This window comes from Beta vulgaris, chromosome 5, assembly GCF_026745355.1.
Source record: "Beta vulgaris subsp. vulgaris cultivar EL10 chromosome 5, EL10.2, whole genome shotgun sequence".
Classification (NCBI taxonomy): Eukaryota; Viridiplantae; Streptophyta; class Magnoliopsida; order Caryophyllales; family Amaranthaceae; genus Beta; species Beta vulgaris.
The window spans coordinates 786,928-931,106 of NC_079206.1; the positions used below are offsets into that span (position 1 = coordinate 786,928).

General features: G+C 34.3%; 14 protein-coding genes across 21 annotated transcripts; 4 read left to right on the top strand and 10 right to left on the bottom strand.

Annotated features, from left to right (window-relative positions):
- Positions 1-2,782: 2,782 nt before the first annotated feature.
- On the bottom strand, positions 2,783-14,861 carry LOC104892041 (oxysterol-binding protein-related protein 2A). Of its 4 annotated transcripts, XM_010677853.4 has the most exons (11): positions 14,070-14,861; positions 11,450-11,812; positions 9,956-10,052; positions 8,445-8,863; positions 7,580-7,735; positions 6,847-7,014; positions 6,607-6,747; positions 6,027-6,257; positions 5,808-5,921; positions 3,834-4,018; positions 2,783-3,420 (listed from the first exon to the last, which is right to left on the bottom strand). In XM_010677853.4, exons 1-10 carry the CDS (start codon positions 14,523-14,525, stop codon positions 3,839-3,841), a joined length of 2,325 nt encoding a protein of 774 aa, XP_010676155.2. In that variant the 5' UTR covers positions 14,526-14,861; the 3' UTR covers positions 2,783-3,420; positions 3,834-3,838. The 4 variants fall into 4 exon arrangements, with proteins under 4 accessions (XP_010676155.2, XP_010676156.2, XP_019104932.2 ...); XM_010677854.4 differs by lacking the exons at positions 11,450-11,812; positions 14,070-14,861 and adding an exon at positions 10,340-10,505; XM_019249387.3 differs by lacking the exons at positions 11,450-11,812; positions 14,070-14,861 and adding an exon at positions 10,340-10,500 and having other exon boundaries at positions 8,445-8,733.
- Positions 14,862-32,122: 17,261 nt separating this feature from the next.
- On the bottom strand, positions 32,123-34,756 carry LOC104892043 (probable lipid phosphate phosphatase beta). Its single transcript, XM_010677859.4, has 2 exons — positions 34,162-34,756; positions 32,123-32,336 (listed from the first exon to the last, which is right to left on the bottom strand). Exons 1-2 carry the CDS (start codon positions 34,661-34,663, stop codon positions 32,323-32,325), a joined length of 516 nt encoding a protein of 171 aa, XP_010676161.1. The 5' UTR covers positions 34,664-34,756; the 3' UTR covers positions 32,123-32,322.
- A 16,672-nt stretch (positions 34,757-51,428) lies between these two features.
- Positions 51,429-53,053, top strand: LOC104892044 (hypothetical protein). Its single transcript, XM_010677861.4, has one exon. It carries the CDS (start codon positions 51,891-51,893, stop codon positions 52,752-52,754), a length of 864 nt encoding a protein of 287 aa, XP_010676163.2. The 5' UTR covers positions 51,429-51,890; the 3' UTR covers positions 52,755-53,053.
- A 5,568-nt stretch (positions 53,054-58,621) lies between these two features.
- LOC104892045 (adenine phosphoribosyltransferase 3) lies at positions 58,622-67,458 on the bottom strand. Its single transcript, XM_010677862.4, has 6 exons — positions 67,091-67,458; positions 66,722-66,832; positions 64,463-64,555; positions 63,631-63,780; positions 62,559-62,617; positions 58,622-59,047 (listed from the first exon to the last, which is right to left on the bottom strand). Exons 1-6 carry the CDS (start codon positions 67,170-67,172, stop codon positions 58,994-58,996), a joined length of 549 nt encoding a protein of 182 aa, XP_010676164.1. The 5' UTR covers positions 67,173-67,458; the 3' UTR covers positions 58,622-58,993.
- An 8,611-nt stretch (positions 67,459-76,069) lies between these two features.
- On the bottom strand, positions 76,070-76,903 carry LOC104892117 (probable WRKY transcription factor 74). The gene is made up of 2 exons (XM_010677949.2): positions 76,353-76,903; positions 76,070-76,199 (listed from the first exon to the last, which is right to left on the bottom strand). The coding sequence occupies exons 1-2, from the start codon at positions 76,901-76,903 to the stop codon at positions 76,070-76,072; spliced, it is 681 nt and encodes a 226-aa protein (XP_010676251.2).
- A 744-nt stretch (positions 76,904-77,647) lies between these two features.
- On the bottom strand, positions 77,648-83,717 carry LOC125497649 (uncharacterized). 3 transcript variants are annotated; one of them, XM_057394855.1, is made up of 5 exons: positions 83,328-83,717; positions 81,205-81,381; positions 80,804-80,947; positions 79,503-80,073; positions 77,648-79,124 (listed from the first exon to the last, which is right to left on the bottom strand). In XM_057394855.1, the coding sequence occupies exons 2-5, from the start codon at positions 81,235-81,237 to the stop codon at positions 77,965-77,967; spliced, it is 1,908 nt and encodes a 635-aa protein (XP_057250838.1). In that variant the 5' UTR covers positions 81,238-81,381; positions 83,328-83,717; the 3' UTR covers positions 77,648-77,964. The 3 variants fall into 3 exon arrangements, with proteins under 3 accessions (XP_057250838.1, XP_057250839.1, XP_057250840.1); XM_057394856.1 differs by having other exon boundaries at positions 80,804-81,050; XM_057394857.1 differs by lacking the exon at positions 80,804-80,947 and having other exon boundaries at positions 83,328-83,716.
- Positions 83,718-86,092: 2,375 nt separating this feature from the next.
- Positions 86,093-88,429, bottom strand: LOC104892046 (probable inorganic phosphate transporter 1-4). The gene is made up of 2 exons (XM_048645263.2): positions 87,653-88,429; positions 86,093-86,929 (listed from the first exon to the last, which is right to left on the bottom strand). The coding sequence occupies exons 1-2, from the start codon at positions 88,427-88,429 to the stop codon at positions 86,093-86,095; spliced, it is 1,614 nt and encodes a 537-aa protein (XP_048501220.2).
- A 2,398-nt stretch (positions 88,430-90,827) lies between these two features.
- Positions 90,828-92,330, bottom strand: LOC125497962 (MLP-like protein 28). The gene is made up of 3 exons (XM_048645700.2): positions 92,220-92,330; positions 91,372-91,384; positions 90,828-91,224 (listed from the first exon to the last, which is right to left on the bottom strand). The coding sequence occupies exons 1-3, from the start codon at positions 92,328-92,330 to the stop codon at positions 91,028-91,030; spliced, it is 321 nt and encodes a 106-aa protein (XP_048501657.1). The 3' UTR covers positions 90,828-91,027.
- A 14,483-nt stretch (positions 92,331-106,813) lies between these two features.
- On the top strand, positions 106,814-111,136 carry LOC104892047 (flavin-containing monooxygenase FMO GS-OX-like 4). Of its 2 annotated transcripts, XM_048645265.1 has the most exons (9): positions 107,067-107,206; positions 107,432-107,480; positions 108,161-108,421; positions 108,515-108,585; positions 108,693-108,845; positions 108,972-109,054; positions 109,149-109,284; positions 109,409-109,582; positions 110,750-111,136. In XM_048645265.1, exons 2-9 carry the CDS (start codon positions 107,474-107,476, stop codon positions 111,002-111,004), a joined length of 1,140 nt encoding a protein of 379 aa, XP_048501222.1. In that variant the 5' UTR covers positions 107,067-107,206; positions 107,432-107,473; the 3' UTR covers positions 111,005-111,136. The 2 variants fall into 2 exon arrangements, with proteins under 2 accessions (XP_010676166.2, XP_048501222.1); XM_010677864.4 differs by lacking the exon at positions 107,432-107,480 and having other exon boundaries at positions 106,814-107,206.
- A 3,193-nt stretch (positions 111,137-114,329) lies between these two features.
- LOC104892048 (hypothetical protein) lies at positions 114,330-116,629 on the bottom strand. The gene is made up of 5 exons (XM_010677865.4): positions 116,308-116,629; positions 115,990-116,172; positions 115,819-115,893; positions 115,486-115,626; positions 114,330-115,052 (listed from the first exon to the last, which is right to left on the bottom strand). Exons 1-5 carry the CDS (start codon positions 116,308-116,310, stop codon positions 114,714-114,716), a joined length of 741 nt encoding a protein of 246 aa, XP_010676167.2. The 5' UTR covers positions 116,311-116,629; the 3' UTR covers positions 114,330-114,713.
- A 2,778-nt stretch (positions 116,630-119,407) lies between these two features.
- On the bottom strand, positions 119,408-121,785 carry LOC104892050 (MLP-like protein 31). The gene is made up of 2 exons (XM_010677866.4): positions 121,525-121,785; positions 119,408-119,878 (listed from the first exon to the last, which is right to left on the bottom strand). Exons 1-2 carry the CDS (start codon positions 121,709-121,711, stop codon positions 119,610-119,612), a joined length of 456 nt encoding a protein of 151 aa, XP_010676168.1. The 5' UTR covers positions 121,712-121,785; the 3' UTR covers positions 119,408-119,609.
- A 4,166-nt stretch (positions 121,786-125,951) lies between these two features.
- LOC104892051 (beta-ketoacyl-[acyl-carrier-protein] synthase III, chloroplastic) lies at positions 125,952-132,720 on the top strand. The gene is made up of 8 exons (XM_010677867.3): positions 125,952-126,371; positions 128,916-129,064; positions 129,187-129,323; positions 130,223-130,328; positions 130,416-130,534; positions 131,160-131,224; positions 131,432-131,654; positions 132,039-132,720. Exons 1-8 carry the CDS (start codon positions 126,175-126,177, stop codon positions 132,258-132,260), a joined length of 1,218 nt encoding a protein of 405 aa, XP_010676169.1. The 5' UTR covers positions 125,952-126,174; the 3' UTR covers positions 132,261-132,720.
- A 683-nt stretch (positions 132,721-133,403) lies between these two features.
- Positions 133,404-136,984, bottom strand: LOC104892052 (probable xyloglucan galactosyltransferase GT19). Its single transcript, XM_010677868.4, has 2 exons — positions 135,821-136,984; positions 133,404-134,191 (listed from the first exon to the last, which is right to left on the bottom strand). The coding sequence occupies exons 1-2, from the start codon at positions 136,789-136,791 to the stop codon at positions 133,768-133,770; spliced, it is 1,395 nt and encodes a 464-aa protein (XP_010676170.1). The 5' UTR covers positions 136,792-136,984; the 3' UTR covers positions 133,404-133,767.
- Positions 136,985-138,777: 1,793 nt separating this feature from the next.
- Positions 138,778-140,374, top strand: LOC104892053 (protein INAPERTURATE POLLEN1). Of its 2 annotated transcripts, none has more exons than XM_057394858.1 (2): positions 138,778-139,821; positions 139,936-140,374. In XM_057394858.1, the coding sequence occupies exon 1, from the start codon at positions 138,967-138,969 to the stop codon at positions 139,747-139,749; it is 783 nt and encodes a 260-aa protein (XP_057250841.1). In that variant the 5' UTR covers positions 138,778-138,966; the 3' UTR covers positions 139,750-139,821; positions 139,936-140,374. The 2 variants fall into 2 exon arrangements, with proteins under 2 accessions (XP_057250841.1, XP_048501219.1); XM_048645262.2 differs by having other exon boundaries at positions 138,778-139,522.
- The last annotated feature ends 3,805 nt before the right edge of the window (positions 140,375-144,179 follow it).

Sequence of the window (144,179 nt, forward strand, 5' to 3'; positions counted from 1 at the left end):
AAATTTTTTTGAAACCAACTAAAAAAAAATTGAAACCAACTGAAAGTCGTCCGACCAAAGATTATAGTCGGACGGTCTGACACAATACCTTCTCTTAATCTTTACGTCAACAATCATCTTATAATGCATACTTAGCAAATTGCATTAAAGTTGATACTTTGACTGATACTAGTTATAAAGCATGTATGATACATAATTATATCTTATATTGCTCATCTAATATTAAAAATTAAGCAAGATGTATAAGTTGTGCTTTTGGCATAATTCAATATCTTAAATCTATTTAAAAATATTTAATAGTTTAATGGTGCAATTTAAAAGACATATATGCGAAAATATTGATGAACTCAATCTCATCCAAGTTTGTCATTCATCTTATCTACCCAAATCTCGTGCAATATATGGGTTGTGCATTAATGTTTTTATGTATATCACTTTGTATATCTCAATTTTATATGTGAATTCCTGACCTTTTAGTGTCCGTTCTTAATTATTTAAATACCCCCAACTAGCACGAAATATCGAAAAAATCAATTTGAATCTCTATTATATATAACAACACATGAGGGATACCAAAAATAAAATATAGAAAAAAAAGGCTAATTCGCAACTTTAATTAAACAAAAAAATATTAAGATCATAATATCTCTATCTTTGTTATATGTAAAGAATTTTATATGATTTTGCATGCATCGCTTATATATGAGACTAGTGTTTATAATCTTAACATATTTGATTGAAGGATATTAATGATCTAATGGTAAAACTTAACAAATCTTATTCATTTTGAATATATAAATTCGATCTCATCATTGATTAATTATCTCACTTATTCTTCGGAATAAATTCACTATATCATTGTTTATCCATGCATCCAATTAATTCTGCAATTAGATTGCTTTTCCTTTTTCTAAGTGAGTTTCCTAAATGTGTGATAATTACAACTCTACGACTTTAATTAAAAGCTGTAATGTGTGTTAAATTATATCCATCTAATAACTGCTATAACTATTACCTAATGGTATGTTTGAATAGGTGAAATACATTTCAAATTCTAGATTTGATCAATTCCATTGTTTGGATGAGTATGAATTTGAAATTCAGAATTTGTCACAAATTCAAGATTTATTGAGGAAAACCCATTAAATGAGGAAATTGAAATGATGTGATTTTTCTTGTCATTTAAAATTACTTAGCTTACTTCTCAAAACATCTATCACTCTCTCTCTCTCTCTCCCTCCCCCCTTTAAAAAGCCCCCACATTATCACTCTTTTTCTCTCCTCCACCTACTAATCTGAATTTATTAGTTTTTCCCAAATAAGAGTATTTGGAATTGGATTCAAGAATTTGAATTCCTGCATTTTAAATCAAGCAATTGAAATGAATTCATCATTCCCAAACACAACCTAAATGATTTTGTAATACAACCTAAATACACATAAACGTATAAAACGTGTTATACGAATAGCTAGCAAAATTTCTTGATCTTCATGCTAACTCTTACAAAAATCATACTCCAACTATTTTTCTTGACGTTTCCTCTTGGTTTTCCATTCATGTCAAGGACATCTGCTAAGAGCATCTCCACTCATGTCCCCAAAAAACAGGTCATTAAGGTAAAACATGCATTATTAATTATGTGAGACATGAAACAATTAAACTGCAATAAAATGAGTATATTACAGAACTACAAAGTATAATATGTTTTGTAAGAAAAGACAGATATTTCTATAATATAATTTTTATACTTCCTCGGTTTCTTATATCTCACAAAATATACCCTTTTGTTGCATTTAAAATAATTATTGCTCTAGTAATAGCTCAAATGTTATCTTTTATAAAATTCTAGTATTTTTTTGGTTGAGAAGTGAAAAAGCATATGATTCTCATAAAAAAAAAATTGTGAAAGTGGGTGATGCATAGGCGCAATTTCAACATGCAATCATTCTCATCCATAAAATGCATTACTCATATTGATGAAGTTGAATTTTGGGCTTCCTTTCAAAAAAAAAAAAAAAAAGTTGAATGTTGGGCCTTCTTCACCCTCCCTTCTTTCTTTTCACAAGTAGGACTTGGACAGAAGGCCCAACTCAGAAGAAATTAATTCATATTGTTGTGCAAAGGACTTATTATAAGGTCTGTTAATTTCACATGTGCTTGTTTGACCCAACTTTCATCCTGTGAGGCTTGTTTATACTAGCTAATTGGTTAAATTCCTTTTCATCAGAAGTAAATTTCCTTGTCTGTTTCTCGAGAAATGACTTTGAGTGTTTGGTTGAGCTTGAGCATATAAATTTCAAATTAACACAGTAATTTCTAATCACCAAGGAGGGATTAGTGATTAATTTCGTACACCAAATAGGAATTTCCATTTCCTAGGAAATTCTATTTCTATGAATTCCCTAATTCCTACATACCAAACAATTACCCAATTTGTATTCCCGTGAAATCCAAATTCTAGTAGAATTTAAGGTGAACCAAGCGACAACTTGGAGAAGATAATATACAATTAGGAGCCCTCTTCTCAGGGTTTCAATGAGATTATATTGTTGTATGACACAATGTAATCAGCTGAATATGTTGTCACTTACGCAATTCCAATGCATCAGAATGGGGGCTTCCCCTCAATTCAGGACTCTAGAGAGCGAATCCGTGCATTTTAAAGCGATCTGCGAATTATGTGACACTTTTTCGGGTGAAAAAAGTTACCATGGAAGTAAATTTCAGCACATCAAAACATCCACCATACAAGGAATATGTTGTATATAGTAAAAATAAGAGTAAGTATAGAATTTTCTTTTGATTCTTTTGGATCAATGGAGCAACATAGGATAATGTTACAAACATAACTCTGAGACATGTTTTTGGTAATTACCATCAACGATTTTTTACTCGCTAAACTAGTTTATGCTTTAATGATAAACTTCAATGCGACCTTTCTTTTCACTACATAGATATTACATGTACAGGGTTGAAGGAGGGAAAAAAAGGGGAGTAAGAAACAAAAGGGTAATACAATAAGGTACTGGAGAACTAACTAGTTGACGCTTTGATGGAGATCAAGCATGAGCTGCAGATATTTACCACAATTTCCTACAATACATTTGTGTTTTCGCCCGAAACAAAACCCTCTACATTTATTCCTCTGTAAGATACAAATAATCATCTAATCATAACAGGAAGGACTACAAACTTTACCTTTCTAAGGCTCCACAAGAAAAATTTTGATGACCTTACTGTCATTTTCTGGTTGCTGAAACCATGAAATCACCGTGCATGGCGATCTGTAAGTCGTGGGTTGAATTGAAAATCACCCATTATCGAGAAATATGGTCGCTTTGAATGGTAGCAGTAAAATCTGTTCAGTTGCTTCAGATTTTAATACCCTATGGAATACTTCCACCGAGTGTGGACAGCTTCTGGGATTCAGGGAAATCAGACAAAAATTGAGTATCAGACTGGAAATTCTCAGAACCAAACATTAGAGCTAGCAAAAGTTAAATCGACACAAATTGGACACGAAATAAGTAGGTTAGTGTTAAGCCTTTCTGACTCATTATTCAAGAGGGGGAGGCCAATTCGAACTAACTAGGTCGATAAATGGGTCGATTTATCCACTTAACTATATAGCGAAGTCTAGCATTTTAGCACAATGTAAAGGTGAGAACTAGCACATCTTCCCTCCAAAAAAAAGAAAAGGACTAAAAAGACACCAGCATATCTACTTGAATTCATTGGAAAAAGCTGGAGAGTGGAGACAAGTTAAATTATGTAAGTCAAAACTTTGATAGAGAGGAAACAAAACAAACAAAATTGCAGAAAGGGTTTGCACCTTAGTTAACTATCTTCAGTTAAGCTGTCAGGATCTTCAATAATTTCTCCAAAAATGTTTGGGCAACCATCCCAATTTCCCTGTTCTCTAGCCTCCCAATATCCGCCTTTATAATGATAAGGTCCATCTTCACCTTCTTGCTCAAACCATTGAGGTCGCCATCCATCTTCTTGTAATTTCCTTGACTGCAATGCAAGACGATGAAATTCAGCACAATTAAACTGTCTTTTCTGAATTCTATAAAACAAATAATTGGCGATAATAGAAAACAATGACATAGATACACCTTTTATTATCCAAGTCTTTAACACTTTCTAATAACAAAACCTGATTCACAGCAAATTCCACAAACAATTGAACTATACAACCCATCATCACGACCAAAATCGAAATTACCTCAATGCCATGAAAAAGGAGTTGCTTACCCCATAATAAAAGGGATAATGTTGCCATTAGGCCCTTCTAAAATAAATTATATGATCGAGAAGAGCTTAAAGCTGAAACTTGAGAAACAGATATAAAGGTGAAGAAAAGCAAAAACTTCAAACCATACAATACAACTTCTGTTCCTTAATAATTGTTCCAGTTCGACTTTTCTCAATGTATATTTAGAGTAACAAAGATTTATAATTTATACTAATAGACAACTAGTTTTTTGGCTCATGCGGAACCTTACACGTGATGTTATTTAGCTAAAAATATATTTCCTCCGTTCTCTTTTAGTTGCAACACACCCTATTTTAGGCTGTTTCAATTTAGTTGCAACATTATCTATTTAGGATATTCTTTCTATCTCTCTCCTCGTCACATGGTTCCCCCTTTTATCTCTCTCTACCTCTCTCCTTACCTAAATTAATGTTCTTCCCCTACATTGCAACTAAAACAGAACAGCGGAAGTATAAATGGAGACATTTATTTGGAGATTGCTGTGAAAAACAGATAGAGATATTTATCTTGAGAATGCATTTTAGTGGTGATGATATGGCTTGTCGTAAAATCAACTAGAATCACTCAAACAATGAAGGTAAAAATTTAAAGCAAGAGTTAGGGAACATATACAATTTGTACCAAAAGAATAATATCAAAATGAGAAAGTAAAGCCAATCTCAAGTGCAATTCTGATGAAACTTTCCTCTATTATGCCCTGGCTATTATTCAAGTATTGGGTTTTTATACATAGAAAAAAAAAAAAAAAAATTGCTAAAAATCCACATTGTAGTAAAAGGTTACCTGAATGAAAAATTCAAATGTTAGTTTCTTACGTTCTTTTATAACGAAATTTTTTGAAGGTGTTCTTAATAGACATTCATAGAATTTGAAACAGGTAGGGGAAGGAAACCAAAAGGCGCATGAGGAAATTAATGAAATGAGGAAACTCAAAAGTTTTAAGTCTTTCGAGATTCCCCTTCCTTCGATCAATGAGAGATTATGGAAGAGAAAGAAAAGTTGAAGGAGATGGGTGGTTTTTTTAGCAGCAAATGTGAACCTCTATAGTTTCAGCGATCTTAACAAGTCACAAAATAGCCAGCAAGACAGTATGGTACTCGGCTCCTAACTGAAAATATCTCCAAAAGGCTAGTTAATGGGATGCAGATAGACCATTTAAGATGCTTGGGGATATTACAGACAAGTCATTTTACTCAATACACCATAAACTAATTCAACATACATATAGAGTCTGTTATCTTCACTTATCTACGACCAATATAGAAGGAAGACAACAATATTCAAAGTTAAAACTGGAAAAGATGTACGGAGTATAGATTTACTGTGGAAGAACAACGACTCACATAAAACCCACTGAAACAGTTTTGAAAAGGAGATCAACTCATGGTAGAAGCCAATATGGAGTTGGTCATAAAAATACACAGTAATTCTCACCAAGGGAGCAATACTATCTCAAACAGCATCAAGATAACATTACGCATACCATTCAAATAAGAAGCAAAAACCATAGTTGAGGATAATGCCTACCATTCGCTGTCTTGTCTCCAGACGTAGCTTCTCAGCATTTGCCCTATCATACTCACCATTCTCTAGATGCCGCTGGTCCGGTCTAAGTCTTGAATCTGTCGGAGGAAGCTTCTCCTAATACGTGATCAAATAGCAAGAACCATAGAGCTATCAGAAACAATTAGAGAAACAGAAGAGCAGAGAATACACAAAGAGACAGGTTAATTGCATCTCATCAACCTCAAGTCCTGGCGTCAATTCATTGAGGGTGATGGCAAATGACGTTAAGTTGTATCGAGTAAGATTAGGGGTAGGCTTGGTCCTCTTCCAAATCAAGGAAGCATCATCGGATGGATTTAAAGCTTTCCGATTGTTCTTCCCATCGCCTTTGATATAGTAGATACTATCGTCCCACCTCCCGTAGACTGTTGCATATCTGCTCCCGTTGCCATCTTCAACAAAACCATGAACCTGCAGGGAAATTCGTTATAAAGATGTGAAGTGATGTGCACTACTAAGACCAATAAACAGAACTTATATCACTTAGAAGTACAGGTTTCCACACAATACATGCAAGACAGCAATGAGAAAACAAGAGCACAGCAGAATACTTCCATATTGATAATAAAAAGGTCACTAAGTCACCTTTTGGTCCAAAATCAAGGAAAATTTTCATGAAATAGACAAGTCGGTCACTTAGCCACTTACTCGTGTTCAACTTGGGAACTCAAGTCCTACTAACATAGGAAGGTCATTTCTCCCTCTATCAAACTCTTAACAATATGTTCGGAAAAGGATGGAAGAAAAAAAGATAATTTACCTGGCGCGGATTCCTATCAAGAAAAGTCTGCCCTTTAAATTTAAGTTTGCATGAGTGCTGACGATTACCACGTATGTGCATCATCCCATGATGATCACAATAGATTTTGCCAATGATAAGGTTATGGATGCTAGTTGTAACCTGAAAACAGAATTATAGGACATAGAAGTTTATGTTAAATACATGAGAAGAAAATTAAAGCGAAGTAAATCCCAGAATCATAAAGACAAAATATCACACCTTGCTCCATTGAAATCTTTCTCCATCATCGAACTCAAGAGTCAATATTCCAACCGGGTCAAGTTGAATTGTCTGTCCCCAAAATCTCGTCTTCAAGTTACTATCTGCCCAGAACTTCCACCCTCTGCCTTCACAATGGCATGCTATGAGAGTAGGGTGGTGGCTGACCTGGGAATATAACAAATGATCAAACAATTAGGGCACCAAATAGATGAAATTCAACATTCTCAAATAGCTTCCAACATTTAGCAAATCCCTTTTCAGTAGAGGAGAAGCTAAAGTGAAGATGTAATCTTGTCTTTGCTAATGCTTTCCATCTAATACATATTATATGCAATGTTACCTAATTCGCCTTCTGAATTCGCCGATTTGCCCAAAATGGGCCAAAAATGAACCAAAACGACCATAATTCGCTTTTCTCAATTCGCAATTCGCCGGGCATTTAGAGAATTAGGTAACACTGAATTTATATGTGAAGGTATTAAAATAAAATAAAAAGTCCCATCTTTTCTGGTTAGACAAACACGCTGTTATGCCCTGCCCATCTATGCTCCATTGATAATTTATTAAAGGGCAACACAAGAAATTTGATAATGTTGCAGCTTAACACTACAGGGAAGCAAACTAAAAGGACAAGTAGTTTTACAATAAGAACTCACAAACAATGACTAGATTTTAGAAAGATCAAAGACTGTTTAGCACTCCAGCTCATATCCTCCTCGCAGGTACTAACCTTCTCAGAGAAAAAACGAATTCCTTTCTCAGGAAAATCAGCTTCATAAGTTTCCCCTAGCAATGGATTAAACGGTTTACAGAGCCGGCCCTCGGTAGATGCATAACCAGAAACAGCAAAAGCTGCAACATTCGCTATTCTCATAAGACTGTTTCCCTGTAAGAAAATAAGTTATTATGGATTATGCAAAATAATAGTGCCAATTAAGCACATTCAGCAGCACAGAGTAGTCTTACATGCATGAATCACACCCATCAAAGAACATGACAGAAAGACGACAAGCATTCAATTCACCATTTATGCTCCACTTGCACAATTTAGCTATGCTGCGCAATATAGGTTTTCACAAATGTTCTAGAGCCTAGTGTTTTACAGTGCAGCTATTACCATAAACAAAAGTTCTTGACCTTATTATATACTCTGTTCACCAAAAAAATCCAAACAACCATTACGCCTGCCTATCCAGAGTGGGTACTTGGAGGGGAAGTGAAGAGGCGACCTCATAAAGCATTTGAGAAATTCTAGCTATCACGGAATGCTTGATTTATCACAATGCAAAGGCTACACAAAATGCAATAATCTGAGATCCAAGCAAGACTTAGGCTGATGGCAATACTCAGTATTATATCATGCAAGATACAAAAGTAAACATTGGTCTTTCAGACAGAACCTCCTCACACCAACACATTTCAATTTCAACTGCATCCTGGTCTGCCTTGAGTTAGTTCTAATGAGAGAAATAAGAATAAGGCAGAGCTATATACTTTCTGTTGAAAGAGGACAGAGATTATCTATAGTACATGCCATTCCCCACTTTAGGAGCCTAAATTGATGAGTAAGACAAACTGTTATATACTTCACTTACCGCTTTACCATATTCATATGCTCGGTCCAAAAGGTAGGAGTATTCCAAGTCTTCACAGCATTTCTGAAGAGATGATATAGGTTCATTGAAGTACACGGGAAGACATACTCTTGTCAGATCTTTGCCTACATTATCTTTGATCATAGACCAGAGACTGACAGGTTTTTCCTTTTCAACTGGATCAGGAAGCTTTTTACGCCTTTCAATATGTGAATATAGAGTGTCACTTGGTGCCTCCATAGACCAAACACCTTTCAGATCACCACCTTGGCCTTTGGTGTCCATACCACTGCCAATAAGATGAGATGGAGATTCAGTAAAGTAGTCCTTTGTATCATAATAGCAAGATTCCTCTCGGTCTGATGCTTCCTCCACGTCTTGTTTCTCAGTGTCATCAGATGACGCAGTGGTACTACATTCTAAACATCCGAAAGCAAACAAATATCAAAAAGTAATAATGACAATCATAGAAGTGAAAATGATTGTAGCTTATAAGAATCTCAACATCAGATTGTGATACTCTACAATTTAAATCTGAACTCTAGCCAGCAGATTAACTTGTGAGAAACCATCTGCCCCCCACCCCCCACCCCCCACCCCCCCGTAAGAAGGTATGTTAAATCACATCACATTACCACAAATAGGGATAATTAACTCAATCCCTTTGCATCAAACTAAAAATTTAGAGGAAATTAATCCTTACACCTATACAATTTTCGAAAATTAGCGAGATAATACTTGCCACAAAACTGAAACAACTTCCTCTAACAAGAGAAAACTAATGGCTGACTAGAGTCAAGAACCATATTGGCCACACTTCTATTATGCGAGTTCACAAGTCCAAACATAACCAATCACTCTACCAACCATGTGCTGTCAAGTGTTGACTTCATACAAAGTTCCACAGAAACATCGGGGGGATGGGAAGACTATGGGGCCAAACAAGACAAATTTCCAGACAGAAAGAATCCAAGAAAATGGGCAATTTCTCAACTTTCTAGAGTTAAAAAAATCTTCCACAGGACATTTAAATTTGTAACTCATGCACAACAAACAGCCATCATCTTGACTCATGCAGCTGAACCCCATTCTTGTTATTGTACAACAAACAACCACCAAACGTCCAAAGCTTAAAGTTAAGATGATAGTTAGGTAACCAGAAACAAAATGAAATGCCAAATATTAAATCATTGCACCCATCCATATTCTATTGTCAAACATAGATATTGTTTGTAAATTCTTATCAATGTAATAAAGCAAGTGGGATAGGACATACAATCTCAAGATAGTGAAAACAATTGAGCTAGTTTTCAGGAGTATAGGGGATATCTAATCATAAGCTACACCTTAACAAGCAATCCGATACTACATTACACTAGGAAAAGCTCACAAGCTAGAATATAAATTGTTGCTATTTCATTCATTGATGTGCTTTTATAATATTTTAAAAAAAAAAAAAAAAAGAAAGAGAGAGAGAAGAGTAGATAGAAGGAGCACCGTAGCATCAATACCACTATATTTAGCACGCTCTAAGCTGGAAAATTCCTTGTTTGAAAGTTGATGATCTTTATCATTGATTCCTGGGGCATCAGCATCAGTATTTGGTCCCTACATAGTAACAGAAACATTGCTATCAAAAACACAAAAAAAGATGAACTTATGAATGATGAATATGGTATATAAGTATATTCTTGCAGACTTCATCTTTCTGCTCCAACAGTCTAGCCACACTGAAACATTTTAAAGTTTAACACAAACATAAAACATTACTACTGGAGCCTGGAGATGCTATTATATTTGCCTAGATCTAGCACAATTAAGAGGATTCTACAAATACCCAATAAAAAGCTTTAATCTTCAATTAACACTTCCAACTGAAAACAAGAATAACATACCAGTTGCCACATACAAAATTTAAACACCATGAAGAAAATTGCCAACAGGGTACAGTGCTTCAAATTGGCAGTTTCAATATAAAATTACTATCATGTATCCTTTGGAGATGAAGACTAAAGAAGCAGTCAATAACAAAAATTCAAAGAAAGGGACTAATCACTGTTCACTAAAGAAGGATGTGTAGAACAGTAAAAGAGATAGATAACAACTTTAAAGTATAAAGATGTCTCCTTTTGATGTTTGGGCTTTGGGCCTCAGACCTAGATCAGATGCATTTGGAAGGTTGTGGTTGTTCCCTCATCAATCATGATCACCTGTGTCCTCTCCTCTCCCCATATATAGTATTTGTAGGGTCTTTTTTTTTTGGTGAAATACGGATGCATTAAAATAAAAAGTTGTGGCTAAAAACCTTAGTACAAATTCGTCTAGGGGGCGGGGAATTTGTAGGGTCTTTGACGCATGAAATCGTGAAAATTCAAAGAGGCAATGTGTAATTGTAATTCTTTAGAGTGAAAAAACAGTGGTTTTTACTAGTACTATAGATACTAGAGCATCCAAAGTAGTAAGTAGTAACTACACTGATCTTTCTTTCTAAGAATTGGAGACTAATAGAAATTTACCCACTTTTCTTACAAAAAACAATGCTTTTGAAGAGTAATACTTCAATTCAGAAAGCGAAACATATAATTAAGTAAACAAGGAGTAAATTACTCATTTAGGGATAGGAAATGCACTCAACATCTCCTAAACTCCTGTTGTGGTTCGAGTCCTCATTCCCCCTCCCCTGGCTGCCCTGTTATTCCAACTGAGTACTCCCTGAATTAGGGGCTCAGTCAGGAGGCTCGCCTTACCATAATGTGCGCCCACGCACACACACACACAAAGCTTGGAATGTGGTATCTGTTCTCCATACACTATTTTCACTTATAATATATATAAGCTCATGTAAGTCCTGATAAATCACACAAGTTCAAACAAGGGCTTGTAGGTTCGGGTAAGGGCTAATAAATCAAAGAGGACTACTAATCAGTTTGTCTTATATAGATACCCGGAGCAGCAATGAACACAAATCAAAACAAAGTAGAGACAATATCAATTGTAGAAATTACCTCCAACCGCCTTAATGTGTCGAGCAAATTTGATCTCTCCTCATAAAGGACTTTTAGCTTTCCTTGTAATTCTGAAAATTCTGATAGCATAATCTCCTCACAGTCCTTTACAAGAGACTCATTGACCCCGTCTTCAGCTAAACGACGCTTTAGTCTTTCAGTTGAGAAGGGAATATTGTCAGGGGAAAGAGGAGGATTATCATGCAATGGTCTTAATAAGGAGAAGAGACTTCTTGAGGATGCCAAAGCTTCTAGCCACAATCCCCTTTCACGTTTCGTATTAGTCTTCAAATGAAGGGTCTTTGTAGCTGTAAATATGTAAAACCTCCTACCGTCAGACCTGCTCTCTCGAAATGACGTGACCTGCTTAAATTTTATATACAGTCAAATTTCTGCAATCAATTGAACAATCTCAATGACACCATTATTCCTCCAGCAAGATCCATGCATCATCTAGAGTGTTACATATAGGTTGCATTCAAATGATTTCCGCTAATGCGAAATCAATCTCACAAGAGCCATATAATAGAACAGCACCACCAGCAAGAACAACACAGCAATAATCCCATCAGAATAAAAAGCAGTAAAATAACAAAGATGGAAAAATATAATTTTCGAAATCACCCCACGTCTAGAATGTCAGATGAAACAAAATTTGCATTAGGGTTACCGGGGTTAAAGTCATGCTAAATTTTTGACTTAAACACCTCTCTAGCAATAATATGTTTTTATCTGAATTGTCAATTTAGAGAATGTAGCTAGCTTAAAACAATTATTAACAAAATATACGTAGGTTAAACGCAACACGAACAAGCAAATCAACAACAAAATCAACTGCACATCTATTCAGCTAAGAGTGGTCATTGTGATAGCCTGATAGGATAACAGTTGGGTTACATATCTTCCTCAATTTAAACAACCTTTATCAAATACTACTTTCATGCTAATGAACCCTATAAATGGCTGAAACAGAAGATTTTACCAAATACTACTTTAAATTTCATGGGGGCTGCAAATTGCAATGTGTAAAAATGTGAGTAACATAATCAGATTTATAACCAAAGAGCAGGAAGAGAAAACACCCTTAGCTTTGAGATGTTCACAGAAGCATTAACATTGATTTGAAGTTCAGTTTACACCAGAATAACAGAAAGCAAGAAATCTAATCAAAACTCTAGCTATAGCACAACATTCAAGGAACAAAAAAAAAAATTCAACAACTATTTCTAGATTCTAGTGTATCTAATTAGATCTTCTTCATTTGCATATTTTGGAATAAACTAAATATAAATAATTATAATGGTGAAATGAAACCATACTATGCAAATGGTAGAACTTATCCAATCAGAAAGCCTAAAACTCCAACTTGTTGAACCATAAATCTTCAAGCTAACACCAATAAAGACCCACATTAATACTCAAGAACATACTCAAAAACAACAAAAGCTCAAAACTTTATAATATAATTGTAAAAACAAAAAAAAGGGTGTTAGTAAAATCTACTACTAATTCTTTATACTTCATAAACACCAAAATACAGCTTTTACAGATCTGCAGGTCAAAAGAAAAAAAAGAAGCCAATTTAGCTTACAACTTTTTATTCTCAGGCAGTAGAACAACAGGAGAGAAATCTAATAATCCACGCAACTTCTACTTGAAGATTTCAACACATCATTATAATAACAATAACAAAAAATATTGATTACTTCCCATTTTTTATAATTTTTGCAGACAAATTGGAACTTACTTATCTACTAAATTTTCAAAAGTGCCATAATTTTTTAACTAGGTTGGATATATTAGGAAGCAAGAAAGGCATGCAAAAATGAAATTTATAGTACTACCAATTAAAGGCCAACATATAATTAGGCCAAACAGAACAAAAATAAAAAAAAGGAAGAAAGACCAAAACTTTTTGTTGCGGGTGATAGAGATGACTGATAGATGGCATGACCCACACTAGAAACCTAGGCTTCCACCAAACTTTTTCTAGCTTTGTTATCATAGAACCATAGGTGTACACGTTTGCTCAGGTACAACTTTGATCATAATATCTCTAATTATCGAAAAAATTGAAACATTTCGATCTTTTATAAAAATATATACATTAAAATAAATTCAATGTTTACCTATTACTATTAGTCAAAAAAATTATGATTATAATGCATAGAAAAAAATAGAGAAAGTAGTAGTATCTCACATTGGCAACTTATCATTTGCGAAATTTTTACTCATCTTTCCGTTCTAAAATAAATGAAACGCTTTTTTCTTTGCGAGAGCTTATTTCAGAACAGGAAAAAGTGTAATTTTTCCTAAAATATGTCTATAATATGGTATTATATATTTATATTTGGGAAAAGCTGATATCATTCATGTCCTAGCCACCTGCTGATGTGACCCACTCCAAATTAACACCCAGTTCAAGCTAGTAAAAAGCGAAACAAAACTCAAAACAAACAAACTAAAATAATGTTCCCAAAAAATTCTTTCTACAATTATAAAACACCCCACAAAAAATTCATAAAAAAAAAAAAACACCAGAAATCAAGAACAAAGAAAAAAAAATATATTATTATTTTCTCCATCAAAAAAAAAAAAAAAAAAAAAAAAAAGTGATTACCTTGAGATGAACGACGACGTTTTTCTTAGCATCCTTCTTCCTACCACGACTATCCAAACGAATAAGCCTAGGTGACGTCAAATCACCGATAATAGTGACGTCATCGCCGGAATTTGATGAGAGAGAATTAAGATTATGATGAGAGAGAATCTTACAATAAGAAAGTAAACCATCCCCACGTAATAAAAACCACCTAGATCTCCACCCTTTACTATAATTTGTCCATTTAAACAAAGCTCCGGCGACGCTTACGTCATCTCGCCGGAAACTTACGACATTACCCTTTATGGATCCGGGCAGTGTAGAACACCTTTTCAGGCTGCCCGCTCTAGTTAGGGCAGGTTCTGGTGGGCCTGGGTCTGGGCCTGGGCCTGGGCTACTGTCGCTGCTGCTACCACCACCACCACCACCTTCTAATGATATGCAACATAAAGGATGCATATCTTCTATCCGCATGATGGGTTTGATCGTGATATGATATGATATGATATATATGTATGTATGTGTATGAAGTTTGGTTTTAAAGAATTGACATAATGTTTGTTATGTTATAATGTTGATTTTATGAGAAACTAATAAGTAATAACCCCATGATTATGATGAATGTTGTTATGTAGGAGAGAGATGAATGTTGAGGAGAAATGGGAATTAATGTGGTTTTTGGTTATTTTTGGGGGAGTTATAGGGGATCTTATTTATGCAGCAACATAAATGTTGATGAAGTCAGTCATTTTTGGAGAGAGAGAGAGAGAAAGAGGGGGCGACGAGAAAGGGGAAGTTTTGTGGGAAAGGTATATGATTCTGAATATTATTTTGTTTTAGGGGAAAGATACTCATTTTGCATCTTGCGAAAGTCATACGATATCTACAATATCAAATAGGATTGTTGGATAAAAATAAAGCGTGAAAGCGGAAAGTTACTCAGTTTTTTGTTTTTTAGAAGTTATACAATATCTACAATATAAAATAGGAGAGTGAGATGAAAATGAAGCTTAAAAGCGGAAAGCTACTCATTTTATATGTTCTTTTGAAAGTCATACAATATTTATAATATTTTTAAAAGTCATACAATATCTATAATATAAAATAGGAGTGGTTATTTTAGAAAATATAGAACAAGATTGTTGGATAAAAATGAAGAGCAAAAGCGGAAAGTTACTCGTTTTTTCATTCTTTAGAAGTTATACAATATCTACAATATAAAATAGGAGTGTTTATTTTGGAAAATATAAAATAGGATTGTTAGATAAATATAAAGCGTAATCTAATTCAATTAGATGAATTTTTATTTGGTTACTGTATCTATGATAATTGTGAATTAGATTTGACAATATAGCATTATTTCTCATTAAATCATTTATTAATATATGTAAGTTTTATTGGTTTTACTTTACATTGTGTTTAAGATTAAACTTCTTTATTTGAGTTTTTGGGAGAGAATGCAATACTAATAGTAAGTTGTATAACAATTATCGATCAGTGATGAGATGTATTTAGGGATGCTTATCAAGCGAATTAGTCACAAGCTGACTTGTGCTTGACTCAACTCGTTAATGTATCGAGTCGAGCTATTTTTTTATCGGGTTTGAATTTCTCTAGATCGACTTGTTTCGAGTCGGGTTCGAGTTTCTTGTGAACTGATTAGTTTCTTATATTATTCGCATTTGGATGAGTCCAATTGGACCCTAACCGACCCGTAAGAAGACTAGCCTAGACTGTCATATGGCATGGCTTGAACCGGCCTGGAAGCGGACAACCAAAACAGGAACTCAAGGATTGGGCCATATAGATGTGTGAGGAAACCAGTCTGATCCTAGCCCTGGATTGGATCCTGAACCGCACTCAACGCTCAAGTGACCATTAACTGTAATCAAACCTGGACCAGCTTGCCAAACTGGTCGAAGATGCATAAACATACTACATCCTCGACCTAGTTATAAAAAACACTATTGTATGTGGACAATATCGAAAATTATTTATTGTAATTACTAGTGCGTATGCAATCAAAATTTTAGAAATCAAAACGCAATTTCATTTACAAAAAACAAATTCAACCGGTGAGTCAATCTGAACCGCTGGGTCAAATCTGAACCAGCCCATTCATACCCGAGCCATGAACAATATTGAATTGAGGACGAACAGGCTCAGGTTTTGGAAAAACCCAAACACGAATCTAAACCGAACCGGGCTGGTCAGCTAACTGGTCCAATTCAGGTTCATGTCGAGCTAAACCGGCCCTAACCATCTCGAAATGCAAGTATTCATTATTTTCTTTAAAAAGTAATATTTAATTTCTAATTTGAATAAATATCAAAATAAAAAAAATCATATATAATATCTCTTTGAAGTGCATAAAATGTACGAAGTACTAACACAATCAAGGGAGAAGATCATATGAATCTATAACATATATATAGAGACCATAAAAATAGGTGCACACAGTTCACTATAGTTATATTGCTTTAATTTCAAGCATTAGTTCATGGTAACATGTGAGGAGTGTCGAGTAAACATGAACTAAATCATACGCCATGAAATTTATAAGATTTTGTACCAAACGAGATTGCTATTATTGCCTGTGGGTGACATAAGATGCAACTAGAGTATCAGTAGTAAAAGTTTTTATTCTTACAAGGTGTATTTTCAAAATTTTAGTTTATATCCTATGAATAAAAGGGTCATCTTATTTAGTTATTCCTTTCAAAATTATTAAACAGTAACTAACCAAAAAAAACTGTAGAATTATTCCACAAGAAAAGATGAAATAGCCATCATAGAATAAAAGAATTGACATAGAGTGAGTTTGACTGTTTTTAAAAGATATGGTGCCAATAATCTCGTTGCTTTTTTTTTTTACCATTTTCGAGACTTCACGACAAGAAAAATTTCCTCTAAATTGCCGTCGCATAGCGTCACTCACTCGCAGGCCAATAATCTTATTACCTATACCATCCAGAATTCATAATTAAATTTTATGGTAATAATGCAGCAAATAAATAGTTACTCCATCTTATTAAGAACCGTAGAAAGCACGGACAATATTTGCCTAGAACTTTGGGGCAAAGAATCATCGAGGGCCATGTATGCTAAAGTAGATGCATACCAATTGAGTAAAATTGAATAAATAATACTCAGATTAACCATAGACCATGAAATTCTCCCCCCAAAAGGACCCCCTTGCTTCAGCAAAAAGCTAATTACACTTTAATTAATTAATGTACTTTTAATATGAAAGAAAAGGGGGATAAAAGTAGATTATTTGTTCTTAAAACAAAGAAAAGGAGAACAAAGAAATCCTTAATTTAAGCTTGGGTTTTGTGTTAATGTGCCACATGTGGTAAAGCGGCAAACTATTTTAGTGTACTCTTTTCCTTACGTCCATGTTAAAAATAAAGAGGCCATTTTTTTAATTCATATGAGTTACGAAGGTAATATAAAAAAAGAAAGAGGGATTCGAATATGTGACCTATCATTTACGGCATCTCAATCGTCACCATTAGACAAAAAAAATATCTTTGACTACTAAAGAGGTTGGCTTAATTAATTAGGATGATAGTCGACATACTTTAATATTATATTAAATATCTAGTAATTTTTAAGTTAAATAGTTTTTAAATATGGATTTGGCCGCATTCATTACAAGGAAAGTTAGTCCACTCATAAGACTAAGGAGTTTCCACCTTAAAATTAAATCATATGACGATGAGTAGAGTAGCCCCTTTGCATTATAAAGTGAACTCACCTCTCTTATTTTATTGATGTGAGACACTTACATGTGTAGTACGCTATACATTATAACTTCAACAATAGCACACAAAATTATCTGGTTTTAATGTTTAAAAAGTTGAAACATAAATTACTAAAACATAGTGAAAGTAGAAAAAAATTAATGGATAAAGTCGGATTATTAATGTTAAATATATGAAGACATACAAAATAGAAGTAGTGTAGTATATATAGCTCGCCAAGGAACAAGGTCGTAGCTAGAAAGTAGCATACCTAGTATTATAGGTTAATGCGCTAGCTTGAGTTACAAGTAGAAGTAGACCTACCTCTAACTTCTCTAAGAAATAAGAGGCGTGATTTAATGGGTTTTTTTTTCTTACATGTAGATAGATTAAAAAACTTCATGTTGGTGACATTTACTTGCATAATTAAACTTGAAATGAATAAAATAAAATCACATTTGCTAATAATATTTAGTTTCATATTTATACAAGTAAAAAATGCTTACTTTTTGTGTGAATTATAACCTTGAAAAAACAAAAAAAAAATGGAATTATGACTAATTTACAAGTATATATATGAATAAAGCTATGTTATAAAGACATTTTTTTTTAATATATTCCAATCTGTTTTGGTGTTTCCTCCGCATATGATTGTGCTAATTACGTGTGATGTGTCGAACTAGGTCGCTATTATTTGCAAACTTCCTAGCTAGGGGTAGTTGATTGTCATAGCTAGGCTAAAAGATTATATGTACTTGTCCTAAGTTAATCTAGTTATTATAGGCAATGCCTTTTAGTATTTCACTAGTTATTAGGCCCGGGCTATGCCCCGGGTAAGAAAATTTTCATTTATTAATATTGTACTTTGATATGATATCACTAAATACAACTTGGTCTAGTGGTTAAAACTTTAGTACATGAACTTGAGGTCATGGGATCAAAACCTATACCATGCAATTTCTAATTTTTTTATTGTACATGGATTTTTACATGAACTAAAACTCCCTAGGGAGAGCGCCACGTGGCACCGTTCCTGGTTTACGCACGCCTTTTAATATATTAGTATAGATTTTCCGTGTGCTAAACCAGCACCTTCTAGTATTAAGCATTAACTTACCATAAGGATTTGAAACGATGTAGATTAAGCAAGAAATCAACAACTATAGCAAACATTATATTGCGACTACTAATACATACTCCTTTCTGTTTCGGTATGGAGTAATTGTTAGGGAGTGAACCGGCATCCTTTGTAGATGTAAGTCGGTTTGGTGTCCTGCAAAACAAAGCACGTAAACTAACCTCGGGGGTTGATCCGAGGAACTCCCCTCCGATGGTTAAATCAACAATGAGTAATAACCGGTATATCTCAAGTAGAGTATACTAATATATGTGAACGTACCTTATGACTCAGATCAAGGGGTATGTATAGGAATCGATAATGTCCTTGTTAGGATATGACTCTCCTCCTATTGGTCGGATATGACGTTATTCTCTTTCAATACTTATTTTTAGGTCCGTAGGCACATTAGATAATAACTGGATCAAGTCCACTCCCATATGAGAATAGCCCAGGTTAGGAGTACCACCAAGGTAACCTCATAAAATCGGTATGACATAGCCAACGGTCCTTTAGCAAATACATTGTCCAGGACGTACGATCTTTAGCTATTCCTTAAAATCGGTATGGAACTTAACTAGCCCCCATACACTTTCGTTTTCTTTTATCATTGTTTCTATTTAGAACATTTATGTGAGATCGAATAGGTCAAAGTAGTAAGAATATTTGAAAATTGATGGGGTAGGTTAATAAGATTAGAGTAAACTGTAAAGTCTACTTAATACTTATCCTACACACAAAAAAGCATCCAACTCCACTCATTCATGATCCAAGAAAGCAAAACGTCGGCAATCTATTGAACATTTTTCTTGTTGTCATGGGATTTAAATGTGACAGATCTGTCCCACTCAAAGGCGTGTATTAATCAGCAGAAACAAATTAAGTAAGAACTAAGAAGTAGAGGGTTTGATTTGAGTTTTTGACACTTACTTGATGATGTTGACTTACTTGTACCCCGCATTAACTTCCTCCATAAACTCCAAAGTAACATACATTATGATGGAAATAAGACTTTGTTATACTTTTATTCTTTCAATTATAAGTTTTCTCTTTTTCTTAGCTTGGTATATGCCATGCACAAAATGAGAAATTTGCATTACTCTTGATTTGAAAGGAAAAGTTTAGCACTTGTTTCCTTATGTCTTTTGTTCAATATTTTATTCCTTCTTTTTATTGATCAATACTCTTTTTTTCCCTATATTTTGCTGTAAGAAGATAATTTACAACAAAATAACTAGAAGAACTATACAACTTAGATTGTTCATTCATTATAACAACCACCATGTTAATCCTTAGAGAAAAACTATGTTAATCCCATAACTTTACTTAAGGGTACGTTTTCTTTGCTTTCAAAAATTCAATTATTAGACAAAGACTATAACTCAATTTCATATACGGGTTATTATGCCTATGTCATTTGTATGTGTAATTTTCCAATTACTTTCGACGTCATTTTGAAGTTGCATGTGGTTTTACAATACGTTAATGTCTTTTCTAAAGCATTGTATATCATATTTATATGGTGTAGATGTCATTTTTCAAAACTTCAATGTTATTTTCATGAGATGTAATTTCATAATGTATTGAGGATAATTTATATGGTGTCAGTCTCCTTTTTCCTAAGACTATATATATATATGATGTCCTTTTTCAAGTTGTGTGATTTATGTATGATGTCATTTTATAATCTGTTGTGTATCAACTTTTTAGACTTTAAAGTACGGAAGATACAAATATATAATGCTATTAATAACACAAGAATTGAATCTCACATTCATTAGATACACGATCCAAGCTCAATCGTGCTCTTCTCCAAATAAAGGGGTTAGAAAATATGTAATAATTTATTAAAATGCCACCTTTAATGTGTAAGTTCTATTGACTATCAATCTAAGAATAATAGCAAACAATAATAGAATATCAAATAATAAAGCAGGAAAGAACACACCAGAACTTTTACGTGGAAACCCAAGAACTGGGAGAAAAACCACGAATCTGCACTAGGAATCGATGAATATTCAAGAAAGATTACAAAAAGCACTCAAGAACTCTCTCTATTGCTTTTTCTCTCTCTAATATGTGTTTAAAGATGAAGAATACATTAATCTCGTAATTAGGGCACCTATTTATACCCCCACTAAGCAAAACCGGAAAAAACGCGTCCTCGATAGGTGCGGGCGCACCATCCCGTGGTGCGGGCGCACCACCCTTTGGTGCGGGCGCACCAGGCCCCAGGTGCGGGCGCACCTGAGTCTTCTGCCGTCAGCTTCGTCAGTTCTTCGTAAAACATTCATAACTTTCTCGTTTCTCACGGAATTGAGCATATGACCTATCGTTGGAAAGCTCTCGGAACAAGCTATCACCTCCACTTTGAATCACTCAAAATCATTTTAGATTGAAAGATATGCCATTCAAAGTTAGTCTTATGCCCAGTATGACGTTTTCTTTCTACGCAACCTCATCTCCACACCCATACACCTCCATGAGCTCCATATACTACCATATACCCAACAATCTCCCACTTGGAGATAGGTGAAGTGAAGAAAACTTCATACCTTCATCATCCTCTCATTCATCTCAACTCCTACACACAACTCCCACTGCAAAAGCAATCTCGAGTCGTGTCCAACATGACTCATAAGATCCATGACATACATCAAGCATCCCATGACAACATCTCCTCTACACCAAGGAAAATAACATTGAAGTTTGCACCAACTCCAATCAAAAGACATCAAAATCTACACCGACTTTGATTCTTAATAACTAACCTCCAAATCATTGCACCATCACTCCATGAACCTACACACCCTCCTACCCCGGAGGTCGGATCACCTTAGAGACAAGTACAACCAAATGAAGATCCCTTCCTCTACAACTAAAGAAGATAATCACTTCCTCTCCAACCAAAGAAGCACATTGAGAAGTCTCATCAAACTTCAATAAAACCAATTACCACCTAAGCCAAAGAAGCTTCTCATTGTTCTAAAAGCAAACTCACATTGCTCCCACTCGAACAATACACCCTTTGTTCCACTTAGGATTTCCGGCACACATCATCTGTGTGCGTCTTCACCTTGTCGCTTACCGGTCAATTTGCCACCGGGATACCGCTTCACCACGGTTCTCATCCCTTGGCCCACTATCGATAGTTTTCCGACCAAACGACACCTTACATGAAGTTCTCATCCCAATCCCGGGCCTCTTCACTGTGCTCCCCATGGTGTAAAGTGTTCCACTTCTTGTCCCACGAGCTATGATCATTGCTCCCTTGACAATCTTCCAAGAACCACCATCAAACACAACCTTGTAACCCGATGTAGCAAGTTGGGCTACCGATATCAAGCTTTTCTTCAACCTTGGGATAACTTGACATTCTTCAACTCCAACGAGCCACCATGAGTGAGTTTCACACTCACATCACCTTTCCCCATGACTTCACTGCCTTGCCATCCGCAAGGTAGACCTTTTCAAGTTTTCCGGATTTGAAATTCCGAAACAACTCCTGCATGGTGAGGAATGATGAGAAGAACCCGAATCCAAGACCCATGATCCCGAGCACCCAACCAACTCTTCCTGATCATCCATGCTTACCATAAAGCATCGGAATCGTACTCAGAAATCAAGTTAGTTGATGCATCTTCTTCATCATCACTTTCTTGAACCTTCTTCTTCCCTTTCCCATTCTCTTTCCTAGGACAATCTCTCTTTAAATGTCCTTCATTACCACACCCCCAACAAGTAACACTAGCCCTGCCTTTTGTATGCTCCAGATGATTCTCCACTCTCCTTCCTTCGAATGCTCTCACTCAAAATCAGATCACGGACAACATCATAAACCAATTTCTCTTTACCAGAGGAATTACTAACAGCAGTTACAACAGTTTCCCAAGCAGTAGGTGAAGAGGACAACAAAATTATAGCTTTCACTTCATCCTCAAAGGCAATATTAACCGAAGATAACTGACTTATTAATGAATTAAATTCATTAATATGTTCAGCAGCAGAACTACCATTATTCATCTCTAAACCAAACAAACGGCGCATCAGATATACCTTATTCATTGCAGAGGGCTTTTCATACATATCTGACAGTGCTTTGATCAATCCAGCCGTTGTTTTGATATCCTTGACATTGAACGCCACAGTCCGAGCCAATGTCAAACGTACCACCGCTAGTGCCTGTCTGTCCAGTACTTTCCATGTAGCCTCCTCCATCTCAGCAGGCTTTTCAGACAAAGGTTGATACAGATTTTTCTGATATAAGATGTCCTCTATTTGCATCTTCCAATATCCAAAATCTGTCCCATCAAACTTCTCAATTCTAATCTTTGAATCCTCCATTGTTAATTATTCTAGATCTAGACAATAATCAAACCTAGCTCTTGATACCACTTGTAAGTTCTATTGACTATCAATCTAAGAATAATAGCAAACAATAATAGAATATCAAATAATAAAGCAGGAAAGAACACACCAGAACTTTTTACGTGGAAACCCAAGAACTGGGAGAAAAACCACGAATCTGCACTAGGAATCGATGAATATTCAAGAAAGATTACAAAAAGCACTCCAAGAACTCTCTCTATTGCTTTTTCTCTCTTTAATATGTGTTTAAAGATGAAGAATACATTAATCTCGTAATTAGGGCACCTATTTATACCCCCACTAAGCAAAACCGGAAAAAACGCGTCCTCGATAGGTGCGGGCGCACCAGCCTTTGGTGCGGGCGCACCAGGCCTCAGGTGCGGGCGCACCTGAGTCTTCTGCCGTTAGCTTCGTCAGTTTTCGTAAAACAGTCATAACTTTCTCGATTCTCATCGGAATTGGACATATGACCTATCGTTGGAAAGCTCTCGGAACAAGCTATCACCTCCACTTTGAATCACATCAAAATAATTTCTAGATTGAAAGATATGCCCATTCAAAGTTCGCCTTATGCCCAATATGACGTTTTCCCTTTACGCAACCTCATCTCCATACCCATACACCTTCATGAGCTCCATATACTACCGTATACCCAACATAATGACATTGGAGACTTGGAGTACTTTAAATTTCATGATTTAGATTTTTTTTTTTATCTTCTTTTCAAAAACTCGTGATAAGATGAAATTCCTCTAAATTACCTTCGCAGAGGCTCACTTATCCAGAGGCCCTTCATGATTTAGATTACATATACAATGACATAACCTTCTACTACGATTATTCAAGAGCAAATAGTGATGGCATTACTTGTCAGCCCTTTTAAAGACAAAAACAATGTTTAGATAAACTTGATCACGTGTATTAAGACTCCAAATCACGTGGGTCGTAAAAAAGCTTTAGGCATTTTGTGTTTTTATGTATTATCATTAGTCCAAATCAAAAGTCTTCTCGTAGAAGTAATATACTCTTTTTTTTTCCCCAAAATCCCAAGTGTCATGTTTGAAATGGTATTATCAAATAAATTCCCCGACGCAGATCGTCCACAGGACCACAATTTGCAAAATGAATCATTATATCTAAATTTGTGGTAGTTTTAGTCTCTCTACCGTCAAAATCCAACTTCTCGCTTTGGTTGACATGTTATTAAGAAGCATATGTTTATTTTATTATATTTTTGAATTACTACTCTAGTTTTGTATATATATATATTATTTCGGTATGGAATAAGTGTTATGGGAGTGGACTGATATCCTTCCACTACGTAAGTCGGTTTGATGTCCTGCAAGAAAGAACACGTAAATTAATCTCACGGGGTTGATCCGAGGAACGCCCCTCCGATGCCTAAGTTAGTATAGGGTAATGGCTGGTATATCTCAAGTAGAGTATCTTAGTATGTGTATACGTACCTTATGACTAAAATCATGGGTATTTATAGGAGCCGGCAGTGTCTTGATTAAGATAGGACACTGCTCCTATTGGTTGGATACAATTTTATCCTCTCCAATACTTATGTTTAAGCCCATAGGCACATTTGAGTGAGTATTAGATCAGATCCAGGCCCATCTGAGGATGACCCAAGTTAGGAGAACACCGTTAAGATATCCCTACAAGACCGGCATGACATACTCAACGACCTTCATACGTATGAGCCGATCATAACGTGTATATATATATGCAATATCAAGTAGAATTTTATTTATTTGTCGCACTTGATTTATTGCGGATTCACTTGCAAACGATAATTATAATGACAAACACACAAAATCTTAATATTGATAGAATAGGGGTGATCTAATTGAGAAATCGTTTATCTGTTATGATCCTTTACAAAGATCATTTGCCTCCATTATATTATGTCAAGTACTATAGCCTATATGTTCTTGTAAACCCAATTTTTTCATATAAACTAAAAGTCCATCCTCCCTTGACTTCTACTAAAAGCTCCATATATGCATGATCCTAACTTTCACTACCTTAATTACATGCATATCATTTGGCCGATGTCTCATGTCTCATGTCTCATGTCTCATGACCATACTTAACAAATTCTCTCTTATCTTATATATTCTCAATATCTAATTACAATTCTAACTTGGCCTTATTATTGATATCTTTATGCCAAATTTTGTACCTTAAGGAATCCTAGACCCCATCTCAACATATACATCTTTGCTAACCCCATTTTGATAATAGATTATTCTCATGTGTCCAACAAGGTAACACCTCGGGCCATATAATAATGTCGGTCTAACAATCGTCTTCCAACTTAACCTTAATGTAGGGCATAGGCCCGATGTCACACAACGTCCTAATTGCTCCTAGATCTCAATATGAGTCCTCTTGATTGTATGTTGTGCAACACATCTTAGACAATATCTTTATACCTTTATAAAAGATTTTTTTCGCTAATTCTTCTAATAAAAAAGATCTATTGGCGACTTCTTCCTTTCTGTAACTTTAGATGGCCGCTCTAATAGAAAAGGTTAAATAGCTTCAATCAATCCGAAGTCAAGGAATTTCTATTTTTGATTGACTATTTCCTTTACGCTTATAAAATAGGACTCTATTAAACATTCATTCTTTCTTCTTTTATACTCAAATGTCCAAAAGTAAACCAACCCCCTAAAGTACTACGAAAAACACAATCAGATTTCAAGGTAGTTTTTATGATCAAGTTATCTCAAAAATAAATATATATTTTTTGTGAATTAATGAAACATATCATATATATGTTCTAGGATTAAATTGTTTATTGAAATTAAAAACCTCAATACATATGTAAAAATTAGTTCGATATAAACATCTGACATACATACTTCATGTCTTCATCTATCCCATATTAATCGACACAATTTGACCGATATGTACAACATTGTATGAGATTTATGAGTGTAGATCGAATAATGTTTTATTATATTTGGGTTTTCCATGAACGAAGTATATCAATTAATATGGGACAGATAAAAAAACATAGAGAATATGTCGTTATGTAAGCTGTTTTAGTCATCCAAAACGTCAAGCATAAGCAAAAATTCTTAGTATAAAGGGAGCTAGCTAGGCTGCTAGGGTTAGCTCGTCCACATGCATAAACCAAAGGAAAAACAAATCTAATTAGGCACAAAACGAAAGTAGTATAGTAAGAAATTACAAGTTACAATCAAGGTGCACCATCAAATCCATGTTTGAGTAGTACACAACAGTCAACAAATTAAATAAACAAGATTGTTAGGCATGTATCGCACAAATGAGGGTCACTTTTACACCACCTCCAGTTGGGAAACAACTCATTTTTGGAGGAGTAATTAAAGTCCCCACCTTACTATTAGTAAGTCATAACATACTTTTATTTTCTTTTGCTTAGGTAAACAAATTTCTTTTGGTTTGCCCCCACTATATATCATTTCAATCTAAATCAAAATAATAACTTCTTATGTCTCTCCAACCGAACATGTGCACGCCCATAACACATTTTAATACCATGTCTTTTTGATTGAAAATCTTTCTAAGTGGAATTTCTACTTGTTCAATTATGCGCATCTTTAGACCCTGTGAATGAAGTAAGGTTCTCTACTTCTCTTGATATAACCTTTTATAATTTGGGATCGAATATCATCTACAACATGTTTCTATATCATTACTTTTAGCTTGTAGTAGAAGTTGGTGAGAGGTCACTAATTTTAGACTTTAGATTGTAATCAATCCATGGACCATTAGTAGCTCGAAATATATAACGCGATTATAAAACAAGACATTTGATTGAAACTTTTCATTTCTCATCATTAGAATCAAAATATACTCCTAATTAGAGGTGTAAATGACACGAGACAATTCTCGAGCTACTCGAGATCGGCTCGATCAAAGTTCGATTCGAGAGAGCTCGACTCGAAATGTTGGCGAGTCGGATTGAGCAACTTGATACTCGACTCGAAAACTATTGACAAGCTCGAATAATACGCAATTAATATCAATAGCAAAATACCTAAATTCGACATATTTCTACCTTAGGTTGCTTTTAATTAACATAAGTCACTTGCAAGCTACTCGAAATCTACTCGACGAAAGTTCGACTCGATCAAAACTCGACTCAAGTGAGCTTGACAACTCAAGCTCGACTCGAAATGCTAACAAGTTGAGTCGAGCTAGCTCAATCGAACTCGACTAACATCATTTACACTCCTACTCCTAATGGAGTTCAGAAATCGCCCTAGCTCATATACGGTTAGTTTTTTTTTACCAAGGAGAAAAAAACTAGAAGGACGACTATCTCAAGGGCCAGCCTAAACTAGTTCATATACTAGTTAAAAGGTATGAAAATCATGTTTCCTAGAGGAATCACTAGGAACTTTTACATATGAAAAAAGAGAGAGGCAATGAATTGTCACTCCAATCACTACCACCGTCATCCAAGACCAGAAAGTCGCATTCATATTGAAGTCATCAAATCCTAATGATTCAGCCTAACCATTTCATTTTGTTCACCAAATCTTGTAGCTTATCTATCCCTTTAATTTTTCATTGGAATTTATGTCGAATAATTTGAAAATATAGCTCTAGATGCGCCTAATTTATAAATAACTGCATAACATAAAACATCCTGGTATAAGGATTCGAATCACATTCTTCTACGTACCTTTAACTTGATGTTCCATTCCATTTTTAATTTCCACGGGTTGTTAATTTTCTTCCTCTTTAAACGTAAGTGCTCGTTTGGTGTGCGTTAATATGTTACTCCCTCCGTTTCAAAATATAAGGCACACACGATATTCGAGGTCAAACTTTGACCATCAATTGCTTTCAATATATGTGGATGGAAAATTTTAAAAAATAATGTTATTATAGTCTTTTTCAAGACGAATCAAATGGTATAATTTTTAGGAAAATGATATACATAGCCCGGGCTATGTATAAGGTGCTTAAAATGGAAATAAAATATTGAATCAAGCATTTATTACCTCAGTTGATGTGAAAATGTGTCTTGAATTCTTAATTTGTTTCCATTTAAAGAAATGTATTTAATGCTTATATGTAGCCCTAAGGGCTACATATAACATTACCCTAATTTTTAAATATCATATTATGGGAGATATTTGTGGTCAGTAAATTTTCGTAAAGCGCGAATGCCTTATATTTTGAAACGGAGGGAATATAATGGTAGTAATAAAAATATAGATATCAGTTCAAAAAATATATATACATAGATAACACCTCTTTTTATCACTATTTTATAACCATTTATTACTCCCTTTGTCTCATAATATATTGCTTGTTTCTTTTTTACACGGTCTCCAAGTTAAACATTTGACCTTTGATATCTTCAATTCCTTATTAATAATAAAAAATTGATATTATAAAACTACACAATGAGACGAATCTAACAAGATTCTACATTAATATTATTATTTAAAGATGGTATGAAATGGTAACGAGAATATAAAAGAAAAACACACGTTTCGCATGATGTATCAATACACGTCATTGAGCCATGAACATGTTTTTCCAAAAAACAAAATTTTCTGATCCATATGAGCCATAAAGGTGGTACACAGTACAAAGAAGGGGAGGGGGAATTCAAACTTTTGACCTATTGTTCACATCACCTCAATCTTAACCACTAGACCAACTGGCTAAGACATCCTTGGTATGTTTTTCCAAAATTATCATTACTCCTTAATCCTTATCACTACAAAAAAAAAAAAAAAAAAAAAAGCCACAAAAGTAATCCAAACTTCCCATATTCGAGATTGGAGTAAAAATTTAATTCTACATCCTTATCATATTGGCCTAATTTCCTTCTCTTGAAAACGATTTTCTCCCAAGTGAAAATAAGTTGATTGATTATTAACTAAAGCAAAAGGAATCAAGCTTGACCAACTTTTCACTTCAATTAGCTTGATTGGAGATATATAATTATTTGTGATCTTAACTTTTTGTATAGTAGTAATCTCCAATGATTATGTAAATTTGGCACTTATAATCTCCAATAATGATGCGATAGTGGTATAGTTGACACCCTAATCATACCATAGTAGTCGTTAATCAAATCAGCAAATCTATGACCATTATTTGCCAAATCCCACACAGATTATAAAAAGCTTATTACTTTCCAAACTATTACTATTCCCTTGACTTCTTAGTTCTTACTTGTTTACATTATTACACTTCACATAGTATCAACAATGAAATTGATGTGATTTAACGTCAATAATATAACTATATAAATTGATGTGATTTAACGTCAATAATATAACTATATAAGGATACTTCACACCCAAGTAGCAACAATAAATATTACTTCCTTCGTCTTTTTTAGTTGCTACATTTACTTTTAACACACAGAAATATATGGGGACCATTACAAAATAGAGCAATAAAGCATAAAATGCTTGTCATTTTGTGTTATGAATGCAAAAATAATGGTATAAAGGTAAATAATACGTAGGTACCACATACTTTATAGAAATAATTGGCAAATGTAGCAACTACATGTCTAAATAGTAAAATATAACAACTAAAAAAATTTAGAAATTGCATAATGTAGGGTTTGATCCCAAGACCTCAAGTACATATACTAATGTCTTAACCACTAGGCTAAGCTGTATTTAGTGTTATTATTATAAAGTATTATGTTAATAAATGAATTTTTTTTCTTACCCGGAGCATAGTCCGGGCCTAATAACTAGTTCAAAATAAAAACTCGAGACATTGCTCGAACTACCTACTAATTTTAAGGTGTTTTTTTTTTTTGAAGATTTGGCTTAATGTCATAAAAAAAAAAAATTTGAAATAGGAGAGCATAAAGCAAATTCTTCTATTAATAATGAAAGGTGGCATTGAATTCAAAGTTGCTTTTAGTACTTTAAAGAAGTCATCCGTTAGCTGAAATAGTACAAGAAATGAACGGCATTAGATCTAGAAGTGACATTAAAGGATTGTTTCAGAAATGTTCTCGGGGACCAATTATGGTGCTGGAAAATAGTCCACTGCTAACATGTTCTGCTACTATAACTATATGAGACTTAAATCTTCTGTGCCAAATTTAAGACTTTTCCTTTCTTATCATCTACTACTATTACCACCATATACTAATTGCGACTGATTGCACGCTTAGCAGTTAGCACGAAGATTTCAAATGTGCTTGACTTCCACTGTTTCGTCACATAAAATACACGCAGGTTTAGAGTTTAGACTTTTAGAGGAAAACTAATTTTTGTCCCGGACCATAAGCTGCGGATGATTTAATGACGTGCATTTGAAATCTTCAAAAATAGAAATATATGTCTTTTGAGCATTGTAGTGTAATTGGTTAGTGCATTAGTATAACAAATGAGAGGTCATGTGTTTGAATCTTGAAACACATATTTTTATGGTCTAATATCTCATTTGATTGTGTGGAAGATGGGAGAGTGCATTTGACAGCATGACATTTATTTGTCTTGAGTTTTAGATGTATATATAGATTTAAAAACTTTGCATTAATTGTTTTAATAGATTAAAATATTATCTATTAGCATACATTGACTGTCGATTTTATTAATAGTCTAATGTGTGCTCATGACTCATGAACATATGTTGATCTATAGACTATAAATATAAATAGTTTTTGTGTTCTGGCAATTCCTCACATGCTTATGCTACGTTTAATAAGATCATATGGTCTTATATTTTCATAGGGTTAGCTGTATCAGGCTTGGCTTTGCTATACTTAATTAAGACGTAATTTGCCATTTGATGGTGATTTTTTTTTTTCTAAAAATATGATATAAGGTAGTTACTTAAGAAAAAACATCCTAAGATGGTCATTTGAAAAAAAAATCGAGTTTATAAGATTGTTATCTATCATTAGTCATTACATAACTTATCTCAATAATAAGATCTTATTCTCTTCAACTTTTTTTTTTTTTTTTGAATTTTTCCTTATTTTCTCTAAACTTTTTTTATATTGTCTGAACTTCTTTTATTTTTTCTAATTTTTTTTTAAACTTTTGTTAACTTTTCTAAACTATCCTTACTTCGTCTAAACTTTTCTTATTTTTTTCAACCAAAAATAAGTTGAAGAAAACCGATCTTTCATTCAAATGTCTTCAAGTTCACGGGCAATGAGCAATTAACAAGAGCAGAAGAAGTGAGGATAGGTTCAAGGTTTCAAGTAATAAACCTAGTCAACACAATAAAAAGTTTGACCAAAACATATGTAAATGACAGAGGTGGGCAGTGAGTGAGTGAGTCACATTAAATTGGGCTTTTGCAGACTGAAACAGATCTAAAGATTAACTGTGGTCCAAGGTTAGGTCCTAATCATGGGGGGCCTCAGTCTCTCAATCTCAGACTGGTCCTGAAAAGCACACACACGCTTCAACTTCAGTTTCAGTTTCAGCAGCCCAAAGCATCAATTTGTAGGTGTATCATGTGTGTATTTTTAATCAGTGTTACTCCGACACCTTCATTTACCTCAAAAATAAGATGTCGTGTCGTATCATACAGACACGATACTTTACTTGGATACTTCATTTTAAACTAAAAACTTGACTGTTTTCTACAAAAAAAGCTAAGTCGGACACTTGGACACCCGTATCAGAGTAGACACTCAATTCGTGTCCAAGTAACATAGTTTTTAATATAATTATAAGCTCAGTGTATTTGATCCAAGTTTTTTGAATCTTAAGAGTACAGTACTCCAGTCCTTACTGTTTCAGCTTCACTGTCAAATTGATTCAGAGCTCTGGATTTTTTTCATGACAGTCAATTTTTGGGGTCTCCAATCTTACTCTACACCACAATAACCCAAATAAGTATCTACAATTGAGACAAATGCATAAGCTTCCTGCTATACACAGATACACTCATCATATCCTAATGTTTTGTGGGGTTAAAGTATGTAAAGTCCCCAAAATTTACTAATAGTACATACATAGTTACATACCCATCCTACAGACTTTTGTAGCGGAGCCCGAGTAACATAGCAAACACGCATTTCATCGTCTTAGTAGGCATTATCTAGGTCAAAACCATGAAAAAGTTTCAGACAAGGTTTATATTTCAACACCTGATAATGAACTAGTGTACCAAATCACAATATTTATGGTAGAAGAAACAGTACATTCTTAAAGAAAGGTCAGTTCAGCAACCCTAATTATGCAGGTGAGATTGGCTCCTTGAAGCCGATATCAGAGTAGCATAACAATGGTTCACTTCATAATCTTAGTAACTAAACAATAAATCCTTAATGCATCCCAGTACAAAGACAGACCAGCAATTGGTCCAAGTTCACAGAAGCACAGCAATAAAAAGACACTGTGAAACATATGAAAGACATAGCTTAACTCATGAATAATGAATTGACAACAACTGGACCACCAAGCATCAACAAATAATTGTACCACCATAAACAGAACACGCTTGTGTCAAAAGCGATTGTATGTGGATTGTGAATGTCACCTAAGATATGGCCATGGTGAAGACACGAAGTCATATGATACGTCGTCCTACATTCGATGTAAAATTGTGATTCTAAATCGTAAGTTGAGTTTGTAATGCCAGTGACTACATTCTAAATTTCTAACTGTTTTACTGCAATTCTACACTGTTAACTATTCCTAATGCTTGACTAGAAACACAAGAGCTTTTCAATAATTCTCTAGCACCAGCAGACAAATCAGCACCATGAAGCTACAAACACTTGAAGCTCAAATTTCTCCATTCTCCAAAGTTTTAGAACTTTTTCCACACCAGATGACAAGCTCTATATAGTCCTAAACATATACTTCCTTCACCATTACAATCATCATCCCTTGGTTCTAAAATCTGCTCATTATCGTCCAAAACTTTACCAACTAATTCAAATGACGAGTGCATATATGCTATATGTTCCCACAACTAAATCATAATCAATTAAATTAGATCCGAGAGGACTATGAGAGCCCTCTTGTGTAACCGCTACCAAGATTCAGTCAAATAATGGTGACTCAAAAGGAGTAGCAATCGTTTTTGTGGAGTCTTGAATACTTAATGTCAATTGTACATCTAACAAAAACAAATGTCATACGAGGTACTCAAATGTAGAAATTGAACAATCATAAACAATAGAACAAATGTTTATGATTCCATTATAAAATTTCCGACTTCATACAGCCTTGATAAATAATAATAATAATAATAAGCCAAAATTGACATCAACACCCTAAACTATAGCTTGAGTACATCCAAAACCACCAACTATGACTAGTAGTGTAAACACCACCAACTACGGGATAGGATGCAGACATGCAGTTCCACCCACTTGAATATAAAAATTTTTCTTTATAAATTTTGGATTTTGAAATTTGTTCTTTATAGAACGGATCACTTGATCCCAATAAAACTTATCAAAATGTTTTTAAATCTGCTAAATTCTGGATCCGCCACTGATACGTCTTACCACCAACTACCAACAACAAAATGGGGTGGAGTCTCTACTATAAAACCCACGGTCTTCGACAACATATTAGGCTTCCGGCCTCATTTATGGTACGAAATACACCCCACTCCACAGTTAGTGATGTTTAGGCTACAATTCCTAGTTGGTAGTGTTGGGTGCACACGAGCTATAATTCAAGTGGTGAGAGGCTAATTTTGCCTAATAACAATAATGTGATTAACAGTCAAATAACTGTAATCTAAATTGAAAAGCACAAAAATCGATGAATAAAGAAGGCATTAAAAATCCCAACAAAAGCACCAAAAACAACATCCAAAACAAAATGTCGTCCCAACAAAACCCTAGAAATAGAAGTAAGCGCAGCCCAAACCCAACCCAAAACAAAAAAAACCGCAACAATCTCACCTGAATCACGACCACCAATCCAACGGTCAATAACACTCCGATGAAAAATCTTCAAATGATGAATCCCTTGATCAACGGCTGAGATAGAGAGAGAGAAAATAGAAGCAATAAAGAAGACTCTAGAAGCATGACCACTAGGAAAAGACCAATGGTCAACGGGGAGAGTGGACCCCATAACAGGATTATACATAGGACGACGACGTTTTATAAGGTGTTTGAGGATTCCGATGAATAGAATGTCGGAGATGAGACCTAAGAGGAGAGAGAGAGAGAAAGAGTAAAGAGTGGGAGAGTGGAGTGAGATTGGAGAAAGGAGGAGAGAGATTGAGAGAGGAAACCATAGACGACCATCGCCGGTGATTTCGAGGAGTTTAAGGGTGGCGCGTGGGATTATTGGTTGGAATAATGAGTGGATGTTGTGGGAAAGTGTGGTGTCTAGGGTTAATATGTGGTGGAGAATTGATGGTTGTGGTGGTGGTGGTGGTTTTTTGGGGTTAGTCATGGTGGAGATTTTGAGAGGGAGATTTCGGTTGGTTTGGAGTGAATATTTTAGGAAGTTTAGTTTAGTTTCCTCCTTTTTTTTTAGTTCTTGTTTCTATTCTGGACGTCAAATTTTACAAACTTTAATCAAATACTCTCTCCGATGATTATTAGTTTACTCTTTTGTTTTTTCATAGAGTTTTAAGGAAACGACAAATTTTACCGACTTTAATCAAATACTCCTTTCGGCCTTTATTTGTTTACCCTTTTTTTTGCAGAGAGTTTTAAGAGAAATAATATTGTGGGTCATAGAAAGAAAGAGAAATATTATTTTATTTTTTTTTTGATGGGAATTATTATTTTACATTAAAGTTGAATGTATGTGTGATGAAAAGCTAGTGGTCTTATTCCTAAAATAGAAACAAAAAAATGGGTAAACTAATAAGGGACATCCCAAAAAAATACGGGTAAACTAATAAAGAACTAAGAGAGTATTTCATTATTGTATAAAAAAAACATATTATCTTGTTAAATTTGTCTCAATATATATTAATAATATCAATTTTTTTATATTTATGAGTACGAAATAGAAAATATTGTAGATCAAAAGTATATATGGGCGATGGTGGAAGAATGAGCCTAATTGTAGTTGGAATGACATGGGTCGGATTTGGAAAGTTAAGATTCTAGTATTTGTGTAGGAATGAGCCCAATTGTTTCTGTGTGTGTGCGTCTTGGGTTTGTTTGGAGTGGGTTTTTTTTTTTTTCTATATTATGTGAATCTATGATCCAGGCTTGAAGCCCACAATGGGGATTTTGGTAGTCATTTTGATTTATGATACAAATTTTGTTATCAGGATGCTATCAAACTAAAAGAGCCCAATGGACAATGGTGATAATTGGAGTGGCTTAAGTTGCACAATTTCGAGTTCGAGAATAGGTATGGTCATGAGATAATAAGATAATGAGATGATGAAATAGATATTAAGACTATTTTTTGGGACTGAATTAATGAAAATTAAGTTGCACAATTGCCCTATCGGCTATCGCATCTGAAGCTCATACAAATAAATCCGGCCGGGGTTAGTGGATTAGACACTTTGAGAGTAAGGGTCTAAAGGGGGATGGTAAGGTAAATCCCTACTGTCAAAGTGCTCCTGGTGGACATTAAACTCCAACGTCAAGATTGGTAGGCGCAATCCTAATTACTAGGTCAAACACTCCAATGTCAAGATTGGTAGCATAATCCTAATTACTAGGTCAAACATAGCTTGGTAATTCTGGTCTAATGATACCATGGGTAAATGTCGTAAATCTAATGTTAAGGTGATAGAAGTATGCTATAATTTTATATCATGCTATACGATACTGTTGGACACATATGCTAATATCAGCTATGGTTTATCATTCCTCGTGTGCTTTTTGAAATTGAAACATTGAGGCAAATTTGAGCATATGCTCCTATAGTTCTATTTAGTTGATTGACCCAGCTGTAATATGGACTAAGATGATTTGTTATCATCCAGGCCCACATGGCCATATTTCAATGTTGGATAAGCTAAGTTATATCTAATTGGGTTAGCTCAGCCCACTCAATTTTTAAATCAGGTCCAAAAATTTTGATAGTACAAAGGATCAAATTAGGCTTAAATTATAATTTCAAACTCTCGACAAGGAATTTCGCTACCTGGAGATCGTTATAGTTACGGCCACCGTTCACCGGGCTTCGGTCGTCGGCTCCCCTGTCATCAGGTCACCAACTTCCTTAACCTTCCGGCATTGGGCAGGCGTCAGCCCCTATATATGGTCTTACGACTTTGCGGAGACCTGTATTTTTGGTAAACAGTCGTCTGGGCCTGGTCACTTCAACCCCCTTTGTGAGGGGGCACCCCTTCTCCCGAAGTTATGGGGCAATTTTGCAGAGTTCAACTTTTGTATCCCTGTTTGTGAGCCACATCTCATGAGAATTACAGTATACATAAAATGATTTTATGATTATTCATAAAATGGTGTTCCAAGTTCTAAAATGGTTTCATGATTATTCATAAAATGGTATTCCATAGTTAAAATTTGAGTAAAACATTTTTGCTTGATAATTTTTTTTGGATAAATATGGATGACATTATGAAATAAAAAATATTTAAATCTAAGATAACACATAAATTGAAATAAGATTGTATCTAACGCTATTTCCGATCTTATTTTACATCAGGCTCAAGACAAATAATCAAATATACTATTGTCATGACAAATATAACATTACAACCCATCCACAAATATTACGAAATTAAAACTTTGGACTTGGAGGACCTAGCTGAAAGAAGAGATGAAGCTCCAAATTCCAAAGCATCACTTTCCTAACAGGTATATCCAAAACTTTGGACCACTGAAAATGCTTTGATTGCGTTTCATTCACCAAGATCTGAGCAACATAATTTTAGAGACATTGACAATATACTGCAAATACAAACCCAAACTAACAAAAAAAAAGGGGACAACATCGATCAGATTCACATGATGTATGGTTTTTGTGAACAGTAGCAGTCCAAGTTATGACTTATGGTCAGTTGTACCTCTGATTCCTTTGTAAAAATATTAATTTTGGCTACATTTCTATCTTTTTGTTAGTGATTTTTGCATCACTTCACTTGTGTCTGCTATGCTATCTCTTTCATCTCACACATTATTGCCAAAAAGAGCCATTTATTGCTACCTTTCTGCTCTTTCTTCAACATCTTTATTTACCATCATGTGTTTAATGCTTTTCCATTTCATTAATTTATTACCTCCATTTTTTTTTTGAAAATAATTTTTATAATTAATCAAATTCAATAAAGTATAAAAGAAGATGATCGAAATTATGGATAATTAGGACCGTCTCATAAAATTAGGGGCCATGTGCTAAAATAAATTATAAAGATTAAATTTTTGGTGAATAGAAGAGAAGGAAGAGTTATAAATGAGAGTTTTTGGACGATAAGAGAAGCAGAAAAATACCAAATAGAAATTAATATCCTTCTATTTGTAATTAGATTTAGTTTTTTTTTTTTCTTTGAACGGACAACTAATAGAATTGGACCCTTATATTTCGGGGCCTATGCAGTTGCTCACCCTAAACATGGCCTTAGCCGTCTCTGTGAATAATCAAGTTTAATAAGAGGAAGAAAACAGATGCATGTTGTTCCGCAATAATTCTAACTATAATTTAATTTAGTAATTTTTTTTGGCTTCTCACATGATATCAAGTGAAAATAAAGTAACTTGATCAAGTGCTAAACTTGTGTTTTTTTCAACATTTTCTCTTCTTCCGTTTCTCTTACCTCTCCCCTCCTCTCCGCTCAAAAGTATCTAGCCCACTCATTCGAGCGGATTGACCTGCGAAAGATTATGAGCCGATAGAGCTCTTCATTTTACAAAAGTAAAAAGAAGAATAACATATTACGTGTATTATATCTGAGATGTATGTTTATATATTATTTAGTTAATCAGTAACCTCATACTGCCTAATTATAGTGAGACATACTAAATGTCTAAAATGTAGTTAGGTAACTAAATTTCCATGTTTTCTTAATGATGTTACAAGATCAATAATTTTATGAGCTTGGACTTCTGTTGTTGACATAAAAACATCTCTTTCCATATATTTGGAAACAAATTAAAGCATACGGGTTTGCCAGTTCTTTGTCCATAAACCCGCAAAATCTCAAAAGTTTTTTCTTTTTCTAGAGAAATTCTCTTGTTTAGGACTCATAAAACGAGAAATGGAAAATGTAACAATTAAATAGAGTCGGATAGGGTATCATAAACAACTAAACAAGGCAAAAATGAAGGAATATGTGTGAGAATCTGACTCTAATTTGTGGTAACAGGTAAAGTATTGATGAGAATAGTTAACTCCATGGCTGTCGTAGTAGTAATCGGTCAACATCAACTAAGTAAGGTCTGACACCTGACGCAGTGAGACTGAGGATAATATTACATTTATATTATATGAGCATTCTAATACTCCTCTTAAGTTTTTTGGGAATTTAGAAGTTAGAACTACATTGATTGCAGTTAGATATCGAATTCAATAATCTGTTGCAATTTGGGCATGCAGAACTAACCAAATTCGCCATAATTAATCAATCTGAAAAAGAAGCTTAATGCTTAATCTTGAAGTAAATGTCACAATTTTGTTTCTGCATTATGAAGTTTGAAGGAAGCTAAGCCATGCAACAGTTATTATGCAACTGCCCGTATAACTACTATGGCCTATGGCGTCAAATCCGATAATTCATGAAATGGGACGATGATTCTGATAAATTAGAGAGAGATGTTGTATTATCGTGTCCCATTAACTACAATTACATTACTTATATACAGAAGATAACATAAAATTAACCTAATAAATTTAACCTAATGGGTCTTGCCCGTAGATATAGACATATGGCCCAATATCCTCTAACACCCTCCCGCAATTGTAACGGCAATAAAACGAACGTTACAATTGGACAAATAACAATAAAAAAACACCACTAAAAATAAAATCGAACTCAAATTCTTCAATTCTTAAAATCTTCAAATTTTCAATTCTTTAATTCTTCAATGAACAAACCTCGTCTCAAGGTACAAGGAGAACCCATAAACCGTGTCTCACGACAAATGGAGAACCAAAACATGTCTCATAATCTGTTTTGAAACAGATCTGAAATTGAGACCAAAGAATCAATTTTGGTGAAAGTTGTGATAGAATGATCATCATCACATAAACAAAAGAACAAATTTTCGATGGAATAAACATCATCGATATTTTTAAAAAGAAACTAATCTGTTTTGAAACAGATTTGAAATGAAGATTAAATGAAACAATACCACTAAAATGGTGCTTTTTTCAGATTCATTTTGAAGAGATGAATAAAATGAAGTAATAATAACACACCTTAATAAAAATAAACGAACATCAATATTTTAATTAATCCATTAGAAGTCTCGCATGAGACAAAATAATGAAGATGAAAAAGACATAACAAATCACGCATTACTTGTACTTAGTGTTTTTTTTTTTGGAGAAAAAAAAATTATTAAGAAGATCAGAGATAAAAGCACAACAGAAGAGCACTGCGGAAATATCCTGCCGGTGGGGTTAATTAATCAACCACCACCCACCGGCGCGAGAAAGAAGAAAATAAAATAAAATTGAGAGGAACCCTAGATCTTAGGCTCCGATACCATGATAAATTAGAGAGATGTATTATTGTGCCCCCTTTAACTACAATTACATTACTTATATATAAAACATAACATAAACTTAACCTAATAAATTTAACCTAATGGGCCTTCCCCGTAGATATAGACCTATGGTCCAATATCCTCTAACAGATTCCGTTTCAATGTAATGGTCTATGTTGCTCGAACTCAAGTATTCATGTCCAACTTTGCAACTCGGCTCGGCTATTGTGTGGAAATTTTATACTAAGTGTAACTATTCCATCAATGTTCGAATATCGAGCATCCGACACGGGTACTTAAGGTGAAATGAAGAGTCTGAATTGGTCAGGATTATTGTAAATTTGCTTGTTGGACTTTGATTTATACTTCATCTCTTAAAACCTTTATAGAAATAGTTGCACCATTTGCATAGTGTTTACTATTCACATCTTATATTTTGAATGTCTATGATGATTTATATTCTAGAAAAAACAGTCATATAAGATCTTTTTAAGACTCATCTCAATGTATGTTTTTTTAGTATCAACTTTCTTATAATTTTTACTTATTGATGCAATTGACAAGCGTGAAAACAGGAAATGGTGCAACTATTTCTAAACAGAGGAAGTATTACACGTAATTACACACGAAATTCACAGTACCATAACCCTACTGGCTGCTGCAAGTCTGCAACTATAGTGAAAGTATTTATTTAAGTTTTTTACAGCTTAAGATAGATGATCAAGTACTGGACAACCAAAACCCTAAAGTTAAGGCAAAATGAACAAAAAAACTGAACCAAAAAAATACTAGTTGACAACAGTAGTAATTTGAAAGTTAAAACTTTGAGTTTGAGGTTTGAAAAGAGGTCTTAAACCCCAAAATGGTCAAAAGGGGTAAATAAAGTCGAAGGTAAAACCATAAAGTTACCAAAAAGATGAAACACCATTTGCCTTAATCTAGAAATATGCAATAACCAAAACTACAAAAGAGTTCATGGGCTATAAAGGGGGTTAAATTTCAAGCACAAATTTTGGGGGCTGGGAAAATTATAATCACGCCCAAAAAGAAACAAATGGTAAAAAGTGACCCAAAAAAAAAGACGCACTTCTAAGTTGAAGCTCAAATAGAATCTGTAAGCGTGACACCAAAGGCTGGCAAAAACCCATTAATTCGTATGTTTCATGCAATTCAACAACCTTGCCACATTCATTCAAATTTTAAACTAGATTAAACATAAGATAAGATATGGTTAATTATACTTAACAGCTAGTCTTATTTTGTTTCATGCAATCTGATGATCACTATTATTATTATTATAATCACTACGTTAAGTTTGATCCTAGTTGGCATCATAATGCTACACTATAGATACGACATAGGCTACATGTGGTAAACTATATAATATGATTTCATGCATTATGATTAGTTTTTTTTTTTAATATATATATATGTTGTCTCATATTCACACCATGAATTTCTTATTTTACTAATTTTTTAAATTATTATAAAAATTAGCACATTCATCATAAATCTGAGTATACTATGCACTTGTTTTGTTGCTTATTTAGGACGCTCCTATTTGTGTATATTTTGTTTGAATTGTTTGGAATTTAAGTGAGCAATGAGCAAAATAGCATTGAGTATTCCATGTTCATGATACACTCGAGTGTATGACGATGAAAGTCGACTTATATATAGGATATTCAGAAAATTAATGCATCTTATTTCCTTCTATTGTAATTGGTACTAACTGTTAAATCTTTTAATGGATCTGTATTCTCTCTAGATCTCAATATATGAACCACTTTCCTCTTTGTAATATTTCACATCAAATGCAACATTCTCCTATTTGATAAGTTTTTAAGCATTAAATGATTGTGTACCCTTACTTCTGATACCCAATACAATTAATCACATCGACAGTAAAGTTTAAAGGAACACTATTTGATCCTCCTTTGAGAAGTGGAGGTAGTAGGGAGGACTTGGTCTCCTCTCTAAGTTACAAATATACTCTTAACTAAAAACCAATCAAACTCATTTAAATAAATTAAAAAGATTAAATTACGCGACAATACTATTAAATTTCAAGGCAGATTTTTTTTTTCTTTCGCACACGTTGTGTGCATATAAAACCATTAACTTTATAAGTAAGGGTTAGATCAAGCTAAGAGAATTTTATTGGATATGATCATTACTAGGTCATGATTTGTAGGCGAAATATTACAAAGCCATGATTGTAGGCCAAATATCATACACTATGTGGTAAAATTTTACTTGTACTAATTTAATTCTCTTTTTTTTAAGGGAATTTTAATTTGGTCTTTTTCTTATTCCTTATATACTTACTCTTTCATTAGCTTACCCTTTATCGTCTCGCTTGGCACGATCTTGTATTAGGATATTACCACACAATAGAGAGTGTCAAAGGACCAACTCAACCAAAAGCTTAAGCTAATGGTTGAGGCCCCAGGAATAGATTTATACTCTATCATGCCCCCTCACACAAGAGCCCTTTGGGCTTGAAGTGTGGATGCAACACAAGTTGCCCTCATACTTGGTACTAAATATTCCACTAAGAAAGGAGGGGTAGATGAGATTCGAACCTGTGACCTTTTTGTCACGCTGGCTCTTGATACCATGTCAAGGGACCAACTCAACCAAAAGCTTAAGCTGATGGTTGAGGGCCCAGGAATAGATTTATACTCTATCAGAGAGATCCAATAATTACCTGACTCGATTGCCAAACAAGCACATCTACTTGTGAAGGTTCAATACGAGCATGTTCTCTTCTGTATAAAACAGCTAAACTAAATTAAACTGAACTGAAATGAAAAGAATAGAGATATGTGAGAGTAAAACTATTATCCAGAGCTGGACTGCATTGAACTTAACTAAACTCAATTGAACTAAACTGAAAATAAATTGGAAAGAACAGGTCTTACTCCTATCATTTGATTCATACCAATTGTTAAATATTCATTCATAATAGTAAGTACTCCTATTAGTGTGGGGATTTTTGGACCCAAATTGTTGCTCTAGCGGCCTCAAAAAAAAATGTTGCTCTAGCCCCCAAAAAAATCCATTGACAATTGGCAATTGTAGCAATTATAAAATATAAATTGTTTCAGAGGTATGGATTTACAACTATTTTCTGAATAAGGTCGTAAATTACAAAGTGAACTATTGAAAAGGAAAAAAAAAATCTTATGTCTCACTTATCATTTGTACTATTATCTGTGGTACTCAATTTTATCGCTTGATGTCTGTTATTCTTTACTTTATTTATTTTTTTAATATATCAATGTTTGTTTGAATTTGATGTGGACTAATAATATTAAACAGCACATATAATGGTATAAAAAAATGAGACAAAAGATTTGGACTCACTAAAAAGGTAGTAATTGACATATGATCCTAATAATTATTGTCTTGTGGTTAATCAATATTGTTTTTGGGTATATATGAATTTTGGATTAATAATTATGCTTTTAATGTTTATATAGTCGGTTTGACTAACTTAGATGATCTTTAGAAAGAATTTTCAAAATCACAAATACACTTTGAAAATCTTACCAACTAGCTAGGCTCTATTTAACTCAACTTATTTTAACTTATTTCTAAAAAGTAATTTAAGATAGCTTATATATGATAAGTAAAAAAGTTTTAATTAGTTTTAATAAGCTAAGATTAAATAAATTTCAATAAAGCTAACACTTTACAAGACAACTTCAATAAGTTTAAGCAAATTCAAATATGCTAAATAAGTTCAAATAAATTCGATAAGTTAATATAAGTTAAACAAAATCAATTTTAAATTATTTAAATTATTTAAATTAATGTCCTATATACGATAGAATTAGGATATTTTTTTAATAAGGTAAGGAAAAAACAGTAGAACGACGCCCTCCTCACAAGGAGAAGACCTAATGTATCGTTTACAATGATAGAAGTCAAAGAAGACGAATTACAATGATCTACAATAAAAACATCAAGAACTAAGTGACCAACCGACCAACGTTTGTGGCTTAATCCATCGCTTGATTAACTTCTCTAAAGATATGCTCAATGATGTTTGAGATGTACCAAGGGGATATGCCAGTAAAATAAAAATTACTTTAGCTAATAGGTCGATTTGGAGTATTTAATTATTGATCTATAGAGTGAGACAGCGCATGTCGATGATTTTGTCCCATTATGATGAAGTTTATTGATCTACGATTAGGATAATTTTCTTCTTGACCTAATTTAATGTGGTATGCAACCCCTTCCCCCAAAAAAATATTGTTATTTGCAAAATTACTGAACACAAGCCTACAACACGGCACCACAACACGACACATATAAATTAGCGAAAGAAACCATAACAATTAACACAAACACATTGTAGAACATAAACTTTGTAAAGAAAAACTGTCGTTTTACTAGCTACCTACTAGAAAACTTTGGAATTAAAATACTAAAGATTTCAGTGTTGCTTTTTAACATTTTACAGATGCTTTGCTTGCCAGTTTCCATTCTCTTTCTATTCTTCTACCCCCACATGTTGTTCATACCCAAACTTCCATAAAAAAGATTATATTCTCATAATTCTTCTTCCAATGTCATTCCATGTATATTTTGATTAACTATATGTTAAAAGAAATTTGAGAATTCTTACTTGAATTACATAAATGCCCATCTCTCATTAGCATGTGAGTAAAGTTATATACCATGGTCCATGCCAATATATTGTGAAGCCTTTTCATAAAAGAAACTAGCATTTTATGCACGCGATGCATGCGTCGATTGTTTGGGTCTGTTTTTTTATAAATTTCATTTAAATTTAATTTTAGAAGTGTTATATTTATAATTATTGTTATACAAACTAATGAAAAGTGATTAGAAATTGTATTGAACATTTAGATGTAAGGTCATATAGTCAAATTAAATTTGTAATTTTTTAAAATTAATTACCATTTTTCTCATTGTATCAAGTTACTTTGTTAATGCTTATTTAGTTTAATTCATCATTAGAATTTTGACCCCAACTTTAAATTAGAAAAGAATATATTGTAGAAAATTTAAATATCCAATTATATATTTAGCTAAGGACAAAAAAGACTTTTTAAAGGGGACATTATAGCTCCCCTTTGACTTATATAATAGAGATTTGTATAGTCGACTTTTTTAAAATGAATATAACTACGTAAAATGATGTCGTGTAGTTAATGTTGATGGTAGCTGGTTTTAGACCAGGATTATTATTGATCAACAAATTTTATTTTTTAATATATTAAAATTGATTTTAGACACCTTACTAATTACATTACAATTGAGTTTGCGCTTTCTTCTTATTTTATAATAATAACCGAGGTCTCTTACTTGAAAGAAAAGTAACCTAATTTCTTTTGTACTACTAAAAACAAAACAACAATGTTTTTCTTGCGGAAACTTTCGTTTGTAAATTGTAATAATTATGATTGAAAATCAAAGAATATGGAGTACTTATCAACAAATCATGAAATGCTTTACTTCTTACTTTTTGTAATTTCTTATCACAACTGATACTTTAAGCAAGCAAAAAGAGTTCTAAAAGACTAAAACACATTGGTGATGTTGATGCATACATCATATATATAAACATAACAAAATTTAAAGTGACCTATATGAGGCAGACAAGAATACACCACAGTACACAGCACAATCTAAGCTTGTAATTGTAGTGCTTTTACATTTTTGAGGGAAAACATACCACTCCGGCTGCGGTTCTGGCCAAGGCTAAGACCCAAGCTCTTAATTTCTATAAAGCCATGAATGATTCACAGGGTCACCACAAACACACAATCCTTCGTTTTCAGCCCCAACCGTGTACAATGATCCATACGGATGCCTCATTCCTTGGGCCTTTGCTCCCTGCTGGGCTGGGTGGGGTAATCCGAAACAGGAGGGGGGAGTGGGTTAGGGGGTTTGGTAGGAAAGTTTTTGCCCAATCCAGCTTAATGGCGGAAATCCAGAGCATCAAAATGGGCCTGCAATTTGCTCTTGATATGAACATCACCCATGTGGCCCTTTACAATGATTGCCAAGAGGCCATTCAAGCCATCAATGAAAACAGGAATATGGTTGACATGTTTACACTTGTGGTGAATATTTGCAGGGATTTGTGCAGGAGACTGAGTAACGTGAGCATCATCTATGTGCCTAGGAGGGACAATGCAGTGGCCGACAGTCTAGCCAAGGAAGCCCGTAAAAGTGATGAAGAAGTGAATGTAACTCGAACTTTTCCCCATCCCCCGAGTTATACTATTAACAACTTCGTAGCGGATTGTAATAACTTTATTTTTACAACTATCTAATTAATGCATTTCTTTGTTTACCAAAAAAAACTGTGTATAGTAATGCTACGAAAGAAACAGTGTACCAATACACTTAAAGTTGTGCTTTGATTCTAAGGAAGTACAATAGTAGTATTCGTAGTTAGTTGCAAAGGTCCAACCTCTTTGTGCTCTTTCCTGACTTTATTAGAGAGAAACAAAAAGGGTTTGCCTTAATTTAGTTTGGTACTTTACCTACCGGGTATTTAATCTAATGAGTCATGGACGGCCACAATTTTTTATGATTTCGGTTTTTTATTTCATCCCGTTTAAGGTTACGAAAGTAGGTGACTGATTTAGATTTTTGACGCAAATTACATCATGTTATTGGTTGTATCCAAGAAATAATACATTTGATATATGGCAATGTATTATTATATATAATGTTCTCATACAAGCGAACGGGTGCATGATGTATGTAAAAGTGAATGCATATCACTTGCATAGAAATATGAACAAACGAATACTAAAAAAATGCAACATTTGGGGTTGTATTTCAGATATAAATTAAATCACTAGCTATTTTTAAATTTGTGACATTATTTGTGGTGTATAAATGAGAATGTTACGCCATATAGCCCAAAGGCTTGAAAATTTTACCATACTTCCATAACTTTTCAGAAAGGCATCACATATCTTTTACTATTCAAGTCATAATAGTACTTCTGATTTAAAACCGCTCACGAAATTAGCGGCTTATTATTCATATGAGAGGCTATTAGATAATTTCGTATATTGGATTATCATTCCTTTGGGACAAACAACTGTATATAATCTATACTTTATTGACCAAAAAAGATTCTATAAACAATGAAGCTTCTCACCATGCATATATATATACATGCATGAGTAACGTAACAGCATGACTGATGACACCAAGACGAAGTCAATGGTAGTATGATACTGTACGGTTTGACAGCTGAATTTTCTGTCCATGTAATATGACGGGAACAAGAGTATAGCAAATGATGTAATGTTCTCTTCTTTTTTTGGCACAAGTACTTAATTAGTGTTAGCAAATTGCTGCTTAGATTTGTCTAAGAATCTACACTTATGACTTATGTTTATGTATCATGAAAGTGCATGAATGCGTAATGCTCAGATATGAATACGTTTCATGTATGATGAAACTAATAACATGCATACATTGATACACATACTATGTACTGTGCTGATATCATTATTTTTACAAAGGAACTACATTTATAGTAGTTCCTTTAGCTTTTGGCTAATTAGATTGGCTTTGGAACTTCATTTGATTGTAATAGTATCTGTATCAGGTAAGTATTCTACAAAGATATTTGATCGTACGTAATTGGTTGCTCTCATTTTTAATGTCTTTGCACTAGGTTATTTTTTCATTTTAGTGGTCATTGGATTGAGCATATTAAGAACTTCTAATTTTCATATTTTTAAATCTCCTAGTCAAATATTCAAATAACAAAAAATACATTCGCATGTGGTATCTTATTGTTACGTTCATCTCAATATGTAGTTTTTAAATATCAAATTTTATAGTTTTTACTAATTCAAAATAGAAGATAAATAGTTAGAGTGGTGCATCAAATTAAACACCTTGAAATTGCAAGTGTTATATGAATTATGCAACGTATTGGGGAAATTATTTATTTAATTCAATGCATATATCTTCCTCGTATGTTTCCTATACTAATGTATGCTCATTTTGATATTATACTTGAGGGAGAGGTGGTAGTTCAGTGGAATACCATCCCGAATTCCAGAATTGTCCAAAGAACGAATCCTGCGGGGTTGCGATGGTTGTGTGTGTGTGTGGGGGGGGTGATGGGGTTGGGGTTGGGTTGGGGTCGGCTGGTGGGATAGGGGTGGGTGCGGGGATGGTGGGATGGGGTGGGTTAGGGAGAGAGAAAGTTAGGGTTTACTTAGGATTAGGGTTATGGTGGAGAGGGGTGTTTAGGATTAGGTTAGGGTATTAGATTAGGGGTTAGGGTTAGATTTAGGTTAGAAGGAAATTCAGACTTTCAGAGCTTAACGCCGTTAATCATCAAGGGTCAGTGAACGTATTTTTTGAAAAGTGGAGGGTATATGGTGAATTTCAAAAGTCGAAAGAGTATATATACGGTGAAAAAAAAAATTGTCAAAGGTACAGGTGAAAAAATGGTTAATTTTATTTCATTTGTATGTAAATCATAAGTTTTAGTTATGGAGATTCAATTAATGTATAATTAGAAGTTTAGAACAAATGACTTATTTCATCCATTGAGCAGTAAGTTAAGATAACATTGCAAGAATATACTTGATATAATTATATTGGAAGCAATCTAAATTTTTTTATCTTTGTTAAACAACATAAATGAGGCAAGTCAAGACGACAAACCTGATTAATGTTATGGTCAGATGAACAATCAAAGATCGAGCCTTCGCCCTTCCCCTATGTGCAAGTAATTGCAGAACAGGGTCCTCCACTCCTCCTTTGAACAACACTACCAAATGGGCACATCACTACATTGAGGATGGCACATCCGTGACATATAATTATGATCATTTTGTTTTTATTTCAACCTCATTTAAATGTAAATTTGGAACTTACTCATATGTTTTTGTTGTTTATTTTCGACTCTCACTACGCAATTTTTTTTGCTTCCCTTTGTTTGTTGCTCTATCGAGTGAGAAATGTTCAAGTTCATAGCTAGAATATAGACACTTTAATTTGGGATTGAGACTTGAGAGGGGGAGGATACGAAAATCCCTTCTCCGGAAGTGCTTTTTTATGGAGATTGAACCCCCTAATAGGCTAATATCAGAAGGCTCCCTCAAAATATTAAGCCAAAGTTAATTTGGTATTTAAAATAACATATACTTAAGATCCGTTTTATTCAACTTATCTTATCTTATAAGATAGTTTATTATATGGGTAACATCTTATTTTATGTTATCTGATCTTATCTAATATGATATTATCTTATTTCAATCCGACTTGTGTGGACCCGGTTCACACTAAAAATAGTGTGGACCAGGTCCAGGCACGTGACCCGTTATATCACTTTATCATACACTCTATCATTTTAACATACACTATATCACTTTAACATACACTATATCACTGTAACATACACTATATCATTTTAATATAAACTATATCATTTTTAACATATACTATATCACTGTAACATACACTATATCATTTTAATATACACTAACTATATCATTTTAACATACACTATATCATATCAATATACACTATCATAAACTCACGTGATATGGATCGGGTGCACACTAATTAGTGTGCACCGGGTTCATATTAGTTTTTTTAATCTTATTTTATAAGATCTTATATTTTCGGAAATAAGTCAAACCGCCTTAATTCAATTCTTTTTCTATTTGGAACAATTTAACACTTTGGGTAGTTTCACATCTATGGTAACAATTCACTTTTAGTAAAAAAAATAATTTTATTTGAAAATATTACCCTTACATTATTTTTTAATTACTCATTTTGTCTAATAAAGTTGCTTTATTTTATAAAAGTGCAATTCTAATCATTTTTTCAAAAAAAAAAAAACCTTTTAAAAAGTACCGTGTATAACAAATCTCTTTCAATATATTACCATTTTATTACTGTTAATGGGGATTAATCACTAATAATTTAGTCACCGTTAATTGGTGTCCTTTCACCAACAAGAGTTGGCTCAAGTGCTAAGTAGCTTGATGTCGCTTAAAGGAGGTCTCGAGTTCGAGACTCACCGTATGCAGAAACTCTTGTTGCGAAACTCACCTACCAAAGCCAGGTGTGCGACTCGAGTAGTAGTCGGATGTAGTCACAGCAAAGCTCCGGCGATCCGAGTGGGCACAAAAAAAAAACTGGTTTCCTTTCTTCCCCTCGTTTCTCTCCTATTTTCTCGCTATCCCAACGGCAGTAACACTTACAACGATTGTCGTCTATTGATTAGTTTAAATATAAGGTAAAATAGTAGTATATTGAAAGAAATTTGTTATATAAGATAGTTTTTTGAAAGAAAATTTTAAAAAATGCAGTTTTTTGAAAAAAAAATTGGTTATATATATATATAAGGTAGTTTTTTAAAAAATAAAAATAAAAATTGCCTGTACTTTATTAAGGATTTATTTCTTTTCTACTCAAGTTAATGAAAGAGATACCTTTATGTTAAACTCAACCTTTTTTTACTTCCTTAAAAACTGTGTTTAAACTCATTGTTGCTATTGAAAAAGAATGAAAGAAGTAAGTAACAATTTTTCATAAAATACAACTAGCATTTATTTTAACTATATTAAGACTAGGGATGGCAATCCCTGACACGACATGAACCTGACCCGAAGTGACTGAGAGATCAAACACGAACTCGACACAAACATGAATGACACGAAGTCAACCCGATTAATTGTATTTATCATATTATGCAACTATTCCACTATTTATATCATTTTTAATACATTTGGGGGGCCAACCCGAAATCGACACGAAATCAAACACGAACACAACCCACTAACACGAATTGCCAGCCCTAATTAAGACAATTGTATTGTTTATTTCAATATACTATCTTTTTATTTGACAAATGTGTTTTCTTCACCTAGAAGTTCTTGAAGTTATATAAAGTTATCAGACCTTATTAAACTTGATTATCTCTAATTTATTAGGTTTTATTAAACCTGATTTCAACTTATTGAAACTTATTACATCTTATTGAAACTTATAAGATTTGATTAGAAACATATTAAAATCTAATTAAAACTTATCCAAATTTATCAGGCATTAAACTTATTTTTATAAAATGAAAAAAACAAATCATTGTCTATACAAATATATTAAAAGGCGTGGGTGATAACGTATACACGTCACATGACACCTCTGTTACTCTAGTAGAATTGTATAATGTGTACATAAGTCATGTAAATTAACAAAAGTAAAATTAGCTTGAAACAAGATTTGAACCGATGACATTTTACTATTGTACATGACACAATTACCATCTCAACCAACTATTAATCATGCTTTAAGCGTCTACATTATTATATTTGTACAGTTTAAATATTGAGTTTTGCTTAATATAATTTATTAGGAATGAAAAAAATACATATCAAGCTCAGAAAATCATACTAACCGCCCGACCCCAAATATAAGTTTTCTAGTTTTTATTTAGGAAAAAGCTATATGCAGCCCTAAGGGTTGTATATAAGAAGCTAAAAATGAAAATAAGTTGCATTAATTAAATATTTATTACATCAGTTGATGCAAAAAAAATTCATAAATTCACAACTTATTTCTATTTTAAATAGTGTATTTATGTCTTATATGCAACCCTAAAGACTGCATATAGCATAACTCTGTTATTATAACTCGAATGAAGTATGTTTCTTTTCTCCCTAGGGGCATATTTGTAACTTCCCTACTCAAACCAAATAATTACAAATTCCCACACCTCCTATACTCTTATTTCCCCTTTGTCTCTTCCTCTCCCTTCACTTTCCTTCCTCCTACCACCCAAAAACTCATACTTAAAACTCCACTTACCCTCCCCAAATTTTGAATTTTACATCCTCAAACAACAAATTTCAAAACCCAAAATCTCAATCATCATTATTCATCACCCACACCAAGAAAAAAAAAATGATTCAAACAACCTTAACACCCACCAAATTCACCATACTTTAACCATTCCAAAAAACAAAAAAAAAACTGAAAGCTTTACATTATCTCCATTAATGGCGGCTGGTTGGATGAAATCATTACAATGCAAATCAAAAGCAGTTGAAGATGTACACCAACCTCAACCAAAACAACTTCTTACAAGCACTAGTTGCAGAAACAGCTTTCAAAATCTCAAAGATGTTGTTGTTGTAGATAATAATCCCAAGTCCAAGCCCAACTCCAAGCCCATTACAAAACCCAGAAAAAAGCCCAGAAAGCCCGACCCATTTTCCCACCATGAACATACTTCATCATCAAATCGAGTTAAACGCAGCGTTTCAGCACCATTGAGTAAAACTCCGATTATCATTGACCCGGTATTTCCTTCGGTAACAGAGTTACAAATTGGTCATCCTTCAAGAAACGTTGTAGAGATAATATTTCATACAAGGTGGGGCCCGAAAGGGTTTTCGGGTCGGGTTGAGGTTGTTTTTAAGATTCAGAATTTGGGCCGGACTTTGGGCCGGTTCGAGGAGTATAGAGAATATATCAAGAGTCGGGTTCATATGGGTTCGGGTTCGGGTCGGTGTGTTGCGGATGGTAATGAAATGATGCGTTTTCATTGCTTGGGACCCACAAGTGTGATGATGGACGGTTGTGATGGTTTTTGTGAGAAGATCAACGGTAGTAAAGGTGCCACGTCGGTTTGTACTTATTCGGGTAGTGGTGCGGCCCATGAGAGTGCGGGTGGTGGGCTTGGGCTTCGGGCTATGGTGGTTTGTAGAGTGATAGCGGGCCGGGTTTCGAAACGAGTTGGGCTAGGGAATGGATCCACCGAGTTGGGTGAGTTTGACTCAGTGAGTACGGAGAATGGCGAGTTGTTTGTGTTTGATTCTCGTGCGGTTTTGCCTTGTTTTCTTGTCGTCTATAAACTGTAAAAATAAAAAAAAGACATGAAAAAAAATTTATCAACACAATTTTTTTTACTCATTTTTTTACTGCTACTACTTTTTTTTCTGAGTATTGTGTTGATAATTTTCTTCTTTGATTATGTGCATATTATGGGATTTTTTTTTTTTAACTTTAGCAATTAAAGGGGTTGTGTAATTGATGATTTAGAAATTTGTTAATGCTATTAATCTTCTTTGGTATTCAGATTGATATTCATTTTTTGGGAACAAATTAAAGTTGTGTAAATAGCATTTGCATAGTATTGAGCTGTTTATGTGGATTGTAACTCCATTTTTTTGTCCTATTACGAGGAATTTCCCCACTATTTTCGATAAGTGGAATAATTTTCTGTGCGAGTTTGCGTGAGTACCTCAAAGAGCAGCATTCCTTCTAGTTAAGATTTTTTCCATACCCAAGGCTCGAATCCGAGACCTTGGTTAAAATCTTAAAGAGCGAATTTTAATGGACTTCCTTTATGAACAAAAGTAAAACACCATTTGTTTAGGAAGCTTAAAGCATGCAAAGGCTTAGCAGTTAAGTCATTCTCATTGTAGGAATGGCCAATGTGTAAAGATCTTTGCATTAATTTTGATATCCACTTTTTGGAAAATTTTGTGGATTATGTTTATGTTTTCCTTGGTGCACAAATAGCTAGTATGGTGAAAACAGAATTTGATCTCAAGTTCTGATATATTATCACACGTTATGACCAAAGGTTAAAAGTATACTCACTTTGTTTAGAATTGATATGCATTTATGATATAAATTAATTGTGCAATGTGTGCAATTAAATTACTACAAATGTAACATTTCGATTTGCTTTAATATATCAAATCTGAGTAGTAATTGTTATTAATTTCATCCATTCTTTAATACCATGATAATGGCTTTGAAGAAAAATATACATTGTAGATGTGATCATGTAAAGCTATTTATTTTCTCAGTAACGAAATAGATGTTACATTATTAAAATACACGTTTTTAGGCAATTTTTTTGAAGACGGAGAGAGATAGAGAGAGAAAAAAGGGGACCTATATGATAGGAGATAGATAGAGAGATGATGCCTAAAAAAAAAGTGTTTAGAAAGTGTAATATTTATTTTGTTACGGAAGAAATATTAAAATACCAAGCAACAACAAACAAGAAAAAGTAAAGAAAACTATGTGTTTCTGACAATCTATAGTAATTTTAATTAATGAAACGTTCTCAACTAATGGAATTAAGACAATAACGGCAAAAAGACCATTGACTACTACTTACATATTCAAGTACCAAGTAATCAAGGAGCAGTACTAATATTGACAATATACCAAAATAGTGAACAGGTGCTGATCAGAGGACGAAATTAAACACATGTTTTTTTTTTTTTTGGTTCTATCACGAGAAGTTTCCCATCACAGTCTCCGACGAGTGAACTAATCTTCTACGGAAATTTGCATGGATACCTTAAAAGGACATCATGCCTCTCAGCTGGGATTTTTTCCACATAATTATTGTTGAGTGTATAAATATGTCTTCCATACTTATTAGTTATTTCTATGGGATGGTATAGTCAACGATGTTAACTGGATGATTTCATTCCGTTGATTGTGGTGATGATAGTAATATCATTGATGATGTCTGGTATAGATTTTCAGAGATCTATTGTTCATCATGTTATTTGTCAACTTTAGAATTTTGTATTCAGTATGTAGGGATATCTTTTTCTACTTTTTTTTGCATAATCATTTTGGTAAATACTCTTTTTATAAATCTGCTCATCATTCTACACCAACTAATTAAGTAATAGCTAGACAACAAACTTGATTTTTTGGTAAATTTTGGATAGTGTAGGCCGGATAAAACCTCATTGGCAACACTTTGGAGCAAGAATAGTAGAGATTTTCCTTATCCTTTTTCCTAGTAACAAAATGGCCTTGCATTGCCTATTAAGCTCGACTAGGTACTTTTTGATCACTCAAATTAATCCTCCCTATATCTTAGAGAAGGGGTTTATGTGCAACATGTTTTATAATTAAACCAACACCAGTCAGGAGATCAATGATTTAGTTCATTACTAAACAACTTAAAAACTAAACGGAATACTAACATAAATAGAAAACTATTCCGAATAATATTTGAAATCACAATAATCAAAACCAAAAGGTTGATCAATATCAATAACTTAGTTCACTACTAAACAACTTAAAAACTAAAAGCAATACTAACATGACTAGGAAACTATTCCGAGTAATATTTGAGATCATAGTTCATATATAAGATTCAATCACGACTCCAACCTCATAGTTGGATGCTAATGTTAATATAGTTCATATCTAATCTAATCTGAAATAAAATTCGAATTGTGAATCTTGAGTCCAATTCAGTCCGAATTTCTACCACGCACGTCTAACCATATCCGACCTAATTACCACCCTAGCTATTATTTTTGTTGGCGTTCTCTATAGGATGGGGAATTCATGGTCTTGACCCAATCGAATCTAGTAATTAATAAGTAATGAAGCTAAAGGGTGACCCACTCACCCACAAACAAAACTGTGGCAGCAATGTTATAAATGAAATGGGCTCAGACTCAGCGGTATATAAGCAGCAAAAGACATGCAAAAATATATATGGAGTATCAATTTGGAATATAAGTAGTCCTTATGCAAAATCTGCATGTATCTGCTTTTAATACTACATCCATGAATCATTATAAAGAGTTTCAGATCTTTTGACGATTCTTCTGTCTAATCTGATCGTGCATGAATCATTAAGGTTTACCCCTGACATATACTATGGGGACTATATTAATATTCTTGGTATCATCTGATACTTCTAGTTGTATGACCATATATTTAAATTAATCGTACCAATGCATGTTGTTTAGTTTTTTAATCCAAGTTGATTCTTAGAATGATTACTTGTCTCCTAAAAATTTTGATGTTTAAACTCGTGAGTTGAACCAAGTGGTGTTGGCGTAGTGGTTGCTCACTTTGTCTCTTAATCAATTGGTCGGGTGTTCGATCTTCAGCTTATAGGAATGAAAAGAGATTCTTGGCCAACTCTTTACCCTTAAGTGGAGCACCCGGAAAAAGGAAATTAGTCACTACTATCGACGACGCATACAAATTAACTACATTTCAAAGATGACAAAAAACATGGTGGTTGGTACTAGTGTAATAACAGTCTGCAGAATTAAGTATAGTATATATGCTTTAAAAACAGTTGGTAGCAAAACTTTGTTGTAGTGAACTTCTTGCTTACCCCACTCAATAGTCAATAATACAGGCGTTTCATAAATCATACAGTAATTCATACCTATTACCTTACCCTGAGATGCCCTGACCTTGTCTTATGTATAGTCTCCCACAGTTGATGCAATGATGCATGTATTTATCCTTAAATACAAAAATGAGTTGGTCAGAAAGTTGCCAAATTATATCTCAGCTTTGGGTAATGTAAAAACTTATAGTTTCATCGGTTTCAAATATACGCCTCAATATATACTTCCTCCATTTCGTTTAATTAAGTACAACAAATGAATATTTTATATCTCATAAAAAATATTTATTTATTGCATCTAAAATAAGACGGAGGAAGTAGTAATAATTGTGTATTTGTCTCTGCCAAAAAAAAAAAAAAATTTGTGATATAGCAGTCTCTTTAATTGGAAATAATTGTAACAATTTTATTATCATAGTGGTCAATGTATGACTTTCTAACCATTAATATCTTAATTTCTCTATTAGTAAAAAAAATGAAAAAGTTGATATCTTAGAAGTATATATTGTGATAAATATAGCATCTTTTATATTTATATGGTAGTACAATAAAACAACCAAAGTGTTCTCTCAAAAAATACTTATACGGTCAAAGTAAAGCATATGAATATTTGAGTAGTGCAAATTCAAATTGTTGCAGGTGTTTTGAGACGGTGAGAGTAGATTCATTCCATCTACATCAGAAATTGCTAAAAGGGTTATAATTACTAATCAAGGAAACGGAAAAGCTTACACTTTTTGGAAATGAAGTATGAAGTAATTTTCTTTTATCAGAAGTATGAAGTATTTTTTTGTTATCTTTCTCATGAATTAAAACAGAAGAAAAGTATAATTTCTAACATGCAAATGCAAGTATGCAACCAATAGACCTAGTAAGATATCCATCTTAAAATTGAAGAATTTACATGCACATGTATGTGACAACAAACTTTGATTGTCACACATATATTTTGTTATGTTGTAGTTGGTTGTAGGTCACAATATGACATACACCAAAGGTTAAATGATTGTTGCTTTTCTTTTTTGGGCTCAATTTCTATCTCATGGTGGAAAAAATTATAATAAAAATAAGGGGTGAAATTGATTAAAAGGAGAAAGAAGAAACAATTAGTGATGGGTACCAAAAGTCTAAAGTTATCGTTGCCAAAAAAATTAGTTAGATTGGCATCTAATTGCTTGTAAAGCTAGTTCAGCAATGGTTTGATGATTGTACATGAGTAACATCAATTGAACTTATAAAGTGATGCTTTTGGACTCATACAAAAGGTTTTCGGTTCATTTTCGGATCTCATATTTTCTCGAGTTTGTCTTGTAAGAGACCACCCATTTTTAAATTAAAATTAGGTAATGGCAAGCCCAATAGTAATTAATTTAATTTTTTTAAGTGACTAGTTTAATACATTTAGTGACTAAGTCTAGTTTATATTAAAATTAGATCGTCTTTTTTAATAATTTTTGTATTTTCTCTTAAGATTTTCTTGCTTTTATATATTTAATGTATACTCACACTCCGAAAAATATTCTCGTTATTCTAATCTCATATCATTAAGTTATTGAATTCACTAACATAAAACATTTACATCACTTGTGCAAAAATTTTGGTGTAATTCTCTCCTACTAAATTCTAAATTGAATTTTTTTTTTTTTGGGTGTAAAAGAGGGTACAAAACCCAACAAAAGGAAAAACAAAAGAACGAAAAGAATTCTAAATTGAAGTGACATAGTAATACCAAAAGGATCCTCCCACTTTCACTTTTCAAGCATGTCAATTTAAAACTCTGTACAACCATATCTCTGATTATGTATTTATAAAAAAATATAAAAAGTAATTCAACAACAAGCTCTCACATGACTATATTTCTTTTCTTACACATCAATCACAAACAACGGTCAAAGCGTAATTTGTTAATAGTGAAAATGTCAAAAAAAGAAGATCTTTCGGAACCGAACGTAGTATTAGAGAGTTGCTAAATTACCAAATATGAAAATACTTATACTTGTGCCCTGTAGTGTTTGTTGAAATCTGAGAAACTTCCTTTGGCTTACGAGGGAATAAAAAGCCCACATGGGGATGGTTTATGGTCTTTATCATTCACCTAATTTCTTGCTATTTTATTTTTCACATTATATGAATTCCCATACTTTTAAAGAATCATGAAAAACTTAAATTGGTTATGAAGGAAGATAATGGGGCGGTGTGCTCCACTGTCACCTAGTAGCAGTCAAGAACGATAATACCAACTCCTGAATTTTTTCTTTTAAAGCAATGTAATACTCCCTCCGTCTTTTTTTACATGTTACACTTTTCAAATCACGGACTCCTAAGTAATTTTTGGAGAAGAAAGAGATAAAGATATGCCCACAACGAATGGTGGGAATAAAATAAGTAATGGAGGAAGCCAAAACTCGAGAAGCAGCAATCGATATAAGGATCCCACGTGAACATGTGATAAGAGAGATAAAGAGAAGTTATTACCCAAAATAAAAGTGTAACATCTAATTAGAAACTTCCTAAAATAGAAAGTGTAACATGTAAAAAAAACGGAGGAAGTAAAAAGTAGCGGTAAAAAACCAATTAGAAGCCTAAAAATGGGATAAAAGTATAACAGGTAAATAAAAACTTGTCAAATCTCAGTTTGGTTTTGATTCCTAGCCAGATAAATCACCTACAACCCAACCATAATGCAACAAAATCACCTAGGGAGGACAAAGTTAGTCCCTGCTTAATCAGGGTGAACAATGTCCCTAGATACGCGAAGAATTTGTGTCGATCTGATGTTTGCGCGATTGCATTACAGTCAGGAAATGTTCGCCGCCATATCCAGATTCATGAGGTATCAGGAGATGGTCGGGTGAGAAAAATACGACAGCAAAGTAAACCGAATCAGTTGCAGCTGCCAAATCATTCATGTACTTGAAAATGTACAGTTTTTTGTTGCGGGATGAGAAACCAATTGCTGTACTAATGAGCTTCCACCAGTATGTACAATGGCTTCCCCTTCAAGCGTTCACGGCCCTGCATTAGTCCAGCAATTTGTTAAGACATAAGACTAGTGCATGAAAGGCAAAAGCAAATACTATCAAATTTGATATCCTTGCAGAAACTACAACCTTCTAAGGCAATCCAAGAAAAAGAAATTACATCGAAACTTCAGTAACTGTTATCAGTAGTAGAAGCTAGCCCATGTCATAAATCAAAAAGAACATGAGATGGATATAGTTTGTTCCTAAAACAGAAAACAAAAAAGGTTCAAAAAACGCAATGCGGTCTTACTTGACGCACAGGAGTCAAAAAAATTATTTACAGAAGCATAAACATCTCGGTACATTGTATAACTGTCAGTCTGTCAATATCTCCTCAAACCTAGATGATTCAATAGGCCCCATGAAAGCAAATTATGTCACGATTGATTGAATTATACTACAAGGACACAAAAGCAAAAGTTTTGGCTTTCGTGGACCAGAGGAAGTACGTTTTTTTTTCAGTGCCCAAGTCAAAAGGAATTGATTCCTTATAGGAAAAGTAAAGAGCAAACTGGTAACAAATCCTCCTTACTTTAGATCTACAGGTAGAATTTAATACCCTTAATCTTACAGTTCTGGGACAAGGGGTAAACATATCAATAAGCTCAAACGTTTACACTTTGTTTCGGTAGCAAATTAGAAGGGAAAGGAACGAAGGGAGGGAAAGAAGAAGAAAGGTGGGAAAGAAAGGAAGGTGGAGAGCTCCAATTTCTCTCCAAAACTCGCCAATCTTGGAGCAGTGGAGTTTGTTAGAGAGGAAGGGGGCCCTCCCCTAGTCCCCTTCCTTTCCCCAACCGTTTATCTAAACAAGAGAAACTTGTTCCCCTACCCTTCCCTCCCGTCCCTTTCTGTTTATTTCATCTTATTTCATTTCATTCCCAAGTGCACAGAAATTTTATTAGCAACTCCTTCAAAAACTCAAAAGCAGTCCCCATTATGCAGATGAAGATCAGACACATATATTGGTTTCATCTCCTCCTAAAGACTATCCATACTATAATTTGTTAGTTTGAGCTGCAATGATTAGACATGCAACACCAAGCTTTGGCAAGATATAGTCTAAGGTCACTATCGATCCGAACGGAGCATCAAAGTCTAATAGATCCAACGGCATATTAACAGGAAAAAGAACAAAGAGAAAAAGCACAGCATTTTTATGCTGTTCACTTAATTGCCACCGTAACAAATACTGATCGCCAGCTACATCGCCTTTACTTAGAAAAGCTTCGGAGTTTTATGGTGGTGCGAGCTTTGGCGATTTCCAACGTCAGTGCCTAGTAATTTCATAGTTTTAGTTAGGACACTTTAGGACCCATATTCATTATTGTTTCCAGTTTTGAGTATCAATGTTATTATGATGATTATAAGTATGTATAGCTTTAATTTCTCTACACAATTAATCGCATGTACTTGAAACCAACAACTGAAACCTACAATGACATGGAACAGACCCGTAAAAATTAAGTTTCATTTGATTGGATGTTGATGTGGCAACTTTCATTTTATTTCTTATAAACATAATCATTTCGGGTAGAATTATTTTCATATTCACAATTTAGGTACTTAATTTTAAATTTGTTTCATATTGGTTACTTGCTATTAGTAAACTAATATGTTGGCCCATGTAAAACCCCAATCTTATTCATCTAATTATGAAGTTGGTAAAAGATTATGAATTGAGAAAGAGTTTTTACAATTTATACAAAAGAGCATTTGGAAATCAACGTGAATCCAGGAAAAGTTTGTAATAATGATGGGAGCGTTGAAAAGTGTATCTTAGTGCTTGTTTGGTTGACATCAGAAAACATGGGATGGAGTTTTCAGGAAAGTGGAAAATTGGAAGTTTAATTTCCCACAAAATAAAGGAACTGACTACCTAGCCTCTTAGGTAAGTGGAACTTGCCATAGAAATTAATACTTTTCATACTCAACCAAACAACTTATTATATATTTCAGGAAATTAAACTTCATTGCATTGGAAATTCCAAGGAAGTGACACTTCGTACATCCTATCAAGTGACCATTTAGGCCAAAAGAACAGGTGAACTCTGAGAGGGAAACCAGGTGAGCTGAACTGGAGTGAGGTGACTCTGAGAGGGAAACCAGGTGAGCTGAACTGAAACTGTGCCCAAAAGAACAGGGCTTTAATGAACATCAAATAATCAAAAAGAAAGGAGATAACAAATAGATGTGTGAGATAATCTCTATTATATAGGCCAACTCTTGAGGAGTTTGGTATTTACCTAAAATACCTTTAATGCCCTTTTTTACATTTATAAAATATTATGTTAATATAATTGCACATGTTTTTAGAGCTTAAAGCACACATTGCGTGCATTAAAATCTGGTAGATGACTAAGGAAACCTAAAAGTAGAGATTTTAGATTCTGGAGTTTTTCCCCTTTGTTTAATCACTCAAGACATTGCGAAAAGAAGTCGAAATAGATTAATGATTTCTTTTCTAGAACAAGAAAAGGGAAAAAAGAAGAGGTTGTATTGGAAAGGGACATGTGCCCTTTGGGATTGTTGCTTTCTAAGAATCGTATAGAGTAGCATTTCCATCCCAAATTGAATGTGGATGTGCATTTATAATAGCAGATAAGCATTGGTAATTTTGTGTCAGCATATAGCCAACGGCCCAACACTAATTTCTTGCATTTGCTCATGCTGGATCTTTTAAATGGATTCCATATATTAACGAGTTCCTTGCTTTGATGTTGTTAAATTGAACCTTGTGCTACTGTTTTGAACTTATGATGCATAAAAGAATCTCTTTCTTTTGCAAAAGTCATCCTTATGAACAGGGATAATTCTGTTATCAAATGTTATGGACAAGATTCCTTTAAAATATGAGCCACATTATAGTTGTGGGACTTGACAACCTCCAAACTCTTCTTAGTTTCCACAAAAAGAATCATATTTTTGACCGAATTTTGGTCAAGTCCATGGACTTTTGATGAGTGGGCATCAAGTTAGGGTCTATCTGTAACATTGAAATTTTGCCAGGACTAGTAAACTCGTTTCTTTAGACGCATCAATAATTTGACTACATACACATACTACACATAATACATACTAAGCATGTGTCATCAAGTGTTACCTGATTTGTGGTACAGCAGTGGGTAAGGGAGCACAATTTGCTACCTAGTTATGTTAAATTAGCCCAAAAGTATGCCACTTGCATGTACCAATTTGCCTATTTCAGATTGTAGTTCACAGGGGTTTAGCAAATTAGGTAAAGTTGGTCATCGCATACACAAGCAGACAGGACACCTCTCTCCAGCCTGAACTCTCTGATTTATAAAGAAAGATTAACTAAACTCTGATAGCCAGTTTTCCATATGATAATTAGTTTCTAAAGTTTCATGGACATTCATAAAGTTCCACAGGCAGATCTTTCACCACAAAACTGGGTTATAAAGGAAGATATTATCATTTAGACCTAATTAACTATTTGCATTTTTACCATCAAATTTCTACAAACATACTAAATAAGATCTCACCTTCAGATCAGGTAGTTCAATAAGACATGCACATTCAACCACTTCTGCTCCAGCACGTTCTGTAGAACGGGGAAAAAGGGTGTCAGTATCTAGTCACTATTTGAATAATACATAACCATATAGCCAAAAATTCTGTTAGCAACATAAAACCATGTATTGACATAATGCAACAATTCCTGTTCACAATGTTCTCAAAACAATGTCGGTGTCTCTAAATCAGTAACAAATATGTACTGGTTCCATCCTTGTCCAACCAATCTATAACCCTGATTGGCCAGCAAAGATATTTGCATAAATACATACAGTTCCTGAAATATATACCTCCAAAGCTAAAATTGATTATTTGATGGATTGCTGGGATAATTTGTGGGTCTCGGGTGCAATAGCTGGTTTCAGGTGCAACGTCATCCAATTTGTGGGTCAGAGCTCACCAAGCCACCCCTCAAAAAAGAAAAGTCACTTTGTAAAATTCCGTGCAGCTGGTCACACAGAAACTTTAGTGTGGCAAACAATGTTTCAGCTTTCCTCCTAGAAATTTGAACCATCAATATAGTTGCTTCTAATCTGATCACTTGTGATAAAAATCAGAAGCAAACAAGAAAAATGAGGTGCTCCTACAGCTTCCAAGTGGACCAGGGAAAGAAGAAGCATGGTAATTATAGGCGTCTTTTTTAACTGAGCTCATAAATCATACACTCCATTCCAAATGACTCCTAGATGCATGGTAGGTCCAAAGACATCTTCAACCAAACCTTATGATATGGATCCAACTTACAAGCTATAGAAAACCTGACGCACAGCCTTTAGGCACTGGCAAGTTTGACGGCCAATAAAAGAGGCAAGCTTTTACTATAGCTACAGCCCACAATTTCAGATACACAATTGACCATTCAATTATTGGGTATCCATCCCACTATGAGTTGAAAAGGATCGCGATTTGTGTAAGTTTCAAATTGGTCAAAACTATAAAAAAAAATCATTTTCTCTCTTACTTTATTATGTGCTCTAATATCACATAATTTGGCACACCATAATAACAAGGAACCATTGAGGCAAGTAAATTTTTTCCTACCCAGCAAATTCATAGCTGCACATAGAGTGCCACCAGTAGCAACCAAATCATCCACTACTAAGGCACGTTCACCAGCTTCAACTGCTCCAACATGCATCTCCAGACAATCCCTGCCATACTCCAACACATACTCCTCCGAAATAACTTCACCTGTCAAAATAAACCAATTATCATTTCATACTACACAACAAACATGGTGCATTGGCATAAGTGCGGCTTATACGTAAGGCAAACTGTTGGCAACTTCTGGTAACCCAGTACGACTACAATTTTATATTCTCGAGTCTTTGCCAGAACTTGATAAGCATATTATTATACACAGATTACACACAAGAATAACAATTATCCTCACGTTTTATCGTTGGTATACAAGATCTTTGAAAAAGCCACTAACAAGCTATAAATCTATACTGTAATTGAGTTTCACTTTCACATAAGTTAAAGCCTTCAGTAATGGACTAGAGAAACAAACGCAGTGGTGCTACTCTCGTCAAATTATTAGATCCAAGGATATATTGAGTTTGACATACCATCATAACCTTAAATCAGGCAGATTTCCGATTCAAAGTAGCTCAGGGCATCAACACAGAGAGGGGATGTCATGAATATAAGAAAAAGCCATGAGAAAAGACTGGTTATGAGTCAGCATCATCATCCCAGTTAAAGCAGTAAGAAATTTGCATTTGCTTTATCACTCCTCTAGATCTCATGTGAGGAATCCTTAATGCTAAGGCTCATCAGCAAAAGCCATACTTTAAGACAGCAAGTTGCATAAATGCAGATGGCAAACAGAAATATAAAGCTAGCAAAAAGAACTTCTGGAAGAAGGTACCGGGCAACTTCCTTGGCTTTCTCAATGGCACAAACTTCGCACCAATGGCCAATGCAATAGGAGGACCAAAGATGAAACCTCTTGCTTCAATGCCTAGAAAAAAAAAACCTCCACATAAGCATACATAACACAACATTTTCAACTCTTAATGGAAAAGAACTGTAGATAACTGGAATAATTGTTACGAGCAAACGCAATCTACAAATTACATGGGATCACATGATGCGAAAGAGCAACATGGAGTCAAATTTTCAACTTTAGAATCTACACATTTCAGCAATCCAGAAAAAAGATTGCATGTAATATCCACAAATTTCCTTTAAAATATATCAATATAGAAGCACCCAAATTAGCTGTACTGAGCTCCTAATGCTGGATTTGTTGGCACAAGGGAAGGATTGTGACAAAATATCAGCTATAGTGACAATCTGAGTAGTAGATATGAGCATATTTCTCGCTTTATCTCTAAAATGAATGGCTTAATTATATAGTTTAAGCTTTGAATATTACGCAAATGAGAAAATTATGTGACAATAACCCAAAGACTTTAGGTCCAATCCAGAATTCATTCATCTCTTTTGTTTTCTTTACTTTACTTACCTTGCACACACTTAGAAAGAGATTAAAAAGGCTATTCAGTATTCTGCACTAATTATGACATTGCTAAAAACATTAAACAGTATCCCAAGTCAATTATCACATCGCTAAAAAGGTTAAAAAGTAGCTCTATTAATTATCACATTGCAAAGTCATACTTTATACCGAACAGGCTACGCTATTCACTGGTCACACAGCTATTAAGTTTTCTGTTTTCGCCATCTTACATTGGCTCATCTAATGGGACATCCAAATAGCAATAAGTCGATACGAAAAGATCATGAGATAATAGCAAAGAACGCCATTATTTTTATGATCAATTGACAAGATGAAAGCTGCTTCTGCAGTGGAATCCCAAATCCTAAGTACAAAATCTAACCAAGAAGATTGCAGATAGCAACAAGGTTTCTCCTGATCACAGAAAGAGCGCAATAAACAGATAAGTAAAGAAAGTGACAAAAACTTCTGTTTATGCACATGCGACAGCAATAACAAAATCATTGGCCCATACCACCTCTAAATCCAACCAAAAGATTTACAAGCATGCAAATGAACAGGGGGCACAACCAAGTGAAGGATTTGAACAACTTTCTTCAACCCCACATTGCAGGAAAAGGACGGAAATCTAAACATGACAAATCATAGACAACACATGTTAAGAAATCTCACCATCCCCCCTTCAACAGTAAAGACAAATGAGATTTCTAGGCTCTTAATGCCATTATGTATTTTCTTATGGTGAATAGCCAAAGGAATAATCACATATACCATATTCAGACAATACCTCTAATATAGGTCTCGATCAGATTACAAGCATATTTCATCATTTCAACTCAACATCAACAAGTATAACACATCAATTGTCAAGAGATTACTAACTAAAGGCAGCCAACTACATCAACGAAGCGAAGATTAATCTGTCATAGCTCGATTACTACGAGGCGGTGAAAGAATAAACTAGGCACATAAAGAACCCACTCAAACAGTAAAATTTGGACTCGCTCACACCACTTTAGAAAAGGACCAAAAGAATCAAGAACAAAATCACAAGGGTCCACCCAATATTGGATCCAACCACAAACCATAAGAAAACAATGCAAGCCGCTCATTATATTCACAGATAGTAATCGATAGCACACCCCCACTAACACAGGACAAGCCCCATGGTCAAACAAAAAATCACTCCTAAAAGCACTCTTCAAAGCCAACCAGAAACTTGAGCATACTCAACCATTTTATTATTGATTTCTCAACTTTTTCTCCTCAACTTAACCCCACCACACCACACCACACCACACCACACCACACCACACCATACCATACCATTTTCTTCAACCATGAAATGTTACCCAAAAATTAAAACTTTTGCTAGTAAAATTGTATAAAAAGATTAAACTAGTTTCCACAATATCCCTTTTATGCTTTTTAACAAAAAGGAGTCCCTACCCACCCACCATTTATCCATATTACTCCATGACAAAGAAAGTTGTCTTTTTTCCCACTTGTTACATACAACTTACAAGCAGAGAAGCACACAAAGAAGATGACTTTAATTTTAGCTATATTTGCTTCTGATATATCAAACTTAACACAATATACATTTCACTGTTAACAAAATCAAACTAAATTTGTTGGTAATTCTACGTAAGAAGTCAAATTTACCTGCAACAACAGAAATGTTCTTGCTTTTGTAGCGCTCAACGAATAAATCAATTGTATCCTTGAAAGATTTGGCGTCAAGCAGCAGGGTAGTAATGTCTTGAAACATGATACCTTTACAAAAAATAAAATTACCCAATTTTAATCAAGCAAAATTCACATAAACCCACTAATATAATTTACCTAAAAGAACCAATTTCTTACAAGAAAATAATTCTTTCCCACAAATATACACACTTTCTTGAACGAAATTCAACATGCAAGTGCGCAAGAATTAAGGGGAAAATGTAACAAAAAAAATGCAGCATTTTTTTCAAATAATAACCAGAAATCAAAAATACCCAGTTCAAAGAAGAATTAAAAAAACAATACCAGGTTTAGGGAAATTGGGAATAACACGGATTTTAGTTTTGATGTCATGAACACGAGGATCATCACCATTACAGAGCGACATTGTTTTTGGGTAGGTAAAAGAAGTGAAAGATGGTGTTTTTATTCACTTAAACACTCTTGTTTTAGTTGATTATCTTTTGATTCTTCTTCTGAAACAACTAAGAAGAAAGAGAAGGAGAGAGAAAAAAAAATGGTGGGTTTTAATGTACTTATAGAGGAGAGAGAGAGTGAGAGAAATGAAGATGGTTTAGTTGAGTACTTGAGTGAGTTTTTAGGAGGGGGTGTGGGGGGCTCACAGCTCACTGGCTACTGCACAACAAAGAAGAAGGTTGTGAGAGTGACCATAACATCTTCTAAATTTGGAAGGATCTCTCTTTTACATAGACAAGTCTTCTATGACTTTAGTAGTTTAGTCTTTAGTTAGGGCGTTTCATAACCCTTGTAATCCAAGGCGTAGATGGCGCACACGCTTGTACGTAAAATATGGTGTACAAATGTGCATGGTAATAAGCTAAATGTATATAGATGACATTTTCACATCGAAGGAGATAACATCATGGTTATCAACTCTATCAAAGACATCTGGTCCCCCCTTGGCAGATCACCCACATCATTCAGGATATTCAGACTTCTCTCCGCTCATTTTCTTCTTGGACTATTCGTCATGTCTTTCGGGAAGCAAACAAAGCAACAGATTGGATTGCCAATGTTGGACACCTCATAAATTCTAGTTTTTGTATTGAAAATTGTACTCATTTAGCTCTTCATTCCATCCTTGTAAATGATAAGATTGGAGCTCCCCTCGCACGGAGGGTCTCCTAACCTTCTTTTTCTTACCTTTCAAAAATATATATAGATAACAAGTCAAATAAACGTATGTACATCTTTGTTGGTACATGTTCATTGGTATTGGTGTTTGTGTTCATAATCTAGTATTTAATGTTTATCGTGTGTTTGATTCTCATCCTACGGACGTGTGTATGTAGTTATGTAGTAATTTGAACTTGTTATCTTGTGGTACGTTACATTGATCATTAATATGTCTAATTATTATATTAGTAAATAAATTATTGAAAATTTGATACTTAAAAATATATATATATAAATTACTTTTTAAGATGAATTTAATAAGATTACATAAGGCTATTTGTCTTTTATAGCCAAAATTGGCGGTCAAATTTATAAAATTTGACTCTTAAAAGTGCAAGTACTGTAACAATTGTAAGATAGGAGATGCACTAGGCCTTTTTTTCAGTTTTTTAAGGGATCCTTAATATCGTATGGGCCTATGAGACTCTCTAATGTGTAACAATATCAAAATCTTACATTAATAGTATTCTAAAATAAATGAAATAATAATTCTTTTCATATTAAACTACTTATATATAATGAAATTAAGTATTTTTCTATAAGGTTAATGATATTCTTATTTATTTAATTATTTTTGGTTTTTCTTCAAGTTTGGCAACGAAATTATTGGAAATAACCTATTTTAATTTGTCAAAGATAGAGAACTGAGATAGCAGTCAAATGACCAAATATCGTCAAAAGAAAAAAGAAATGGTGTGAATGTCAATAAATAATTTTACTATTCATTCTATTTCTATTCGCATCACTAAAAAGACAAGTAATGACGTACTTCAATAAATCTATTAGTCCTAAATCCTCGATCTTCCATCGATCTACTAGTCCCCAAACATCAATTCTCACATATGAAAATGTTTGCAATCCCTTTCAATACAAATTGTAGTATGAAGTAGCTTACCTAAAAACTTGATATTAGAGGTACAAAATCAAATGAAAGAAAGATTCTATGCTAATTAGAGCCTCAAGTCCATATCCAAGTTGTTTTCTACCATGTGGTCACTACTAGCTCTTTCTTTTTCCATTGGAAGAAATGCAAATGACACTTATTCAGAAAGATATGTGATTGTAACATGCAAGTTGGCAAATCTATAGCATGTAAATGGTTAGATACTAGTGTAGAAAGTGATTTCTTCTGTATTAGTTCTGAGAATATGACATACCAATATGGCTTCTCTTTTTGTAATATGGGGCATCATATATTTATTGACATATGGAGCACTACATGCATATTTTCCTTTCTTAAACCAGCTTGCCACTAGAGGCAATATGTATGGTGTTCAGCTTATATGATCCTCATTTGGGACCAAGTGCTAGAATTTTGTCAATCTTATTAATTTAGCTTTGCTTATCTTATCCTTTTCTTTGAATAAGGAAAGCAAAAAAACTAGGCTAACGTTCTATCGAGGATGTCAATCTAAAATGTCCTTTCGAACCATTTTATTGTTTTCTTTTTGTTTTTTCTTTTCCTTTTCTTATACTTGCTTCATTTATTTTAGTTGTTTCGTATTGATATTTTGATACTATTCATTTATTGTAGTTGACTATCGTTGGTTATTATTTTAAAAGGAAAAATATAGTTAAGTGAGATTTTGTTAGATTTATCTCAATATATACTTTCTAGATACCAAGTTTTTTATGACTTCTACTCATCTACAATTAGAAATATCAAAGGTCTAAATTGTGCATTGATAAAGTGTAAAGAAGAAATGGAACAACTTAAAAAATAGAAGTATTTTAAAAAATTATTTTATGTCACAACTCTCTTAGAAACATCTAATTTCAACTATTATGAAATTATGTTTCATTAAGTTTTATGTATATAGTCATTCTTCCCTTTTTCATTACTTACATTATGTGGATTGTGTAGTGCACTTAACATAAAAGAAGAGGTTATAAGATAAAGGGGGAAATTATTTAAAATAATTAAAACACATGTAAGAAGGAAGGCTTGGGTTATAGAAATTTGATATATCTTAATTTGTTTGTATGTTTACCTTGTCTAAAACTCATACCTGAATTATATGAAGTGCGGAACCTACATTTGATTCCTACATTGAAAAAAAAAGGAACACGAGGACTAATGTATAAGTCTGGTGAGCTATCCTTCTTATTATATTATTAATTGTTTTTAAGATGGAACATTGTTGGACTTGTATATAATCGGATGTTTCTCCGATATGGACTTGTCATTTGTGGGCGTATATGTCATGCATTTTTGTGGACACCATATTTTTTTGGATCTGGAAAGAGCGATCACAATTCGATTACATATGTAGGAAGACAAATTTGGGGGATGAAATTCACGAAGGAGGCAGCATTAGAGAAAATTGGTTTATGTGTTTCAACAACCCTTGCATTATGACATGAAAGCTTTTTGTAAAAAAAAAAATGTTATGCTTATACTTAACTAAGGGAGAAAGTTTGGTGTACAGTTTTGATTAGGGCCTAATTCAATCCGATCCGAACAAAATTGATTTCAGTTTTCCAATCCAAATCCAAACCAATTAGAGTTTGAATCCGATCCAATCCAATTCGATCCGAATTTTCATACACTAGATTGGATCCGATTTGAAAATTCAATTTTTTAAAACTCTAGCAGTTTTTCGACGAAATAAATTAATCACAATGACAGCCTAGTAGATTTAGAAATGAGGAATCAAGTGTTGTTAGGGTTTTAGGGGAAGGTTTGAAAAGCTACGCCTACTAAGTTATGGACTAGCTTTTTATTATATAAAAAAAACATTTAAGCACATAAACCCAACTCATATAAATAATACAATGCATATTGGATTTTTGGATCCAATTACCATCAATCCGACCCGACCCGAAAATGCATTTTTTCCAAAACTCTCAATCCGAATACAGTTTCAATCCGATTCAAATTACGGTTTTTTCACCAAGTACCCCCGAGTTTTCAAAAAATTCACCTGGTACCCTCCAAGTTTTCAAAATTCACAGGGTACCCCTAAGTTTCAAACTAATACACGAGGTACCCTTAAATGCCCTTAATGACTAACGGCCTTAACCGCCGTTAGTCATTAACCCTAATTTTTTGTTTTCAACTCTAATTAACCTCTAAACCTAACGCTAACCCTAACCCTAATCCTAACCCTAACTCTAACCTTAAACCCTAAACCTAAACCTAACCACCCTTCCCCCACCCTCCCACCACCCCTACCCCCTGTCCCACCCCCACCCCACCGCCCCAGCCCCCCTCCCTCACCCCAGCAGCCCCCCTCCCCGACCCTAGCAACCCCCACCCCCACCGCAGCCCCCCACTCCACGCAATTTTTGCAGCCCCTGAAATCTCACCCCCTCCCCCACACCCGCACCCCCACAGCACACCCCCACCCCCGCGCCACCACCCTCGTTTTCGCAGCCCCTGAAATCGCACCCCTCCCCCACCCTCGTTGCACCACCCTCCTCCAATTTCCGCGAAACAAAAAGTCCCCCCACAGCGAAAAAAAACAGAGGGAAGAAGAAGGGGTTGCGGGTGGCGCGGAGGGCGCAGGCGGTGGAGTGCGAAAATGGAAGGGAGTGGTGTTGTGGTTGGCACGGGGGGGGGGGAAGGTTGGGGGCGCGCGATGGGGGGAGGGGTGGGGGACTGCTGAAATGAACTGAGAGGGGGAGGAGGGCGGCGCGAGGGCACAAGGGTGGGGGAGGAGGGCGGTGCGAGGGTGGGGGAGGGGGCAGGGGTGGTGGGAGGGTGGGGGGTGGTGGGTTAGGGTTAGTGTTAATGTTAGGGTTTAGTGTTAGGGTTAGGGGTAGGGGTTAGGATTAGGGTTAAGATTAGGGAATTAATTAGGGTTAAAGCAGAAAATTAGGGTTAATGACTAATGGCGGTTAACGGCGTTAGTCATTAAGGGTATTTAAGGGTACCCGGTGTATTAGTTTGAAACTTAGGGGCACCCTGTGAATTTTGAAAACTTGGAGGGTACCAGGTGAATTTTTTAAAAACTCGAGAGTACTTGGTGAACAAACCGTTCAAATTATAAATTTGAATTGAATTGGATGATTAGATTTTAAATTTTGTCTGAATAACTTTTATCCTTATACTTAATACTTCTAATGCTATCATCTTCTAGTAGCAATGATCAAGTGGAGTAGCCAAATGAGAATTTTTTAGAAAAGAAGTATTGTGTGCACTCTGTGCATGTGCACAATCCGTTATCTTCTTAGTCCTAGCTATCTATAGAGTATAGACTTTGCAGCCATACAATGATAAGGTCACCACGCAAAAGATTTTGTTGAAAGTAAGAACATACTCTGAGTCAAGTAGGTTTAAACTTCAAAGTTTAAAGCTACTGAAATCTTATAAATGTTCATTTTTTAAGATAAACATCAACCACTTTTACTTTGTATAACATTATCAATTTATTATACAACATATGTTATTATTATTTATACCAAGCCATTCTCTTTATTTTATAAGTTTTGCTTGGTTTATTAAAATTATAAAATAAGGAAACAGTTCTATTAAACAAGCAAAAGGAGAGAGAGAGGGATTCGAACCATCGATAGTTCTGAACAAAAAACTCTGTCGATTTTCAAGAAAAGCCACAGCTCCATGATATTTTTTTGGTGCTCAATGAAGTAACCAAAATATAAGTATTTGAAGGAAATAAACTTCTTGTCATCAGCGCAGTTTGAGGTTGATATTTTGTCACAAGCACAATTCATTGTGTAGTTTCATGAGATTACAATAAAAATGAGTTTAGTGAGGTGACATACAATGGTTACTCACACATTTTCAATAATATGTATAGATTTACCATAATATAATTACTTATAACGTAGTAACCTTTTTTCTCATATTATTATCCGTTACAACTTATGGTTACTCCTTACATCCATTATGTTTTAATATAGTGACCTTTATTTCATAAATCGCATGTGCTTTTATTAAATCCGACCTCACTAAATTTAATGTTGATTAGGTCCATATAAATTTGTTGATAGAGGAGGTAGAAGTCAATAGCCATCAAGTGCCAACTATTACCGAAAAGAATTTTGTCAACATCTTGATGCATTTTTAATTCCGGGAATTTCGCCTTTGATACTAACAATGATTACTAGCTAGCTTATCTCCATTATATTCATCAAGTTGCAAACCATCATCAAAAAAGAAAAAAAATCAATCATATTTACTACTTATCATTTTATCTTAAAGTTCTTATATATATATGGTGAATAGTTGATATTACAAATTATGTAAAGATCATATTTTTATATGATTATTAATATCAGCTACTTACCAATTTATCAGAAAGTTCTTATATACTACAATTACATATAATATTATGAAGCATCAAGCGTTGATTTATGCGTGAATCTATCTAGACACTGATCTAATTGTAAATATTACATATGATCATAAAATGATTGATTCATAATCATTATTAATTAATACATACACCTTATAAATTTCTTATCATAACAGTTAAATAGAATCACAAATGAAAGATGTATATGAAAATCAAATTATCAACATTATTATTACTCACTATATTCATATGATAAACAATATTTATCATACTTCTATAACATTTTATTAGCATATTCAATTTTAAAAATGTTATGAATGAAAATTATTCTTGACCGTTACTAAAGAATTATTAAAAATACTTGTTAGACATGATAATATTTTTAGATAATTTTATTCCTAATACTAATCAAATACTTATTGCATCAAACCAATCACCTCTAGTATAAAAATCATTAAGAGGCAGTCTAATTTTAATATAAAAGTAGACCTAGTCATTAAATGTATTAAAGTAGTCATCGAAAGAAATTAACCTTGTCACTATTGGACTAATTTTCTTTTTAATATTGGACTTACTAGTTACCATTGCCTAATTTTAATTTTAAAGTAGGCGATCTCTTATAAGACAAACTCTTGGGACTTGGTAGATAACATGAGACTGATTGTCATTGGCTACATTCGTCCACTACACGGCTAACAACATTTGGTTTCATGGACCGCATATATATCTAGTAGATTAGTGGAAAGATTTGATTTGATTTAATTGAATATCATTATCATAATAACTAGGTTGATTATTTATGCAAATCTTGTTGATTCCTAAGTTTTTCTGGTGCAAATTGAAGTGTGTTCAATGACGTAGTTATTCACATTGATTTGTATTTCAAATCAAACTGAATTTCAAAAGATTCAAAGAGTAGTTTAATCAAAGTTTTGTCAGTGTTAGCACTTTCATGGGGTATGTACTGCTTAATGAATCTTGTCATATGGCCCATAAAAAGATTTACAAGGTGGGCTCAAATGTCATTTTCCTCAAAAATGGCCCACATATGGTTTTAACAACTGCCGGCCCATAACTTGTCACAGGAAAATACAACTTCAATATTGATCACATCCTAGTATCTCACTAGGTAATTCATAAAATAATTTAAAGTGACTGTTATCTATTTTAGTTGGTAAAGTCTTGTAGAAATAGTGAAAGTGGTATTTAAAACTTGAGATTGAATCTTTTCTATACTATTGCGCTTAATCGCTGTGTAATAAAAAAATAATGAAAACAGGAGATCAGTCCTCTATGGATCGATTGATTATCCAATTAGTGAAAAAAATTACTTTGAACCTATTAGACCTAAAATTTAAAGTGATGAGAATATTAATTAAATTTATAAATTAAAGATATTACCTTTTTGAGAGATCTCACTAAAGATTTACATGTAGTTTGTGCTTATAATATAAGTTGATGTCATATCTACATAAAAATCAAACCAAACCAAACCAAACCAAGCAAGGATTAAGGACGTGTATGCATTTTATTAGAGCATTTAATTATGCTGACTTGATTTATAACTCAAGTAACTTTATATAGTAAAACACTTTTTTTTCTTCTAAATTGTTTTATAAGTTATAAGTAGAAACAAAGAGAGTATAAAAACTTCAATCGACAATCGACTAAAAGTACATTTCTAGGTGAATAATTGAAAAAAAATAAAATCACATACATCTCATCAGAATTCATTTCACCTGAAAAGAATGAATTAATTTATTGCATAAAGAGTTGTTTTAAAATGTAATGGTTGAATATGGAAATGTGAATGTGGAGTGTACATGCTCCCCTTCGTATGTTACAATCAACATGTTTGAATCTTGCAAACATCTCTCAACTTGTTTCCTCGCAGGGCATCCTTTGCAAGTGCTGCATTTGTAGTAACTCCTATACAGTGCGTACATGATCAAAAATCAACCAATATGGTATACCTCATCCGAAAATAATAATCAAACTGTCGCAACTATTTACTATTTTAAACTAGTTTTTAGGCTCGGATATTTCCCAGATAATTATAATTTGCATTTATTAATATTTAAAGTCGTTAAATTACACTTGGTCTAGTGGTTAAAATTTTAGTATATAAACTTGAATTCTCGAGATCGTAATCCTATACTATGTAATTCCTATTTTTTTTTAATATATGTCTATTACATAGAGTAAAATGCACTTAGAAATAGTGCTACGTGGCACCTATCCTTGTTTAGAAACGTCCTTGAATATGTTGGTATGGATTGTTTACATTCATTAATACTCACATAGTCATTAAATATTTTTACTATTTAAAAAAAGTTGACAGCTTTCATTATAAAATGTAGTAATCCTTCCACCTTCAATTACTTTACCCATTCTCAATTTTAGGTGGTTCCAAAAGTGAAAAACCAAATATGTATAAGGTAATTGGAGATAGGATGGACGATAAGAGTATGTGAGTATTAATTTCGAAAGAGATAAGATACCAATTGTGCAATATAAATTTGATTCTATAATAGGAATATATGATTTGTGACTCGTACCAAGATTTTTGATGCGTCTTTTTTAATAATGCATTTCACTCTCAAATAATGATGCAACATAATAAATAATCCCATACGACCATATATGCATAATCAATAATCATAATTTTGTTTGTCAGTATGCCCATATTATATACCCCATTAAAACCTTATTGATTATCATTATTATTCTAATATATGCATTATCAATAACCTCATTCATGCTAATTAGGAAGTCACATCACGCCATCAACTAATAATGTAGCGCGTTGCATATAAGGACTTTTTTTTTACCTTGGATGAGGAGAGCCTTTGATTGGTTTCTGTCCATATTTCCTCCAGCAATAATCATCAGGTGGTATATCAGCTATTTTGTCACTAATAGCTGGAACTCTTGTTCTTCGCTTTTCTCTTCTCTTCCTGGGGGATTCATCATTTATCCTTAGACAAAATTATGATGTGCAGCGCAAATTAGATGATAGACACGAGTCTACCATCTAAATGGTGCGCTATGCAGTAATATCCAACACAAAAATATACTCAGTTGACAACAAAAGATTAAAGATGCATTACCTTTTCTTGGAGCAATGGCATGTCCTGCTAGAAGAAGCACATTTTGTACTAGCATCTTCACTAAAACTCAAAATCCCTGACATTGAACTCTGCATGGTTATCTGCTTGCTACTTGTGGTTGATCCCTCCATGCACAACACAGGATTAGAATATGATCGATTCATAACTTGAGTTTGCGCGCTTATGAAGTTAAATTCTTTGGTAGGAACAAGACGAGTGGAAGCTATTAACTGATACGAATTATTAACAGGAAGATCAAGCATTTCTTCCGGGTTTATGCCTAGGATTTTAGGCAGAGGACCTTGTTTAACCCTCTTAGAATGCATTGCTTTTATTGGTGTTGAATCTTTCAGGAAACCAAGAAATTTCTTCAACTCTTTGATTGCTTCATTGGCAATTAAACTCGAGTTTTCATTGCCTGGATCAGAAATTGAGCTGATATATTGGTGTGCATATCTTAGACCTGTTTCACCCACCTCCTTAATTTGCAATTCATTACTACTGATGTACTTTTCTGTGCTCAAATCACATAAATTTGAAGCACTTTGCATTGTTTTTGTGGGTTGATCAAGAATGCTGCTGCTTGTTATGTTGTTTTTGACACAGATTTCATATTTTTCAACACAAAAGCAGTTTGACAATCCAACTTAATGGAGAATCATTACTGCAATAGTTTATATTTGACAGAATAGAAGTTTTGAACTATAATGCATTGTTAATTATTGGTGTTCTAAAGTCATTAAGGTTTTTGTGGAGTATTTTATAAAGATAGATGAGATTAACAACTTACCACGTCTAAACGTTATCTCTACTCAGGTGGTCAAATGATGTTATTAGTCAGCAGATGTGTATATGTATATCGTAGACTCAGACTTGTATAGTACTAGTTATTAAGACAAAATTCCAAGGGTTGTTGGCCATACTTGGCTGTTAAAGTATCAGCTAAATAAAAAGTAAACTAAAGAGAATTAGATAGCATGATTTCTCCCAGGTTCAAGTATGACTTGGTTGTTTCAGACCGTTTGATACGAAAAGCAAGAGCTTATGAGTTCAAATCTATGTACTTTAGGGTGATCATATCGAAAATGGATATTGTCGTTACTGTGGGATAAAATTATCACTCCCTCTTCTTCTTTTTTATGCAAATATTTTGGCTTATGTTTACTCTTATTCTCTATCTTTTTCTTGGTCCAAGTGCAAGAGCAAACGTCCATATTTGGTTCATATGTGAAATTCATATTGTTGGTGACAAATTGCTCAAAAAAGCATGCAAACATCAATTATCAACAACATCGTAAATTGAACTACTAATTTCTTTCAAGGCAATCAATATGAAATTAATGACAATTTTGCTCAATATTCCACCTAAATACTACTTCTATTTGATAGATTCTCTACAGAGATGTGCTAAATTACGCGCTACAAACTTGAATACATGGTCTTTTATAGTATATATATATATATATATATATGAGTTGAAACCTTAAAGGGGTATATTATTTTCAAATCCACTTAGCCTAAATATAAGCTCTGTCAATAATCAGAACCTGTGTGGCTGTATGGCTGTGTGGCTGTGTGGCTGTGTCCTTGACAACTTAAACAGTTTCTCACTTTAAACATAATGTCTTCTTACTTTTGACCTCTTACTCCTTGTTGATCTACACCAATCACTTCCTCCGTCGCCCATCTTTGCCCTCATCCTTTTATATTCTCGTGATCTTATAACACCTTCCAGAATGTTAATATCTTCTTGAATCTCATGCCTAGATAAGGTGGATAAGCTCGGGAGTATGTCTTTCTGAAAGTCTTTCATCCGGGTTCCTCTTTTCAGCTTATATCTGATATCCTTCTTGTCAGATTGATCCACCAGAAATGCGTTTGAGGAAACACAGTAATTATCAGGGCTGCACTCTTCTGCCTTTAGTACCATTGCCTCATAAGATTCTGAACTACACTGAGGCTGGTTGTCTTCTTCAATCTGTAAATTCTTCAATTGCAGAAGTAGTTCAGCTGCTGATTGAACTGTTCCATCAACTTCTGGTTCTTTTAGAGTGACGCACTGAATATTCGATTCTGTAGTGTCAGAAGATCTTTGGTCATGCTCTTTCGGATGAGATATAGAGAAGTTAATATCATCACATTGAACACCAGACTGCATGGTTTTTGTGCTACTTGAATGGTGAAAGATCATGCATTCTGATTCAGAAGAGTTAGACAACTTGCAGTAATGTGGCTGTTCAAAAGATTCTACACCCTTCACTAAGTTTGCTTCCGCTCTAACCACATTAACCAGATCCATCTCACATGAAAGACCATTTAAGATCTTTGTTGAGGACCCCACACTTGAAATTTTTGAGTCAGATCTACTACTGCAAAGCTCCTCGGAGGTATCAGAATCAAGATCTACAAAGCTGGCATGGGCTACGTCTCCTTTAAGTTTTCCATCCTTACTGCTCTTTTCTCCCTGGTTTCCTCTGAGATACACATCTTTTTCTCGATGAATATCATGCATTTCTGTGACCTGATTCATATTTGCTTCTCGACAGGAAGTTGGCCTGACAGAAGAGGCTACATTGGACTTGAGATGAACCTTTTCTAACTCAGGTGATGAACTAGTTATTGATGAATTGACCACAACTGAATGATCATGTGAAGAATGTGATGGGTCTTCAAGTAAAACTGTATTAAGGTCCAAAAACACTTTACAAGTAGGTGGTTTTTGATTCTCCAAAAGATTAGCAGCCAATAATTTTCTGTGGTGCGCGTTTGATCCTGCACATTTGAGCAAATTGACAATCTGAGCTCTGAGCAGTGACCAGTTCCACACAGATAATACACTCCTCTATCCCATATTAGTTTAAAGTTTAAACTTCTTTGACCACATTTTTTACTAATACATAAATAACAAATGTTATGATAAAAATATTGTTAGATTAGTCTCAATGTATATTTTCAATATATCGACTTTATATGATACTTCTATGTGGATGCTTAAAGATATCAATGGTCAATATTGGACGTTGGCAAATATGTCCAGTCAAATTGTAAAAAACCGATATCGGAAGAAGGGCTAATAAAAACATAAGTTTCTTACTTTATGAAAAATTGTCATACATAGACAAAGAGGTATACCCCCACTCAAAAGAATACCTGAATCACATAGTGATTTTCTCTGAGAGCTTGGTCCGGTATCAACAGGGGATATACTCAGTGTAGTTCCATAAGAGCCATCTTTGATGCCACTTTGAGGAAAGCTTTCTAAATTCTGCTTGCCACTTTTCAAGAAGTGGTCTAACTTGTGCTCATCTTTCGAACAAGATTTAGGAGCAGCAGAATCATAATTAAACCCGAGATTTGCTTCATAGTTTGTAAATCTTTGATTTGCATCTTCGAGATCAATGATGCCAAATGGGGTTGAAAATGTTTTCTTTCCCTTCCAAGAGCTTTGTTCTCCATACTTCTTGCTAACACCTTCTCTGATGCTCAAAGATAGGTTCAGATTATTCTGATAAAAAATTGCTTTATCTTGAGAAGAATTCTTGTATACAATGGATTCTTTCGAACAACCTATAACTTCCCCCTTTCCGGAGAAATTATCAACGCATTGGCTAATGAACTCATCAGCTGAAAGTTGGAGATCAAGAGGCTTCTTTGTAAAGACATGCGGCTCTTGCTGTAACTCGTAATGCAAATAGACATTTTCAGATTGCGCGAGTTCAGCCTGCAAAACATTAATTTAAGACTATCATACAACAAGTTAAGAACAATGCAAAAAACATTATTACATTGTTACAAGCTCGCAGATCCAGAAAAATCACTGCATAAAGAAGACATTGATAGATTTATCGCCAATCCTCCATGGCTTCACCCCTTTATTTCATGCACCCGGGACCATGATGCAATAATTTATTTTTTTTGTATTATCACGTTCTCTATCAAAAAACCTTCATGTTTGTTTAGCATATACATAAATATTTTCAAAAGGTTTAGAACACAATCTTTTCTATATCTACGTGTTCTTTACATGATACCTCCATATGCTTTTATAGTAGTATATGGAGGCAAATTATATTGAACATACACAAGGAAACTATTATAAACATATAGATAAACTATTAAAAACATATAGGTAAACATCTTGGAGGTTGTAAAAGTTTGTTTTTCAACATAAATAATATTTGTTTTACATACAACAAAATTTTTGAACATAGAAATTCAGCTTTTCCGTGTTCAAAATATATTCGTTATTGGTGAATGTTCCAAAGTGACTACCTACGATTTGTGCTCAAGGATCCGCAAACACCACCGCACCAACAACACATAGATATGACCCATCCACAACCCTCCAACAAGAGATGAACTAAAGGACCAAAAACAGAAAAGGAGAAAGTGACACTTCCAGCTAGACGAAGGGACACAGTATAGAAGACAGCTTCAAAGTTCGAACTCACCATCGAACATTTTAATTCATCGTTCAGGTTTACAGTGACTGGACTCATGCCTCGTTTATGCAAATTGTAATTTTCTAAATCCTTTTGTTTAAATTCCTCCATCATACTTATTTGTACTCTGTAGAGTTGATGAAGTTCATTGACCTGAAGACAAAATAGTGGCAAATGAGTCACAGGTTGACTGGATGCTCATATTTGCACAAAAGTACAGGATGACACTTCCTGTATTTTTGGGGACAACCAGATCCTGTGACAGAACCTTGAACCACATCAATAAAATTACACAAGATTTTTACTTAATATATTTATGAATCTACCAAGATATTGCTGGATGTAAGAACCTAAAGTATATAACTATAGAAAGCAAAGTACTTAATAAGAGTTGTGAACAGTAATTATACCTGTCTCCTAAAAACAAGCTCTTGAATGAGCATTGTCTGCTTTAATGTCTCCTTAAATGAATCTGCAGAGCTGTGAGCACAATTCAGATCAAGGTGATCTCGGCCAAGGATTTTACCCTTGAGGAAATCAGTGAAAGAGATCACTCACTCTTGCACTTGACTCCGCACCTCCCATTCCTGCATAGCAAACACCCTTTCAGAAGGATATCTCAGCAGGAGAAGAAAATATTGAAGTTGCACTACTAGTGATATAGATTGGCTATATATAACAAAAGAAAGGCAAAAAAAATTATAGATGTAGTAACATATGCATTTACTACTCAGTGATCCCTTGCCAATAATGACATAAAAAAGACAAGATGAAAATCAGGGTCAAAGGTTTGTGTCTTAATTGCAATGGCCAAAGATTTCCTGCCAAATATTACTGAGAATAAGGAGCTGAAGTAATCGGTTGAAAATTTAGCTAGGTAGTCTAAACCTGACTGTGATGTAAAGAAAAGTTTGCACATAACCACTGAAAGAGCATTTGATCAATTTTTGTTCACTAATTGGTATGAAATCAATGACAATATAACAATCTATTTCATTTGTTGCATTCTATGATTCTATCCTAACAAACCATAAGCAACAAAAGGATATAACAATCTATTTCAGTTTCTAAAGGCATCAATCCAACAATCCTTTTACCCAATATGTAAATGACAGGTTAAAAAAACTTGTAAAATTAGATGCCCAGATAAGATTACAGGTAACAATGATTTTTCATCCTGTGCGTTGGAACAAGCACGACCAAATGACTACGATCAAGCCATGACGTGGCCGCAAAAACAACGCGATCATACTTAAACACCTATATATGACATGATATGCTTCATACAATATACAACCTCTATAAAGATGGCATGTCCACTATCCACCCCTATCTACCCCCATACGCGTACTGATCCTTGGCCTTAATCTAAGTAATCTAGAGAAATGTATCTGTAAGGGAGAAAGAAGGGCAGCTCAAGTTTATAGAGTACATGATAGTATCAACGAGGTTCAATCCAATCGATAATGAGCAACAACACAAGGGACCCACAAATGTTGTCTACTAGAACACCTTACACAATTACCCAACATTTCAATAGTTTCTACATAATCTTAACTGTATGTGATTTGTAAAATCAACAATTCTACCAATACTCTGTCTCTTCCAAACACAAATCTACTGCATACCACATTATCACATTTTCTGCTTAAGAATCAAAATTTCAACCAATCAAGATAACTACATTGATCCACGAACTCGAATTTTCATTCACTTAAGCAAAGCAAAAAAAAAAAAAATGCATTTGCAGTTACCATTTTCAAATATAACTACAATTATATCCCACATTCCCAATACATCAAATCTAATAGAGTTTGGAAATCCAATACATCCACACAAATATATATATTATGCATTATAATACTACTTAATAGTAATCTTAAAAAGCCAAAGATTTTAGTTCGTTACACAATAAATTTGGGGGTCCTAAACTAGATTTTTCCAAGGAACATATACCTATAAAATCTTTCTTGATTATAACCCAACATATATCCCTAAAAAAAAAACTTTATCGGGTAATCTATCCACTAGAGATAAACAAAATAAACAGCGGAATCCAACTTAAGAATAATAAAAATAATATATAATTCTCTATTCATATTGTATGAACTATGTAGTATTCTCCCATATATAGTAGTACTCCATATAACTAATTAAGTAATTAATCCCAAAACACTTTAATTATATTCAATAATACTCCTTAATAATGGAGTATTAATCACATAAAGCAATACATGTAGGACATAAAAAAAATAAAAAAATTAAGCACCTGCTTTAATTAAACAAATAAAAACATGAACAATTTTGTATGTTTTCGGACGCATCGTGTGCATATAAGACTGGTAGAAAATAAAGCAACGTAAACCAAAAAAAAAAAACTCAGACAAACAACCCCACAAATGTGAGCATCCCAAAAACGATAATCATATTAAAACTATACTTAGTATATACATGAATTAAAATGAAAAAAAAAAGAATTAAATATAATGAAAGCACAGAAGATATTAAAAAAGAAAAAGAGAAAAGAAAGTACCAGGATCTCAAAGATGTACGAAAGGAAGAAGAAGAACAAGTGTGGAGGTCAGAAGCAACTAAACAATGATGTTGAATGCTTCCAAAAATATCGCAATAATAATAATATAATTATAATTATTATTATTATTATTATGATATACAAATATATGTAATAATAATGATAATAATCTTGTTTATAATCCTTGCAAAATGAAACAAAAAAAAAGGAATAAAGGTTAAGAAGACAAGAAAGAGGAGGTTAAGGAGAATTAATGGGAATCAGATAATTCTCTGATTAGAATTGAGAGAGGAGAAGAAAGAGAGAGGAGAGAGAAAGTTTAATGTAGTTGAAGAGAGAGAGAAAAAACTCAAAAAAGAAGTAGCATCAATATCGCCTTTCTTTCTTTTTGGTTTTCTATACTATAGTATTAGTAGTATGTGATTTGAGCCTTTGAGGAGAGAGAAACATAGGCTAGTTATATTCGAAAGAGGGGTAGTTTAGTGGAGTATTATTTCGAGTGTTCGAGATATGTGTAGGTTTTGAATCGAATTTATCTTGTGGTACTGACTAATATTCCTTTCTTTACATAATATAGTGTTAAGTTTGCTTTTTATATGGTTTTCAAGATATATTTTTGATTTTCAGTATCTTTAATTACGTATTAATAAGAAGGATTTTTCGTCCCAAACTACTTTTAATTTTCAAGTTTTTGCGAGAAATTACTTTATAAAAAAAGTTATCGTCCTAAACTGCCTTATTTTACAATTTTGTTGCTGACAGCTATCTTATGTCGGTTTTCCGGCGTTGACTTTTGCTTTTTAAATTCAAAATTGTGTGAAAAAAAATACGCTTGTGAAAATGGAAGAGGGTGATTGTTTCAATTTTAGTTAAATTAGAAAAGTAATTTAACGGTAAATTGGTGGTACAAAGTGTCACATAGATATGTGAAAGAGAGCACGTGCAAACAAAAAATGGGGAAATTACGGTGGGGAAATTAAAAAAGGATTTAAAGAGGTCAAGTGATATAACGTGACATTAAAAAATCGAAAAAAAACAAAAGCCAACGCCAGAAACCGGCATAAGGTAGCTTTCAACAACAAAATGATAAAAGTAAAGTAGTTTGGGACGATAATTTTTTATAAGGTAGTTTTTCGTAAAAACATGAAAGTTAAAAGCAATTTGGGACAAAAACTATAAAGTTGATATTATGAGAGTACACAAACATAACAAAATTGTACATGAATATGTTTTTTTAATATGTTCATGAGAATATTTGGTCAAAGATTAAAAAGTTTGACCTTTATAAAAATAAACACACACTATATTATGAAACGGAAGGAATAAGCGAGTAGCTAGTAGGGATATTATATTATCTCTCTTGATAAAAAAAAAAGTAGGGCAATTATATTATATTAAAATCTAAATATAATAAGTAGGGTGTCTCTTTCACTCTTTTTCTCTCTCTCTCATTCATCAGTCGTTGGGATTCCTCTTCTTTTCTCTTTCTCTCTCCTCTTCTTACCAAAACAGACTAGGATTATTATAGTACTAACTATTATATTTTTCATTTTTTTATTTTGTGTAGTTTCAGATTTCTGTTGCAAAAGGAGGGCCAGTCAGAATTTGTTGGGACAGTTTCAATGCAAAAAAGCACGTTATAAAGGACCCATTTTTATTTTCACAAGTGGGTCAGCCCAAAATAAGAACCGGATATAGTAAATATCCACCCTCATCTAGAACTCGAGCCGATTTTAGGGAGTTCGTTCATCATATACCAAGATGTATCATGTGTATAATTTAAGATTAATTTTTACTTGTTTGAAACTCTTTTTTTCATACATATCATTCAAATGAGTAATGAGTAAAAATATTAACGTTGAGTGTACTATATTACACAAATTATTATAATAGACGGTCTAATTTTAATATAAAATTAGACCATGCAAACCTACGTTCTCTTAAGAAGCCCATTCAATTTCTCTCTAACCTAACACTATTTTTAGGTATCTTGCACCATCCTACTCCATTCTCTTTTCCTCTTTTATTTCCCTTTGAATTTCGAATTAGAACAAACAATTTTTAAAAATAGTTCGTCAATCTTACAAAATGATAAGCTAGTCACTAAAGGATTAAATCAGTCACTAAATAATTAAAGAATTTACTAATGAATAGATTAAACTGGTCACTAAATAATTAAAATGGTCACAAAATAGATTAAGTAGTCACATATTAAGAAATATCTATTCTTCTTAATATTGGGCTTGGGCCGCGCCTACTTTTAAATTATAAGTAGACGGTCTCTTACAAGACCAACTAACTATATTAATGATGCAGTTGGGTGTATGATAATATTTGTAAGTTTTGGGTCTGAAATGTTGGACTTAATCGTAACTAGTACCTATTTTCACTCTTATCATCTTGGATATTTGATTCGAAAAAATAATCATTTTCTAAAAATTTACACTCCAAGAATAATCGAGAAAAACAAACATTAATTTAACAAATAATAACATATGACACTTGCAACTAAAAAGGAAAATGTCACTTAATTGGTAAACCAGAACTCCCTTGTTTAAAGCAAAATTCAAGAATTAATAACAATCACCTAGCAATAGCACAGCCTAAAAGTGCTTATTTATAATATAAAACCACTACAACGTGCAACACTTTTCCTAGCATTAGAACCTTACTCAACTAATTTAATTCCAATTACAATTTCGCACGCATCGCGTGCATATATAAAGCTGATATCAAGAGTATAAAGAAAAGATGCTCTCAATTTCTCAAACTAGAACGGGTCTATTATCAATCCCAGACAATTGATACTCTTCAACTTCATCATCCTCATTCTCACCAGACATTTCTTCCAAGGATTTTCCATTAGCTTCAGGAACAAGGAAAGTAAAGAAGAATCCAAGTCCACAAATTCCACCCAATATCATAAGTGCATTCCTAACTCCAATACCTGCAGGATATCCAGCATCAGCCTTACTTGGATCAGTAGGCTGTGCCAAGTACAAGAACCCGAATGCTCCAATAATGGCACCGGCTTTCCCTGCAGCAGACGATATCCCATGGCAAGTGGACCTGAAACGACTGGAAGATCTCTGCGGCACCACAAAAGTGGTAGCATTGGGACCAAAGTTAGCAAAAAAGAAGGTGAAAGCATACATGACTACAAACCCAATGTGGTTCCCAGGGGTAGTCCAATAGTTGTAAGGGATAGCAAGTCCAAACATGAAGACTGTCATAAGGAAAAATCCCATCAATTGAATAATGAAACGACCCACGACATCGATGAAGGCTACTGTGAACCAGTACCCTGGAACAGTCCCACATAGAGACACTAAGGTTTGTGCTCGAGCTACCATGTAGACCTCTTGAAGAGCACTCATTGTCTGAGCTTTTGGTAGCCAACCTACCGCGCTAAATATGTCCTTTTGGAAGAGATTGTTGCTGTAGAATGCAATGTCTAGTAAGAACCAGCATGTGGCAGTTCCAAGCAAGTGAAGACCGTGTCGTTTCAAGAATTGCTTAGACAATAAACCAAATTGCTTCTTGCTCCTTTCTTCTACTTCTGCTGCCTTTTCTTGGTCCTCTTTGATCTCAACTTGTAATACCTTTGAACAACAAAACCAAAGAAAAATAAGCATACTGAAACCTGTTACAAGCACTTGAAAGTTGAAACCTATTGCAACAGGAAAAATCAAAGTGCAATTTACAATTTTTACACTGACAATGTTTAAGTGATAATAGATTTACTAGCAAAACAATGACTATTTGTACGAGACAGCAAAGTTGTGTTCCCTTTTCAATGTTTATAAAATTTTCATCACAACAATACAAAACAGTTGAAAGAATTAAGAGAAAAGATGTGTATTGGCATTTGGCAACTATCAGATTAGAAGAAAAAAACTAGTATATGATTCTTACCTAGATAGAATAGATATAGAATAGATATATTGATAGCCAATCTTCAAGAACGAAGTAAGAACGCAAATTTCGAATCCTAAATCATTCATTCCAGCAATTATCTCAATTTTCTTAAACCATAAACCTTAAAGAGAAAATTTTGCTACTGCTAAGTGCTAAAGACCAGAATTCAGAGTTGCACTATACTTAAGCACCACAAAATTACTTTTCTCTTCTTAAGTTTGAACTTTTTTGTCTTCTGCATTATGCTAGACTACTCAAATTGCTGAAAGCATACAAATGTCACAACAATCATCCTACAAGAACATAGGATAAGAAGACTCGATTTATCAGACTGTTAGACATTGACAGTAAAAAAAATGAGAAGTTCGAGTAACATAGTATAAAGGAATGAATAGCCCCTGTATTACCTTAGACATATCAGAGGCGGCCTGTCCAGTATTTTTGGCAACAAGTGCAGTGTAACGAGCAGTTTCAGGCATCTTGGCACGCCAGTAGTAAGTTAGCAGAGCAGGAATAGCACCAAACATTAGAATGATCCTCCACACATAGTCAGCCTGTGGTACCATTGAGGCAGCTGCATTGTTCTCATAAGCAGGAGCAGGGTATGCAGACTTAAAGGCACTTGATACTATAAGAGCAAATATACCACCAGTCAAGTTTCCAAATCCTTGCATAGCAAAAACCGCGGCAATGAAGGCTCCACGAGTTTTCTTGTTGGAGTATTCAGACATGATGGTGGCAGAAAGTGGGTAGTCTCCTCCAATCCCAAATCCAAGCCAAAATCGAAAGAAACAAAGAGTTATCATGACACCCTTAGCATCATGCCCAAATGAAAGACCTGAAGCAAAGGAGCATAAGACCATCATCATTAGTGTCATACCATAGACCTTCTTTCGACCCAGTTTGTCCCCGAGCCACCCAAAGAAGAGCTGCCCCATGAGAGTCCCACAGAATGCAACGCCGTTAACAGCAGCTGAGACATTGGGAGGTAAAGTCCCTGGCTTAAGTGAACCAGGCTCAGTGTAATATATGCGGCCAAGAAGTTTTGTGACTAAGGAAATGCTAAAGAGATCATATGCATCAGTGAAGAATCCCATTCCAGCAACAATAATTGCAGTGAAATGGTACCATTGTGTCTTTGCAACATCTAGTGCATTTAGCACTTTCAGCTGTTCTTGTGCCATTTTCTTTTAGGTGTCTTATGTCACACCTGAAACAAAGGAAATTAAGAAAACAGAAACACCATATCAGAAACTGAACTGAATTGAATTGAACTGAAAATAAGTTGGGAAGAACAAGCTCTTGATCATTGGAATTAGAATTGCAGGATTTGGGATGATAATAAGAGATGGGGATAGAGTGAATGTGCTAGTTTTTCTGTATCAAAAAAGAAATACAATAAGGAGTGGCGTAAACATGAATCAATCACACATCTTTCATGGCGGTTAATTAGTTAACACATAAAAAAATTAGCATTGTACACCATGATGTATGAACATGACCAAAATGTCCTTATAGCCTATCGATTAAGGGCTATGTTCTCCCCAGATTTTTTTCAGTTCAATTCAATTCAGTTCAGCTTTGGACACTACTTTTACTCTCACATATCACTATTCATTTCAGTTCACACAATTTAATTTAGTTCAGCTGTTTTATGCCGAGGAGAACATGCCCTAAATGAAAAAATAAGTAAAATGACACATTATCATACGAGTAGAAAAGAACTCCATATATAAAACACAAGATGCAACTAGATCAACTATGCTGAAAACACAACATCATTTTAATTAAAGACATTAAATATCATTCTCTTAGCTAAAGATCTTATATCAAAGCCTAAAAAGTACTATCTCTCATAATATGCCAATGAAAAAAATAAACCTCGCAAACAAATTAAATAAATACACTCATCAATAGGGCCAATATAACAAGAGATTTCCACTAACTAATTTTTTTTGTTCTACATATAAAAATTCTGTAATTTTTATCTAGAATTTACTGGGTTTATTATCATTCATCATAAACTTCCAAGAATCTAGACTAAGGTAGGTAAATTATTAAACCTCACACAATTTAGTGATTTACCTCTCCCCATAAACAGAAAATAAAATAAACTTGAGTTGACAAAATAAAAAGAAATTTCATTGCATGCAACTGCACTTTACGTGAATATGTCGCAGAATTAACAATTAGTACTCCAAAATTCAAAATGGAATATTTTTTATTGACTAATACTGATAGTAACACAGAATATAAACGATATTTAATTCAAGTTAAGAACATAAATTCTGCCTTTCTTGTGTAATGTGTAGAAAGAATAAATTCAAGCATAGTACTCCTTCGGTTTCTTTAGTTGTTCCCGTTTGAAATCTTTTTATACGAAGAAATTGATCAAAGTAGGAAGAACTTTCGAAAACAAGGCGAGTATTAGTTAGAAGCTAACCTGTGCATACAATGACGAATAGAAAGGTAGAAGAACTATCAAGTGCAAATTAGAGGGAGACTGAGGATTATTAGGATTTATATTGAGGCGTCAGCCGTCAGTTTTGTTCTTTCCTATTATTACGTTTTAATATAATCTTATTAGTTGAAGATTATGATAGATAAGTATTATCATTTTTTTTAACATTTCAAATTTTAATTAAAACTCAAACGTATTTTGATTTTGTTAATAATCTGAATTTTTTGTGCATTTTGAAATGAAGATAAGGTTACAAGTAGTTCTATTATATTAGGAGGATATTTATGTTTAATTTTTCTTTGAGTAGGGTTTGTTATTAAATCTTCGAGATAATTATTGTTAGGTCGAACCTTAATCTAGAGTTTGTGCCCTTCTCACTAATTTTAGCCTTAAACTAGTTATTAGGCCCGAATTATGCCCCTGGTAAGAAAATATTTCATTTATTAATACAATACTTTATAATAATAACACTAAATACAACTTAATCTAGTGGTTAAGACCCTAAATTGAACCCTAAATTATGCAATTTCTAATTTTTTTTTTATCATACATAAATTACATGAACTGAAACTCTCTTGTTTATGCACGCCTTTTAATATATTTATATAGATTTGATCCATCAATTCCAACATTGAAATTAACTAAAAATCTTCCATCCATCAAACTACCAAAGTAAAATATTAATTAAACGCAAGTCATCAAAGTAGGAATTTTTTTCTTTTTACTTGTGCTCTTATAATATTGCAGACACTTATCAGTCGATAAATACAAATAATTTAAATATAGTATTCGACAAGCTAAGGAAAAGTACCATAACTTGCACATAAAACAACATGCCAACAATATGACTATACGAGGTTGAGGTAGTGTTGTAGTGGCATAATTTCACACCTCGTATCAATTCTCAAATGAGCCCAATCATCTTACGTAACACACCAATAATACAAACTTACAAAGCACACACGCGTTGATATATTCAACCCTATATTCAGTGAAATAAATAAATGATTAGAGCATTTTCAATTTCCTCCTTCAGAAGACATCATTCTTTGAGATGATGGGCCTCAATTTCCCTTGTAGTTTCAATCATAAAGTCAACAAGTTTAGTTGGGTAAGGCCCATAGTCGTCAAACTTCTCAAACTCAGAAGTCCACTTTACTGCAGTAATTTTTTTTTTTTTGTGAACCCATCCGGTTTCCGAAATCCATTTTTGGATCCGACTAATCCGGATTCGAGCCGGGTCAGGCCCCAATTGGAGGGAAAGCTCTCCCAACATACACTGCTGCGTTCCCAGGGCTCGAACCCAAGACATCTGGTTAAGCTAGAACAACTCCCTTACCAGTTGATCTAAGCATGTGTTGGTTACTGCAGTAATTTCATCATCCTTGTTTGTCACTTGAAGAGTTACCACGAAACTTTTATACTCTTCTACAAGAAATCCTTCAATGTGTGTGAATCTTACTAACTTCTCATCATCTTTAGCTTCAACGATCACCTTGGATGTACATTCTTTCCCATCTGAAATAATGTAAAAGCAAACACATTTCGATTTTAAAACATATTGATTAAACCCTTGATATATTTAAAAAAAAATGGCATTTACACGCACCAAAGATATATTTTAAAAAAAGGCATTTACACCAAGTATGTATGTTGATTTTTCACAAATGAGTACTCCCTGCATTTCAAAATATAAGACAGTCACGTTTTACTAACATTTACTTTGACCCAAATATCTCTCATAAAATGATAAATAAAAATTATAACAATTATATCATTAGATTCGTCTTGAAAAATAGTACAATAACATTATTTTTTTTAAATTTTCTATCAACATATATTGAGAACAATTAACGGTCAAAGTTCGACCTCGAACATCATACGTGCCTTAATGCCTTATATTTTGAGATGGAGGGAATAATAGAGTGGATTATTTATGAACCGAGACCATCATATTGTATGAAAGTACGGTGAAAATGAAGATATTAAAGTTTTTTTTTTTTTTTTTTTTTGACGAAGATATTAAAGTTAAAATATGCATTTATTACCCAAAGAGAGTACTAAAATAGGATAAACAATATCTTATGAAATAGTTTATTAGGTACTTTTGTAATTTTATTAATAAGTTGAATATGACGGAACTTTTTGAAAGAAAGAATCTACAAACCTATGTGAATAATTGATTAATGGAGCTCTATATTTGTTGCACCAAATCTATACATTGGATGAGTGCTTATTTTCTCAATAACTATTACATATACAAAATGACAGTGAAAGTAGTGTAGAACGATTTTGATCTAAAACTAAAAAAATATTCGACCAAAACTATAATCTAATTATCGCTGTTTTTATTTTCACTTTTACCTTCTTAGATGTATCACTTACATTACATACGAATCTATACTAATCCATGGCCTTAAAATTACTTCCTATGAAATTGATTTTATCAATGAATCATAAAATTGCAACCATAAATAATTTACCAAAGGTGTAATGTAATTTCAGAAAAGCACAGAGCCAGATTGGCCAAATTCACCCTCATGCACTCCACAACCTTGAACTCTGTGAGGTGTGATGTTGCACACATCATGAGGTTTGCTTCCATCCTCCCTAAAAACACCCATTTTTTTTGGTTATTGAAACCCTCAAAAATTCTCAATGGAATTAAGCTAATTAGAGGCTCTTACATTTGGAATAGGTTGGGAGATTTATAAAAACAGCATTGCATGGAAAGTAGGAAACGGTCAAGATATTAACTTTTTTTTTTTTTGAGGGGAAAAGCATGCACTTGTTACTCCATAGATAAAGAATCCATCAAAACATAAGGAGCCACCTCCATTGGAGCATGGTTCTCCCAGATTTGTTCAACTCCAAAAGGGATGAACTTAGCTAGATTATGAGCAACAGAATTGCCGTCACGTTTAACATGTGACCAAACTACTGAAGACAGACTAGAGGAGAGAAACAAAATATTATGGAGGACAATGTCTAAATCAGAAAGATAAACAGCATGCTTGGATAGACGTTTTATCACGGCTTGACAATCCGATTCCACAATAAGATGGTGAAACCCATAGCGAGTCCCCAGATGCACAGCCATTTCTAAAGCCTTCGCTTCAGCCACTTCCACTGACCAATGGGGTCTGACCCGTCGAGACGCTGCAAGGAGGACATTCCCACCAGAATCACGAGCCACGACGCCGAGACCAATCCATCCATCTACAGCAAGGGATGCATCAGCATTTATTTTTACAACACCAACTGGGGGAGGAATCCATATGCGTGGGCTTCCAAGAGGGGAATTCACACCCACCCGATATATTTGCTGGAGATAAGCTCCTGCTTCATCCACCCATCTGTCAACACGGGCCAGCAGGACCGAGAAAGGTGTAGGTGTTTGATTAAAAAAAATAGAATTTCTATCACTCCAAATACCCCATGCTAGGTAGGCGGCTTTGACACGTAGTTTGACATCAAACCTCTGCCACTGCATCACACTTTCACACATGGTGAGATTAAGGGAATGCAGCCTCAATTCATCAACCCCACAATCTTTCCACACAGTCAATAGGTAAGGACAAGCAAAAAGTGCGTGTTCCTGCGTTTCAACAAGCCCGCAGCCACGTGGACACAAGTTGTCATCCACCATGTGGCGATGTTTCAGCAAATCACGAACAGGGAGAGTAGAAGTGCAGCAGCGCCATAAAAAATGTTTAACTTTTGGACTCACATTCAAACCCCAAATATCGATCCAAGCTTGGTGGAAATTATCTAGGTTTCCCCCCTTCCCAATCATATACGCCGTTTTCACTGAATAGCAAGCGTCTTTCGTGAAAGCCCAAGTAATTTCGTCCTTCATATCAAGAGAGCTAAGGGGAGTTCCCAGTATACACCTAACATCTCTGTCATTAAAATTCGCTTCCACAACTTCTACATTCCATTCCTTGCGTTCGAAGTCGATCAAATCACTTACCCAAGTAAACTGCTCGGTTCGGGCACTAGTGAGATACCTACCTTCCTCATCCACCACCCATGGGTCATCCCACAAATTAATCTGCGAACCATTTCCAACTCGCCAAACCACACCTTCTTTTAGAAGGGCTTTCGAGCTCCAAATGCTACTCCAAGAGTAACTAAAAGAGTGGCCAAGAGATGCCCCCAGAAAATCACCATTTGGGTAATATTTTGCTTTCATCACCTTTGCAAGTAGAGAGTGTGGCTCACGAACTAATCTCCATGCTTGACGCCCCAGAAGAGCATCATTGAAAACTTTTAGATCCTTAAATCCCATGCCACCCAAACATTTTAGAGTACACATCGACTCCCAATTCTTCCAGTGAATCTTCCTATGAGTTGCAGAACTTCCCCACCAAAAGCGAGCCATAGCAGAGTGAATCTTCTGAATAACGGTGGTGGGGAGCTTATAGACTCCCATAAGATAAGTTGGAATTGCCTGAATAACAGATTTCAATAGAACTTCCTTCCCCGCTCTTGAAAGTAGCTTTTCTTTCCAGCCTTGGAGTTTCTTCCAAATTCTATCTAAAAGAGAGTCAAATATAAGTTTTTTCGACCGTCCTGAGATAGAAGGGATACCAAGGTATTTTTCATGTCTGGTCACCTGCCTCATGTTAAGAACATTCACCAACTCTTCTCGTTGTCTGATGCTGACTCCTTTGCTTATGGCATGATAAGTGGCTCTTTGAAGATATTATTAATATCTAATATTTAATAATTAATATTTAATAATTAGATATTATGAATTATTATCACTTACTCCCTCCGTTTTCTAAAGATCTTCCCTCTTTCCGTTTAAGGGTGTTTCCAAAAGATCTTCCCTCTTTTGCTTTATTCCTTATTTGGCAAAACAAATTTCCCTATTTACCCTCTCATGTCACTATCATATAGTCCACCATTACATTATTAATTCAATTTTACTCCCATTCTCTCTCCTACTTTAACCCCTTTTTATTTGTTTATTTATCTTAACCCCTTTCTCTCTCCTACTTTACTCACACCATGCCCCACACAACTTTTGATTTTCCTTGGTATCTGTAGGAACAATAAGTGGGAAGATCTTTAGGAAACGGAGGGAGTATTATGAATAATTATTAATTGTTAAATATCAGTATATGAGTTGAGTTTGTTGCTGAGATCTTTGAGTTTTGCGATTATTGCTACTCTGAATTATTTTTTTCTTTCTAAATCTTGGTTATGATTTTGAAGAATCATATGGTTGAATCTACTAGCTACAAATGACTGCTATCTTTATGTGGCGCGACGTACGCTTCCGAATTTTTTTAAAACTATAAAAATTCAGATCTATAACCCAATTGGGTTAGAACAGGCATATCGCCCATGGGGCGCGACTTATACTCCCTTAAAACTCCCCTTTATATATACTAGTTTTTATATGCACGCGATGCGTGCGAACATACGTACAAAATTATTTTTTTAGGAGATGAAAAAAATTAAATTAATTATTAATTATTTTAATAAAGTAGGAATATTTGAATTCTTGATGGTTTTCTTTTTGTAATATTTTTTTATTTTTTAAATTAATTAGGTAGTTTTCTTTTTTATTTTTTCATTAAATGAAGTAGTTATAATAGAGATGTTATGAGGGTAAAATGAGATTTCTAATATTTTGGTGTCCTACCCCTCTTCCCATATAGAATAGAGATAATTCGTATATATTTTTATTACGTTATTATATCATGTTTAGAATATGGTACATATACATATGTATTTTGTATTTGGTCTAACTAAAATTATGGATAATAACTAATGTTAGTTGAGTTGGTAAGGGTGCATTACATATGTGATATAGTCTTGAGTTCGAACCTGAACATATTTTTCTCGTCAAAATAAAACAAAAAAAAAAAAATTAAAATTATGGATGGATATATGGTAATATTATGATGTCGAATTTGATAATAATAGTAAAATTATTGAATATCTAATGATAAGGGAAATATTAAATAGCTAAAGTTTTATAATAGTTGAAGTTTTATCTTTAATATACAGTTTTATGATAACAAGAAATATTAGATGGTTAAGATTTTATCTTGAATCATTTAGTATTTATTATTTTAATTGATAATATAAATTCAAAAAAGAATTACGTCATTTGATATCTAGTAGCGTTAGATAGTGATCTATGTAAAAAAAATTAAAAAGAATTATGTTAGGATAAAAATTGAGTTTATTTAGTTAAATATTCAAGAAGAATCACGGATATCTAATAGGACTTATGTTAGGTAAGGACTAGCATTTTTGGCACGCGATGCGTGCGTGCATATGTTTTAGCATTTATTTTGAGCACACGTAGGTATTTAAAAAGATGATATCATTAACTTATGCTTAATCACAATTTTATGCGCAACATAATGTGGAATAAAATTATCATTTTAAAATTGACATGTTTTTACATGTAAGACCATAGATTTTGAACTACTGTGTTCTTTAAAACAAAATTATAGTAAACTTAATATGTTTAAAAGGTAGAGTGTTAATGTTTTATAACTATTATCACTCCCTTACCATTCCTTATATGATAGAAATGGTCAATAGTAGGCAATAAGCAATATTTTATGAGTGTATAAGTTTGATATTCTGTAAAATAATATGCAGTGAAAATGTGATGTTTTTTTTTTTTTTTGACGGGAAAATGTGATGTTATTATAATCAATATTTGGAAACCATGCATTTTTTAATTGAAGATTGGATTCTCATTTTATCAATGATCTTGATAATTTTTTGTGTAAAACTTTTCATCAAATTCATTTTTTTTTTACTTGTGTCTTAATAAGGTAATTATTTGTTTTAATCTTAGCTTGTTTAATATGGAAATAGCTTCTATCTTCTTTCTTTCCTAATATTTTCTTTTTCTTAAGGGTATTTTTGTATTTTCAAAGGAGGACATACTTTATTAAGAAAGAGCCTTCATATGCACGCGATGCGTGCGTTAATTTCAAAATTTGTTATTCTATTAGATACTCCATTCGTACTTTATTTATGATTAAACTTAAATGTGAAAAATTCAACAGTTAGATGAATTTAGATATATTAATTCGCTAATGTAAAAAAATAAAAAGGTTGTGAGTGATTGTTAACATTAATTTTTTTGTGAATGAATATTGAACAGAAAAAACAAAAATAATGAGTTGGTTTAACTGAACTAAAGAATATCAAAGGTAGTGAATGTTCAGACTTTTCATGTGCACGTTATGTATGCCATCTTTTTTATAAGGTATAAATATTTTGTCCATTTAATTTTTGATTGAAGTATTTGATGCATATACCATTTTTAAACTTGTTTTAAATGTCAAGTTGGAATGAGAATTTTTAAATGATTATAGAACCTGGGATATAGCCAAACTACAGCTCCTGCTGCCCGATTACATTATTTCTTCCATTAAAGGCATTCCATTACCGCTAAACCCCCTTCGGATGAACCCATCTGGGGACCTAGCTCCTCAGGTCTATTTACGGTTAAGTCCGCTAATTGGCTAGCCCATAATCTCACCCCAACAGTGGAATGGCCGCACCGTTGGGTTTGGAAACTAGATGTCCCTCCGAAACTGAAAATATTTTTGTGGCAAATCTGTCACAACAGTCTTGGGGTCCGAGCTGTTTTAGCCCATCGCCACATTATTCCTTTCAATCATTGTGCCTTGTGCTCCGGACACGAGGAATCCTTAGATCACCTCTTTGGGGCTTGCCCTTCTCTTATCCCCCTATGGCAACTATCAGCTCTAAAGGAGTGGATACCTCATTCCCTACATGGGGCCGCGGTTCAAATAACTCTATCCAGCCTTAGATATGATCGGTCTTCGATCATCAAATTTGTTTTCCTTCTCTGGAGTATATGGAAGGAACGAAACGCTATTATCTTTCATAGCGATTCTCTCAATATAGACAGAATTCTGCATAAGGCCCGTTTCATTTTTTCAGAATGGTCTATCAGGAATGCGATCGATCTTTGCGCCTCTGCAGGTTCCCCGTTCTCCAGTTCCTCCATCACAAACCACTCCCCGGTGTATCCTTCCTCCATCCTTGTCTCCTGGGAACCCCCTTCAACCTCATATTACAAACTTAATTTCGATGGCTCGGTCCGAGGGCCCTCCGCAGCAGCCGACATTATAATTAGAGATGCTACTGGTCAACTCCTAACTGCAGCAGCTTTCAACTTAGGAGTATCTTCTGTCGTCATCGCCGAGGCCACTGCTTTTCAACAAGGGCTTCGCATCGCTCTCCAGCATAATATCACTCACCTCCAAATCGAAGGTGATAATCTTATGGTCATCAATTCAGTAAAAGGTCTTTGGTCTCCTCCATGGCAGATTGCGCATCTCATCTGGGATATCCATGCTCTGCTCAGTTCTTTTTCTTCAACGACTATTCGACACATCTACCGTGAAGCAAACAAAGCAGCAGATTGGGTTGCAAATGTCGGCCATTTAGTCACCTCCCAGTTTACTATAGATGATTGTACTCATTCCGCTCTTCATCCTATTCTTGTAAACGATCAGGTTGGAGCTCCCCTCGTGCGGAGGGTCTCCTAACCTTCTTTTCTCCTTACCTTTATAACAAAAAATGTGGTAAAAATATGCAATGTATAAGTGGTGATGTTAGTTATAGACGCACTTAACAAATAAATAGTTCAAGGTTTTAGCAAAGACACAAAGTATATAATCACGTAATCATGTAGTACTAATACATTAAAAACAACATGTATGCTACACCTAAATTCTTGTTTCCAAAACCAAAAATCACAATTATATGTGTGAATCTAGCATCTGCAATGCCCCAACATACTTATGTTATTGTTAGAATCACACTTACATGAGAAGAGAATACAAATTTATAATGAAACTAATTCTTTTTGGACACGTGGAAACTACATACTTCATCAGTTTCGTTTCAATGCAGAAAAGTAATATTTTATAAGTATCTTATAAAAAAATACCCCTTTATTGCATTTAAAATGAAATGGAGGAAGTAGTTTATATGATATTTAGAGTGTTTATATTATATCGCTTTTATACTCCCTTGGTCTATGACCGAGTGTGATAGGTTGATTATCATACTTGCAAATACACAATTTAGATCGGTAAAATTTTAATTATTAATTAGTAAAAAAATTATGAAAAGTTGATAGTTTGAAAATATATAATAAGACAACTCCGATATAATCTTATCTATACAAATATATTAAAAGGCGTGCGCGACAATGTATACACGCCACGTGGCATCTGTGTTACTCCACTAGAATTGTCCAATGTGTACATAAGTCATGTCAATTAACAAACGTAAAATTAGCTTGAAACAAGATTTGAGCCCGTGACCTATTACTATTATAGATAGCACAATTGTCATCTCAACCAACTTTTAATCATGCTTTAAGTGTCAACATTATCCTATTTGTACCTTTAAAATGTTGAGTTTTTCTTAATATATTTTAATAGGAGTGAAAAAAATTAGAGCTGGCAAAATATCACCCAACCCGCCAACCCGACCTAAATCCAACCCATTAATAATGGGTTGGGTCAAAATTTTGAACCCGTTTAATTAAATGGGTCGACCTGACCCAACCCGTTTAATTAAATGGGTTGGGTCAGGTTGAAAATTTCAACCTGATTTTGACCCACCTAACCCATTTATGAAAAAAAACAAGCTAAAAAAAATCCCTAAAAAAATTTGGAGTCCTCTACTTCTCTTGCTATGACTTAGTCATTACAGTTAAGGTTGAACAATTGCTTACTAAGTTGTACTGATGTTAACTTTGAACATTTTGTGTTGATTTTGAACAAAAGTTATATTGATTTTGAACAATATTATCATATGGTTATGTAATGACCTAATTTTAATTTGCTGCCTACTGTTATTTGCAAATAAATTATGTTGTTTTTATTTTTTTTCTAGAAAAAAACACGAAAAAAAATTAAACGGGTCGACCTGAAGGTTGACCCGTTTATCATAAGGTTGGGTTGGGTTGTAAATTTCAACCCGTTTAAGTTAACAGGTCGGGTTGGGTCAAGGGGTTCTCATCCCGCAAACCCACCAACCCAACCTGATCTTGACCCAACACGACCCATTGCCAGCCCTAAAAAAATGCATATCAAGTTCGGAAAACAATACCAATCCGGGACAACGTCCAGGCCCAAATACTAGTTTGATCTTATTTACCGGCATTTGATTTAGCATGTTAGTAAATATTAGTTTTAATATGGTCGGAGTATGTGATTAGTACAAAAAATAAATAATTGATTCTATTCTGAAACGAAGGGAGTGATTAAATCAATAAATACTCCTCACTCTGTTTATTTTTAGTTTATTCATTTTACTTTGGGGGAGAATTAAGGAGGAACAACCACAAAAATATGAGAGGAAAAGTGAAAAGGTGGAGAGAGAAACTGAAAAGTGGGTTAAAATATTAAAATGTACGATAACATCGGTGGAAAAAGATGATAAATTAAAGTAGATGTGACATGTAACAAATAATAGAAAAGGCAACAACGTGGAAATTAAAAAGAAACAAACCAAAACGAAAATGTGTTGATTAAAAAGAAACGGAAAGAATATATATTTTGGACAAGTCGTGTAATAAAATTAATAATGACAAAAGCATATTGAAGGATTTTTAAAAAGGGATGAAGCATTTGCACATGAGATATATAAGAGATATTGTCAATACAATCTCTATTTAAGCAAATATAGATGAATGGTAGCGCTATTTCTTTCTTCATGGTCACTAGTTTTTTTATCCATATGAGCCACAAAGGCAGTACAAAGTACAAAGAAACCTTTGACATATCGTTTACATCACTTCAATCTTAACCACTACGTTCACTGGTGTTGATGAAAGTGGTTGAGGTTGAAGGAGGAGATAGAATGAATGGAAAAATATGATTTTCTTGGTGAAATTAGCAAGGAGATTAGTTAGATTAGAAATTTGATTGATGTTGGATGAGTATACTAATTGTTGGTTTAAGTTTTATGATAAGGGTACTTTGGTCTTTTTATTGAATTTTTTTTACTAAATAAGGATAGTTTGTAACTTGTTTCACATAATTTTAACATCCCTTTATAGTTATTGTTGCAGATAAAAACAAACGGAGGTAGTATAAAACTATATTAGCCATTCAAATGAAAAATCTACAGTATAATATTTATGTTGAAAAAACAATTAAAAAAATACAAACTACACATTTTCAATATCTAAAAAACTTGTAATTGAACAACCATATTAAACAAAGCACCACAACGCATAAAATACATATATTTTGGGTTCTGATACAAAATTAATAAAGGAATATTTTGCCATTGTGTTATATAGAATGGACATACAAGATACAAAACTTTATTTTTATTAGGTAGTCACAAAATTTTGATTTTAATAGGTACTTTTTTCCAAAAAATTAGATATTGATTACTTTAGAGTTTAGATTGACTCATTACAGCCTCATTATTTATGGTCTTCAGGAAACTCCCATTGCCTCTTCCTACCAGCTCATTCTTAAACTAAAGAGATTTTGTTTATAAAACCTTAGTTTTATTGCAAACCATGAGAAAAAACGACTTAGATGATGAAAACAAGAACCTACTCCCAAAGCTCTTATTGGCAAAGCTCTTGCCATGGATAATTTGTTGCATAATAGCCATAAAAGCGAAGTAGCTGAAAGGTGAAGATTAATAGCAAAAGCAAGTTAGAAATAATTTTTTTTTAACAACAACAACAACGCCCCAATGCACATGTAAATTATTGTTCATAAACCACCTTTCCCACTCTTAAAAGGGTAGGATGATGCATAGTTTATAGTACTACGTACATCTTTTTTAAGTTGATACTCCTTGCAACTATACAAACGTTGTTCAGTCCGCCTTTTTACGATCTCCAAACCATCATATTATTGTTTTTTATTAGTAACTGATAACATCTGCAACATAAGAAAGACTTAAACAACACATTTGAGTATGGAGGTATTATCACTAGTCTAAACAAAAACTAATAAGAACAGTAGAGGAAAATAGAATCAGATAAAATAAATTGACAAAAATTTAGAATTTTGCAAATTAATAACTATCATCAATGTTAAAAGGCATACGCATCTAAGGATTACATCTACCAACTCCATATATCCGCCTAAGATTAGATAAGTAAGGTAAAAAATAAGATAAAAGTCATAAAACTATTTCTAGAACCAAAATTATCCTTTTATGCATCAATCTGATTTATATTGCCTCTCTTTTTGACTCTAACTATTTGACCTTCACCTGGAGCAAATGGGAATCATTGGGATGTCCTTCTATAATACCCTCAGGGGGTGTTTGTTTAGGGGGATTAGGGGGTGGGAATGGGATATTATATCCCCATGGGTATATATCCCATGTTTGTTTGAGGAATATCTAAATTTCCATGTGAAGGGGAATGGGATTAAACCCCTCTTATCCCATCAAAATAAGACATGGGAGGGGGCAGGTATTAAGGAGGGGGTTATTTCTAGTTATGTTAAAAGACGAATTTACCCTTCATTAAAATATACTTCACCAATATTGTTTGCTCTTCTTTTACTATCCTTCATTAAAATGGGTAAATTTGTAATTTAGCAATATATTCCCTACTTAAGTACCTCATACCAAACATGGGATAATAATATTCCCAACATAATCCCACTAACATACCAAACAAGGGATTAGGATATATTTGATGAATTCCCACCTTCTAACTCCCATTCCCAATCCCATCCTCTGATCTAATCCCCAAACTCCCAATCTCTCATACCAAACGCCCCGTCAGATTCACCAAACTCAGTAACAAACCAACTCATGGAACTCGTCACAATGGGTTTTCCTTCACAATTCTTCAAAAAACCTCAAGGATTAGATAACCACCTACAGGAATTACACCCCTTAGCATAGCAAACAACGGAAAATGAGAGAAAAAGGAAAACTAATTTTCATGAAAAATATTTTACACACTACCAAACGGAGCATGAATCCAACTGATTGTAACTGAATTGAAAATAAGATGGAGAGAACAGGCTAGGAATAATAATCCTATTTATATGATAATATTTAGAATTCTAACAGATCATCGATGTACAATAAGCTATTACTATTCTCATATGCATATTTATGTCAATGTATAAGTTCTTACTTTTTAATTGTTTGAAATTGCTTTAGTTAGATTAGTTTCATTTTCAATCAAAAATATCTCTTTTAAGCATATTATTTTGGAAAATATTTTATGTGTACATTATATCTTATTATAAATTAAACAATCTTAAGTTTCCTTATTAGTTATTACACATAAATATAGATCAAGAAAGAATTGAATATTTTATAGTTAGCATTTTTTTAATAAGTAAAGGGTAGAACAGTCACTAGTGGATAAATGAAGAAGGGTTGCGCTGAAAAAAGCTTGTAGGGCTGCGCTTTTTGACAGCAGCCCTTTCAGTAGCAGCCTTTCACTTTTTAAGTAGGGCTGCGCTGAAAAAGATGTGTTGTACTTTTGGATATGTCTTTCTTCCCAAAATTATTAAGGGCAAGAATTATAACTTTCTAGAGAGAGAGGCTCTTCCCTCTCTCTGGGAAATTTAGCAATTTTTTTCTTCATCTCTTCAAAGCCTTTTCTAATAGTAAGCCATCCCTAGCCGTCGTTTATCATCTTGATTTTTCAACTCTCCTAAATCACTTTTCATCATTCTCTTACTTAATTAATTAGCTCAGTCCTAATCTAGCATCTCCTTCAATAGATGTCTGTTTTTAGTCCTCGATTGATTTTTTTTCCTTTTCTCTTATTGCGTCGGTTGTTGATCCCGGTTGCCTCAGCCGGTTTTAAGTTTTAACCGAGATCACTACCATTATCTCTTCTCGATGTTAGACCGTGATTAAGACAATTCATATAGCATCTATCTTTGGTGTCCTCAGACCTCAGTTTAGATGTTTTTGCCGGCGTTTTTTCTGGAGCTTCGTCCACCATCTGGTTGGTCTGTTGGTTGTTCATTTCGGTCTCGTTGGACTCGATCCCCTTTTCGCATACCGATTTCGGGTTTAAGATCGTGCTAATCTTATCCCCCTCTTTGTTTTAGCGGGCCTCGCTGGTGTTCTCTGTTTGCCTCGCCAGTTCCGTGAATAAATCTGCCGAAGCCTCTTGCTATTGAAGGCTCTTCTGCTTTGTCCTTGTTTTTTAGCCATTTGTTTGGTTTTTGACTTTGGTTTACTTGTTCGTGTTAGTTTGCGTGTAGTTTGTAGTTTTTCCTTGTTTTTGTCTGTATAGTTTGCGTGTAGGGTTGTTTTTTTTTTTTAGGCTTTTTAGTTCGATTGTAGCTTCAAGATTCTGCAGTTTCTTTGGGAAGTTCTGGGAGCCTTATCATTTACAGTGTTGCTTGACTTGGCCCACGTGAGAAAAGTTACAAGAAGATATCTTCAATTGGGTCCTAAGGAGCTGGCGTATACGTTGCGGCGGAGCATCTACATGGGTTTCTTAATGTTCTCTTGTTCTTCAATTTTTATTTTCTTGAAGCTTGTTGTCATCCTAGGGATGATTTAGGTGGTGTCTCTTGTGTAGAGAATAGAGATCATCTAGTTTCCTTTCCTTTTCAAAAAATAAAAAATAAAAAATAATTAAGGGCAAGAATTCAAAATTGTGTAAACTTTTTTACATGGACTAATAAACAAGATGGGGACAATAGAGTGTTCTCAAAATTGGACAGGGTTTTAGCCAATGAAAGCTGGTTGGAAGAGTAATCTGTTGTCAGCCTTGACATTTGCTATATTCAATCTTCCTTTAAAAGGTAAATTATAAACCCTAGCCTATATGGGGAATTCAAAAAGTTGAATATCAGAGGGTTTACTATTGCCTTTCACATCTGCCATAAGAATAAGGTGTTTATCAAAGTGCCACGGCTGCCCATCAATGACTTTCTGCTTATCACGCCAATGATGAAACTGGAAGACATATAAATTTTTACCAATATTTCGAATGTCCACATCCATCTTTGGTTGCCATATATTCTTCATCGTTGCCATAAACGCATTTTGATTGATATGCCTATTTGTCCATATTTTTTCGACTAACCCTAACACCACCCTTGCTTCCTCCTCTTCCGACTCATCGTCGACCCACTCAATCATCTCCTTCTCGTTATCGTTCTCTATTACCCTTTTTTGTTGATCATCAGTGTTCGTAGAGATTGAGTCCTTCCCAATTCTCCTATCATCTTGCCCCGTATTTAAAGATTCGCTACTCGTATTGTGTTCGTCCTCCATAACGAGAGGATTTGCACTCCCAGAATCAAGGAAACGCCCTCCGATAAGGGAAACCCTAGTATCACCACTAGCATACCCTCCCAAGGAAACCCTAGTGGGAACTGAGAACCTTCAAATTACAATTTTACTATCTATAGAGTAATATAGCTTGCTTTTCAAAAAAAGAATAAATCTCTATGGCGACACTTTCCTTTTACATTAAAATAAGTTTCACCTCTCAAATTCAATTCACAATTAAAAAACAAAATGTTATTATTCGTTGTACTTATTCTGCTTTACTAGGAACAAAATTGTGTACTGTCGGTATGAAATCTATCTTAAAACTAATCATATTAAATGTAATATTTATCAAGCTCCAAATTACAAAAAGTTGATATTATGAAGATATAGATTAAGACGAATCTAACAAAATTTCACATGATTATATTTTTTTAAATATAAATCACAAAAGACAATCAAAGTTATACATATAAATAGTAGGAAAAATGGATCAGAATACCCCCAACTTTGGCCCGTCCGCTTTTAATACCTCCAATTATGAGTTATTTTTAAATATTCCCAACTATTAGAGAGGTCCGCCACAAATGCACCCAGGTGACCTGTAACCTGTTAGCAATTTAATTTTTTTATTTTTTTCTTCCTCCCCTATTCCCAGTTTCCCACCCCTCCCATGATACCTCTTGCCATCCCAGCTCCCCCTCCCCACCCATCAGCACCCCCAGCACCCCCCCTAAACTCCCCCACCCCCGATTAACTACTGCTATAAATTTTACCACTTTCACTGCTACCTCTCTTCCTTTTCCCCCAATTGACCTGTTTCTCTGCAACACTCGTGTCCCTCTTCAACTCTATCACTCCTTCTTTTTCCCACTTACTACAAACTTTTTCTTGTAATTCTACTCTTGCTTCCCACTTCTATTTCATATAAAACCCACTTTTTCAGTTTTTTTTTTTCATAAGATAAAAATCCATTTTTTTTCTTATTCTTCTATAATTTTCTGGTTTGTGTGTTGGTTTTATTACGGTTTTGTCAATTCGGTGACCAATTTTAGTGGTGGGTTTTTGGGGATGCTTTGTTGCATGAAAATGCTTAATTTGTTTCTTAGTAAGAATGTGAGAAAGATTCTTAAGCATAAGGATAGTGATGCTGGTGAAAAAGGTGTAATTTTTTTGGGTTTTGTTTTTATGTTGCTAATTCTGCTGCTGCTAGTTGAATTATTGGCGTCTTCTCCGATTGAGGTTCTTCTTGACGTCGACTTGAATGTTGTGTCGCCATTGAAGGGGGAGGAGAGAGAAAATATGAGTTTGTGGTTTAAAAGTTGTGAATGGTTATGAACATTTTTTTGGAGAGAGAAAACTAAAGGTGGAAAAATAGTGATTAAGGAGCTCACTGCGACCACATTCAATTGAGGTAAAAGGAGAGAGAGAAGAGCGAAAGAGATGGTGGAAGGGGACTGGTGGTTGAGGAGGGGGAGGAGGGGGAGGAAAGGGAGGGGTGGCAGTGGGGTGGGAGTAGTAAAATGGTAAGGGTGGGGTGATAAAAAAGCAAAATAAAAAAAATCAAGTAAAACCAATAAGAGCATGACACATGATATTTTAACCTGCTAAACCGGTTCTTTTAGGTCAGGGGTGCATTTTTTACCGACCTCCCCAATAGTTAGGGGTATTTAAAAATAACTCAAAGTTGGGGGTATTAAAAGCGGACGGGCCGAAGTTGGGGGTATTCAGATCCATTTTTCCTAAATAGTATTAAAACTCAAAACGAATCATTTAAAAAAAACCGAAAAAGTATATAATAGAGAATCTTTTAGAGTCAATTTTTTTTATAACAAATTTGGTAGTTTGTCCAATAATTTATTTGACAACCACAAAAAAAAAGTGGATGATGAAAGTATGAGATTAAGCAGTGCTTGTTCTTCCCTCCACTACAGATCTCCAATCCCAATGACACCCCTCCAATTGACCCCCAAGAAAGTCGCCGTCATCGGCGGTGGCGCAGCCGGATTAGTGGCGGCGCGTGAACTTCGAACTGAAGGTCACAAGGTGGTGGTTTTTGAACGTGGGTCCCAATTAGGTGGGACCTGGATTTACTCCCCCGAGGTTGAATCCGACCCACTTGGCCTCGACTCGACTCGAAAAATCGTTCATTCAAGCCTTTATAGCTCTCTCCGCACTAATCTTCCTAGAGAAGTTATGGGCTATCTTGATTTCCCCTTTGTTGCTTCTGGTAAATCTTCTTTGTTCAATTACATATTTTTTTTAGTCGATATGAGCCACGAAAGCAATACAAAGAAAGAGCGAGGGAAATTCGAACATGTAATCTATCGCACTTCAATCTTAATCACTGGGCGAAGACATCATTCATAATGCACATTGATACAGTTATAGTTAAACTAATGTCTAAATTAAAATGGTTTTCAATGCTGTTTTTTTTTTTTTTTCTTTCTACTAGTAGGCACTAGGCAGTAGCTCATCTGGTGTGGCAAGATGGGACATGAAAGGTAGTTCTGAACTTGTTTGTATGGTTTCGATACTTTAAAATATTATTACTTTGATCGAGTTTGATGTGTAATAATATCTCGGCTTACCTTATAATTTTTTGTTGCGAGAACAAACCTTATCGTTATTTCGATCATTAATTTAAGGTTCTGGCATTGACTATGTCATGGATTTTATTGAGTTTAAAAAGTCACTTGCCTTGCACATAATATGGTGGAGGCCGGAACCTTGGATCAATAATCGGAATCCGGCATAAAGTTTGTTTTTGCAAAAAAAGTTTGTTAAGGTTTAAAATATATAAGGTGGTTTTGACAAAATAAATCCTTTAATTTATTAGATATTGTAAAATTTTTGATGATTTGAAGAAAAGATGTTTTGAACGGTTCTGAATTATGCAAAGCTCGATATGTGTTTGACTCTTGAAAATACTCTCACAAACAGAACATGGACAGAATCTACAAATGTACCTTCTTATAAGTTATAACATGGTAAGAACAGAATGTTTAGTGGGTGGTGCTTGAGCAGTTGAGTGTATGGGTGTTTGAATGATCATAAAAGGACATTAGTGTATTACATGATGGAAGAAAAAACCTCTGTAAGATATGATCAGTGCTTTGGAGATTGGTTATCTAGACTGTATGTATGGGTTATCTGGTGATGGTGTATGCTGGTTTTCTTGCAGGAAAGGCGAATAGAGATTCACGCAGGTTTCCAGGTCATGAGGAGGTGTTGAGATATTTAGAGGATTTCGCGAATAAGTTTAGACTACATGAGTTGATCCGATACCAAACAGAGGTGTCACATGTTGGGTTGGAGGCAAAAGGAAAGTGGAAGGTGAAATCTAGGAGGAATGGGAATGATGGTAGTGAATTTGATGAAACTTATGATGCTGTAGTTGTCTGCAATGGACATTATACAGAACCACGCGTTGCTGAAATCCCTGGTAATTAATTGTTTGTTATAGTTGGTTACTTTGGTTGTTAGTGTTCTTGATGATTGTCTCACTGTTACCTTTCACATGGCTTGTATCTTGCAGGTATTGAGCTTTGGCCGGGGAGGCAAATTCATAGCCACAATTATCGTACTCCAGAGCCTTTTCGGGACCAAGTATGTGCGAACATGCTTTCTGTTTTTTAGCATTACTGCATCTTTTTGCTTTTTATAGTAGAGACTAATAAACATGATCTTGGTAATGCCATCCTGCTTCCTACCAGATTGTCGTCATGATAGGGAGTTCAGCAAGTGCTGTCGATATCTGTAGGGACCTTGCTAGTTTTGCTAAAGAAGTCCATGTAGCATCTAGATCAAAGCCAGAAGGAGAATTCGGAAAGCAACCTGGTTATGATAACCTGTGGCTCCATCCAATGGTAAAAGCACTTACCTAGGGTAAGAAGTAGGCGGTCATCATGAGAAAGTTCATTGATGGCATTGTTTACCCTTGTTGCTGGGGATAAGTTGGATATCATGTCTTCCTAACAAGAAAAATAATGCAGATTGAAAGTGCCCATGAAGATGGTAGAATCACATTTCAAGATGGGAGCGAAGTGCTTGCACAAGTCATTCTCCACTGCACAGGGTATATTGCAGCTCTCTTTTAGCAAATAAATTATTTTGAAGCAATAAGCTGCAGAATATCATGTAATAATAATTTACCTGGAACATTCTTTCAGCTACAAGTATCATTTCCCGTTCCTTCGTAACATTGGTACCATAAATGTCGATGATAATCGTGTGGGACCACTGTACAAGCACGTATTTCCACCTGCCTTAGCCCCAGGGATCTCCTTTGTTGGCCTCCCATGGAAGGTAATGTATGCTTTTCCTTGGTGTTATGTTATGTCTATCTTGGTAGTTGGTAGATCCTAGTTCTCATCAGTCATTACTGGATGGTTGGACCAACTGAACAAAGTTATCTCAAAATTTGTGCCAGGTTATACCTTTCATCCTTTGTGAACTTCAAAGTAGATGGATAGCAGGCACTTTGTCGGGTCGTATATCACTTCCATCAGAAGAGAAGATGATGGAGGATATAGAAGCTTTCTATTCACAATTAGATGCTGCAGGTGTTCCTAAGCGGTATACTCATAACATTGGGGATTATCAGGTAAAATTTAGCTCAATATCCACCTTTAGCTTATGCATTATCAGGCTTGCATACATAAGCATAGGGATATATAAGCAAACAAAACGAGATAATAGTAAGGACTTCTTCAGATACTGAACCATATCTCTGTGAGGTTTTACACAAATTAAATGTAACTAAGTCAAGAGCTTCTATAGGCACTTCTTGCCTGACTTTTGATGATTTGTCAGAACCATTGAGCAAATATGTGGATACACAACTCATGAGTTACCATTATGACCGCTACTAGTTCATCATTCTGTCTATGATTTCTCTTCCCCTCGTCCCTTGTTTCTCGTATAAATTTCCGTTCCTCTGCCCTAATCAAATAACATAGCGATAGAATCCTGCTTAAGAGAGCTGGATTTATTATATTGGGAGTTGAAATTGTAGCTTCACTCCTAGAAATTGGAAACTATGCAGGTTTACTATGAACTTCAGACTCTTTTTTGAACTGACCCTCACTTATTGTGCATTTTAAAATAACCCTAACTTCTGAAAAACACTCTAAAAGATTTCTTGTATGTCATAAAATAGGGTTATTTTGAAGAACTTCTTAAGTATAGGTTAACATTAGATAAATTCCCTTTTCTTGGGGGGATTTGAAAATTGTTGTAACTGTCTAATATGATACCAGATCCAGTCGGTATAGCTGCGTCAATGGCGGCTTATGCTCCTGCAAGCCCATCTAAGCAGTTATGTTAGTAGCCAAAGATTGCAACAATCTTCTGTCTTTGGAATTTAATAGTACGTCTGAAGGCTTGCAAAAAGTCTCTTTTGCAGTTTTGCATGTCTTACTTAAGAACCATATTCTTTTTGTGTTCTGAAATTTATATACAAGTTTGGTTATTAGTAAGTTCATGATACTTTTGTCCGTTGCCTTCTCCTTCCCCTTGTTTTCCCTGTAGTTCAAGTGTCCAACTTGACTTTTTTCTACAAAACAGCGAGTTGGACACTTGGACACCCGTATCCGAGTAGACACTTAGTCTGTGTATGAGTATTAACATAGCTGTAGTTTATTTCCTGATCCATATAGAGATGACTCAAATTGGATACTAGATGTTCATGATTTCTGCACAGAACCTCTTCCCATGAAGATACTACATAACTTGACTGATGCAAACTCTCCAACTCTCTCTGTCATGGCAGTTTGAATATGATGATTGGCTTGCTGCTGTGACTGCTAGCCCTCCCATTGAGGAATGGAGAAAGGCCATGTACCGAGCAACTAGCCTCCGCAAGCGAGATCAACCAGAGACATATCGTGATGAATGGGATGACGAAGACTGGATTTTGCCAGCCTATCAAGATTTTAAGCAATACTTGCCTGCCGAAAGCATTCCTCTTGTTCCCTCTTCCACACTGTCATTTAAAAATAAGGACTCTACTGAACTGGCACCTTGAACAGGTATAATCAGCCAAGTTTGTATGTCACTCTACTTGGAGGGAGGGGGATGTTAAGAAAAACATAAGGATTTATTGTTGTTATGTACGACCCCATAAGTTTGCATAATAAAAAAAACAAATGGTTTTGTATCTTGGACTATAATAGCTGCGTTTGTTATAAAGTGTGCAGTGTGATACCTATTCATCACTGTTGTTATCTACAATGAGAACCCTTCAAAGAAGGGTAAGATGCCAATTATGGTAAACAAATAGACAAGCTATATACACCATTTGTACCCGACATACTCTTTTTTCTATTTACATACAAGTACGACCTTCTAAATTCGTATATTATTATCAGTTTATCACCCATTATTAGTCCTTCTAAACTCGACTCGGCTCATTACCACCCCTAATCAGCGTTTATTATTCGAAGTGTGATTAACTTTGAATTACCAAACCATAAAGCCTTAAATACTGGAGTAAATGAAACTGCAAAACAAAACCAACTACAGAAAAAGAATATTAATTTCTAACCCAGGCATTCCAGTTCAAGTAGGAGGCTTTTATAATTCAGCTTTATGGAAGGGCCCACTTGTTAAAATGGTGTGACCCAAAAAGGCCCACAATTCGGGCTCTTGTTGGGCCTGCTTTTTCTGCCAGGTCCCTACTTCCCCCAACCAGCTATTTTTGCTGCAGAAAATTGACCAATCAAATTACAATTTTTCTTTTTAGGAAGACTAAGGTTGTGGGCCCATCACCTATCACAACCTCACTTTTTCTTTTTCTTTTTTTTGGGAGGTGAAGCTATTGGTTACTCAAGCGTGCAAACATCCCTCTCATGACATATTAAGTCAAAAACATAAATCAAACTTATCTTATTAGAATTCCATGATGAATGTTATAAGTAATTGTTGATTGACTCATATTTATATTAATATATTAACAGGCGTTACTAAATAAGGAATAGTGTTATATGACGCTCTTTTTAAGGACATTTTATTTCATATAATACACAAAGAGTAAAAAAAAAAAATTAGAAATTGTATTGTACAGGATTCTATGACTTCAAGTTCATATATTAAAGTCCTAACCACAAAATCAAATAATATTTAGTGTTATCATTTTAAAGTATAACATTAATAAATGAAAATTTTTTCCGTACCCGCGATATAACCCGAGCTTAATAACTAGTTTTGAATATAAAAAAAAAACTAAAGATTGTAAGCAGAGGAGGAATTAAGGTTGCAAGAAGGATGGGTGTTCGAACTGTTTGCTCTATACTTAACTAGAACATTACAATAAATGATCCAACTTCAATTTTTTTATACAAACACTTGGTTGGTAGTTATGAGCATTAAACATCACAACAAATGATCGAACATATGTGATACGACTAAATGCTCTAAAATGCAACCTAAATGAACCTAAATGAACCTAAAAACTATATATAAATATGACTTATCAATATGGGATCCGGTTAGTCTTCAATTTCTTTTGGGAATTGGAATTTCTAATTTTTAGTATAACAACTAGATTTGCATGAGAGGAAAAATTCGAGAGCAAGGGGTTGAAAAGTAATTTACTTAATTTTAAGGAGGTATTGTAAGTTCTAGATGTGAACTAAAAAATAAAGGCATTTTTGTAAGAGAGGAGAGTCGACAATAAATTTTATATGGCCCCATCTATAAGTCATCACATCAACAAATTCGCTCATGATCAATTTACAATCTAAGATTTATGACTATATTATAAGAGCTCATGTTCGTACGAGTTGGGAATCCTATTTATGTTCAAGTTTTGAATACATGAAACTAGAGTTACCTTCTTATGCATTACATTAAAATTTTACTATTATTAAGTTCAAGTTTTACCTACGAAAAGATAACTTGTGCAAAAATAAGTGTAGTTCATAATAAATTGAGAAGTCTAGTCTTATGGTCTACAATATATTTCCTTATGGACCCGCTTCATATGAGATTTTTCTATGAATACGCCAAAGAGAATCTTATTCTAGATCATGATCATGCTAATTTGAAAAAACGAGAAATGTAGAATATGTTTTGTTCATCTTAGGGCATGTTCTCTTCGGCATAAAACAACCGAACTGAACTGAATTGATCTGAATTGAATTGAACTGAAATGAATAGAGATCTGTGCCGTGAGAGTAAAAGTATTGTCAAGAGCTGAACTGAACTGAACTGGTCTGAACTTAACTGATCTGAACTGAACTGAACTAAATTGAACTGAACTGAAAATAAGCTGGGGAGAACAGGCCCTTATTCCTAGTAGGGATGGGCATGGGTCCAGGACCCTATCCGGACCCTGTTGCACCCGACCCTAATTTAAGGGTCTGGGTCCAACTTTTTCAGACCCTAAGGGTCTGGGTCTTGGTCCAAGTAAATTTTTTAGGGTCCGGGTCCGAGTCTTAAAGTTTTGGACCCAGACCCCACCATTAGACCCTAAACTTATCTAATATATACATTTAACTTTTTTTTTAAAAAAACAAACTGATTTTCTAAAAGACTAAAACCTAAACTAAAACATTAAAACACCCATTCTAAACTCTTGTGTAAGTTGTGTTTATTTCGTTTTTTTTTCAGTGTAAGTTTGTGTTTTTGTTTCGTTTTTTTATTATATGTTTGTGAATTGTGTTTGTTTTGTTTTTTTTTTTCAGTTTATAAGTTTGTGTTTGTGTTTGTTTCCTTTTTTTCAATTTATATGTTTGTGTTTGTTTCATGCGATTTTTTGTGTTTGTTTCATGCGAATTTCAGATGATTATTGATATTAATAAAGCTGAAAATTTAGCAAAATAAAAAATTTAGGCCTGGACCCTCCAGACCCTCTAGACCCTCCAGACCCTAAGGATCCGGGTCCAATTTTTTCAGACACTTAGGGTCCGGGTTTTTAAAAAAAATTAGAGTCGGGGTCTAGGGTTCAGCTGGACCTGACCCAGACCCTGCCCTTGCCCATCCCTAATTCCTAGTCTTTATATGAAAAAATAAGCTCAGATATGTCCATCATAAAGTCTAATAAGTTCATATATATTAAGTTCAACTAAAATAAAATTTGACACACTCACCAAATAAGTTCAGTAAATAATTGATAAGGTAAAATAAGTTCGAATAAGTTAACTCATAGCCGATAACCCAGAGATCTTTCCGGATATCCCCGAATTCATTCATTACGGTAAGAAAGAAAAAAAAACAGACCCATTTTACCATTACTCGGATAATACATTTTTTTTTTTTGAAGGAAATCACATAATACATTTAAAATAACACTGTTAACACACAATTGATTCAACACAGTTAAGAGTAATAATTAGATCTATAAAGAAACATAAACATAATAAGGAGAGTAATCATATAATAAGAGTAAAGATTATAATTAACTACTAACATATGGTTAATTCATCAAATTAGAGAAATTTCTCCAAAAATGATGACTGAGTCAAATTGTTATCCTTTTGCAACTGTGGATAATAACTATGCCTATTGGATTTACCTACGTACACTGACACTGCTCAATCAATTACTTTACTTGTGGCCAAATCAGTAATTTTCTTCTTCCTTTTTTTTTAACAAAAAAAAAAAAAAAACTCATCTACAAAATTGGGAAATTAAAGTAAACAATATTATTTCCCTCTCAACCTAAAAATAGTAAAATTCTTCACTAAATTCCAACCAATTATTTCCATTTTTTCAGAAAATTCCTTTTTTTTTCTTCAAGATAAAGGAGACCGGTTCGGTACGCCTTTTTTCCTCCGGTTCATAGAATTATGATCAGCAACCGGTTCAGGACATACAGATTCACGGTTCGAACCCTGACGAGCTGACAAATTACTGCGTTTTTTCCTGACAATCTCAGTAGTTGCAGTGCAAAGTAACGCGGTTCGAAGATCACTGCTTGAAGTTGAACCGGACGATGTGGGAATTGAACCGGCCGAGTCAAGTACTGAGTCAGGTGTTACAACTTGAAACTCGTCCATGTCTGAAAATCCTAGCATATTATGATCTGAAACTTTCATCTTTACACTCCCTTGTGTCGCAATCATATGTTCCACCTTTATATTTCATTCACCCACCATATAAATAAATAAATAAATGATTCGAGATCGGCTAACATAAATCGTCATAAGAAATCGTAACCATAACAAATGAAACCATATAGTATATACGATAAATGATATGAGATCGACTAACATAAATCGTCATAAAAAATTGTAACCATAACAAATGAAACCATATAGTAGTATATATGATAAATGATATGAGATCGGCTAACATGAATCCTCATAAGAAATTGTAACATAACAAATGAAACCATATAGGCATATAGTATATATTAATATATGATAAATGATATGGAATCGGCTAACATGAATCGGCATAAGAAATCGTACCAATAACAAATGAAACCATATATTATACTCCTTATTATACGAATAAAATTGAAATTTACTAAATTTAGCAAAAATGAAAAGAGGAAAAAAATACCTTGCAAGAAAGACAGCAGAAAAAGAAGGGTTCTTGTAAATTACGATTACAAGTGAAGCAGGAATTTGCAGGAGATTTCATCAATCGAGTTACTGGTCTTTGTCTTAAGAACACAACTTTTGCATTATTTGTGATGTATGCCTATTTTTTTTTCAAACCCAGAAAAAAAAAAGAAAAATTAAATCAGACCCATATGATAAAATTGTAAAAGTATGAAAATTAAATCAGACCCATATGATAAAATTGTAAAATCATGAAAATTAAATAACACCCATATGATAAAATCGAAAAAAAAGTATAATTTTTTATTTTTTTAAAAAAAAAGATACTTACTTGAACACCAGAACAATCGATCAACTTTTCAGCATCAGCCAATTTGAGAACATCGTTATACACATATCTTCTCACCTATAAAAAAAATACAAAAAAATCAGTAATTTAAATGTAAAATTGTAAAAATAATTATAAAAAAAAGATGGAAAATTTGAATGATTAATTAATTACCTGAAGAAGGACGTGTTTGCGGTGGCGAAAAAGACATTTAGGACAAACACTAGTACAACAGTTAAAGCAGAAAAGATTTTTCTCTGTTTTTTTATCACAAGAATCAGTATGAACCAAACAAGGCTCAAAGAATTTCTCATTTAACAAAGCTTCTAACCATGGAGTAATTGAACAAAAACCCACCTGAAAATTTCACAAACAAATTTCAAATTCATCAACAAAAAAACTTCAATTACAAGCTAAATTAACAAAAAAAATATTAAAATTAACAAAAAAAACATGAAAATTAACCAAATCAAAATATAAAAAAAAACCCACCATTTTTTTCTCAATTTTTTTTTGTAGAGTATTGTAAATGAGAGAGAAATAAAAAGTGTGATTAATTGGGTGTAATTAAAGAGGAAAATGAGTGAGTGAAGTGAGTGAGTGAGTGTGAGTGAGTAAGAGCGGGTAGTACGAAAAGAAGTTGTCGTATTATGGAGATTTTGTATGGCTTGTTTGGGTAGAGAAAATAAAAATACTGGAAAACACTACTACACTGTCACTACTCAGTACTCAGTACTCAGTACTCAGTACTCACTAGTAGAGTGAGTACACTGTGAGTGTAGCAGAGGATTAGTAGTAAGGACTAAGGACAGACAGACGACAGACATTTGCCAATACCGGCTTTTGCCAAATTGCAACCATTCTTTGGGCCTCTTTTTTAAAAAAATTATCATGGTTCTTTATTATTACTTCCTCCTTTTCATATTACCGCTATGATTTTCAATTTACGGACTTTTACGCAATTTTTGATGAAGAGAGGTAAACCCATGGAGCGAACGTCCAGGCCAGACGTTCGCCCATCTTCCTAAAAAAATTTCGCCTGCTTACAGGTGGGCGATGGAGGAGGTGGTAGGTGGCAGTGAGGAGGTAGGTGATGGCGGGTGGTTGCAGGGGGTGGCAGGTGGTGGTGTGGAAAAGAGGAAAGGTAAAATAGTTTATAAAAATAAATTTGGGACGATCTTAAGTAATTTTGGAGTGATATTTAACAAACTCCAAAAGAAAAGACTCATGTGAGAAGGGAGAGATAGAGAGAGTTTATTGCCCAAAAAGGAAGTGTAGGAAGTAATATAAAACTTTTCACGATGAAAAACGAAAAAAGTATTATTTTTTAAAATTTTTATTTTTTACAGTTTTTATGTTTTTAAAGAGTGAGATGAGAATTGAGATGATTGTTTGAAGTTTGGAAAGTTTTTGCATCACTGTTGGTGTAAGCTTTTTAATAATCAGGATGGTCAATTATGTTGGGCTTTTTTCGATTTTATATAATGGTCCAAAGAAGAATTGTGATGGGAAAAAAATGTGCTATATTGGGAGACTCTGACAAAGTAAGAATTATTTTTTAAAATTGTTTTTTTTATGAATTAAAGTTTAAATGATGCTATGCCATTACTAGTTAGATAGATCAACTGAGGGGTAGAGATGGTAAGAAGTAGGGGTGTTCATTTCGCATATTCGAAATTTTAAAATCGGAAAAAAAGCGATCTAAATCCGATCCAAAAAAATTCGTATCGGATCGGATCATCGGATATCCGAAAAATAAAAAAAAGAAATTTTCAAAGGAGAAGTTCATAAAACAAGTTTCGGATCGGATCATCGGATATTTTGGTTATCCGGTGTTGATAACGGATATTTCGGACGGGTATCCGAAAATATTCGGAGTTTTTCCATGTTCGGGTATTTTTCGGATATCCGAAAATGAAAAATATCGATCAAAAAATTTCGGATATCTGATCCGAGAACTAAGAAAGCGGATCGGATATCCGAAAAATCGAATTGAATCACAGATCGGATACTTATGAACATCCCTAATAAGAAGGACAGGGAGCCTGGGATTTTAACTTGAAGCATGCATAACAAAAGGAAATATTAGAATGTTGGACATTTTAATGTTTAATGTATTTAATTGAACAACGTTATACAACTAGTGATTAATTTAGGACTTTTAGAAAAGAGGTTCCACTAACATTGTGAAAGTAATCAAGGCAACCAAAAAAATCATAAACTATATATTTGTAAAATGTGAAATATCAAATAAAAGTTGTAGAGATAATGAAATATGAATAAATGGAGAGATTTGATTGTTAGAGAAGCCTATTGAATAGAGTCATCTCCATATTCTTTATGTATCATTTTTTTTACAAGTAATTATTGTTTTCTCACATTATTGAAGCATCTTATTCACTTCAAGATTATGAAATACTCTTTCCGTTTTCTAAAAATCTTCCTTGTTATTGTTCCTGGGATGGGTAAAATAAGAGGGAGAAAGAGAGTAAAATTGAATTAATAATGTAATGATGGACTATATGATAAGTACATGAAATACTCTTTCCGTTTTCTAAAGATCTTCCTTGTTATTGTTCTTGGGATGGGTAAAATAAGAGGGAGAAAGAGAGTAAAATTGAATTAATAATGTAATGATGGACTATATGATAAGTACATGAGAGGGGAAAAAAAATTCTAAATAAAGAATAAAGTAAAAGAGGGAAGATCTTTTGAAAACTCACTTAAACGAAAAGAGGGAAGATCTTTAAAAAAAAGAGGGAGTACTACGTTGGATAATTTTAATAGAGCTTAATATGTAAAGCCAACTATATAGAGCATTACATCAACTATGAGCAATTACTTAATACTTACAACATTTAATTTTGACACCCGTAGGGAAGTCGTAAGCCAACTTTTAGTAACCTAGCTAGACAATTAGACAAAAGCTACTTTGTGCAATTTCAACACAAATAGTTACTTCCTTATCTTCTTATGACTTTTGATTACTAGTAGGTTAAATTATTAGGACAAATCTATCTTGATCTTCTTCATGTGTTTTCAATTTAGGATGAAAAAATGTTTTAGTTTTTTTAAAATAAAACAAAATTATTATTGACCGAATTAATCTCCATGCAACTTTTCATGATCAACTAATTATTAGGCCTGGGCTATGCCTCGGGTAAGAAAAAATTTCATTTATTAATATAGTACTTTATGATAATAACACTAAATACAACTTAGCCTAGTGGTTAAAACTTTAGTATATATACTTGAGGTCTTGGGATCAAACCCTATACTATGCAATTTCTTAATTTTTTTTATTGTACATGGATTACATGAACTAAAACTCCCTAGGGATAGTGCCACGTGACACCGTTTCTTATTTTCGCAGGCCTTTTAATATATTTGTATAGATTATACATAACTTAACCTTAGAGTTTTACCTCCTCTATTACTTCATTTACTTGTCTTTTCTTTTTTCATTCCCCCAAACTAATTAAGATGCATCCATGATTTGAAGTCCACAAAAAACTTACGAATAATGGAAAGGTTGCACCATGCCCACACAAGCTTCTCCTTCACCTCAAAATATGGGCCTATGAAGTAACGATTTGGAAGAGTGAACACTTCTCTCTTTTATGTGAATTTTTCGAGAGAAAATATTATAGAGCGCACACCAAATTATACAATACAAATTCAAATTTGCATAGATAAGTGAATATTGTAGCACACAGAACACACCAGAAATATAAAGTACATGTAATAATACAATGGGATACATAGGGGATATTGAGGATTTCAATTTCCTTTCATCAATCTTTGAGATGATGGGCCTCAATATCTCTTGTTATTGCAATTATGAAGTCCATGATTTTATTCGGGTAAGGCCCATAGTCATCAAACTTCTCAAACTCCACAGTCCACTTTACTGCAGTAATTTCAGCCTTGTCCACCACTTGAAGAGTTGTTGTGAAACTCTTATACTCTTTTAAAATTGATCCTTCAATCATTTTGAATCTCACTAACTTGTTCTCCTCTTCTATAGCTTCGACTATCACCTTAGCCGTACAATTTTCCCCTTCTGCAATAATTAAAAAGTTAACACTAAATCTAAACTAATTATTAGATCCGAGCAATGTCGCGGGCTATTAATATGTCCATTGTAAAAGAGTAGTATCTGATGTTGTATAGTTCCTGGTCAAAACTTTATTGTATTAACTTGATATTACATGGTCGAATTTTATATGAAGCATGTTTTGAATTTTTTTTAATGTATGTTGATAATATAGAACTGAACAACTAAACGAATAATACCGTGTAAATTTATTTAAGAACGCATTTTCATATATTTATATAGATTATATTTATACCCTTGAATCTTGATATATATACACTACGGCATTAATTTTTACACATTCCTTGTATCCTAAATTCCTAAGATATTGTACACTCTGACTTTTCACAAAGATTATCTAGTGTTATTAATTAATTAAGACTAATTGCCAAAGGACCTATATATAAGTCTGTGGCGGATCCAAGTATCCAACACTAGAGTACTAGGGGCACATTGCACCCGTCTGGTGCCAAGTTCAAGTCTTTAAAGAGCTCTTTTTACTCTCTTCTATACTTAACAATATAAATAATCCCTATTTTTTTTAATATAGCGCACCCACTTAGAGAATTTGTTAGATTCGCCTCTGGTACAAGAGTATAATGAAACCATTGGTTACATCGTTAAGCAATGATAGTAATAAACTACTCCTTCTGTTTTTTAAAATATAAGACATTCACGCTTTACGAAAATTTGCTTTGACCACAAATATTTCTCATAATATAATAAATAAAAATTATATCATTGGATTCGTCATGAAAAATACTACTCCCTCCGTCCCAAAATATAGTTCCCATTTCCCTTTTTTCACGGTAATTTATGCAAGTAGAATATAAGAGGGATAATAAAGATTTTTTGTTTATTTAAATATATGTTGTATGGGAAAAAATAATTTTAGGAGAGAGAATGGAGAATAATTGGTGAAAGAGCATTAATTAGAACATTTTGGTTGAATAAACAAAGGAAAAAGCAAAATTCAAGAAGCAAATAAATGATGGGACACGATTTTACGAGACAAATTACGGAAAAATGTGGAACTAAATATGGAAATGGGAACTATATTTTGGGACGGAGGGAGTATAATAACATTCATTTTCTAAATCTTTTATCCACGTAAATTGAGGATAATTAACGGTCAAAGTTCGACCTTGAACATCGTGTGTGCCTTATATTTTGAAACGGAGGGAGTTATAGACTAAGGCTATGTTTAGTTCACCAGAAATTTTCTGATCTGAACTTATCTGATCTGATCTGAACTTATTTTTTCTGATCTGATCTGATCTGAACTGATCTGATTTACAAGATCTTATCTTTTAGATTTTTCTCAATATATAAGAAAAAATATAGTCATGTGGGGTCTTGTTTGATTCGTTTCAATGAGTACTTTATTAATATTCAATTATTCTAATTTTTTACTAATATGTAATGAAAGATATTTAATAGTAATAATGATTTTTAAATATAAGCATGATCTGATCTGAACTGATCTGATCTGATCTGATTAGATCTGATCTGATCTGATTAGATCTGACAAGGTGAACTGAACATAGCCTAATAATGAGTAATTATAAGTTGAATAGTTAATCATATAAAAAGCGTAAGCATAACAAAATTACCGAGGGAGTAATTCCATAAAACAATAGAACCAGGCTGACCAAAGTCCCCCTCATGCACTTGGCAACCTTGAATTTTGTGAGGAGTGATGCTGCATATATGGTGAGGTTTAGTGCCCCATAATTGATGGAACACATCTCCTGAACACTTTATATCAACTTCAACTTCCATCTTTCCTAACACACCCATTTTTAAGCACCTCAATTAACAATAGTATTAACTATTAATCACTATAATGAATGCTAAATATAAGAGCAAACATAATCCCCTTTATATACTAGCTTAAATAGTGAATATTGAATATGGATGATTGTAATCTCATCTTTTTTAAAAAAAAAAATTTACATATTTGTTTATTTATATTATCTGTTTGTTTTTCTTCCGACAATAATAATACAATTCTCAAAGTCTCAACTAACCCAGATTTATCAAATCTAAAAAATCATTAAAAATTATATATGATTTTGAGGTATTATTAAGCAAATGGTGTAACATGACTGTGTTTTAATAAAAATTAGTATACATGATTCATGTGATTGTCTTCTACTCCATGCATTTGTAGGTGAATGTTGCCTTTTTCTAAGAAAAATTGTGAGGGTGACTGGATGTTGCTTGCTCAATGCATTGGTTCCATAAATGATTAAGTGATCCACTTTATATAATAGAAGTATTATTGAAAATGACAGAATAAGAAATTAGCATATAATTAACATATATCTTAGGAAGATTTGCTCAAAATTCATCCTTATTAGATGAGGATGACTATTCTCATAAGTCATAACTCATGATAACTCACCTTAATCGAAAATAATTCTCGAAAAGTCATTTGATATATCTATTAGCATTTAATAAACTTCATACAAGCGTCATCTAATAGATCTCAATTTGACTATATATTTAACTGATGTCCCTTCTTTTCACATTGTTTTTTCTCGTATCATAGTTACTAAGGAATAAGCTAAGGCAAGGAGGAAAGATCTTCACCTATTCGCTAACTTATACTTACTAGGTTGTCGATTTTTTGCAAATTAAATACATGATAATTATTATATTTTATTGTGATTCCTTAAAACATCTTAATTTGATCAATCCTCTAATTTATTGGTGGTTCGTGTGAGTAGGTTGGTAGGTTGTTGACCAACAAAAACAAAAGAAACAAGGGGATACTCAAATAAAATGTTCATTTTTCTCTTAAAACTTAGTAAATAGAACATTAAGAAGGCAATTTCGACAAAAGCAAGGTTAAAATCGAAGTTAATTATCAAAAAAAAAAAAAGAGAGAGGCTAAAATCACAGCAAAGACATACTTCAACTGTTCGACATCATATAGCTTTCATGCCAAATTAAAGACATACTTTGGGGGGGTTCGACGGAAAATAGGAAAATCCATTTGGTGGGAAGAGATCAAACTTTCATGCCTAAAAATAGGGGAGGTTTGGGAATTAGGGCCCAAAAGCATATGAATATTGCTTATATGGCGAAATTAGGTTGGAAGATGTCGCAGGCTTCTCCAAACCTGGCCTAGGACTGCATTAGATCCAAATACATCCACGATAATCATGCTACCAAATTTAAAAATGAATCGAACCTATGGAAAAATATAGGGATGGGTTGGCCTCTCCTTTAGGAAAATAGCTCCTGGAGTCTGGGGAAAGGCACAAAAATAAACCTATGGAGGGACAACTGGTTAGCAATAGGCAATTTAAGGAGTCTTACACATGGCCCGCTCAATGAAGATGAGGAGCAGCGTACAGTGAGTGACCTAGTCCATGGGGACCGATGGGAACTGAGTAGGATATCTTTCGATATTCCTAGTTGCATTATTGAGAGAATACAGAGCTTGCCACCCCCAAGTACTGATGCACCCGAGGATCTCCTCATTCCTGACTTCTGTGATATCCATGGTTTTTCTTTGACTAAAGCGTATGACGCCCAATTCAGTACCCCTATTATTAACCTAAGTTGGATTTGGAAATCGACCATGGAACCTAAACTCAAAATTTTCTTCTGGCTCCTCTGGAGGGATAGACTTCCCCACAAGGCCCTTCTGGCTACGCGAAAAATAACCTCTGACGCATGTTGCCCCCGATGCCGGCTCTTTCCTGAGACATCATCTCATATCATAAGAGACTGTAGCTTGTCTGACCGGGTCTAGAAAGAGTGTCTCCCCCATGAGACTGGGCCTAGCGACTTTAGGGAATGGCTAAAATTCAATATGGAAAGGGAGGAGAGGTTTCGAGGCATAATATGGGCGGATTTTTTCCCCTACACGTGCCACGAAATTTGGAAGGATCGAAACGAGTGTAGATTTAAAGGTACTGAACCATCCCCTATCCAATGAATTATCCTCAAAGCCTTAAGGCTGACCCTAGAAAGACTTAGGGCTCTGCAAGATCTAGTATCCACGACTGGGAAAGGTGTGAGTAACCGAGAACCAAGACCGAAACCAAGCACACATGTTTTTATCCGTGTAGATGCTTCCTTTGTGAGTACCTTAGTCCATACGGGCGTGGGTGGAGTGGTGAGAGATATTCAGGGGGAGTGGATTATGAGATCCGGGAAAAATCTTTTGACTTTTGACAGCCTTTTCTCCGAGCTATGGGCCATTCATGAGGGTCTACTTATTGCATCCATGTATAATTATGACCAAGCTATCATATTTTCAGATTGTATTAATGCAGTGAATATTCTCTGCAACTATGAGACTAACCCTGACAAATATATGAGTGTGATATCTGAGTGCAGAAAGCTGTGGAGGACCATTCCGAGAGTGAAGATTGAGCATTGCAGCAGGAGAGAGAACCGTGTGGCGGATGCTCTAGCCAAACATGGTCGAGGTGGTCTTGGTAGAAGAAATGTAACTAGGATTTTCCCTCATCCCCCTAGTTATTATTTGGACGAACTCTTGTCGGATTGTAGAACAATTTTTAATTTCGTAATTTAAGTTGGCTTCTATCTTCAAAAAAAAAAAAAAAAAAAGACATCATATAGCTGCATACCTTGACAAATAGATCGTGTAATTGGATTGTGAATAGCTGCGTGGTCCATTTGGATTGCGTGAATCGTTTCCTAGACAAGTAGCCAGATCCAAATGTGGTTTCAAATAGCCCATTTCTCATTCTCCATTTTTAGTTTCAGATATATATAAACAACATTAATGATCAAAATAAATACAAAAATGTTAGAAACGTTTCTAGCAAACAAAAAAAATTCTATGTATGGCCAAGCTTTGTTTAGTTCATAGTGAATATAAACTAATTTATAAATAGTAAGTGTAGCGTTTATAACATTTATAAACCCGTCATTTCTTATGTGTGGCGATCAGGGCTACGACCAATAGGCGCAATCATGTTAGAGGTGGCCATTGTGCGGACCTAAAAGAACCCGTTCTTGAACCGAGCCACATGAACTGGTCCGACTCTACCCCTGAATAGGCCGCGATGCACACTCAATCGTTAACCAGACCGTGAACCTCACATAGCCCTGAACCGGTCGAGAAAATGCACACAAAATCTTCATCTCCGGCCCAAGTATTAAAGAACATTAGTGCATTTGAACGGTATTGAAATTTATTTATTGTAAATACTAGTGCATATGCAATTAAATTTTCAAATCAAAATGCATCTCCAATTACGAAAAAATTAAACTCATGGGCCAAGCCTCATCCAAACTGGCCAGCCTGAGTCCTAAACTGGGGCCAAACCGGTTCATGTTTGAAAAAACACAACCCTAAGCGGCTGAGCCTAAAGTGGACCGAGCCGATTTCAAATTCATACCAAGCTGAACCTGCCTGACCTACGAACAAGCCCAGTACATGATGTTGTCGTAGTGAAGTTTACTCGTGTAGATGAAAAAATAGAGTGACAACTAATGGTTAGGAGCCTATCATTTCTTGAGTTCTGAAAGCAAAAAAAAAAAATATTGGGTGAGGACGTGAGATGAGTTTTACCGAACACAAATTATTAAAATAAGTGATCTAATTTTAACATAAAATTAGACGAATTCAAGACTGAATTTTTTTAACAAACTCATTCCATTTCACTCTAATCCAAATCTATCCTAGTCATCCATTCTCTTTTCCTTCCTTTGTTTTCTTGATTATCGAACTATAACATACAGTTTCAAAAATATAACTCGCTAGTCTTATCGAACGGATTAAATTAGACACTAATTGGATTAAACTAGTCACTAAATGGATCAGAGAATATCATTACTGAATAGATTAAATTGATCCCGAAACAGATTAAATTGATCCCTAAATAGATTAAACTAGTCACTATATTAAAAAATGCGACATGTTTCTTCTGTTATTAAGATTTGGGCTTGAACCGTGGTTAAAAACTAAAAGTATGCGGTATGTTACAAGACCAACTCTTTACCGGATTTCTTCTTCGAATTAATTAATTATTTCGAGATTGGCACACAAATTTTCCCATCACTCCACACCAAACTCCCTTCTTTGGAGTCTCCGAAGATCGATTTCCACTGTCTTTATTTCAGGTTCACCTATCCTCATATTTTTCTCCCTATTGATTATTCAATTTCTTCTGTCATGAGCTCTAAACACTCCCAAAATATCATCTTTCACTTTCTTCCCAGCTAAAGATCTCTCCTTTAATTTCATTTAATCTGCATTCTTTCTTTCTTCTCCAATGGCGAGTGCATATGGGCTGTTCTCACCTTCTGTACCTACTAATCTCAACAACAGAATTTCTTCATCTATAACTTCAATTGGATCTGGGTTTTCTTCCTCTTTCGATTTCAGCAAAAGGATTTTCTGCTCTTCCATGGAAGGTGCTGAGAAACATGGTGTTGCTGCTGTTTCCCCTACTGAATTCAGAGTTCCTAGGTATTCTTTTTCTTTTTTTTGTTCCTTTCTTTGATTGGTTTATTGGTTGTTTTGTGATAAATGTGTGTGTCATTTCATGTTATTTTCACATAATTTATTCAATGTGAAAGGGGTTTTCAATTTGGTATATGCAAAATGAGGTGTTTGAATTTTTTCTGATCTGAGTTTAGTGATTAGAGTTGAAGGGCATTTGTTGAGAATTTCATTTGGGGTAAAAAAAAAAAAAAGATAAGAAATTGTGGTTTTCTAAGCTATTGAATGTTAGTTGAGATTGTTATCTGGTTGTCTGTATAATACTTTTTATTCAATTGAATGTTAGTTTGGATATGGTAGATATTTCAAAGTATTACTGGGTGTAATTAAAATGTGTGAGGCATGCACTAGATTCTAATGTTCTGTTTTTGGGAGGCCATGCTGATGAGATGTTTCATTTGGGTTGATCTTATGAAGTTGATATGATGATTAGGTTGTGTTTAATGAGTGTATTATTCAAGTGTCTGTATAGAATTCATGATTTCGAGCGTCTGCTTCATCATTGATCAGAGCAATAATGCAAGATTTAACCGTGAAATTCTTCATGTAGAAGATGTGAAATGGTTTGCTTTCAAGGGGACTGGTGGTCCTAAATGAGATATAGCTGAATCTGGTGTTAATCATCATCATTGAAATGTCAATTTGATTGTTGTTTTACATCAATAGAATAGACAGCTTTGAGCATGTAATTAACCTATTTGAGCTACTACTCATATTGCCAATTGGTACTAGCCTTTAGGATGGGATATAATTTGGAAACAGTCATTTCTGAATTGTTATACAACTGAAATTCTTTCAAGCTTTCTAGCTAAATCACAGGACGAATAATTGTCAAACACTCAATCCTTAAAAGCTGATCCCACATTTCCCCGTTACATCCGTGGAGGTTGCGACTTGAACCGGTTACTTTCCTTGCAATCCTATTGTTCTTAATCAGTGGAGCATTAATGTAACTACCAAATTTCAACCTATAGGATGTTCATGTTCTAGAAAACATTCTTCTGGAGCTATGTAGATATGTCCGAGATCCGTGATCCAGTTGATATGTTGAAAACATTTGATGAAGTGACATGCCATGATTAACTTATAGAGAGGGTGTACAACACAGTTTTTGGATTTTGGTAACAGGTAGCATCATTATTATGGATTGGGGGCTGAAGGGACATTACTATTCAACTTAGCATATGAATCCCTTCTACAGGATTCTAGAAAAAGAACTGTTTGTTGCTTTGGTTGGTATTTCAGTCCACAGAGCATTTAAACCTCTTACTATATTAATATCACACATGCTTCAAGTTTCAACGCGATGCATTAATGTGTATGGCTTGGGTTTTCGGATGTGGGATATTTCAAAGAGTTTGTATTTGTGTGGTGGGATTGTGATATATAGTTAATGCTTCCAACTGCTTCAAAATTCAACATAGAGTGAAGTAGTGAAACAATGTTGCTTGTTATGCTGCTTTCGAAAGAATCTCGGTTGCTTGATAGTGAATATAGTGATAACTAGGTCATGTTGATGTTTTCTTTAAACAGTTTATGTCTCTCTTTGTTATTTCTTTTGTTGAGGAATTTTATTTTGTTGGCACATAATGATTACTAATAGACTTGGAGGCATAAATTGCTTGAGACAATAATTGAAACAATTGCACTCAGTTTTTGGTCAAAATGAAGCTAAGAAACTAATGAAGCAATCTAGACCTGGTTATCAAATTTGTTGATAGAAGTATAGAACCGTTGCAAGTGTAGCTGCAAGCTTCCGAAATTATCCTTATTGTTTACTTGCAGTGGTTCTTTAGCTCTTTTAGTGCATATAATCTACTGTTTTTATGATTGAAAATAAGTGTTCTCATACTGTAACTTGAACTAGCAATATAGTGCCTAACTATTAACTAAATCCGGATGGAAAATGTATAGCTTTATGCTTGAATTTTGGCAAGATCATGTTGGGGACATTGTCTTTGGGTCATCAGATTGTGGAGTATGAGGCTTGTCTTCCCTCTCTTGTACGTGCTACAGTATGGTATGTCTTCAGAGTCTAGATACATGTAAATCATTCCTGCATAGTAATTCTACAAAAAAGGGGAAAAAAAAAAGAAGAAACTTAAGCACTTCTTCTATAAGGCATTCTTTTTGTGGGTTTCTGTGATGGCATGCCTTTCACTACTCAGTATCTTGAGATTCTTTTATAATGCTTTACTTTGCTCCTTTTCTCCCCCCTTTTTCTAGGGGCTGTCAATCTAGAGTTCTAGACATCTTAGTTATTTAGCTTCTCTTGTGCTTCTGCTGTCTCTGATGTAATTTCTATTATGAGCATTGCCTGTCCAGAATCCAAGTTCCATACTGTTCCTTCTATTCATGATTTGCTTCCAGAATTTGATCCTTCAGTTTCTATTTCTTACATTCCTTTACTCTTTCCAATCTTGTGGTCTTGCTCACCTTCCCCTTTAAAAAGGCTGGCTTTTTCGTGAATTATTCTGACAGAATTTGGTGTCTTGATGGTAATTTATGCAGGCTAGTAAATAGGGGGTGCAAGCTAGTTGGCTGTGGTTCTGCTGTTCCAAAGCTGGAGATCTCCAATGATGACCTCTCTAAAATAGTTGAAACTTCAGATGAATGGATAGCTACTCGAACTGGGATACGAAAGAGACGTGTCATTTCAGGTTAATTTATCTGCCTTGTATAATTTTAAAATAGGTTGCATCATTGTTTCTGGTTAATCCATGATAACTTGAAAGCACATAACAAACAACCTTGTTCATAAGCCATTATTGCTTCATTACAGGTGACGACAGTTTGGTAGGCTTGGCTACCGAAGCAGCAAAGAAAGCTCTTCAGATGGCCAACGTTGGCCCTGATGAAATTGACCTTGTTTTGATGTGCACTTCTACTCCAGAGGACCTCTTTGGAAGTGCTCCCCAGGTAATTCTCTCTTGATGTTGACTAGTCATTTATTGATTTATTTGGGCTTCTTGGATTTCATAAACCCTCTCTCCCTGAGGCAGCAGCCTTCTGCATGGGGTATTGGAGTGGTGGTTTGTTTTTCTTAAATGTCAAAGGGAGTGATGTATTTGTCTCTCAATGTTACAATTTGACCATAAATATACGAAGGGTTAAAATGTTTGTGAACCATGTGCTTTCGTCATTATATTTGTTAGTTTTCTGGAAACAGCCTCTCTACGAGTCTCAATTATTAACGGGTTAGGCTTTATGTGTATGTCGGTGTAGATATAATCATATAGACCTTCCTGGATTACACCTTTAGTGGAATCAATATTGGTTATTGTGTTCAGGAGCGGAATCGCTTCGCATTATCATCTAAAAACTCTTTGTTGGTCAGAAGATGGAGGCATGAGAAAGTTGAGTTTAGACATAGAAAGGGTAGGATACAGCAAACTTTTGCTAACGTTTTACTTTGATGAGATTAAACAGAGATTGGGTTCAGGAGCCGAATTGCTTAGCATTATCATCTAGAAACTTCTTTGTTGGTCAGAAGGTGGAGGACTGAGAAAGTTAGACATAGGAAGCTTAGGATATAGCAAATTTTTGCTAAAATTTTACTTTGATGAGATCAAACAGAGAATTTCGCTGCTTGTTGCTTCTTTGACCAAGAATTATACAGAAAGAAAGGAATTTGATATACGTAGTCTTCCTTGTAATAACCAGGCAAGACTAAGAAAGGAAAAATAAATTTACAGAAAGAATCATTGTGGAAGATAGAAAGTTAGTAGCAATTTTATTCCCACTTGCGTATGCGTATTAATATATTTGTTGTCCTTCCATAAATTTCTGTGAATTTGATTCTTTTTATTTTTATCTAGGTGCAAAGAGCACTGGGATGCAGCCGAAGTCCTTTGTCTTATGATATTACTGCAGCTTGCAGTGGATTCATGCTGGGTTTGGTGTCAGCTGCTTGTCACGTAAGGGGTAGTGACTTTAATTTCTTTGCTCTAGTGAAGTTTGCATAGAATCTCAATTTCCAAAAACTTTAATCTCTTGCCTGATTTATGACAGGTGGTGGATTTCAGAATGTACTAGTTATAGGTGCAGATGCTCTTTCTCGTTTTGTTGATTGGACTGATAGGGGGACGTGCATACTTTTTGGTGATGCTGCTGGAGCTGTGGTAGTACAGGTGAGCTGCCAATATGCTTTAGGATCTCGTCCTTCCTCTTGTTTTCTGGCTCCTTTTTTATCTTTTATTTTGGCGGGCGGGGGTGGGGGAGGGGGGAGCGGGTTGTTGAAGGATTTCCTAGTTTTTGGTTGTTCGTTCATCAAAAAAGATGAGCGCCTTGGGGGAGAAGTCTCATGCGAATAGTTGCTTTTCTTATTTCCCCTGTTCTACTCCGGCTTATGTACAAATGGGCTGTGCTATTGATGTTGAGTTGAATTAAAGCATTTCTATGTGCTAGGTGAATGGTTTAACCAGAAACAGATGTAAGAGTAAACTGACTTGATTTTTTTTCTTATAAAACATTTTACCAAATATGAAACATATTAATTAGCTATGATACCCTTGGATCACATTATACAATTGTACTTGCAAAGATTTAGCTGCACAGATTCACATTTTATTTTGGCTTTCCAGTACATACTATATAACCCCCAGGCCCCGAGCTACATCCCATATTCCCATATTGATTCTTCTCTTAAGCAAGTTTTCTGTCTGAAATTATGATTATTTGATGTTTCTACCTGTTATTCTTTTATTAGGAAGTTCTTTATATGTACAAGTACATTTCTGATTTGAATTCAAACAGGCTTGCGACAGTGAAGAAGACGGCTTATTTGCTTTTGACCTGCATAGTGATGGCGATGGCTTAAGGTATGCATTTGAGTCTCATTGAGAAGTGAGAACTGAATGTGAATTCTTTTGAAGTAATATTCTTTGCACTTTCTTGGTCTTTAAGGCAACAAGTCTATGTACAGATAGACTTCCCAAGACCCTTCCAACAGCTGGGTTAATCCATGTTGTTTTGACCTGGTTATGTTTCTGCAAGTTATAATTCTTTGGTACTTCTCATACATGCAGGCATTTAAATGCATCCCTAACAAATGATGAAACGGATGCAGCAATTGGTAGCAATGGTGCTGTGACAGGTTTCCCCCCAAGGCACTCATCTTATTCATGTATTAATATGAATGGAAAAGAGGTCTTTCGATTTGCTGTTCGATGTGTGCCCCAGTCAATTGAGGCTGCACTTCAAAAGTCTGGTCTAAGTAGTTCCAATATTGATTGGTTACTATTGCATCAGGTATTGCGCATGATGATTAATGGATTTTAGTAATTGCTTTAAGTTCCTGATTTAAGCTATGAAAGTACTTCCTTTGTTCAAGAAGTCGTAACATTTGTTCACATTAGTTATTTAATGTCTTTGGTAGATAAACCATAAACATCTAAATGTAGAATAAGAGAGTGTCGTGTGAAATTACAAAAAATTCCACCACATACTGATGTTAGAAACATCTAGATACCTAGCTACTTCAACTGAAGATACAAAAATTCCGCCATATATTCATGTTTCAAACATCTAGATAACTAGTCATTCTCTTCAGACAAGACACTTCATGTCAGTTTCCTTGTAAAAATCTGATGCTTATTTTGGCCATACATTGACGCCCTAAAACTTTGACTGCAGGCAAACCAAAGGATCATTGATTCTGTTGCAACACGCTTAGAGTTCCCTTCAGAACGCGTCCTATCTAATTTGGCGAATTATGGTAATACCAGTGCGGCATCGATCCCCTTAGCTTTAGATGAAGCCATTCGGAGTGGAAAAGTGCAACCAGGACATATCATTGCAGCCTCCGGTTTTGGGGCTGGTCTTACATGGGGTTCGGCCATTCTTAGATGGGGATAAAAAATGAAAAGTTTTTGCAACATCCATCTTAATTGAATATGAAGGGATTGACCTGGTTTTATTATAGTTTTGCGTGGGGGGCTCGGAGGAAGTATTGTTCAGTCCGTCCTTTGTCAAAGAAGCTCGCTTCCCCCCTGGTCGTCATAGAGGATTCAGGAGCTGAACTTCATGCAATTCACAGCAGCTCCATCAGAGAGGCCCCTTCATGTGTTGTATCTTTCGCTTTATCACCTGAATAAGGTCAATTTTTATTTATTTATTGTTATTAGGTGTATTATTCTCTAACTAGAAGAACAAGGACACCCTTGAGTTTGATTTTCATAGATTTTTCGCTGTTGCTTAGGAGAGCTAGGATTTTTTCAGGTGAGATGTAAACAGCTTCACCGGGATTGCTCTTCCCCTCTGTTTGTCCTTGTATGTTGTTGAGCTAATATGTTTACTATTCTCATCTTTGATTCAATTATTGAACAACTTGTTGCATCACTGGTTTTAGTGAAATAAATAGCAAAATATTACTTAGAAAGGGGAAATTACCATTAACTAACTGGTTTTGAAGGGGTGATTATGGTGTGCAGGCAGTGCAGCTAAGATGGATGTAGTAAGTTGTGACAGACTCAAAATCTCATTAAACAGCTAGCTAAATAATACAACCTTCCTTTCAAGTATTAATGGATGTAGTTAATAGAAGTATTTACCAACAAGAGTTGGCTCCAAGTAGTAAGCAGCTTGATGTCGTCGGTCTTGAGTTCGAGCCTCACCGCATGCATAAACTCTTCTTATGAGATTCACCCACCAAAGTCAGGTATGCGACCCGGATCGGACTCGGATGTAATCGGAACAAAGCTCCGGTGAACCTGGGCAACAAAAGAAAAAGGAGTATTTATCACCTTGAACTTTCAAGTTCAGGTCACAAGTTCGCTTTCTGCCCGCTGTAGTTCTTGGGGTGGGGATATCTCCTCACTCCAAAGATCTAACATCCAAAGTTGGACTATATTAGGTGTTAGCTTTGGTTCAGTTTGGACATAATCTTCATCTTACTAGAAAAAAGTAAAAAAATAATTTTGGCCTTTATTTGGATACGCTCAAATTCATTACCATTATATGATTGAAATGGTTGAATATAGAACTAAAATTAGTTCAATGTACAACAAATTGATTGGTGCATTACTTATTCCAATATACAATTGACATTATTCAATACATAGTAGGTAATAATATGGTTGATTAACAATCAGTGTTGGGTAATTTTATACCTGACAATAAAAACCTAGAATTATCAACATACAATTTGTGAAGCTTGGCTCTGCCTTTTATTAGCATAATGAATATATAAATAACCTAGTATACAAAAATTGACTACTAGTACATCATATACTATGTATATACCCTTCAAAAAGAATCGGGAAAATAAACAAATACACGATTGGCGCCTAAAAAAGTCAGGTGAAACTTCAGAACCTATAATCTTCTGCACCAATGTGCACCAGAAAGTAGCAAGCAGCAGCAGTCAAGCAAAGGTAGAGACATCCTTCAACCTGTCCTTAATCCTCTGCAAAGTGCCTTCAATTGCAATATCGAAAGCATCCTTCTTAGCCCTCAAACCCAAAGAACTCCCATGCTTCCGATACATAACTTTAGGAATCAACTCCATCACCTTCTCCCTCATCCTCCTCACTTCTGCTTTTGGAATCGCCATTAACACATCCACCACCTTCAACCCTTTAAACACCACATCCTCCTTTGGGATCGTCACTGAGAATTCTGCAAACTCGGCAGGTGGAAGATGCCACTGAAACTGAGTCTTTGCTGATTGGTCCTCGAAGAAAACGGGTATGCATCCAGCAATTATCCCATCAAAAGTCGATCTCCTTGCTGGAGTCTCCCCTGGGGGTTGCAAACAGAAACTAGCTTGCAGCATTGGCTTCATATACCTAATCAGCAGAATTGAGGTATCATTGATAAAATGAGGATTAAAAACACCAAAGAAAGGTTATGCACTTCTAATATAAACAATGGTATATCTTCTTTACTTTTAATTTTTCGAATTTCATTGGAGGTCCAAGTGCATCTAACATGCCCAAAAGTCAGTCTCAACTCTCAACCACTAAGGCACAATGAAGTTAACCTCGTGCAACTAGGCTTGATTTGGTTTGGAGAAAGGCTTTTCTAATGGAAAATGATTTTCCTTGACAAACAATATTTTTCAAGGAAAAACAGAAATGTACCGTTGTTTTCCTTTGCTTGCTCAAACGAAAAGTTAAAGAGGAAGGGGAAAAGGAAAATGTTGGAAGATGACAGATGAAATAAGAGAGTAAGCTAACAAATAGAGAGGAAAACATGGCATCCCTTTCTTTGTAAAAGGAAAAAAATGTTTTCCATCATTGAAGAAACAATTTTACACCCTTTGGAAAACTATTCCAACAATTACAGATCAGAAAAAGGAAAAAGGGAAACGACGTTTCTAGGAAAATGTTAACCTCCCAACCAAACACTCTCCTAATGAAAGAATGAGGCATCCTTTGTATAATGTGCTCACAATATTTCAAAAACTCTTTTGTATCCTCTCCATGTCCCATATGCCTCAACTTAATTTGCAATGAGAACAATCTAGTAAAATCATCTAAGCAAGGAAAGAGTATGCAACAGCATGGCAAAGCTCAAGTTTGGGTAGCTCAACTCGCCTTGCAACAACTCAAAAGTCAATTCCAAGCACCAACAAAGCAAATATCTTTCAGAAGTTGTAATCATTTCAATTTCTCTTGCTTATACTTAAAGATCCTTAAAAACCAAATTTATGATTGCCCACAAACATATTAAAACCTCATTTCTTCAATTTAATTTGGAGCAATAAATTAGAGTTTGTTCACAAGTACATTGATCAAACCCTCGCTCTCATTAGTCTACCCAATAGTGTCTCAACCCAAGCATGAGTATTTCGCTGGTTAGGAACAAACCCCCACCCCCCTAACAGAGCATTTCCCAAACGACCCCCACATCTTTCACTCTCCCCATTACAAACAAAAGTATGTTCCTAACAATTAAGAATTGGAAAACCCTCGTTCACGAGTACACTAAGCTTATCATCACACTAGTACTAGTACAGTAATTTTACTCAAGCAACTACCTACACATATTCACAACTCATTTCTTCTACATAATCAAAATACTACATTATCTACATATCACAGTTAGCTCAAACTCAAAGATAAACTTGATCAAACCTTATCCCTCATCAGTCAAACCAAGCGTGAATAATATCGCAGTAAGCTAAACTATAACAATTTTGCTCAAGCAACCACTATATAGTTCTAGCTATACCTCTCAAACAATCACACAAAAAGTATTTTTCCTTTCTCTATCTAACAGCACCACACATTATTCTCATAGATTATCAATACTATCCAATAATCAACCAACACCAAAAAATCATGGAACAAAAAACATAAAACCACCTACTAATATAAACTAAACACTAGCCTTATATGCACGCTATAAAAGCGAAACCATTATCATTGTAGTACCAATAACCATAACAATAAGAAAGCAAGCGAAACCATTACCTAATAGGATCATGCTCGCAAATTCCATTAGAACAATCAACAACATCACACACCTTCTTGAACCTTCTTCTTCCATCACCAACAACAAAAGAAGTATTAAAATCAACAACCACATTACCACATTCTTCACGAATACTCCTCCTAACATTAGGATTACCACTTAAAGAAGTCCCACCACCACCAGCAAACATCATAAGTGTATCCCTTCTAGATTGTCTCACCCTCAAAATCCATGACTCCAAAAACACTAAACTCGATGGATGAAACGACGTCGGATGAGGTATCCCTTGTTCTTGCCAAGGAAAACCTCTACTCTCCAATGTCAATACAGTCATATTGAAAAACTCTGGCATTAACAACAATGATGTACCCCATAACCTCTCATTATCATTATCATTATCATTACGACTATCATTATTAAATTGAGGTAGAGGTAGAGGTTGAGAATAATCCCACGAAGTTCGTGCCATGATAAAGAAATGATCATGACCATTGAATCTACTCAAGATATGAGGATCATTAGATTGAAGAAATGAGAATAAATCACGACCATGTAAATGAGAAGAGTTGTAAAGTGGACCATAAAGATAACGTAGAGAATCAAGAGAAGAATAATAAGGTAAGAAAATGGCGTCGGATTGATGAGGATGAGGAGAGAGACAAGGGTATTCAAGAAGACGACGATGGAAGAAAAGTTCAAGAAGATGTGGGTCAGTACGATACCATGAATGAGATTGATTGTGGGTTTTAGGGCCTAATCCATGGTTGGATAAAAAAGGGCAGAAATTGTGGTAAAGTGGGAAGAAAGATGAACAATTTGTTAAAAGATCGAGGTTGAATTTTGATGGGAGTTTTCTGATGTGGATCCAACGACCTGTACAGTTGGTGTCTGATTGGGTGGTTGTGATTGGTTTGAGGAGAGAGAAAGTGAAGAAAAGGAGGAGGAAGAAGGTGGTGGTGGTGGTTGCCATGGATGTGTGGGAATGAAGATTGAGTGTTTTCTGGTTTTGGGATTTTTCAGATTTTACACTTTACAGTGAAGTTTACTTTTTTTTGTGTTTTTTTTTGTCCATTTGGAAAAAGAAAGAGGAAAATAAGTGAAGTGCTCAAGTGAGGGTATCTTTAGGTTGGGTTGGATTTTCTTAATTTGAGTAGATTATTACTCATTTGTTTGTTTGTTGGGGGTGGGGTGGGGGAGCATAAGAGATCTTTTGGCAAAAAGTTTAGATAATGTAGTAGTATTTAGAGTTTTTTTTTCCACCCTTTTCGGACCCGTGGTTAGATGAATAACCTCTGGGTTGTCTCGTACAGTGCCATTCACCCAGAGGCCCAATAAGCCCCAACCCCCTTCCCCCTCCCAACAATATTGAAATTGGTATGGTGTCTACATGTATATCACTATATGGATAATGAGTTTGTCTTGTAAGAGACCGTCTATTTTTAAATTAAAATTAAGCAATGATAAGCCCAATATTTAAAATAGAATTAGCCCAATAGTGACTAGGTTGATATCTTTCGGTGACTAGTTTAATTCATTTAGTGACTAGGTCTACTCTTATATTAAAATTAGACCGCTTCTTTTAATAATTTTTTGATGGATAATAAGTCGAAGGAACTTGTGTACATGGTCTTTTTTTATCTATTGGAGCTACGAAGATTGTGAATTTGTAATATTTGTTTTAAATTAAAAGTAGACGGTCTCTTTTTAATATTGGGCTTGGGCTACGCCTACTTGTAAATTAAAAGTAGATGGTCTATTACAGACCAACTGAAATTATTGTGAATTCAAAATGACTTTTATCAAACAAAAACTGATTATATTAGAAAAAGACTCACTATATCGTACAAAAGCTTACTGCATTTGATAACTGACTGTATTTATGGTTCCAAGTGTACAGTAAGTTATTGTAAACTCGATCTACCCAAGATATATTTTTTTGTTTGGAAAACACATTTTATACTAAGAAAATTGTGAATTTGTAACATCTGTTTTTTTTTTTTTTGCATAGTTGATATTTCATATTTGCATATAGTTTATAGGTGCATTTGAGTTGGATTATAGGAGCATTTAAGTGCATCATACTTAGTTCATAATTGTATAGTATTATTTAAGTTGTAAAAAAAGAGCTCCTTTAGTGTGTTTTTGTTTTTTTTATTTTTATTTCAGGTATTGAGAATATATTTGAAATATTATTGACAAGTTTAAACATTAAGAGCATTTAGAAGGGAACTACATTACATAAGGATCGTTAATGATATCTTTGAGTGCGAATTTGAGTCAAATCTAAGTTGAAATTCAGTAGAAGAAACGTGGGAATAGTATGCTCTTTTGTCCACAACTTTTAATGCGTCGATGGTAATTGGATGATTCCACTAGCATTGGAAACTAGGCTTGAAGGGGTTTTTCTGATGATAAGTTGCACGGCCTAAAACAAATTCTAGTTTAGGAGACACGAGTTAGGAAGTTCATACTATTCTGTTGAATCCAGCCACACTGCGTGAATTAGTTAATTCTACCTCATTTGTGATTAAATGGGCTTATCTTACTTTGTAGCTTACTCTCCTAATAGTATAAGGAGATAAAGTTTTATATCGGAGGATCTCTAATTAGGTAACGACACCTTTTTATTATTTAAGTTATTTTTTTCTTCTCTTAGTTTTCTCTCTGGTTTTTCCGAAACTCGTATCGCCGATAAACTTTTCTATTATAGTTTGAGGCCCGCGTTTATATGTCCCTCCTTACAATTAGCTTGTAATAGAGAAGTGGCGCAAAGATTTTGGAAATAAAGGTTGTGCTATAACATAGTTTATCATAAAACAAAAAGTATATTATTTTCTTGAGATGATAACTTTCATACTATTTACCGTCATAGATATACTTAAAATCGTCCATAAAAGACAAAAAAAAAAGACGATAAATTATAAATACGGACGGTAAATACCAATTCCTTATACCAAAGAGCCAGTCAGCCATTTCAAACAAACACAAAAGAATTCCCTCCAAAGTCCAACATACATAAACTGTTTTTCCTTCCCTCCAACCTCTGCAACATTTCCTCTGTTTTTCTTACTTTCTCTCTCCTCTTCTTCTCCTTCCTTAATCAAGAACACAATTAATCAAGAAACTCCATTTCCATTTTTCCAACATGATGAAATCTCTCTTAAACCGTTTTAAGAACTCTCATTCTTTCAAAGATTTCTACACAGATTGGATTAAAACCTTAAAATCAACTCTTCTACCTCTTCTCACTAATTCTCTCTCCTCTTCTTCTCCAGACCCTCTTCTTCTTTCTACCCAACTCGATCTTCTTCATAAACACTTCAATTCTTACTTCTCCGCACTCGATCTCGCCTCAAACGACGACGTTTCACAGCTCCTCTTCCCTGACTGGCGAAACCCCATTGAAAAACCCTTTCTTTGGCTTGGTGATTTCCACCCTTATATCTTCACTAATCTTCTTCGTTCTTTCTTCGATGATGATGATGATGATGATGTTGATAGTGATGAATGTGATGATGGGAAGAGATTTCATTCTATGGGTAAAGCTTGGAATGTGTGGAAATGTCCTGATGTTTCTTTGGGGCATATCGTCGAACAGATGGAGTGCGGTTTGAGATTGATGGTTCCTTCGATTGCGGCGAGGTCTAGAGATGCTCAGGCTGCTTTGGTTGAGAAATTGGGTGTTGGGTGGAGGGAAAAAGGTGAGAATTTTGAGGTTGGTGAGGTGATTCATGAATTGGTTGATGATATGACTTGTGTTTTCATGGATGCTAATAGGTTAAGAAGAAGTGTTCTTGCTGATATTATGGGGGCTTTAAATGTTTATCAAGCTGCTATTTTTTTTCACAGTCTTGCCCAATTCTATGTTGGGTTTTGGGATAATAAGTTGCTAACTCAGTTTAACAACTCCAAATTAACTCTGGATTAATGGGTTTTTTTTTAAGTTTGGAATTTCTTGGATGGGAAGAAAGGGGGCATGGCTTGGATTTTTAATATTTTGGTGAGTTGGTCTCCTGTTGTAGTTTTAGTTGTATTGATTTCATTTGCTTACATTGAGTTATGTATGTTGAGTTTTTTTTTGTTCCTAAAGAATTTATGTTTCTCTTGTTTGCAGGGAATTATCTGGCTGATAATCATTGTTTAATTATGTGAAGGAGGACCTTGTTTTGTTTTATCTTTATAATTGTTCTGCTTGAGAGTTCTTCATCTGGAATTAGACGATTCAACGACTTCATGTGATGTCGTAAGTTCTGTTGTACAAAGTTTGCCTCTTCATAGCGATTACTATAATTCAGATATCGGTTTTGTATTTGCTGGTCTACTAGTTCTTGTTACTTGCGATTTTTCATTTTTTCCTGTGTCACAACTCACAAGGTAGAGAGAGCTATACAAGTTTGCTATTCCTGCCTGTGTGGAAGTATATGGTATGTATATCACTAGTCTATGTCGGACTGGCTACGCCACACAATGAAAGACAAAGGTCTGCGACCATGAGATTTTGTTTGATTGATCTCTGTGAATATATTAAAAAAGAAATACTATGTTTCTGACTCTTTTATGGCTGAAAATTACAATGGTTTAGTGTTCTATTACATGTTGGTTTTCTCTGAATAATCTTTTTGTAAGTAATAGCGATAGGTTTTGTTTGCTTTTTGTGTGTATGTGTGTGTGTGTGTGTGTGTGTGTGTGTGTGTGTGTGTGTGTGTGTGTGTGTGAAGATCTTATCTGATTGCTTCCCTGTCCATTTGCCTCATTTAAGAAACCAATGGTGTAAGTACACAGATGATACTGTGTTGGAAGATAGTGGTCATAAAACTTGCTCCACAACCAATATATAGTGATATAGATTACTGAATGTGGAGTTCTTTATCAAATATTTGCTTGGGGCTGGGTAAAGGATTGGCTGCTGCAGCCAGATCTTTTCATTAATAAGGGCGTACGGTCACTCTGCTCTAGCAGTTCCAAGAAACTCTGCTGGTAACAATTAAAGGGGAATAGAAATTCTTGGAAACTGCTAATATATTAGCATTATTCAGAGTTCATGAATTGAATTATAGACTACTTTCTATAGGAGTGTAACAATCTTTTACTTCCTTGATTCTTTTGAGCGACGATGCTAAATTGCTAATGGTCACATATCAGGAATTACAGAGTGCTGTACCATGTATCTCTAAATCGTAGCTCATTATGTAATTCTCTGGAATTCGACATTCTTGGACTTGTTCATGTTTCCTCCCTTCTTGAATTTAGAGAGAATTTTCTGTACTCCTGCATCCTTGCTGGTATTTGGTTCACTTCCAGGTGAAATGAGGCATATATATGCATGTTCACTTCCAGGTGAAACGAGGCATAAATGCATGAGCAAAAAAATAATTCCTCCTGATAGGGGCCATAACAATAAAATAATTTATTAGTAAAGAGTCGACTGCATAAAAATGGTTGAGATTATGAATGATGCGGTGCAAAACAGATCGTAGTTTTTGTAGAGCTAATGTGATGCTCCAAGCAGTTTTTCCAAAGAACTTCACTTTCTGCATACATAGATCAAGCTTTGTTAGCCTCTATCATATCTGATTGATCTCAACAAGTTTTTGAGTCTTTAGCTATTTGTAGGTGACGGTTATAATTTTTAGATCAGCTCAAATCAACGAGGCAATTACTTTGCCTAAGTAAAAGAAAGAGCTTTTGTTTATCTGTTTGTTTCTCTAGCCTCTGAGCTGATATTATAACCCTTTACATCCCCTTGCTGTAACATTGGATAGAATTCCTTGGCATAATCAAACTTGCTAAGCATCTTCTCATGCATCGTATCATTGATGGGTATCAGTTTCGGTCTCTGAACACATTGTCCATAGTCCAAAACTCTAACTCTTGTTGTTTCTAGTGTGGTTACATTTCTTATTTATTAGCATCTGAAACAATGTAACCTCGGTATCTTCAGACATGGGCTTGATATGATTCATTGGTCTTATGATGTGTCATGCAATCAGTGTATAGAAAGCGTTTTTTTAAAGAAAAAAGAAAAACAAATTGCACTACTATAAAGGTTTTTGGTACTATAAAACTTGTGTTGGTATAACCAAACCTTGTAAATGGTAGTCATAGATGCTTATTTGGTACCATTAGCTACTGTTGAGTCCAAAAATGGACTCTGAACTGTTACTGATCAAGGCTTTCTCTCGTTGCTTTGATCAAGATACTGGAATTTCATGTCTGGTTACTTGATGTTGTGCAGACTGAAAATCCGATTCCATGCATGACTGGATGTGCTTTGCATGGTGTTTTTATTGTGAGATGACAAAGGCAATGGTTATGTGATGTTTTTGAGACTTTTAGTTCCTCTGTATGGGTTTATTTACTGATAGAACTGTAAACAGACGGAGTCATATGGATACAAAAAGCATATAAATTTCTGCACCAGCACTACTCTAAGTCTCTACTTCCATATCAACCCTATAAATTTTTCTGTATCTCAGTAAACAAACTTCAGATGTTCATCGAGAACGTATTCTACATATATATAGTCATCATTAGAAATTCTTCCATACAACTATAAACCTAAGTTGTGAAGATGAACTTGTTTCATTCATCATTAGAAATTCTTCTATAAAGTTTCTTCTTGTCATTTTTACTTAAGTAATGATAAAGAATAGTGGTCAAAGTTTATGAAAAGAGTCTGGAGCCATTGTTTTGAAATGGATTTAGTAGGGTCTTTGATTACTACATGATTATTCAATTGATCATAATGCTTGCATAACATTATGCCTGCAGTTCAGGCAGGATTTGCAAATTCGATCCAAGACTGAAAATGCTGTAAGTTCACTATAAATAAGTAGAGAACTGTTTGTTCAAGCAGTTGCTACAAGTGTAGGTATTGGTGATCCGAAGGACAGAGGCCTTTTGTTCCTAGTGCAGTAAGCAAACCTTTTTTTTGTGAACTAAATTAGAGTAGAACTGAAGTAGTGGTTTCTGTTCCATAATCTTTTGCTTGACGGTCTAAATTAGCAGTCCTTTTCAATGAAAATGAAAATAAAACTCTTGTCTATAAACCATGTCATATATTGCTGTCCTTTGTGAAAGTTCAATGGCAATATTTTTAGCTTTGGATTAATCTTCATCATTTGTTGTGTACTTGTGTTGTTGTCCCCTGCCTTTTATGTGTAGTGAAGAAGTAGTTCAGTCAATAGCACTGCCAATCACTGGTCTAGCAGAGTTAACCTCACTGCAATCGCGGGGTTAAGCCTGTGCAGAAGCCTTACTTGAGGCACCGAGTAATGATGATGGTTAAAGGAAACGTACACTGGGTTAGGGACGCACAGAAAACACACATTCCTCATCCTGCCCTAGGCCCCAAGGTAGGAGCCTTATCTAAGGCACTGGCTATGATAATAGTTAAAAGGAAGGATTTATGTGCAGATAATTTTTGCTATAATGTTCAGTTTAGCGACCTATTTGGATGACAAGAACACAAGAAGATTTCAAGAGCATATCACATTTTGTTGTCTTGAGTTAAATTACATCAGTTATAGTTAAATTACACAAACACATTCTTGGTAGTTCTTGAGCAAAAAGGGATACTTTAAATTAGTTTTTTTTTCTAATATTAGTTGTAAAACAAGTTAACCTGAAGATGTAGTATTAAATTGGAATGATCTTGTTATAACAAAGAACGTTACTCATCAGTCTTAAACAGGATGTTACAACTTCCGTCTTCAAGTGTATTGTGAACCCTAATCTTCTTTTCAACCATAGCTTTTAATTACTGAAGTCATTTTTTTCGTGCATAGGGAGTCAAATATGACAATGTGTAAATAAGATTCAATCCTAGCCCCTAGGTCCTCGTTACACTTTCACAAGACTTTACCAACTAAATTAGATGAAATTCCCATGCACAATCATTATACTACTACTATAATGTGCTATATGAACTACTACATGATGTGATGATTTAAGTAAATAAAGAGGTACACAATGCTCTTACTACTAGGCAAAAGGCATGAGATACACCCCTCATCTTAAACTTTGTTTCATTTGTGAGTTGTGACATTTCAGACCTTCCCAGGTGTTTGAGAGGCATTTTATGTGGGTCCCGGGACATTTACTTAGGACGTAGTAATGTAGTATAATGCTTTTGTGTAGATCCATACTGGGTTGTGGTTCAGACTCATTGTAATTTGTAAATAAGATCACGTGGGTGCTTAATGATAAAGAAATGCTGCTTTGATTTTCTTCTAAACAAGGTTGTTGCTTTTGTACAAGTGGAGCAAATGGTAGTTGACAGTTAGCATACTAAAAACTGCAAGTTGTACTTTTCATATTCCTTAATCTGCAAGTTGTACTGTTTCATATTCCCTTTTC

Coding starts and splice junctions, on each gene's coding strand:
- LOC125497962 (XM_048645700.2), bottom strand. CDS start 92,330: ATGGGTGTTTTTAGGGAGGATGGAAGCAAACCTCATGATGTGTGCAAC.
- LOC104892051 (XM_010677867.3), top strand. CDS start 126,175: ATGGCGAGTGCATATGGGCTGTTCTCACCTTCTGTACCTACTAATCTC. Junction 130,329..130,415: donor AGCTGCTTGTCACGTAAGGG/GTAGTGACTTTA, acceptor GATTTATGACAG/GTGGTGGATTTCAGAATGTA. Junction 131,655..132,038: donor ATTGGTTACTATTGCATCAG/GTATTGCGCATG, acceptor CTTTGACTGCAG/GCAAACCAAAGGATCATTGA.
- LOC104892045 (XM_010677862.4), bottom strand. CDS start 67,172: ATGTCGCTCTGTAATGGTGATGATCCTCGTGTTCATGACATCAAAACT. Junction 66,833..67,090: donor TCCCAATTTCCCTAAACCTG/GTATTGTTTTTT, acceptor TTTTTTGTAAAG/GTATCATGTTTCAAGACATT. Junction 63,781..64,462: donor AAAGCCAAGGAAGTTGCCCG/GTACCTTCTTCC, acceptor TTATTTTGACAG/GTGAAGTTATTTCGGAGGAG.
- LOC104892048 (XM_010677865.4), bottom strand. Junction 115,627..115,818: donor TCGATTGTTCTGGTGTTCAA/GTAAGTATCTTT, acceptor AAAAAAAAATAG/GCATACATCACAAATAATGC. Junction 115,053..115,485: donor TCTGCTGTCTTTCTTGCAAG/GTATTTTTTTCC, acceptor TGAAATATAAAG/GTGGAACATATGATTGCGAC.
- LOC104892052 (XM_010677868.4), bottom strand. CDS start 136,791: ATGGCAACCACCACCACCACCTTCTTCCTCCTCCTTTTCTTCACTTTC. Junction 134,192..135,820: donor TGCGAGCATGATCCTATTAG/GTAATGGTTTCG, acceptor TCTGCTGATTAG/GTATATGAAGCCAATGCTGC.
- LOC104892053 (XM_057394858.1), top strand. CDS start 138,967: ATGATGAAATCTCTCTTAAACCGTTTTAAGAACTCTCATTCTTTCAAA.
- LOC104892041 (XM_010677853.4), bottom strand. CDS start 14,525: ATGCGGATAGAAGATATGCATCCTTTATGTTGCATATCATTAGAAGGT. Junction 8,864..9,955: donor AGAGCGTGCTAAATATAGTG/GTATTGATGCTA, acceptor TCGGATGTTTAG/AATGTAGTACCACTGCGTCA. Junction 6,748..6,846: donor AAAGATTTCAATGGAGCAAG/GTGTGATATTTT, acceptor TTCTGTTTTCAG/GTTACAACTAGCATCCATAA.
- LOC125497649 (XM_057394855.1), bottom strand. CDS start 81,237: ATGCTCATTCAAGAGCTTGTTTTTAGGAGACAG. Junction 80,948..81,204: donor AGCTTGTTTTTAGGAGACAG/GTATAATTACTG, acceptor TTTTGTCTTCAG/GTCAATGAACTTCATCAACT. Junction 79,125..79,502: donor AAAATCACTATGTGATTCAG/GTATTCTTTTGA, acceptor TCAAATGTGCAG/GATCAAACGCGCACCACAGA.
- LOC104892117 (XM_010677949.2), bottom strand. CDS start 76,903: ATGCAAAGTGCTTCAAATTTATGTGATTTGAGCACAGAAAAGTACATC. Junction 76,200..76,352: donor TGCCATTGCTCCAAGAAAAG/GTAATGCATCTT, acceptor TGAATCCCCCAG/GAAGAGAAGAGAAAAGCGAA.
- LOC104892050 (XM_010677866.4), bottom strand. CDS start 121,711: ATGGGTGTGTTAGGAAAGATGGAAGTTGAAGTTGATATAAAGTGTTCA. Junction 119,879..121,524: donor TTTATGGAATTACTCCCTCG/GTAATTTTGTTA, acceptor TAATTATTGCAG/AAGGGGAAAATTGTACGGCT.
- LOC104892046 (XM_048645263.2), bottom strand. CDS start 88,429: ATGGCACAAGAACAGCTGAAAGTGCTAAATGCACTAGATGTTGCAAAG. Junction 86,930..87,652: donor CCGCCTCTGATATGTCTAAG/GTAATACAGGGG, acceptor TGTTGTTCAAAG/GTATTACAAGTTGAGATCAA.
- LOC104892043 (XM_010677859.4), bottom strand. CDS start 34,663: ATGACTAACCCCAAAAAACCACCACCACCACCACAACCATCAATTCTC.
- LOC104892044 (XM_010677861.4), top strand. CDS start 51,891: ATGGCGGCTGGTTGGATGAAATCATTACAATGCAAATCAAAAGCAGTT.
- LOC104892047 (XM_010677864.4), top strand. CDS start 106,873: ATGAGATTAAGCAGTGCTTGTTCTTCCCTCCACTACAGATCTCCAATC. Junction 109,285..109,408: donor TTGTTGGCCTCCCATGGAAG/GTAATGTATGCT, acceptor AATTTGTGCCAG/GTTATACCTTTCATCCTTTG. Junction 109,583..110,749: donor ATAACATTGGGGATTATCAG/GTAAAATTTAGC, acceptor CTGTCATGGCAG/TTTGAATATGATGATTGGCT.